The sequence below is a fragment of the Arachis ipaensis genome, chromosome B6 (genome assembly GCF_059453495.1).
Source record: "Arachis ipaensis isolate K30076 ecotype BB chromosome B6, ASM5945349v1, whole genome shotgun sequence".
NCBI classification, from domain to species: domain Eukaryota; kingdom Viridiplantae; phylum Streptophyta; class Magnoliopsida; order Fabales; family Fabaceae; genus Arachis; species Arachis ipaensis.
In genome coordinates, this window is record NC_142441.1 from 141021061 (window position 1) to 141165239 (window position 144179).

The window sequence follows — 144179 nt, forward strand, 5'->3', positions numbered from 1 at the left end:
TTGTTAAACAGAGTTTGCATGATCACAATAGAAGTAAAGATCTTTTGGGAGTTGAAATTTTTTGTAACTCTGATAATGGATTCTGAATTTGACTGATTTACCTAATTGCCTTTCTTTGTATTGGGTTGGTTTAGTTAAACTGAATGTAATGTGTAATGCTGTTTAGTTAAACTGAGTGTGTGATCATAAAGAATTCTTGCATACATAAGTTAGAGTAATATAAAGTAATAAGTTTTGCAGTTGCTAATGAAGTTAACTTAGCTATTGGAATAGTCACATTGTTTGATGAATTTGGTCTGGACTAGTGGATTAGTTGTGGGAAAGGGTATGTAAATTTGAATGGTTTGATCCACTAAGATTGAAGTTAGTGTCTAGAGAACTGCTATCCTTAGTTACACCAAAATAATGTTCTTGATTTCACACTTTCTTATGTTCACATGACACAAATCATTAGCAACATGATCAAAATAAAGGTGAAATATCATATAATTTAACAGTTAACAACTAACAAAGTTAGGCACTCTATTCAATACCCCGGTCCACAATAACCTTTTCTAATAAAAATTTTGAAAAAAAAAATCACAAAATAATAGAAGACTTAACTTATATTGTTAATTTGAATATAGTGATAATATAGCACAGTGAAATATTAGAGGGAGAAGGAGAAGTAGAAAAGCAAGGGAGTGGTGCTTTTGTTGCCAACTGTCAAGTAATGAAAAGGAGAGAGTGAGAGTGATGATGAAAATGGTAGAAGAAGATTAGGAGTGAATCAATGCTATGATATGAAGAAGATAACAGATGCCATTCAATGAGCTTTCATTAACTACTATTTACCATTACTATTTCTAGATGGTTTTTCTTGTTTCATCTCCACTTTCAATGTTGTATATTATTTTATTGTTTTTTAACCTCTCTAGTTAGTGATTACTTTAGCTCCAAATTTGGCAGATTTTCTTTATTTCTGTGTGCCTTTTTTTGTTGGTAGTAAGTTGTAGTTGTATATATATATATATTTCCCTCAGTTGCAAAAGAAAAAAAAAAGGGTCTTGGTCTTGGGTTTTGTGGGGAACTACACGGAGAGTGAAGTTTGGTGCCTGTCCTTGTGATTTATTTGCCAGTTTGATTTAAGGCACATATTGCTGATTATATATGCTGAATTAATCCTGGACTGATTATATGATGTTAATACACTGGGCTGCTGTCTATATATGCAGAATTAATCCTGGACTGATTATATGCTGCATAATGTTCTGTCAATCTATTGTTATTCATTTATCCTGTTCTGCATAATGTTCTGTAACAGTGCTGTGTAGGGACTAGTTTGATGTCACTTACATAAGTCTAGGGACTATTTTGATGTCACTTATATAACTGTAGGGACAATTTTACTGCCTGAAAACAACTATCTGACCCCTTCTTTGGTATCTGAAACAGGGCCTTATAAATGCAGTTAAGGAGGTTTTTCCAAATGTCCATCACAAATTCTGTGTTTGACATCTGTGGAAGAACTTCAATAAGCAATGGAAGGATCTCCAACTTAGAAGGCTACTTTGGGATTGTGCAAGGTGTACTAGCCAAGATGGCCTTGATATCATCAAAAAGATTGAAAGGGTTAATAAGGAAGCTTGGGAGTATTTGAACAAGTGGCCCTATGCAAGGTGCAACACAGGAATTGCTACAAGGCTTGCGAATTTCATGAAGTTTGTGTCCAACCCTGGATTCAAGGCACCCAGACACAAAAAATGAAGATTAAGATGATTATGTTTAGGAAAAACAGACTGCTTTTTTTTTTTCATCTATTTTGCTGATGTTGTTTACAATGCCTAAAACATTGTCCCAGTGTTGGGAATTTTAGAATTTGAATTTTATCAGGTCAATATGTCAACAACTTTGATATACTTAGTGTTTTGGCTCTATATTGTGTCTTTTTTGAGTCAAACATTACCAATATGAATTATGAATTATGACTTTATTGAATTGAGTTTTCTCAGCCTTTTGTTTATATCTTATCCTCTGTTACAAATTTAAGAGTAGTTCAAATCTTGTCCATTTCTATTTCATTGAAAAGAAGTCCAGGAACAAAAGTATGCATATAATCAAACACTTTAATTTCCATTTCTTTCAAACAAAAGGATAGGAACAAGTACATGAACAAGGAATGCATATAACATGCATGTCATTTGTTTTTTGCTAGATACACTTGACTCTGCTGTCTATTCAGCTTTAATACAAGAACACCAATTACAATCAACAGTATGAACACAAAGATCAAAATTCTTCCCATTTTTAGAACCCTAATTTCAGCTTCTAATTTGCCAAATTTTTAAGCCATCTTCATCTTCCATTCTTCATCATCAACTGAATGTCTTGTTCTATCATCACATGGCATGGCATCTTCCAAAACTTTATCAACCCACATAAACAATCCACACCATTTCTTACCCACAGTCTGCACATCAAAGAAAATTCAATCAGCAAAATTTATATCCATAAATACAGCAATCAACAACAATAATACTTACATTGTAGTTCGGGCAACCCAGGAACGGTCTCCCTGGATTAGAATCCGTCTCTGACCACCGCAGCACCGGTCTCGACCCGCAGGCATACCATTCTGGCAAACGAACTTCTCTGTTTCTGTTCATTCTCCTCATGATGCTTCCAAATGATCGTGGGTTGTTCGAGCTCCCAGCTGCATTGCTCATGCTAGCCATAACCTTCGGGCTTCAGAGAGGGAGAACAGAAGAACACAGCACCGATGAGGAGACAGCAGAGTGAACAATGTGGCCTTCAAAAAAGGGGATTAGGGTTTTAACTTCACCTGAGGGACCAAATTGAGTCGGAAGAGTTTACTCTGCCACATCAGCTAGCCGTTGTGAGTCCCACATGTCACCAACGCTGTCAGCTAAGCTTTCCGGTTGCGCCACGTGTGCTGAAATTGCCGGAAGGACCATTTTGAGTCTCAGAGTGCAAGTTCGGGGATGACTCTGAGGAACTTTTAAGTTCAGAGACTACTATGAGACTCGAGAGCAACTTCAGGGACTACATTGAGGCTTATCTCGAATTTGTTGCAACACCAACAGCATTAGCATTCACATAAAAGCTCTTGTACTTTGTCATTCATATCAGAATTTAAATAGAAAAGTAACGTTTTATCCAGGAAAAAACAACATCGCTTTTGTGCTTCGATTTGGAGGGCTTATTAGTCCAATTCGCAACACGTGACAATGTGCTTGTTTGGACGCCATTATTTTGATAAAAAAAAATATTTTTTCAATGAAAAAAGATTTTTTTTTATTTTTTAGCGTATTTAGCAAATTTCGAGTAGTAAAAGTAAAAGCACTAGAAAAATCAGAAAAACATTTTTTTTTAGAAGCTGTAATTTACATCTTTTTTTAAAAGATCTTTTTTCTTTTAAAAAAAGATGTTTTTCATGTAATAAATAAATAAATAAGTACTTTTATATTGTTATATCCAAACATAATTAATAGATAAAAAGATCTTTTTGTATGAGATACCCAAACATAAAATTACTTTTACTTTTCTATAAAATCTTTTAAAAAAAAAATAACTCGAAAAAAAATATTTTCTTAGAACATCATCCAAACAAGCCCAAAACCCTAAACCCTAAACCTATATCAGTAACTTAATGGCTACCTAGACTTCTGCCATTAGTGATCAACAACTTTAACTAACGAAAAATCTAAATGTCTCACTTATATAAAATTCGAAAACTTTGATTATAATAAAAAAATTTCGAAGACCAAAGCGTTCAATACAAAATTTTTTAAGAACCTATTTATATATATACTCAATAAAATAAATTTAATAATTACATATTTGTGTACTTTTTTAAAAAATTAGGCAAATGTTCTTATGAAAATACAAAATATTATATATAAAAAAATCAGGTATTAAATTAATTATTATGTATTTATATTATATATTTGTATATATAGATATATATAGTATTTAATTTATTTTTAATTTTTTTATATATATTTTATATGAATAGTTAATTTTTTAAATATACAAAACATGATTAGTTAAAATAATTTCTATTATTTTTGTATTTTTATTTCTAAAAATAATTTTTATTTTTAACCTTTTATATTTTGAAAACATAATTTGTTTGTGAAAATAATAAAAACATGTTGGATTAGTCTATTTATAAAATATATTTTTAGTATTGATTTTAGAATATAAAATTATATTTATTGAATTTATAATTTTATTTATTTTTTCTAAAGTTAACAATTAATTTTTATAAAATATCAAAAATAAAATAAATTACTATCATAAAGTAATTAACTTAATTCATAGTAAAAATAGATATTTAACCAAATAAACAATAATAAGTAAAGCTTTTATTACTTATTATTTTTCAATATATTAACCTAGTAAAAGTTACTATTAATGAATTAAAACAAAAAAAAAAAATTTTACTATTCATATTTTAAATATGTGATAACTATCATGTACGATTCTACGATAATTTTTCACATTTAATTTGCAATAATCGTTCTTATTTAAACTATTTCAGTCATTTTCGTAGCATTGTTATCATTTTTATATAAGTGTTGCTGATCTCCAATCAAACATTCCTTCGAATATTCACCAAAGAATTTATATTTCTATGTTGTATTCAAGTTTTGAAAAACAAACCAATGACCAATCATTCAATTGATGAAATTATAAATTCAAAAGTTTAACGAGACTCCATTAAAATGAAATCGGATATAATAAAATAAAATATTTATGTATAAAATATATATTTTAAAATAAATTATATTTTTGTAATTTATTATTTTAAATTAATTAATTACTAAAAAATTATACTAGTTAAACTAATTAATTATTTTTTTTGCTAATTTTTATTCTGTCATAACAAAGTAGTTTATACCTTGAACTGAATTAATTTGGTGATTGGTTCTTGATTAACTAGGTCGAACCGATAGATTTGATTTAGTTCGTTCTAAAAATCATGATTGTATTTTAGTAAAATTATGTATAACATAACATGCCATAAAAATTTACTTTTTATCTCCTAATAGGATAATTTGACATTTGTTTCAAAATTAGAAAGCTTGCCTTTAAAACACCAAACATTTTTTAATAATATTTTTTAACAAACAGTGTTGATAATTAAAATAATTTAATTTTATTATGTGATTGTTCTTGAAGCAAAATTTTATGTTATAAGTTATTCAAACTGTGATGTTAATAATTTGACGAATTAGAAAAAAGAGAAAGAGTAAAAATTGAGAGCGGGAGAAAAATTAGTTTTTCAGTTCTTCTAATTTTAAAATTTTCAAACGAATGAAAACAGAAAATGAAAAAAAAATGTTTTGTAGTTAATCTTATGTACTTTTATTATAATTAATTACCATTAATATTAAACTAATAAAAAAATTTAAGTAACACTCTTCCGCAAGTTAGAATTGTATATATCTTGACAATCCTAACTTGGAAACATTAGTAAAGAAAAAGACTTGGTGGCAAAATTTTGGTAAAAAAGATCAACAAGTTGGTCTTTGAAACGAACTGACATAAAATGAATGAGACCAAACAAATGTTTTAATGTGTTTGGTTTTCTCATAAAAGATGGAATTATTGGCTGGTTGTCACATAATATAGTGATAAACTTTTGAAGCGATAAACCAATGAAATCCATTAAAAAATGAACAATGCTAGGGAACTAAAAGGGTATTAGCCAAAAACTAGCCAAATACCTTTGAGTGAATCCAAAATCTTTACGAGTTAATATATATGAATGTTTCTTCTGCTAAGTATCAAAATGTTTCTTCTGATAAGTATCTGAATGTTTCTTTTGCAAATGTGAATGCATCTATTTCTTTAAGAATTTTATATTTTTTTTAAAATTTTATAGATATTTAATTATTTTTGCTAAAATATAACTGGATATTTCTTTTGTTAAGTATTAGGATGTTTTTTTCATATTAAATGAATGCTTTTTTTTGTTATATTTCTGTAATTGTAGCCGTTGAATACAGTTCTTAGTTCAACCATTTTTGCCAACCAATATTAGTATTTAGATTATGTTAAATTTTAAGGATTAACTGACACTGATCGGTTGATTGAATTGTTATGATTGCTTGTTTTAATTAGTGTACTCTGCTTGTGCTTGTTTGTGCACGATTGATGCAGGTGCAGGAAAAAGAGATACATTAACAACCGAGACAGATGTGGAAGCTTGCTCCAATAGTAAAACAAGTGTTCCTAGAAAGAATAAATACCGTATGAGAAACATCACATTGTTTGGTGTAGACTTATCCCCGGATAACATCGCCGTCGCTATGGTATACTTTGTTCAAGGTGTTTTAGGCCTTGCAAGACTGGTTGTCAACTTTTTTCTAAAGGATGATTTACATCTGGATCTTGCTGAGGTATGTCTTCTTAGTTGAAGGTGTAATCAATTAAGTTTGAGTTAGATGTCGGTGATAACACATCTGATTTACGAAAGGAAAGCGGTTCTTATCGATGGTGGCAAATCCGACGAGCCAGATATGAGATATCGGTGATAGAAGAGGAGTGGGTCACGGTGGGAAGGCGGAGAGGGCCTGACGGTGAGAGAGATAGGTCTGTGTGTGTGATTGTTGGAGGTGGGTAGGTTAATGTGAGAGAGAAGAGGAAGGTTTTTATAGGTTTTAATTAGGTTTACTTAATCAATTTTAAATTTTGAATTTAAAAAATTAAAATTAATGTGGTTTTGTTTAGTTTTTGGCTGGTAATCTCTTGGTTCCATATATTTTTTCTTAAAAAATATAACTAACTAGCTTCATACGTGGCAACGATAAGAGACCTATATTCAGTTTTTACAGAGGACTTGGCAACGATAGTTTGCTTCTTACTCTTCCTGCTAACGAGAGAGTTTTCAAGCATGAAGTAATAACCGAAAACGGAATGACGACTATCGGCACAGGTAGCCCAATCAGCGTCGGTAAATCTAGTGAGATGCATATTAGAAGTAGAGGAGAAGAATAGATCAGTAATATGCCTTTTAAATGTCAGAATACGTAAAAAATAGCCTATAAGTGAAAAGTGGTTGTAATAAAAAATACATATATATTTAGTATTCTGATAAAATTTGATTATATATAAAAAAAAGTTGATGATTCTGTTACAATAAATTTAATTATTGTGTAGGTGACAGTAGTCCATTTGGTTCGCTCCTTCAAACACCTATGGTGCATGTGGATGACATGGCTAGAGCCGATATATTTTTACTTGAACATGCTAATCCAAAAGGGAGGTATAATTGTTCATCATCTTTGGTTACTGTTAAAACAATATCTCAAGTCGTTTCTTCTAAATACCCGTAGTTTCAGTGGTTAACACTAGGTGAGAAGTGGTTGTATAGTCTAAAAATGAGCTCAAACGTTCAACAACATAAAAGATATCGGGTCTAGTATTTGTGAGGTAAAGGAGTCGGCCGATAAGCTGTCTGTAAATAGTGTTGTCCGTTAAAATAGTTTCTGACTCTTTCGAGAGTTTCTGACTATAATCAAATAGAGTGGAACGAGGCTTGCAATCTAGATAACCAAAATCCTTGAGAAGGTCCATGGTGTACTTCCGCTGATAAATGTGAATTCCACAGTTGGAGTGTGCTACTTCCATTCCCAATAAGTACTTGAAATTACCAAGATCCTTTATTTTGAATTTGTCATCCAAAACTTGATTGATGGAATTGATTTCGCCAATGTCATCTCTGGTTAAAACCAAGTCATCAATATATATTAGAATGACAGTGAAGCTTTCGAATTGTTTCTTGATGAAGAGGGAATGATCACTGCTTATAACCAGCATCAACAAGAGTCTGAATGAGCTTAATGTTCCATTGTCTGCTTGCTTGCTTAAGCCCATATAGAGACTTTTGCAATTTATAAACTAAACCTGGTTGTGACACAGCCAAATCGGATGGTATCCTCATATAAAATTTTCTTGTCCAAATCTCCGTGAAGGAAGGCAGTATTGACGTCCAGCTATTTCAAATGCCATTTTTTTGCCGCTGCTATTGCTAACATTACTCGTAGAGTAGTCATTTTGACAACTGGACTAAAAGTATCACCATAATTCACTCCTTGCATTTGAGTAAATTCTTTTGCAACTAGCCTCGCTTTGTGCCTTTCTATGGTGCCATCGGGATTGAATTTTACCCAAAAAATTTATTTACAACCCACAACCTTCTTGCCTTTTGGGAGTTCAGTGAGACGCCAAGTTCTGTTCTGATTTAGAGCTGTCAATTCAGCTTATATTGTCTTTCTCCAACATTCATGTGCAGCCGCTTTCTCATAAGTGCTAGGTTTCGGATTTGAGGTAATGGCTAGAGAAAGGGACTTATATTTTGAGATTAGTTTATCATATGACAAGTGTTGTGAGATAGGATATAAAGAGTTAGAGTTAGCAAATTTGCTAGAGTGAACTGCGTGGGTTATCATACAGTGGTAGTCCTTCAAATAAACAGGCGATTTTTTAACTCTTTCATATTTTTTAGTGATGCAATCATGTGTGATGTCATAGTTTTGTGATGTAGATGTTTTGTTAGTGTGTGGTGTGGTAATGGGTGTAATGGTGTGTGAAGAAATTGGTGAGTGCACTAAACTTGAGAAATGTTCATTTGAATTTATGAGTGTGGTATGTGTGAGTAATTGTAAATAATGTGTGAATGGTGTATCATATTAAAAAAGATTAATACATTGTGGAGTACGAATGGGTACCGCAGGAATGTCAGTGCTAGTGAAATATGAAAATAAAAAATGAGTTTCATAAAAAGTTACATTTTTAAATATAAAAATTTTCTTTTATTTTAAATCAATAAGTCGAAAATCCTTTGTTTCTAGTTTAAAATCGAGAAAAACTGTTTTTCTGGCTCTTGGGTCTAATTTTGTTTTTGAATTTGTTAATGTAAAGACATATGCAAGAGAACCAAATACTCTTAAATATAAAAGGGTAGGTAAGTTACCATACAAAAGCTTATAAGGATTAGCATTATCCAGTTTAGTACTGAGCAACCTATTAATTAGGTGATTAACGTGAGCAACTGCGTATTGCTAAAAACAATGTGAAATTCTTGATTGAAACAACAGTGCTCTAGCAACACCGAAAATATGTTGGTATTTTTGTTCTACAATCCCGTTTTGTTCTACACAAGAAATTTGGTGTAAAATGCTTGTTAATGAAAAAAAAAAGAATTTTAGGGTGAATTCTGGTTCATTGTTAGTCCTTATACACTTAACTTATTTTTCAAATTGTACTCTGATAAATTAAAAAATTAATAACCAATTGTAATGTCTCAAATTCGGTTTTCATAAAAAAGATCCAAGTGAATCTGCTCTTGTCATCTACCACAGTAAAAAAATACCTATGTCCTTCATTGGAAGGGACAGAAATAAAATCCCAAATATCCATATGAACTAAATAAAAACAATCTTTTATTTCAGTTGTACGAAGATCAAAAGATAATTTCTTTTGTTTTGCGAAATGACATGAGTCACAAGAAAATTTTGAAGCAGTAAATCTATAAAAGGATAATATTTTTTTCAATAAAATCAGTTTATGTAATGTATGTGTCATAATCTAAGATGTCAAATGTTGTTGTGCTCAGTGTGTGAAGGTGTTATGGGATGAGTAGTAATCGTAGTTGCCGCCAATGAAGCTTGCTTTGTTGAAGGAGAGAAAAAGTGAGAGAATTCTGGTTCTCTACTCATTATATATAACCATTCTCTACACTTAGCAATGCCAATCATTTTTTATGTGGATCAATCTTGTATCTCACAATACTTGTCATCGATTAACAATCGGCAATGTAAGTTTAATGTTAATTTTGACACAGAGATCAGTTTAAAATAAAAAAAGAAATGTACAAAATATTTTTGAGAAAAAAGTTTTTAGAGAATGTGATTATGCCAATGATGTTGCTGACAGTTTTGGTCCCATTTGGCAATATCATTGATTGGAGCAATATTTTAAAAATTTGCGAAATCTTTTAAATCGAAAGTCACATGATCTATTACATCGGAGTCAATGACCCATAGTGCATATTTTAGACTGATAATGTTCATAATTCTTGCATTAAAATGTAATGCAATGGTTTTACATGGAGTGGAGGTCTGAATGGAATTAGTTAAAATTTGGTTTGCATTATGAGGTTGTTCGCACACTTTTGTCTTTGATAAACTCTAACAAGACAAATTTTTGTTCTGGAGTGAACTCAGATATTGATATTCCAGTGTTCTTATAGACAATTGAGCTGGGATTGTTTGTCACTGAGTATATCATCATGCTCCTCGGTGATCACGTGATTGATTGTGGTGTTATGTTATTGCCATTCTTGGAAATGGGAGGAGCACCATGCTTCTTATAGCACACATCTTCTGTGTGGCTGATAAATCACTATTTTATGGTTTATCTTGTACTCAATTGAGTGGTTTTTATCTACTCTTTACCCACTTATTCATACTATTTGCATGGTTTTACATTTGTCTTCCTAATTATGTGCTTTGATTGAAAACATGTTTTTTTGGACTTATATTTGCTAATATTAATCCTCTCTTATTACCATTAGATGCCTTGATATGTGTGTTAAGTGATTTCAGATATTACAGGGCAGGAATGGCTCAGAGGATGAAAAGGAAGCATGCAAAAGTGGAAGGAATACAAGAAGTTGGAGAAATTGCTAAGCTGTCTAGCCTGACCTCTTCGCACTCAAACGGCTATAACTTTAGCTACAGAGGTCCAAATGACGCGGTTCCAGTTGCGTTGAAAAGCTAACGTCCGGGGCTTCGATTTGATATATAATATGTTATAGTTTTTCTGACACTAGGCGACGCGATCGCGTGATCCATGCGGCCGTGTCGCAATGACGGAAATCCAGCGTGGCAAAAATTCGAAACCAGCGAATTCTGGACTGTTTCTGACCCAGTTTGCGGCCCAGAAAACACAGATTAGAGGCTATAAAGTGGGGACTGCATTCATTCATGAGGAGGCTCTCATAATTCACTTTTTATATTTTAGATGTAGTTTTTAGAGAGAGGTTCTCTCCTCTCTCTTAGGATGAGGATTTATGATTTCTCTTAATTTTAGGAGTAACTCTCGATCCAGGTTTAATATTCCTTTTACTTTTTATTTCTCTTTTACTTTCAGATACTCTCATGCTTTTATTTGTATTTGATTTATGTTGCCCAATTGGCTTATGAACTTTTCCATGTTAGATTTTACTACTTTGAATGTATTTTATTCGAGGTATTCTCAGATTTAATTTTGCTTTGCTTTATTTATATTGATGCTTTTTAATTTAGATATTTTCTTCCTTTGGGCAAACTCATTGTTAATTGAAAATTGGATTTCTTCATTTCATTAATTCAAATTCCAATAACTCTAGTCTTTCCCAAAGAAAGACTAGGACCTGAGGAATAAAAATTAATTCATCCACTTAACTTACCTTCATAGTTAGAGGTTAACAAAGTGGGAGAAAAATCCAATTCTCATTACAATTGATAAGGATAGGACCTCCAGTTCTAATACCTTGCTAAGAGTTTATTTTTATTATTATTATTATTTTATTTTACTTGTCATATAACATATTCCCACCTTACTTCCAAAACTCCAATTTACAAACTCATAACCAATAATAAGAACATACTTCCCTGGAATTCCTTGAGAAGACGACCCGATGTTTAAAATACTCGGTTATCAATTTTAAAGGGGTTTGTTACTTGTGACAACCAAAACGTTTGTACGAAGGGATTTTTGTTGGTTTAGAAACTATATCTACAACGCGACTGTTTTTATGACATTTTTTACTAGCAAAAATTCTAACGTCAAAATGGCGCCGTTGCCGGGGAATTGCAAACGTGTGCCTTATTATTGGTTATTGTAAATATTTTATTTTTGCTTGTTTATTTGTTTTTATTTTTGTTTTTATTTTTGCTTTTCCATAAATTAAGAGGTTATTTGTTTTTATTTAGTTATTAAAAAATTTTTCAAAAATTTGTTCTTAGTGTTCATCTTGATCTTCAAGTTGTTCTTCACGTTCATCTTGACCTTCAAGCTGTTCTTAGTTGTTTTCTTCGTTTTGATCTAAAAATTTGAAATTTGGTGTCATTTTATTGTTTTTCTCTTTCCTCATTAAATTCAAAAATATTTTTAATTAATTTTTTCGAAAAAAAAATTTTTTCAAATTTTTATTTTTAAAATTTTTATCTTATCTTATCTTATTTCAAAAATCAAATTTAAAAATTTTCAAAATTTAAATTTAAAAATTTTCAAATTTCAAATTTCAAATTTCAAAATTTCAAATTTCAAATTTCAAAATTTAATTTTCAAATTCAAAATTTAAATAACCTTTTAATTTAAATTTATTTTTATTTTCATTTTTAATTTTTATTTACTACTATGAATTCTCACCCCTTTGACTATGAGTCTGGTTACAATTATGTTGCAAGAAGAAGAAATTACAATGAGAACAGGCATCAAGGTTGGAACAATCAAAGAAGGGAGGAGCCATAAGGATTTAATCAACCCTCATGGCAACAACCACCTCCAATGGACTATCAACAACCACCATCATATGCCTATGAACCTCCTCAACACAACTTGGGACCACCATACTCACAAGCCCTTTTCCACCATTCACCTCCATATGACCCTAACCCTCATCCACCATACCAACCACCTTATGAACCAAATGAACCCTCCTATCTACCCCAAACCTCCATGGAGAAAGCACTTGCCGATCTAAACTCTACTATACAAGCTCTCTTCACCCAAATCAGACCACCAAATACCTTCAACAATCAACCCTCAAGCTCTAGTGCACTTCCTTGTCAACCACAGAATAATCTCTCCATCCCATCACCACCATCCATGGAAGAGCACCCACATCCATCAATCCGAGAGCAAGATGATCCCAATTATGCTATTGATATAGAACAGGAAAGAAGGAATCATCTTCGCGAATCCATACTTCATAAAGAGTTAGAGGAGGCCCTACGGGTAAGGGTAGGAGAGACCCTTGAAGATGAAAGAATAGTTGAAAGGAGTTGTCATAAAAAGAAAAACATAGAGGATGAGTACGATTTTATACTTAAACAACTGGACAAAGCAGCAATTATTAAAAAGGAAGAAGTGGTTGCAGACTTAGGAGATGTTGTACCTCCATTGGAAAGTCTAGTCACAGAGCCTCCTTCCACGGTGTTTGATGTTGATGTTGAGAAGAGCGTACAACCTTCAAGGCAGATCATGGTTGAAGATTTTGTAGAGGTTGATCAAGAGATGGAGATTAAAGAAGAAGAAGCACAACCTTCCATGCCCTTGGTGAGCAATGAAGAAGAGATTGAATTGGAAGAAAGCTACCAAGAGGAAGAGGTTGAAATTGAAGAAGCTTGCAAAGAGGTGGAAGTAGTCAAAGAGCACAAGGGAGTGGAGCTTGAAATTACCTTGCCAAAGTTGTTGGAAACCCCTCCCCCTAAGTTGCCATCATCCTTCACAACATTCAAGTGGGTAAACTTCATATCCCATAGCTTTCTAATCCCACTTGAATATGGGCTACTGGAGACGGATGGTCAACTTAGAGCTCTTTATGGCATTAAGAGTAAGAGGAAGATGGCCAGTGATAAGAATTGTCAAGCAAGGTTCATCATGGTTGGAAGCTTTAAGTTTAAACGCAAAGGTTGGTATAAAACTCAACTGAATGGGTCTAGGAAGCTGTTTGAATGTCTCAGTGATAATTCCGACTGTTCACCACCCAAGTGGAAAAATGATGATCAACAAGAAGATGGGTGCAAAGGCAAGGTCTGGGACCCCGGAATTCATCCCAGAAATCAACACTCTTGGGGCCTTGTCACTTGCTTTAACTTGCTTGAAGGCTTTCTGCGCCTAGTTTGGGATCCCGGAGGCCATTGGAATCACAAACATTGGTGGAGATTCCTGGATGAGTTCAAGCACAAGCCTCCATAACAAAGGACTCCCCAAATGTCCAACTTAAGGACTTTAACTAAAAGTGCTAGGTGGGAGACAACCCACCATGGTATAATCATTCCTTTCTCAATTTTAATTTTATTTAGTTTTGTTTGTTTTTTATTTTATTTTATTGAACCTGGAATCATGCATAGCATTCACATTAAGCACTGCATTTGCATCTGCATATTGCATTAAAAAAAAATTTTGCTATGCGACGCGATCGCATCAGCGACGCATCCGCGTCACAAGGAGAGTAAAGAAAAATAAAAATGAACAGAAAGTCACGCTGGAGTGTGGCTGGAGACGTGCCAATGGCACAAATCAATCCACGCGACCGCGTTGCTGATGCGTTTGCGTCGCTGACGCGTTTGCGTCGCATGGAAATCATGGCCTCCCACGCGACCGCGTGCCCCACACGGCCGCGTGACCAAGATTTTGACGTCAAAGTGGTGCACACCCAAAAGTTGTGCGAGAGTGGTGCTGGATTGGTGCTGAACGCATAATCCTTCCCACGCGGCCGCGTGACCCACGCGACCGCGTCATATTCCTTTAAAGCCCACTCACGCGATCGCATGCCCCATGCGATCGCGTCACTTAAAATTTGGCACTAATAAGATTTTGAACAGAGAGTTGTACGAGCGCGAGGCTGCACTCGCGCCACTAGCACAAATCGAGTCACGCGATTGCATGACCCACGCGTCCGCGTCGCTTAACCTTATTGCGCACCACGCGGCCGCGTCACCCACGCGACCGCGTCGCTTGCGCCGCACAGCTTATCCTAATTTGCCAAATATCTTATCTTTTCTTCCCCAATCCTAATTTTCCTTACCTCCTTTCTTACTTACTTCTTCTTCCCTTCTTTCCCCTTTCATTCTTATTATCTTTTATTTTATTTTATTTTAATTTATTCATTGCATTTTAATTTTGTGCATGTTTTTTTTTCATTGGTGTTAAAAAAAATTTCTTATTCAACTGTTACATCTTTTCTTGAATTACTTTGGTGCTTAGTAACTTGTTTTACACTGTGGGATGATATTAATTATCTGCCAATGCCAATCTTTTATGATACTTGCACTTCATTTGCATTGACATGAACTTACATTGTCTTTCATTACCCACTCTCTCCTCCCATTGTTGCAAATTTTTACACTCTTGATCTGTCATGTACTTCTACTGTTTTTTCACTTGCATGTTGTAGCTACCATGTAATTGAGACCCTTATTATCTGGCATTAACACCCATATTTTCTTTACTTTCTATCTTTATTTTGGGTTACTTTTCTTCTTTTCCCTCTTCTTTCAGGATGGCCACCACAAAGGGAGAGGAAAAGCTTCTTAATGGGAGAGACAAACAAGTTCCTACGCACATTCCTTGATGAGAAGAGCATCAGTTGAAGCAACCCGTCCACTTGCACATCTTAGCATGCACCGAGGACGGTGCAATCTTTAAGTGTGGGGAGGTCGATACCGATCTCCATGGGTTAGTATTTCCTTCTCAAACACCAATGTTTTATTTTCCTTGTTAGTTGTTGCATTTGCATGTTTGTTTGATTTTTGTGCATATTTTACCACTTGGTTGAAGTAATATTTTCTTTTTCAAGAAAATTTTTAGAGAATTTCACTAATTTGAATAAAATTTTTGTTACACTTGTTTGAAGAGATATTATACTGGAACATGGTTTAGAGCTCGAACACACAAAACCAGTGAGATTTTTGAGCCTATTTAATTTGTTGCATTTTATCAACCAATATTTTATTTTTGGTGTGTGTTATTCTCTCTAAAATTGTGATCTTTGTCTTGCTTAATTCTATATTTCCATGGTTTGATGTATGCATGCACTTATATGATTGAGGCATTTGTTTCACTGAGCTTACATACCTATATGGCCTTAACCCTTCATTATCCTTTGCAAACCAACTTTGAGCGTATTTTACCCCTTTGTTCTTTATTTTAGCACATCATTAACTCTAAGAGGAAAACAATAATGTCCTTGATTCGAATCCTTGGTTAGCTTAGACTAGTGAGAATGCTCACGAATTAAGTGTGGGAAAAAGTGGGTTTGGAAACATTTGGTTTGAGAATTGAGTATGTTAGAATTTTCTGAAAATGTGAAAGAATGTTGAGAATATGTTCATGCATTCAATACTTTAATCATATGCATTGAGGAAAAAAAAAAAGAAAAAAATAATATATAAAAAAAATAAAAAAAAAAGGAGAAAAAAAAAAGAAAAAGAGCAAATAATAAAAGGGGACAAAATGCCCCAAAGTAAGTGGTGAAAGCAATGCATATGAGTTGTACTTGAAATTAGAATGCATGAATATGTGGAAAACATGGTTAATGGATAGTTGGATGTGGTATTATGATTACATGGATTGTTTAAGTTAGGTGGAAAGTTTAAGTTAATTAAGGATTCAGATTTTAGTCCACTTGACCAAATACAGTCCTACCTTGACCCTAATCCCATTACAACCCTTAAAAGACCTCTTGATTTGTGTATTTGTGCATTAAATTTATGTTGATTGTTAGATGAAGAGTAAGCCTTAGAAAGCAAGGTTAGTAGAGAATTGAGAGATCGAACCTTAAACACTTGAGTGATTAGAGTGTATACACTACCAGTGAGGGTTCGATGCTCAATTCCTTGTTCCCTGCTTTCATGAGCTATTTTCTTCTTGCAAGTCTATTTGTACTTCATTTTTATGATTTGAATTAGTGAAATCCAGTTCATATTTATTCTTGGAGAACTTATTTACTCTTAACCAAGTAAGTAAAAGCATTTAGCATGTAGTTGCATTCATAGGTTGCATTTCATACATTCTATCATTCTTCTTCATTTCTTTATAGCTTCTCTTGAGCTTAGCATGAGGACATGCTAATGTTTAAGTGTGGGGAGGTTGATAAACCACTATTTTATAGTTTATCTTGTGCTCAATTGAGTGGTTTTTATCTACTCTTTACCCACTTATTCATACTATTTGCATGGTTTTACATTTGCCTTCCTAATTATGTGCTTTGATTGAAAACATATTTTTTTGGACTTATATTTGCTAATATTAATCCTCTCTTATTATCATTAGATGCCTTGATATGTGTGTTAAGTGATTTCAGAGATTACAGGGCAGGAATGGCTCAGAGGATGAAAAGGAAGCATGCAAAAGTGGAAGGAATACAAGAAGTTGGAGAAATTGCTAAGCTGTCCAGCCTGACCTCTTCACACTCAAACAGCTATAACTTTAGCTACAGAGGTCCAAAGGATACGGTTCCAGTTGCGTTGGAAAGCTAACGTCCGGGGCTTCGATTTGATATATAATATGTTATAGTTTCCTTGACGCTAAGCAACGCGACCGCGTGATCCATGCGGCCGCGTCGCAATGACGGAAATCCAGCGTGGCAAAAATTCGAAACCAGCGAATTCTGGACTATTTCTGACCCAGTTTGCGGCCCAGAAAACACAGATTAGAGGCTATAAAGTGGGGGACTGCATCCATTCATGAGGAGGCTCTCATAATTCACTTTTTATATTTTAGATGTAGTTTTTAGAGAGAGAGGTTCTCTCCTCTCTCTTAGGATGAGGATTTAGGATTTCTCTTAGTTTTAGGTGTAACTCTCGATCCAGGTTTAATATTCCTTTTACTTTTTATTTCTCTTTTACTTTCAGATACTCTCATGCTTTTATTTGTATTTGATTTATGTTGCCCAATTGGCTTATGAACTTTTCCATGTTAGATTTTACTACTTTGAATGTATTTTATTCGAGGTATTCTCAGATTTAATTTTGCTTTGCTTTATTTATATTGATGCTTTTTAATTTAGATATTTTCTTTATTTTGGCAAACTCATTGTTGATTGAAAATTGAATTTCTTTATTTCATTAATTCAAATTCCAATAACTCTAGTCTTTCCCAAAGAAAGACTAGGACCTGAGGAATAAAAATTAATTCATTCACTTAACTTACCTTCATAGTTAGAGGTTAACAAAGTGGGAGAAAAATCCAATTCTCATTACAATTGATAAGGATAGGACCTCCAGTTCTAATACCTTGCCAAGAGTTTATTTTTATTATTATTATTTTATTTTACTTGTCATATAACATATTCCCACCTTACTTCCAAAACCCCAATTTACAAACTCATAACCAATAATAAGAACATACTTCCCTGCAATTCCTTGAGAAGACGACCTGAGGTTTAAAATACTCGGTAATCAATTTTAAAGGGGTTTGTTACTTGTGACAACCAAAACGTTTGTACGAAGAGATTTTTGTTGGTTTAGAAACTATATCTACAACGCAACTATTTTTATGACATTTTTTACTAGCAAAAATCCTAACGTCAGTGGCCTTACTTGTTATAATAAGAGTATGTCATTGTAGCTTCACGACTTCTACTACTTAGATTTTCTCTAGGGTGGAATAAAATAAGAGTTTGATTGATTTTGAATTGAACTTGTGTTGCTCTTTGAGATTGAAGAATCGTGAGTTGATGAAAGAGATTGACATTGCTCTAGTTATCAAAATCACCACTCGGGGATCTGCTTGTCATGTCTATCATCTTGAGAAATCAATGAATCACAGTGTAATAAGAATTCAGATCTTTTTCCTTCCAATTCGTTGATCGGAACAATTATGTTCACCAAAAAAGAATAGACTCTCATCAAACTCTATTAGACGAATTTGAAGGAAGAGGTAAGAAAAGGAAAAAGAAAAGGGAAAAAAGAAAAATAAGGGAAAGAAAGAAAACGGCGTCAATGATAATTATTGGCCATTCACAACTTTTTAATTCAATTCATAATTTAATTGTTCTTCACGCTCACCTCATGTTCTAAGTTATTCAAGTGATGATGTTAATGATTTGATGAATCAGGAGAGAAAGGAAGATTGAAAGTTGAGAGAGAGAGAAAAATTAGTTCGTCTCATTTTAAAAATTTCAAATGATAAAAATTAAAAAAAATATTTTGTGGTTAACCTTATGTTTTTTTTATATATTCCAACTATAATTAATTACCATCGATATTAAACTAATAAAAAAATAATCTATATACCAATCCTTTTTCATAAAAGTAAGATAAATAATATCTTTATTTATGAAATAAAAGAGCAAGAAACCAAGACATGTTGAAATAAAATTTAGAATCAATAAGATAGAACACATCTATATCAAAACTAAAATACTTGTTAAATAATATATAATTATTAGTTAAAGACAAGAAAAGAACCACATTAATGGAGTAGACAAAATAAAAAGAGCATATACCTCCAGGAGACTTTAAATTTATTTTTGGAATTTAATTTATCTAAAAATAATTTATTGGTTGTCGTAACTTCTTATGAAGGGATGTTCTTTATGAATTGTTGAGTTGTATGCATTTTTTATTGTGTTGCTTGTTCCATTTTTGCATGTATGTTTTTTTTCCGAAAAATGTGTCTTGAATTTTGTTTTCTTTCTCCTTAATCTCTTGATGGGTATGTGATCTTCGTCTGATGATATTAGTGTTGGCGAAGTTAATTCCTATAATCAATGAATAATTTAAATTAGAAATAAAAATGATGTCTTGAGTAAGTATTTATTTGTTGTAATGGGTGTTGAAGTTTAGTGTTTTTGGTTGGAACAAATGTCTTGGTAATAATGTATTGTTGACAACCTTTTTTGAGGTTAAAATTATTTACTTTGACTTCAAATATATGTGTGAGGTTGCACAAATTTTTCAATTGGGATGGTGCTTCAATGTCATTACTTTTTTGAAGTGTCATTAGATTTGAAGCAGTTGTGCCCAACAATTTGTTTTCTTCGCCATCAAATAGTACAAAAATTATTGTAGCACTTTAATTTGAAATAAGTATTGGGTTAGTAACTAATAATTTGATAAATGGGATTATGAAAAGTATATAGAGTTACTTTATTGTTGGATATTGTGGTGTTTGATTACATGTACCACAAATGTAGTTGTATCATTTTCATCTAATATAATCACTTCTAAGCAAATAGACTCCTCTTCATTTGTGGGTGTTAATGTTTTCCATAGACGATCTACGCAAACTTTGATAAACCAATTGTCTGTTTGTTTGGTGATATTGTCCAAATAATGATACTCCATCGAGTAAGTTTGAGATGTTGTGTATTTCGGAAATAAATTTTTTGTGCTAAATTTGATATTATTTGAAAGAATAGTGATAAGAGACTTATATAAGTAGGTCAAATAGTATGGAATTTGAATATTTGTAGCATAAAATTTATTATGATTAATAATATTATTATGACATTTGTAATATGAATGTTTATTATATTTAATGAGTTATTTATCAAAATTAGTTATTGGGGTTATAAATTTATTGTATTGTTTACAACAGTAAGATATAATAAATATAGGAATATGGATTCAATATCTTTGTAGGTTACAAATTTGGTTAGACATTATTAATTTCTAATTATCCGTGTTTTTTAGTTTTTTTTTTGTATATTTTTTTTGCTGATTTAAAAATAATAGTTGATTTGGCAAAAAATGAGTGGTTGATTCTAAAATTTTGCCAAGTAAGTGATGTCGCTGACATAGGATTAGTGGGAGGAGAAACATGTCTTAAAAGTAACATGAGTAAATTTATACATTTAATTTTATATATTAAAAATAGATATGCAGTTAATAAGAGGGTAAAAATTTCAAATTTTAAATTTGAATGAAAGTGTAACCATTTCCAAAATCTTTTTAAAATTTATGGATAAGTATTGTTTTGCTTCCTAAAGTTTAAGGTAAAAATATTTCCAATATTATTTTAGATTTAAAATCGTCCCCAACATTTTATTTGGTATCAAAATCTTTTTTTTGACTTTTTACAGATAAAAATATCCTTCACTACCACCACCTTTATCGCTATCATCACCTCTCTTATTCCTACCAAATATTAATAATTAGATTCAAGAACACCAACAATAACACATTATTCAAATTCAGAAACTAACAACATCAAATTCAACAACAAAATTAACACACAACAACAGTGAAATAAAAAAATAATATGCAGATGTTGAAGCAGAATCGGAAGCAGAAGCAGAAGCCAAATCGGCGAAGTGCAGCAGCGAGGACACAAAGTGGCGGCAAGATTGGTAGCAGCAGTAACAGTGGCAAAATGCGACTCCCTAGCTTGTGTCTCCTCTTTCCCTCGCGAGTTCTCTCTCCATCTGGTTCTGATTCCCGACAGCAACGGCTGCTCCAAGCTTCTCCAGCGTCGTCCCCCGTTCCCCCCTCCTCTTCTTTCCTCTCCCCTTCTCCCCTTCCCCCTCTTCCTTTTCCTTTTTCCTCCCCCCTGCGCCCTTTTCCTTTCTCTCCTTTTTTATCCCGCGTTTTTTTTTTATTTTATAATTTTCTTATTAGGATAGGAGTAATTTAGTAATAAAATTAAAAAATTTTTATTAAAAATGACGATTTTAATACTAAATAAAAAATTTGGGATGATTTTAAATTAAAAATAACATTAGAAACGAATTTGATTTTGATCCTAAATCTTAGGAATCAAAACAATACTTATCCCTAAAATTTAAATACCACCTAACACACATACTAATAGGAGTGAGAACTCATCCTCTCAATCTTTTTTTATCACACAAATTTCGTACATAAATACAAAAAAGATCAACAGCATATTGTTCGAGCCTTCGAGGTGAATTAAAGAGTTTTAGAAGATACCACGTCTATGTAAAAATCGTATGTGTGTTTTTTAATATGTGCATGACATGTTTATTATTATTATTATTATTATTATTATTATTATTATTATTATTATTATTATTATTATTATTATTATTATTATTATTATTATTATTATTGCAGGGTTTTAAGTGTTTTACATCATTAAACAATAAGATAAAATAATTGAGATGGTCTTTCAATAAAAGAAGGTAATTGACAATCCTTGGGGATAAGAATTTTTGCTAAAAAAAAACTCCTATTAAATTTATATACAATTTAAACTCAATACCTTTTATAAAAATTACAAAAAAAAACCATTTTTAACGTAAAAAAATATATATCTATATTTTTTTATTATTTTCATTCAAATTTCTCCTTTTGCATAATTGATTATGTCAAGGTTATTTTTTTCAAAATTCTTCTTTCTTATATCCGTCCAAAAAAATTATGTAACATGTCATGCTTTTTTTTAAATCTTAAAAAATGGGCTTGAAGTACGGAGGTGTTATATAGGAGCATGTCTACTGAGAATTTGTGTTCTTATCTCATTTCTTTTCTTTTTCATACTATCTCTAAAATAATATGGTGCATCGGTTGTAGACACAATGTTCTTGAAGGACATTCGAGCATGGTCTTACTAAGCACGCATGAGGGGTTACAATTACTACTATTGTGCTTTATACTATATGTTTATATTCTGGTCCAATGAATAATAGTCAGGCCCAAAAAAAAAAAAAATAAAAGTCTATTCAAGAGATTCAGCTACTATATCTATTCGACTTCATAGAGATCGGATGGGACGATTGCAGTTCAGCTTTACTTATTTAGAGATGAGACCTCAACAACTTTCCTATAAAAAGGAAACAGTTATCCACCATTAAAGGTGGAACTACTCTAAAAAAATGGTTATCTACTCTACTATAAATACACGGACACTCTCACGTAAATTCAGACCCCAATCTATTAAAAAGTGGTTATCTACTCTATTATAAATACACGGACACTCTCACGTAAATTCAGACCCCAATCTATTAAAAACCTGCTTTGAACCTTTGGAACTTAAGTATCGGAGTCCCTTGCAGGTACCACCCCCACCTCCTCACAAGGAACTCGGACGACGGCACCTCGGTCTCGATACAAGTTAGACACCGTCACAGAAGGATACTGGATCTCACGTTTTGGCTAAAAACAATCCAGTTTCAGGTAACTCTCGGAATATTGACGCCGTTGCCGGAGACCTAGAAATCTACATCCAATCATAGCGGACTACCAGTTTAAAGGCTGACATACGGCCTCTGAATCTGAACCAGATCCTCACAATGACGATAGAGCAATCATGATACCTCTCCAACAAGAAAGAACGAGTGGTCTCCATGAAAAGGGAACATTAGGAAACCATCCTCCACGACGAATCCATTCAGAAATCCATCCACCTGAAGATGAAGAACCTCATCCCACGGAGATACTGAGACTCGTACATGGGCATTGTGGTAATATTTTCCACTTATCTGGAGATGAGACCTCAACAACTTTCCTATAAAAAGGAAACAATTATCCACCATTAAAGGTGGAACTACTCTAAAAAAGTGGTTATCTACTCTACTATAAATACACGGACACTCACGTAAATTTAGACCCCAATCTATTAAAAAGTGATTATCTACTCTATTATAAATACACTGACACTCTCACGTAAATTCAGACCCCAATCTATTAAAAACCTGCTTTGAACCTTTGAAACTTAAGTATCGGAGTCCCTTGCAGGTACCACCCCCTACCTCCTTACAAGGAACTCGGACGACGGCACCTCGGTCTCGATACAAGTCAGACATTGTCACAGAAAGATACTGGATCTCACGTCTTGGCTAAAAACAATCCAGTTTCAGGTAACCCTCGAAATATTGGCGCCGTTGCCGGAGACCTAGAAAACTACACCCAATCATAGCGGACGACCAGTTTAAAGGCTTACATACGGCCTCTGAATCTGAACCAGATCCTCACAATGACGATAGAGCAATCATGATACCTCTCCAACAAGAAAGAACGAGTGGTCCCCATGGAAAGGGAACATTAGGAAACCATCCTCCACGACGAATCCATTCAGAAATCCATCCACCTGAAGATGAAGAACCTCATCCCACGGAGATACTGAGACTCGTACATGGGCATCGCGGTTGATTAGAACAACTTGAGCAGGCGGCTGAACTACAACAAGAAACAGAAAAATTGGAGGAAAAACTGTCAAAATTAGAGGTCGACCTTCGAAGTCGGAACAATCGAATTGGTTGGGAGGAAAGTCTTCTTGGAGGAGAAGATCTATAAGTTGAAAAAATCATGTGATAGGGTTCTGATATGGAACCATCGTGCACATCGCACAACTTGTTGAACGAGCTTTCTTTTGTTACTTTTGAACAGAACATAACAATGTAATAAGGGCCTCTGTATTCACGAGGAATGTCGACAAAAAGCTTCTCTTCCCAATAGTCCGCTTTCATATTTCACTTTGAAAAGCCTTGGAAGAAACATTTTCATAAACATAGTCAGGATTCAAAATTTAATTACAAAAAAGATAAAAAGAAAAGTTTATCGAAGTAAAAAGAATTCCATGTACAGTAGTGCTAGTCCAAACATTTCCCGTTTTAGTATTTGCGTACATTGTTTGACAAAATTCTTTGCTACTCCCATTAAGTAATAGTTAGCAGCTAATTCTGAATCAACAAATTATTATCAGCTAGAGCTAACATCAACTCCTCTTTGCTTCAGATATTCCTTGGCCTCCACAATGTCCTAGATAGAAGCAACATTCTTAATCAACAAGCGCATTCATAATAACATTAACAATTGTAGGACTACTTAAAAAATCAGTTCTATTTGGAGACCAGAATTATATTCTAATCCTTCTGCCCCATGCTTAACATTCCCATAAGTAAAAGGATCAATACGTAGATGAAACGACAACAAAACACCAAAAACATTAGGACCATCAAAATTACATGGTTAATACCAAAACCAGTAAAGAATTGAAGTGAATTACATTGGAGCCCAAGATACAGAACAACCTGCGATACCTGAGGAAGGAATATTTGACATTTTTTGTGGTTCTATTTTCAAGTGAACTTCTTGGATAGGGTAGTTTAGCAAATCTGTTATTATTACTTCCTTTTATTATTTTTTTTATTTTCCTTTACAGTTGTTTTAACTTCATTTTTGGAAGGATCTCTTCTCCTCCAACAACCTTTTTAATCTCAACAATATCCAGTTTTACATTCTAAAAACAAACAAGAAAAGTATCCATGAAATGAAAACATTTTTCTATCCTGAAATTATTTCAATTCATACTCACATCCAAGCATATCTATATATATGACAGGCACTATGAAATGCACATGCCATGACTAATAATAGAAGACATCAATACCAACAGAAGGATAGAATGATACCTCTTGCAACAGCAGAGCTTCTTGAGGACAGGTTGGGAAATTCATCAGACCAACTCCAACCATTAACAGACCATAACATCCTAAAGACACAACAAAATAGACTGGTAGCTGTGCGGACAGAAATAAGGTATAGTCAGTATCATGCAAATTATCATTCTAAAATAATAATAACAATAATGACGAAAGTAAATTGCCAATGGTATTGGTTCAGTGGGAAAAGATTTAAGCTTTTTGCTTGTGGGCGAACAAATTAACAAGGTCTGTTGCATGCTATGTTGCATTGGTAAGGGAATGGTGCGGATTCGAGTACATACAAAAAACAATTTTTTTACAAAAGAGTGGAGTATTTACGCGTGAAAAAGGTGTAGCTAAAATTTAGGTCATATTTTATTGTTTGGCAAAACTTTTTAACTTGATCACACTATTGTCTTAGAATTTTCAAATTGAAAAGTGTTTCCAAATAGTAAGAAGTGTGACCTTAATTTTAGCTACACTTTTAAGGTGTTGCCAAAGTTTCATAGCCACCATGTATATATTAAATGATACAAAAATCTAGCTAATTTTATACAATGTAAAAACTAAAACTTTATATGATAAATGAAACACATACCAATTTTAACCTAAAAATAATATAGTGTATAGTGTTGCTCAAACTTTCATCTATAATTAGAAAGCTAAACTACTTTTTTTTTTTTTTTAATACCGAAGATAGGGAGACTCGAACCCGCAACCTCTTAGGTGAGTATGGGGAGATTATGCCATTTGAGCTATAACTCGTTGGCAGAAAGCTAAACTACTTAAAATGCACTAAACTAAAATTCATATGATTTATAAAAGAGTTATCCTAATAATTTTTTCTTTCCAAGGTCTGCACTCTCTTGTATATATTTACCCACTCAATCTCGACTAACCACATATTTGCTAAATATAGGAAAATCCCAAACCATATTGCAGAAAATGGAGGGAAAAAAAGAGAAATAAACAAATTAAAATACTTTAAAAGGAAAAGCAAGAGGGTTTTATGGCGTTCAGCAGTGTGTGACTAGGAATGATCAGCTCAAGGCTGTCCGCAAGACACAGCAGAGATGACAAGTGGCAACTCACCATGGATCCACCACCTCTGAAACTGCTGATCAAGCTTGCTCACATCATCGTCGGGCAGCTGCTGTTTTGTTGCCATCGATGATTGGAGGACAAGAATGGTGGTGGGTAAGTGAGATCATGGTACCTAGAAGTGTTCGCGCGGACCAGAAGCGTATACATACCAGACTACCAGATACGGATACTTTGGCAATTTTGCCATACCAGTTGCAACACAGCTTGCATGTGACCCTTGCCCAAAATTTTCGGAAACCCAAAAAAGAAAACTAAAAAGATAAACAAAGAATCAAGCATATGATGACATAAGTACTTACCAGCCAAGTATGACTACGTGGAATTACAGATGATTGTAAGAGGCCAATCCATAATGCAGTGATGGCCACCACCAATGAGAAAATCTTCACAATGTGCTTCATTTATCAATCTGAAATTTGATAAAGTCTATAAATATTATCAAATGCTTATTACATAGGATATTATGAGGATGTTTGGATGCTCTCTTAGGTGGCTAAAGATAAAAACACAAAATTTCTGAGAGCTCCATTGCAACAAATATAAAGATAAAAATAAAAAATAAGACAAAACAAAAGAATCGAAGAACATCCCTCCAGTATCATGAATCCCGTTAATGGTGGTGGCAAGTGGCAAAAGGATAAATTAAGACAACAGATAGAAAAATAATGGAAGAGAACAATCTAACCAGATAGAGCTTGGAAAAGGCCTTGTCAAGTTGAAAACAAATGAAAGTTAATCTGCACCTATCGCTTATCAAATGTATTCAACTGCTAAAATGGATATATAGCCTAATCTGTGCATGCAATTGCAATTACAATTAACAAATAGGCACATAATAGTGCAGAACAATTTACTATCACCAGCTAAGGTAAAACAAGAATCAATAGTAACTAGAATCAGTAAGAGAAAAAGATCCTCTTGCACTACTTGATCAATATTAATTATTTTTCCACTTCCATCAGACGGGATCTCCATGAAATTCATTTCATTGTTTACAATGACTCAAAGCCCATGCGCAATTTTCCCAGCATCACTTGGAAGTTTAAGAGAGAGTGTTGCGCAGCCGTTTGAGAGAGAGGTTCAAAATTAGCAAGGTTCTAAAAGCCGAATCGGTCATTGAACCGCTCTAATCACTGGTTCACTGGTCCAACTGGTTCACTCGTGGTCTAACCAAAAAAACCGTTATAAAAAAATAATAAATAAATTATAAATAAATATCCTAAAACATAATTTTAGTCTAATATAAATCTTAAGATGTCTTCTAAATTTAAAACACTAAACAAATGTCATCAACCAAAGTCTTATGAACTTATTTAAGTACAAACTCAAAATTGAAACACAAAAACAAAACAGCAGCAATTCAGTCTCCAGCAGCACATAACTACGCAAAGAAATTACAAAACACTATATAACTAAAATCAATAAATCATGAAGACAATCACCATGTAAGCATAACTAAGTCACAAATAAAACAAACACAAACACAAAACAGCAGCAATCCAGTCTCTGGCAGCACATCACTAGGTAAAAAAACACAAAATCCTACATAAATAAAATCAATATATCATGAAGACAGTCACCATCTAGGAGTAATTAAGTCACAAAACAGTAAAACACAAACACAAAACAGCAGCAATTCAATCTCCAGCAGCACATCACTATGCAAAGAAATCACAGAATCCTACATAACTGAAATAAATAATCATGACAGTCAACATCTAAGCATAATTAAATCACAAAACAGTAAAACAAACACAAACACACACAAAACAGCAGCAATTCAGTTTCCAGCAGTACATCACTATGCAAAGAAATCACAAAACACAAAACATCAGCACAACAACAGCACAGCAGAACATATGCTGAATTAACTAACTTAATAATCTAAGCACAATTAAGCCCAAAGCATAGTTTTAATTGACTTAATTAAATACAAAAAAGCTCAGCAGTGAACAGCAGTGAGCCAAAAAACACAGCACCGCAGCAAAGAAGACACAGACCAGTGTACAACACAGCATAGCAGTAGAGAGCAGAAACATTCAATAATCAATATAATTTGATAATTTCTGAACTAAAAAACAAACACGAACAGCAGGCACTAGTAGTGAGCTATGTGATACAATAAGAGTATTAAGCACCAACTTAAATTACAAGTATTCCTTTAGGCAATGATCATAAAATTTATCATCAAGAAACTTTAACAAAAGTTAACAACAGAAAAAAATAAAAGCACAAACAAACCAGTAACAATTTATCGGTATAAATTTATCATCAATCAGTAAACCAGTAAAAGTTAATCAACCCAGAACAAACAAGAACAAGCCAGTAAATCAATCCAGAATAAACAAGAACAAACCACTAACAGTTAATCAACCCAGAACAAACAAGAACAAGCCAGTAACAGAGTTAAAATTTATTATCAAGCAGTGAGCAAAGCCAATCAACCAAGAAAAAGCACCGAGCACTGACGGAGTATCCGAGGCATTACCTTCGGCGAGGGCAGTGACCAGAGATTTGAGGGAGAGCCACAGACGACGGGAAGCTGGCGACGAACACTGGCGAGCTGGCGACGGACGACGGGGAGCTGGCGACGAACACGACAGAGGGACGACGGCGGAGCAGGACCTGGAGACGCTGGCGTCGGGGGAATGGAAGGGCCTTGGAGCACGACAAAACAGGAAGATTGGCGAACGACTACGACGAACCAGGCGGCGACAGTGAGACCAACGGCGGCGCGATGGAGGTTAGGGTTGTGTTTTGGGGAGAAATAATGAGAGTATGTATGAGACTGAGGAATCAGAAATGGGGCTCGAGATGGGGGCAACTGGGCAAGGGCTTCAGGTGACGGAGGACGAGAACCTGGCTCTTTTTTTTTAAAACAAAACGCAAAACGACGCTGTTTCATAAAAATCGGCTGGGTCCCAATTCGGCCCGACCATCCGATTTTCGGCCGGTTCAACGGTTTTAAAGCGAATTTTAAAATAGCGGTTTTTGTTGTTGGACCGGCAGGTTCGGTTCGGCTTACAAAACCATGAAAATTAGGGATCTTTCACCTTTTCCTTTTATACGAGCGGCATTTAGGGAATTTCACTTTAGGTGCCCGCTTAAAAAAAAGGTAATCGAGGTTACTTTTACTTCTACCTACGCAATAAATTCTTACTCCTTGTGGCTGGCTTGTAATGTACTTGCCCAGTTGCCCTGTGCCGTAAAACAATAAAGCCACCATGTTGACGGTGATCAAGGTCATCTGGGTTTCATATCTGCTTTTCTTGGTCGGTTCTCAGGATTCTAATTCCATTGCACAAGGCCAATTCCTCTCCATCCAAACGAAACCTGACCCGGACGATTCTGCTGCCTCCGCTCGCTGGTTACTTTCTCTCAATTCCTGGGGTGTCTTGAAGTATACACTCTTTTCCTCCCTCCTTTAATTTTGATATAAATACACTACTTACTGCTCCATGAATTTCTATTTCAGAACTTTTAGAGGCAAACAACTCTTTGGAATCGGTTACCAACATACTATTTTTTTCATATTCTATGGGTTTTTGCATGCGGTGATGCTACATTATCAACTTATTTAACTTAGTTTACCTAAGTCGGTCCAAAAGAGACACGTAAGAAGAAAAAAAATTCGGTTATACTTGATTACAAAAGTAACTTGTTCGCATAGAATTGTTATATTTTATTTCACTTGATAAGTTATGGGATGGTTAATTTGTGTTTTACTCTCACTTAGTGTGACTGTAGCTCATAACTCCATACTTGGTTTTCCCTGTTTAATTGCAATTTTACTCCCTCAATCTCAAATTAATTGTTGACTTCAACTCTGTTTATGGATACGTTGGTTTTCTAATTTGCCAAAAGAGTGACAGCTATGATTAATTTGAAATGGAGGGAGTACTTGATGGTTAATGATATTGTGGTAGTTTGATCTTCGCTGTTGGTTTGTGTTGATTATTTATGTTAGAACGTTGGTTCTTGTAATCTTGTTGATTATCTGTTATCGTTCTAATGAGTACTTCATTGCTTTGTGATGAAATTGAACTTATTATTTCCCTAGCTGTAAAGGTGGAAAAGGATTAGTTATATGGATCAAACAATTCGATTGTGTCTTGTCATGAATCATGTTTGAATTCACCCCACTAGGGGGAATTCTGATACTATAGAGTGACAATTTTTACATTTTGCCTTCTTCCTTAGATTTTTCACTCCTACCATCCATGATGCACATACCTTTATGTAATTGTCGCCTTAATTTACGATGGCTTTGTGTTACAAGATGATTTACTGTAGGAGGATAAAGTGGAAGGATGTGCAGTGACTTATGAGTAATGACAAACATAAACCATAGATGATGTGCATTGACCACCTTAAATTGAAAATCGATGACGTTTTGGTTTCAGATTTCTCATATGTCATTGTCTTTTATATTGTTGCAAAAATGAATCAGGATAAAATTTATGATGATACCTCAAAATACTTAACCATTTTCACACTGAGATCAAGGGAATTGCCTTATGAGTACGGGGCAGTTGCTTAACCGTGTTCGATGTGTTATGTCTAGTCAGTTCTCTATCATTTAACTGTTTGGTTTCGAAGTCTAAAGTTCAAATTATGTTTCTCAAGCGCATTTCTTTGATTCTTTGCAGTACTATCTCAACTGATCTGGATGGAGCGCCCTTTGGGTAAGCATTTCCTACTTTTATCAGGCTGAATTCAGGAAAATTGCTTTTTACCAAGTGATTTTGAAAAGGCTGAGATTGTCGATTTCTCGGAAAAGAACATCTTTGCACAACTGCATATTATTCGTTGTACGAGGCCAATGAAAACGAAATGGAAGAATAAATGCTAATCTCAATTGCTGTTTGCTAATTTCTTCTGCCTTCAGTTTGACCAACCTTCTAAATTATCTATTCCTTCGAAACGTATATTTCTGTAAAGGAATAATTTTTATTACATCCAACATTATTTGACCATTGGATTTGCATTGTGTAATTTAATAATTTCCAGTATTCAAAGTAATTAAATCTTATTATCTATATGAAGGAATGTGGTATCATTTAGCGATGGGCCTCCCAATGAAGGCAGTGGCATCCCATACTTTTACTTGACAACTCTTGATCCAACGGCAAGAAATGCATTAAAAGATGAAAGAGCCTCGTTCACAGTTAGTGAATACCCTCTCGGGACCTGCGGTAACCTTGACCCAGAGAACCCTGCATGTTCAAAAATTACTCTAACTGGAAAGGTGTGTGAAAAAAAATGAAATTCAGTTGAATATATTCATGTAGGTGTTGCCGCTATGGTTTCCCATTAGTTGATCTTGGTCTTTCTGTTCTTCAAATTTTCAGTCTTCCTTCATGCTAGGTTTTTCTCTTTGGTTGTTTTCCACCTCCAGACTAGTTGAACATGATGTTTCGGGCGAAAATAAAATTAACATTACGTCTAGTGGCCAACTAATGATGTAGCAATATCTATGGATCTTTGTCCTACTTTATAAATTTTTCATTGAATCTCCAGCTTGTGGATTATTTCTTCAAAAGGAAAAGCAAAAGAATGACATTATCATGGACAATGCTACCTTTTTTACTCATATACTTCTTTCCTGTCAATTATACAAGATAATGTGAACCACACTATATAAATTGATGCAGATTTTTACAAAAATATCCTCCATATAGGTGCAAGGTCTGGTTTCTGAAGAACATTTGTGGTCATATTTAAAAGTCTGTAGTTCATTGATTTGTAAATGCCAACTTGTTTTCTTGTCCTCCTGTATAATACGTTATGTTCTTAAAGTTTTAAACAGCTTTATTATAGGAAAGGGAAAATCATAAAGAAATTTTGTGCTTCCTTTGATGATAAGTAACTTGGATTTTGATAGCTGTCTCTTGTGTTTCAGCTTAAATTGGTTGATGATTCCAAGGAAGCCGAATTTGCAAGAATTTCCTTGTTTTCCAAGCACTCAGAGATGAAGGGTAATACCTGAAAATCATTAAATTAGATTAGAATCCTGTGTGTTTTATGTCAGATATTTGACTAGTTGCAAATTTTCAATGACCAGCTTTCTCCTCATTATATATTTGATTCTTGCTAAAAAAAACTTATTTCCGCTATTTTAATTTTGGTATTCTTTAACAGGTTGGCCTGAGGGTCACAACTTTCAAGTCTTCAAATTAGAAATAGAAGACATATTTCTAATCGATTGGTATGGCGGTCCGAAACCTCTCAGTGTGGACGAGTACCTGCATCCCAAAACGTAGGTACTGCAGCAGAAATAATTTCCTTTGAATGGCAATGATATAACATGATAACCCCCCACCCTAAACAGGAACAAATGAATAAAAGTTTTATGCCATTTATGAAATTCTCATCTATGATTTCCTAATTAATTTTTATTCAATTATGGTTATGTCATCCACAGGAGCAGTCTTGGCTTCATTGTGTGAATGCTCTTCTAAGTCATTTATATTTTGGGCTATCTGCAAATGCACATATTCATTGGAGCTATTGTAAATATAAGATAAGTTGTATATTTTGTTTCAAATCTTTGCATTCCTTCCCAAATACTCTTGTATTCTTGTACCATCGCTATATATCCCTTCGCCATTTGAGATGCTTCTCCAAGCATCGTAATGTTGAAGAGGAAACAGTGTAAGCTACTGCTGTTAACCCTCTACTTTAAGCTTTTTATAGACAACCAAATTGTGTATACTTGACCAATGTGGCTATTAAATATGAATTATATGTTGCAACGATTCAGTGTGCCCTATTTTATTCGACCTCTTTTATGTTACGAGTATCATCTATGTATCAGTTGTCATAGGTGAATTTTATGTATCAGTTATCTTAAGAGAATCTGATACGTTCATACGCACAACTTCTTTCTAATTTTTAATCATTATTTTTGTTTTTTAATTAAAAATTGCCTATGTAGATAAAATAAAAAATAAATGCACTAATCTGTATAAGCTAGTGTTCTGAGAACCGAACTGGAAATTGGTTCGGTTGACTAGAAATTGATCACCAAATCATCGGTCCGATTCAGGATAAAAATCGTTTAGCAATGAACCGATCAAAAATTGAAAAAACCAGTCAAACAATTGGTTAATCAGTTAAATTAGTTTGATTTTTTAATGGTTAACTGATTTAAAATTATAAAATTATTATTTTAAATTATATATTTTATACATAAATATATTATTTTAAGTTTAATTGGTCCATATTTATTAAATTTGTAATTAAGTCTTTATATATTTTTTTTAATTAGACCCTTAAGGTTGTGTTTGTTTCTAGAGACCAGAACTGAGATTAGAAGATTGCGATTAGTACTTAGTATTGTATTTGATCATTCAATGATTGAAATTTGCTAATATTTAATTCCGAAAATGCCCTCATTCAAAACGGTGGTTTCTAGGCAGTTCTGGCGTCGAGTTTGATGACGACGACAACAACAAGGAGGACGGTGGCCATGACGGCGGCGGAGACTCCTCCTTCCCTGCATTCCTGCCCCCCCCCCCTCTCTCTCTCTCTCTCTCTGCTTTTCGGTTCTACAACGACAACCGCTATTTCTGGCGTTGTCACTGCCTTCCTCTTCTTCTGACGAGCATCTCTCTCCTCTATCTTCTCTCTTTTGCTATGCTCTCTCTCTTTCGCTCTCTCTCTCTCGTCTTCGATTATGCTCGAATCCTCTCCCCCTCTCCTTTGTCTTCTTCCAACGATGGCAGTAGTAATAGTGATTCCGATCGAACAGGTGTCTAAATTCAAATCGATCCAAATTAAACCCGTTTATCCAATCCAAACTAAAATTGATTAAAACTGCATTAATTTGAGTTTAATTGGATTCTATATTTGGCAAACCGCATGGATTGAATCAGATTTCAGATCTACCTTTTAAAATTGATTCAATCCAATTCAAATCACACAATGTGATATAATATGTTCAATTTGTTATACATTTTTATCTTATTCATGTATTATTATTATTGAGGTAAATACCAAATTGATATTCGAAAGATTTTGGTGCTGACAAAATGGTACCTGACTTTTGTTATTAACAAAATGGTCCCCAAAAAATTTTAAAATTTGACCAGTATGTCTCCGAACTCACCGGAGCACATCTCTAGTAAGCACAATGCTAACGTGGCCATTGTATTTTAGTGACCTGGCAAACCATCTCCAAACCCTAATTCCTCCCTCCCAACACACTCTCCCTCCCTCCCCATCGCAGCCCCTCTTCCATCAGACAGGATTTCCATGAAGTTCATTTCATTGTTTACAATGACTCAAAGTCCATGCGCAATTTTCCCATCATCACTTGGAAGTTTAAGCCACTAGTCCCATACCTTAAAACACTAGTTCTACCTATTCCACCTAGTGTCTCTCTTGAGGATGCTGCTAGTCTTTCTGAGGGAGGGCTGCGATGGGAAGGAGAGGGACAGAGAGTGTGCGTTGGGGAGGGAGAGATTAGGGTTTGGAGTGGTTTGACAGGTCACCAAAATACAGTAGCCACGTTAGTATTGTATTTGTCGAAGATTTGTTCCGGCGAGCTGGGGACACATTTATCAAATTTTAAAATTTTTTAAGAACTATTTTGTCAATAACAACAATTAAGTATAATTTTATCAGCATCAAAATCTTTCGGATATCAATTTCGTATTTATCTCTATTATTATTATTATTATTATTATTATTATTATTATTATGAATTAAAAAAATTATTTATTTATTTTTAACAACTTATAAATTTTATTTCTATTATGTTATTGTTGATTTTTCAATATACTATTGAGACTTATTATGTTATTGGTTATTTAAAATTTGATGTTAAAATTTATTATGTATATTTAATTTTTTTATTTATAAAACCACAAATTTAATTCCATCCAAAATGCACTGCAAAGTAAAATTAATATTGAGATCAAATGAGTATTTGACTCCAAATCAGCCAAACTGCACGAACACCCCTACCATCGGCATCGTCTCTCCCTCCCCTCTTCTCCCATTCCTTCCTCTTCTTCCATGTCTTTTCCTTCCATCTCTGCTCTCTCTTTCTTTGTTTCTTTTGTTTTCAATGTGTAGGATGGCCGAATGGGTCTAGGGTTTTATTCTAATTTTCATTTTTTTATTAGTAAGGATATTTTAATAATTTTGTTTATTTTAATTTCTATATTTATCTTCAACTAAATAAAATATTGAGAGATAACTCAATCTTATATACTTCACACTAAATATAATATAGAGACTTTATTTTTGAGCGAAGAGTGTGTCAATAGTCAAACCATGGATTAAACACCAACTACTTCAAGATAAAAAATACCAACTATTTGCAACATAAGAGAAAATACTGTTGTAAAATAAATAAAGATATATTAAATATAAAATAAAGATGTATAAATAGAAGACTCTAACATTAATATAATTAGCTCAATAATGATTTATATATATATATATATAATAATAATAATAATAATAATAATAATATGTGTTGTAATGTATATATATATATATATATATATATATATATAAAGATAGAAAGAAGTATTAAAAGTAAAGAGAGAGAGAATTGCATTTGTTTATTGATACTGTACGTCCATTGTCTCATACCTCACTATTTATAGAGGTAAAGCATGGAATATTTCAAACTTTATTTAATGTTAATTTGGCTTGGGAGCAACACTTCTTCACAGGGAAAAACAGCGCCCATAAATGGTCATCCACATTCCACATTTTTAAACTTATCACAACACTCTCCATTGGATGACCATTTAGGATTATTGCCTCATTAAAACCTTACTAAAGGAAAACCCTGTGGGAAAAACCTTAGTGAAGGAAAAAGAGTACAATATCCTTTGTGATGGGGACTGCCTCATTAAAAACCTTGTCAAGAAAAACCCAATGAAAAAAAAACCTGACCAAGGAAAAAAGAGTACAGTCTCCCCCTCTTGCCGACATCATTTAATGTCTTGAAATCGGCGCATCCCAATCTCATGTACCAATTTTTCAAAGGAGGATTTTGAGAGTGACTTTGTAAATAAATCTGCCAGATTGTCACTTGAGCGGATTTTTTGGACATCAATTGTCCCTTGATTTTGAAGATCATGAGTGAAGAAGAATTTGGGAGAAATATGCTTTGTTCTATCACCTTTGATGTATCCACCCTTAAGTTGAGCAATGCATGCTGTATTATCTTCAAACATGACAGTTGGAGCTATCTTATGATCAATTAGTCCACATGATGATAGAATATATTGAATCAGACTCCTCAGCCAAAAACACTCGCGATTAGCTTCATGAATCGTAAGTATTTCAGCATGATTAGAGGATGTTGCAGCAATCGTCTGTTTCGTGGACCTCCAAGATATAGCTGTACCACCATATGTGAACAGGTATCCTGTTTGAGATCTCCCTTTATGTGGATCAGACAAGTATTTGGCATCTGCATAGCCAACTAGGTTTGACTTGGATCCATAGGGATAAAATAATCCTATATCAACCGTTCCATGAAGATATCGGAAGATTTGTTTGACTCCACTCCAATGTCTTCTGGTTGGAGAGGAACTATATCTTGCTAGTAAATTCACCGCGAATGATATGTCAGGTCGCGTATTATTAGCAAGATACATTAGCGCTCCAATTGCACTAAGATATGGTATTTCAGGACCAAGGATATCTTCATTCTCTTCTTTAGGACAAAATTGATCACTTTTCACATCCAAAGATCTTACGATCATTGGAGTACTTAATGGACGTGACTTATCCATATAAAATCTCTTCAAGATCTTCTCTGTGTATGTTGTTTGATGAATAAAGATCCCATTTTGTATATGCTCGATCTGCAGGCCGAGAAAAAATTTAGTCCTTCCAAGATCTTTCATCTCAAACTCTTCTTTTAGAGTTTTTATAATTGTTGGAATCTCTTCAGGAGTTCCAATGATATTTAAATCATCAACGTACACAGCAATTATAATGAATCCAGATGCAGTTTTCTTTATGAAAACACATGGGCAGATATCATCATTCTTAAATCCGTTTTTGGCTAGATACTCAGTAAGACGATTGTACCACATTCGTCCAGATTGCTTTAGACCATATAAAGATCTTTGCAATTTGACTGAGTATAACCCTTGCGAATATTCATTGGATGGTTTAGATATCCTTAGTCCTTCAGGAACTTTCATATAGATATCCCGATCTAATGAGCCGTATAAATAGGCTGTTTTCACATCCATTAAATGCATATGCAGTTTATGAGATGCAGATAAACTGACCAAATAACGCAATGTTATCGCATCCACTACAGGGGAATACGTTTCTTCATAATCTATACCTGGCCTCTGAGAAAAACCTTGTGATACAAGTCGAGCTTTGTAGCGTACAACTTCATTTTTCTCATTTCGTTTTCTCACAAATACTTATCGGCATCCAACAGGTTTTACATCTTCTGGTGTAAGGATTACAGGTCCAAAGACTTCACGTTTTGCAAGTGAGTCTAATTCAGCCTTCATGGCTTCTTTCCATTTTGGCCAATCATTCCTTTGTCGACATTCTTCGACTGATCTTGGCTCAAGATCCTTACTTTCATGCATGATATTTAATGCCACATTATATGCAAATATTTCATTGACAATTGTCTTATTTCGGTTCCATTTCTTTCCTGTAAAGACATAATTTATCGAGATCTCTTCATTTTCATAATTTTCAGGTACCTGAACGTCTTCTGGCGTTAACACTATATCAGAATTTTGGACAACTGAAGGTGTCTCTACTATGTCTTTTTCAACAGAAATATTATTTACCTCTTTTCTCTTTCGAGGATTTTTGTCTTTGGAACCGATAGGCCTGCCACGCTTCTGGCGTGTATTTGCTTCGGTGGCAATTTGTCCAACTGGGACATCAATTCGAATTGGAGCATTTTTCGCTGGTACATACGACTTGGTTATCCTCTTTGTATCGGAAAATGCATCAGGCAATTCATTTGCTATTCTTTGCAAATGTATGATCTTTTGAACTTCTAGTTCACATTGCCCTGATCGAGGATCTAAATGCATCAATGATGATGCATTCCAATTAAGTTCCTTTTCAGGAAGCTTATTCTCTCCCCCTAATGTTGAAAATTTTGATTCATCAAAATGACAATCCGCAAACCGGGCTTTAAACATATCCCCAATTTGTATCTCAAGATACTTCACTATAGAGGGAGAATCATATCCAACATATATCCCCAATTTCCTTTGGGGTCCCATTTTGGTGCGATTAGGTGGTGCAATGGGAACATATATCGCACACCCAAATATTCTTAAATGGAAAACATTTGGCTGCTGGCCAAAAGCTAATTGCATAGGAGAGAATTGATGGTAACTCGTTGGCCTCAAACGAATAAGTGCTGCAGCATGTAAAACAGCATGCTCCCAAACCGAGGTTGGGAGATTTGTTCTCATAAGTAAGGGTCTAGCAATTAATTGGAGGCGTTTAATAAGTGATTCTGCTAACCCATTTTGTGTGTGAACATAAGCTACTGGATGTTCAACACTTATTCCATTAGCCATACAATAAGCATCAAAAGCTTGGGAAGTAAATTCACCAGCATTATCAAGACGAATTGCTTTGATTGAATTTTCTGGAAATTGTGCTTTTAATCGAATAATTTGAGCCAGTAATCTCGCAAACGCCAGGTTGCGAGAAGATAATAAGCACACATGTGACCATCTCGAAGATGCGTCTATCATGACCATAAAATATCTAAAAGATCCACATGGTGGATGAATAGGTCCACATATATCACCTTGAATCTTTTCTAGGAATTCAGGGACTCAAATCCAATCTTTACTGATGATGACCTTAAAATCAACTTTCCCTGAGAACATGCAGCACAACAAAATTCACTAGTTTTAAGAATCTTCTGGTTCTTTAGTGAATGTCCATGAGAGTTTTCAATAATTCTCCTCATCATGGTTGTTCCCGGATGACCCAATCTATCATGCCAAGTTATGAATTCATTTGGGTTAGTAAACTTCTAGTTTACAATGGCATGTGATTCAATTGCACTAATCTTGGTATAATACAACCCAGATGAAAGTGAGGATAACTTTTCTAATACTACTTTTTTATTTAAATCATAAGTTGTGATACATAAATACTCATGATTTCCCTCATTTATTGTCTCAACATGATATCCATTTCGGCGAATATCTTTGAAACTCAACAAATTCCTCAGGAACTTGGTAGATAATAGTGCATTATTTATTATAAATTTTGATCCTCCAGAAAACAAAATTATAGCTCTTCTGGAGCCTTCTATCACATTGCCTGAGCCAATGATAGTATTAACACATTCTTCTTTTGGCACAAGATGGGTAAAATATATATCACTTTTGAGAATAGTGTGCGAACTTGCACTATCCGCAAGGCATACATCTTCATTACATATCCTTGCCATTCTCTTCAAAAACAAATAATAATAAAATGAGTAGTATGCACAGTTAAATTGAATACTTGATCGGAGTTATTTTTCTAAGAAATACTGCACATAAAAATAATGTCATATACTAAATTTCTTTTTTAAAACATGACATATTTAATGATTTCAAAATTCATACATTAATATTTTATTATTTATATACATCATATTTGAAACTTAAATACATAGAAAATAAAACTTAACAATAAGTTCTTTACATTATTTATTTACATAGATACTTCACAATCCCACATATTAAACTATTCCATCATTGATCAAATGACCAATATTTCCTTCAGGATCCTCAAAGAAATCAGATACATCATAATGAGTGGTGGAATTTTCAGCATTATTTGAAACAAAATTTGTTTCCTTTCCTTTGTCATCCTTTTTCAAAGATGCCTGGTAAAGATCGACTAGGTGCCTTAGGGTACGACAGGTACGTGGCCAATGGCCCTTTCCACCACAACGAAAACACTTATCCTCTGTTGATTTATTCTGCCCGATATTTCTTTCTTTATCCCACTTCTGGTGAGATCCTTTCTTTTGAATATAATTCTTTTTCCTTCCATAATTTTTCTTGTTATTAAAACCTTGCCTCTTCTGGGGTAATTTGCCGCATTTACTTCAGGAAATGGGGCGGCGCCAGCTGGGCGCGCTTCATGATTTTTCAAGAGCAACTCATTGTTGCGTTCAGCAACAAGAAGGCAAGAAATTAACTCAGAATATTTTTTAAATCATTTTTCTCGATACTGTTGCTGCAAGAGCACATTCGAGGCATGGAAGGTTGAGAAAGTTTTCTCCAACATATCATGATCAGTGATCTTTTTTCCACATAATTTCATTCGTGAGGTGATTCGAAACATTGCAGAATTATATTCATTTATGGATTTAAAATCTTGTAGACGCAAGTGCGTCCATTCATATCGAGCTTGAGAAAATATCACCGTTTTCTGATGATTATACCTTTCTTCAAGGTCTTTCCAAAGATCTGCAGGATCTTTTAATGTGAGATATTCATTTTTCAATCCCTCGTCAAGATGACGACGAAGAAAAATCACGGCTTTGGCTTTATCCTTCTGGAATGCATTATTTTCAGCCTTAATGGTATCTCCAAGATCCATTGAATCAAGATGAATTTCAGCATCTAGTATCCATGATAAATAATTGTTTCCTGATATATCAAGAGCATTGAATTCAAGATGAAAGAGCTTCGACATAATGAAAATTTGTTACCTGAGTCTTCCTAAAAATTTGATCAGAGTCTCGTGCTGATAACGTGTTGTAAAATAAATAAAGATATATTAAATATAAAATAAAAATGTATAAATAGAAGACTCTAGCATTAATATAATTAGTTCAATAATGATTTATATATATATAATAATATTATGTGTTGTAATGTATATATATATATAAAGATAGAAAGAAGTATTAAAAGTAAAGAGAAAGAGAATTGCATTTGTTTATTGTTACTTACGTCCATTGTCTCATACCTCACTATTTATAGAGGTAAAGCATGGAATATTTCAAACTTTATTTAATGTTAATTTAGCTTGGGAGCAACACTTCTTCGTAGGGAAAAACAGCCGCCCGTAAATGGTCATCCACATTCCACATTTTTGAACTTATCACAACAAATACTACAACCCAAACTTTGTTAAACTCTAAAATGATCATTGAAATTGATCGTTTGCACCGAAAAAAATCACCAAGACTTTAATTGCACCATAAAAATCTCTGAAATTAAAAAAATTGCACCATGTGATTCCTATCCCCTCTCTGTCGAGTTACTCATCAAGCTTGACACATATCCTTACGTTGAGTTGGACAAAACGATATTACTTTAGTTTTGATGATAAACATTTGTTGAAATGATGTCATTTAACATAAAACAATTTTTTTAATCTCGAGGATATTTATAATGCAATTGAAATCTCAAAAGCTTTTTCGATGCAAACGACCAAACTCAAAAATTTGGACTTAATCCAAATGCTACATTGCAAACGTCGATAGGCTGAAAAAGGAGAAAGATTTAATGCACAATCAACTTAGGTCTACCTTTTTCTTTTCTTTTTATGGGATTGTATGCCGCTTACCATTATTCTATTGCTTCTGCTATTACTTTCAGATTAAATACTACATGATGGTTTTCATAACAACATAAAACATCTATTAGCAAAAAGAATACACAATTCAAATTATTAAAACTTATAACACGAAAGGGTTAACAAATGTCAATACCCAATGGAATGCACGGAGTCACAGACAAATTGAGTAGCCTGGGAGAAAAATCTAAGCATAGATTTAAAATGAGATTGACCAATACAATCAATCATAGCTATCACTTACATACTCATTTTAAGTAGTCTGTACTACTCTTAACAGAATGAAACCAATCCTAACATACATATTTAGGAGAATAATTCTCATTACTGACTAAATAACTGAACCTCAATGTAAATATGTAATAATCTAACAATTATGCTTCCCCAAGTATAAACCAACACTGAATTTGAAACTATATGGTATAAGCAACTTTGTAGAATGGTCTAGCAACTGAAAACCAATACTTGCATTTCTTCGATCTAATTAGTCAATGGCATTCATCTAAAACTGTAGAACATTGGATGAAAAATGATGAACTAGGGGCCACCAAATTTACATGGCCATCCTCTAAGGAGATGAAGAGGATGGTACTGTCAGTGCGAATAATAGCTTTAGCAGGCATTTAACCTTCTTCTGACTCTGCAGATAATAATAGATATCATAACTAGAGTATTCTGGAAGATTTCAGGATTTTCATTCAGTGTGAAAGAACAAAAACAAAATCAAGGGTTGAAAATACGCAAAGTCGACCCCAAAATTGACAATGCTCAAACTCAGCTTGATAATATTTAGCTCAACTCATGGCTTGACTCATTTGTTATTGAGCTTAATCTTATTATGGAATCTTGATGCACGAGTAAAATTTCAAAGACCATTTTGAACATTAACCCTTAGATATTAATTAAGCTTTTTGGCTACAAGTACATACTTATTTTCAACATATTTAATCTACAAGACACATTATGCAAATAATTGAGATATTATATATTATTATTGATAATATATAATGATATAGGTGATATTATGCCAAGGTCTCAAGGCATCTACATATCTATGTGAACTGATAAATGAATATACAACCCTGCTTATGGAACATAGCAAAGTTAAGTTTGACTCATTTTATAAATGAGCTCAAACTTTTAGCTCAAGCTCAGTAGCTCACGGGATCAAAAACTTAGCTTATAAAGTAACTAACAAATTGAGCTAAAAATAGCTCACATGCTATTAGGAACAAGGTAAATTACCGAAATTGCACCAAAAAATTCATAATGCTATAAAAAATATCCAAATAAGATATGAATGACAAATAAGTCTCAGAAGATTTAAAACGTGACAACATTAACAAAAATATCATATTACTTTTACATATTAAATGAATTTTGTATTTAGCAAACAACTTGTGCATTTTATTTTAAATTCAATCATTCACAAAAAACATTGAAAAAATTCCTTGACAAATCACCAAATTTTAACTATGACAAAGTCTCATTTTTCTAATAATGCTTACAAAAAATCGTATCGAAATCTAATATCTAAAGTATTTTATGAAAAAATATAACTAATATCCGATTAATTTTCTCACTTTTTAAATCTTTTGGAGCTTATTTGTTATCTTTCCAGGTTATTTTTGTTAGCGGCATAAACTTTCGGGTACCATCTTGGTAGTTTATTTTTGAGAAAGTATGCAGATGTTAAAAAAAAGGAGTTGTCGCCTTCTTTCATGCAACAAGGAAACTAAATGAACAAAATATGGCAATAGTTTCAAATTGAACATTTGCTTCGTACCATATATAGCTTCCATGTTATTTTCCTTGTAAACACCAAGAGGTGATCCATGGACAGAGAGAAGCATCTCGCCAGGTTTTGGCAGCCTAAGGGTTTTGGGTGTCATCCCAACAGACAAGCGCTGACTACTCACCTGCAAAAAGCAACAAAGCCAAATCAATCACAGCTGTTTAAAAAATAGCCTCAGCAACGAATACTAGAGTTCATAAAGTCATCCATAAAAAACAGAACGTAAAAAATAAAGGGAGAAAATACGGACATTGGGAGTCTGAAGACCTTCTTGACTTGTGAGAGTCTGAGCTTCACATGGCTCCTCAAAAACCTATGTAACAGACATTCAATCAATTCATATTATCACGATACATTGCAATCACTAATTAGTTGTTATTTGCAAGCTGTTTAAGTTAGTCATAATAGATTTAGCAGCATATGCAAAGAAACTAGTAACAGAGGTAAGTTCTCTTCCATCTGTACATGAAACGATCCTAAATGAATAGCAACATTTCTCATTCAAATCAATTCATCGATGCTTCAGCACATAATGGAAATGAGAATGGAAGTGACCCAATTTTATGTCGCATCAAGTCCTGCGTAAGTGACCCAAATAAGCCAGCTAAGGATGTTACAAAATACAATTAATCAAAGTGCACAGAGAAGATAGAGAACATACAAAGTCCTTAAAATGAAGATTTTCATCACCAAGATATCCTGTTCTCCCTGCCAACAAAGAAGTAAACTAACAGGTATCAACTACAATCTATGCCAAAATGTATAAGAACTATACTATCTATAGTAAAATCGTTCAAAATTGAAGGAACTCAAACAATTTAAGGGGCATAGAACAATAGTATGTTTCGTAACACACATTTCCATTTTTTTTAATTCAATTTAAGAAACTTTAATTCAGATATGAAATGAGTTAAATCAAAAGAGAAAACTAAACACTACCAGTATTGCTGGAGTATTCAAAACCACCAAACTGAGGAACCGAAGCAGGACATTTCGAAGGAAAAGCAATCGAAAGCCTTTGGAACAGAGAAGCGTGCAAATCTCTTCCTACACCACCACAGGTCGTGGACATTCTGCTCCCTCTCTCTTTCCACTTCACATCGAATTTCCCATTCCCTTCATCTTTCACAATTGAGAGATTCGGTAAGGTTTCTTCGAAGACCTGCAGCATTGGCTTCCGGAGCTGTTCCTCACTGAAACACGACCGAACCAAACGAAGTTCCATCAACAATCGCTCGATCTCAACATCACGAACCACCCTAATTGCACTGATTTGACGCTCCACTGTCACAAACACACAGGTAGAGTTTTAATGAAAATAAATAGTGAAAACTTTATGCTGATCAAGAAATTTGTTATTTAATTTTGCTGTACCTTCAATTTCAAGCTCCTTGAATTGAGGTTGCTGCGTTCGGGTTTTAAGTTCCTTCAATTGAGTTGATTGTTTGACCATTTTCTTGGCTCTACGCCTTGGAAATTTTGCCTTCAATATAATAAAAATAATATAGTAAGAAAAAAGGGCTACAAATCTACAATAGACCACAAATAAAGACACAAATATCCTACATGATATAATTTATAACATCCATGTACAACAGTACAAGTCTCCAACATTCATTAAAAATTTTCACCTATAATCATTTTAATCTACATTATTACTTAATAGACCAAAAATTACAACAGGTGGTAGCTTTTTGTCATCTCCTGAAGCAATCACTCAATCTTTCCTCACAACATCCTTCATTATTTTCCCTCCATCTTATGTTATATGTCCATTCCCTTTGTAGCATTTAGCAACATGATACACATATAGAGATATCTTTTAGTCATCACAATATGTTTTTAGATGCCCTTTATATGGATGCATATCTCAACTTTTCTTTCTTCCTTCTTTCTTTCTCTTTTTATTTCTTTTTCTTTTTTTGCTTAACTCATTTTCTTCCTTGACACCTTTTGATTGTAAACTATTAATTTTTTTTAATCCAAAATGGGACCAAAGTGATCCCAGAGATTGTGTTCTTCAACTTCTCAACTTTTTCAATGAATAACAATATTCTGTGTGATCAGATATATTTCAATTAACAAATTAACAGACAATAATAAAAGACAGGAATATGGTTGGTCTAACAAGCAGTCATCAATTGCATAGCCATAAAGGAGTCTCGTTACGTGAATAAAAGATAAATTGAGAATTGCAAACAATCATATGCAAGACACTTATTACATTGTATTTAATGAAGACGGATTAGTGAACCTAAATGGCAAGCAAAACCGAAGCAAACTAAGGCCTTCATCCTTCCATTCGTCTTTAATTAAATTCAAATGACAAGCAAATTAAGGCCCCAGAATGTTAACTAGTTCATTCTTTTATAAAGCAGCAAGGTTTAATCATACACAAGCAAATTAATTCTCTATTTCGGAAGAACACATCACAAATATTAAAAAGCTCTCACTGAATTGAATAAAGTTTAATCACACTGTATTTTCATCTCATAAAGAGGCAAACCCAGAACTAACCTAATAAAAAAGATAGATGAACAAAGAAATTAAAAAATTGAACTAATCCATGTTCTTAACTGATCAAGTCATCAATATTCAATAATCAATTAATCAAAAATCAAAAGATGCACAGAAAAGATGTTGGCGGGGGTTTCCGAGGAATACAAATAACCTCCGGTTTTTTCCAGATTTGGCGAGCATCTGGAATAACTAGTGAATTACAACTTTATTGCACCGCAATTGGTGCATTAGTATTTGCAGCCTTAATGCTTTTTGCTGGTTGGTTTCATTATCACAAAGCTGCTCCAAAATTGGCATGGTTCCAAGATGTAGAATCTATGTTGAATCACCATTTGGCAGGATTACTAGGACTTGGATCTCTTTCTTGGGCCGGGCATCAAGTACATGTATCTTTACCAATTAACCAATTTTTAAATGCTGGAGTAGATCCAAAGGAGATTCCACTTCCTCATGAATTTATCTTGAATCGGGATCTTTTGGCTCAACTTTATCCCAGTTTTGCCGAGGGAGCAACTCCATTTTTCACCTTGAATTGGTCAAAATACGCGGATTTTCTTACTTTTCGTGGAGGATTAGATCCAGTAACTGGCGGTTTATGGCTGACTGATATTGCGCACCATCATTTAGCTATTGCGATTCTTTTCCTGATAGCTGGTCACATGTATAGAACCAACTGGGGGATTGGTCATGGTATAAAAGAGATCTTAGAGGCCCATAAGGGTCCATTTACAGGCCAGGGTCATAAAGGTCTATATGAGATCCTAACAACTTCATGGCATGCTCAATTATCTATTAACTTAGCTATGTTAGGCTCTTTGACTATTGTTGTAGCTCACCATATCCATGTCCATTCTGTTAAGCAAATTCTAGTGCCAAAGTTCTATCATTCCAGAAATGACAAAACAATGATACAAAATACCATAGTTTAAAAATAAATAAATTCAATTCATAGAGGAAGAGAAAAAAAAAACAAATATTTAGATAAAATAAAACAAGAGACACAAATTTAGGTTCCAGAATTAGAAATAACAACAAATAGAACATGAAGAAGGAGAACGCATACCTAATTTTCTGAAGGGAGGAGATATTCGTTGCAGTGCTGGCAGCAGAGTTTGCAGGCGGCGGCGGAGGCTGCTGGTGGATAGAACAGTGGCGGTGTGCGTAGAGAAAGCAAAAGGTTGGAGAGAGAGTACAGAGGTAGCGGTCGAAAGTGGGCGAGTAGAGAGAACAGCAGCAGCGGAGAGAGGAGAGGAGCTCAAAGGTTGCAGCCTCGGTGGAGAGACATCACATAGCAACAGCAACAGCAGCTGTGTACAATGAAGAGATCGGAGGGATGCTGGAGAAAGAAGTGGCTGCCGTTCTGGTATATGACAGAGCGGGAGACTGAGGGGTTGTGGAAGAAGAAGATTGGGGATTTGAAAGTAGTGGGTATTGTTGGGTAAGCAAAGAGAAAATGCGATGTGATAGTCGTTGGGGTATTTTTGGGGGTTTCTCCCTCATGTATTAATTTAAAATCTTTAGATTTTTCGTTTTTGTTAATAGTTTATTAGTTTAACAATATTTTTTTATATTTAAAGATAAAATTAAAATTATGATTAAAAATCAAATATTTAAAATTTTAACAATAAAATTTAAGAGGCTAAATTGGAATAATTTAAAATAGTTTGAATACTTTAATAATAAATAATGTCAAAATATGATAAATTAGAGAACGAGAGATTGAGTGTGACTAACTTGCACCTTAGTCTCAATCCTATTCAACTAACATGCATCTTTTATATATATATATATATATATATATATATATATATATATATATATATATATATATGGAAAAGTATAGGTAGACAATGAAAATACTAAACAATGTGAACAATAGATATATCGGATGTTTATTTTACTAGATGTGCAGATAGTTATTCTAATATTAAGATTTATATGGATAATTTGAAGATATAGTATATTTTGATTTGATTGGTGGTTATTCATGTTATTCAAAAAAATTATTGGTTACCTAGTATAACCCTATAAAAATATGTTATAAGTAGGTGTTAAACCAAAATTCTCTAACTTCGTGCAAATCATCTTTATCATTGAGTAAAGATTATCAAGTAATAATTTAACACTTTTGTTTATATAAAAATAAATTTTATTTTAGTAATATATAAATATAACATTATATCACAACATTTTATTTGTGTTTGTGTTATTAATTTAATTAAAGACTTTTATGTAAAATTGAACATTTGATGGTTATTTTTATAGATTATTATATTATTTGTGGGATGATTATGTTGTTTATATTAAATTTTTATTTTGCATACTCATTAGATTATATAATAATATTGTATATTTGTGAAAACTCACAAATAGAATTGGATACCTGTAACTTGATTACAGATAGGGTTAGGGTTGGATTGTTCTCAATCTGTAGATAAAATTAAATTAAATTTTAGTAACAAATTCAATCCGCAAATATAATTAGGATTGAGTTCAAACTCTACTCATTGTCAACTCTAAGAGATAGGCTCAAAGGTAATGAGTCAAGAAGGAAGAGTGTGAGAGTTGTCAGAACCGAACCGGTCAGATTACTGGATTATTGGTTCAACCGCTAAATTACTGGTTGAACCGATTGACCCGGTCCTATATAAATAAGAAATAAAAAATAGCAATCCTAAATTCCCTAATTCCTATTCCCTATTCAGCAAGACAGCAAGACAGCAACCTTAAAGGCCTAAATAGTTAAATTCACAGCAACCTCTTAAATAGTTAAATTCACAGCACAAGGCCACAAGCATATTCATAACAGAACAGACAACATAAAAACATTAGTCATAACAGCTTCATATTCATAAATTTTTCAACAAGCATATTCAACCCAGAACAAATCAACATAACAACATTATTCATATTTCATAGTTTCAAGCTTTCAACAAACATATTCATCCCAGAAATTTCAAGTTTTCACAACAGAATAGAACAACTCCTGATGCATCAGTCAAGGAAGTGCAGAATAGAACAAACAGAAAATATTGTGAGAACAAGTTTTCGCAACAGAATAGAACAACTCCAGAAAAGAACATATCCTTTCAACTCCAGAACAACAAAAAATATTGATGCATCAGTCAAGGAAGTGCAGAATATATCCTTTCAAAGTTTTCACAACAGAATAGAACAAGCATAAGTCATAACAGAAGTGCAGAACAACATTATTCATTATTCATAAGTTTTCAACAAGCATAGAGCAGAACTGCAAAAGTGCATAACAGAGGAGAACTGGAGAACAACATATTCAACTAACCTATTTGACAGAGCAGAAGAGCGAGGCAACGGCGAGGGCGACGGCGCGGCAATGGCGAGCCAACGGCGACGGCGATGAGAGACAGGGACGAAGCGGAGCCGCGGGTCTGTACTCTGTTCTGTTCCTTCAGACTTCAGAGTTCAGAATCGGTGTCCGGCGGTGAGACGAAGGAGACGACGGCGGGCGGCTGGAGGCGGTGGCTGGGTGAGTGACACTGACGGAGTGAGGTGAGGTGGTGACGGGAGGGTTCGCCGTTAGGGGATTAGGGTTGGGGAAAAGTGGAAACTGATTTGGGTTTGGGGTACCGTAGCGCATAAGAGCACTTTTCTTTTTTTTTTTTTTTAATAAACCAAAACCACGTCGTTTTGAAAAATGAAGTAAAAAAAAAAAAAAGCTTCCGAACCGATCGGTTGATTAAAAACCGCCGATTTTCCAGTTTTCATCAAAACCGGCCAGTTAAATCCGATTTTTAACGATTCTCTTTTTTATCCGGTCATATCACTCAACTAGATCAATTAGAGATCCGATTCACCGATTTTTCGATCGAACCGGACGATCAAATTCGATTTTTACAACTATAGCTTCCCAGAGAAAGCGAAGTGTGGCTGAGAGTATGGGAATTGGGAAGTGACCGTTAATTTTATTAAAATTTTATAAATGTAGGCATATGAGTATATGACTTATAGAATTTGATACATTATTTAAATAAATCGATCTCCAATATCAATACTTTGTCTTATAAGCACAAATCAATAGTTATGTATTATCATGGCATGACAAAAGATCTCCTTCGACTGCCAACTCCATCATCGTTCACCAGAATTCTCTGCGACTGACTGTATCAAAGCTCCCTTTCTTTATGTATACGGAAATATATGCTTCTTTTACATCAATGTTTTACATGGATTTGTCAGTTATTTGGTATGAGGTATGATCTACGGGGATTGGCAAACAAACAGTTACGATGTGCATAAGCTATTGATTTTTCTTTGAATTCCGCTAAGGAGCCAATCAATTATTTGTACAATGTGTAGAATGAGTTATTTATTTGGCTAATATGAGTTAAAAAATAAACTAGGATAAAATATTACTAATTTTTCAAACACAATACATCCATATTATCCAGAATAACCATCTACGTACCAGGGATAATAAATATCTGATATCCTGCTGAATCGAATATCCCTAAACCCCCATTATACACATTGTTTGGCTCCCTATACTTTCTTTTTTTTTCCTTTTTGGAGAACTAGATTGATAGCAACTCTACACTCTTTTTTTTTTTTTTTTATAAAAATTAGGAGTAAAACTCAAATTCAAAAATTTTAGATGATAATGAAAAGACTATGTCATTTGAGTTATAAAATTTATTACTTTTTACTAATACTTTAAACTTTAAGTACTAAATTTTAAACCCTAATTTCTAATATTAGTAAAAATAGTTATAAATTAGTGTCATCGAAAAGTAATTAATTAGTCAATTATCATTTTATTATTTCCACTTTAGAGTATTTTTTTTTTCACGAAGATTGCATCAAAACTAGACGAGGGAAAAAGCAAGTAGAAGGGGAATAAGAAGAAATACAAAGACCAACAATAGAGCTAAATAATTAAATAGAGTAAAAGGGTAATATTGACAAGAGAAGGCTAATAAATCCGATTCGCAACGGATTAGTCCTTGGTCTGCCAGGTCGGTGGATACAGTGGGAAACCAAAAAAAAAAAAAGTAAAAGGGTAACAGTTTTATTGAAGGTGATAAGATGACAACATTTTGAAACTCTTTTTGGCATACACTAAATCTATATACATCGTTTCTACAAAACTATATTTCTGAGGAGTTCCACAATTTGTAGAATGCCTGAAAGAGCTGTATTAACCTACTGAACCCTCAAGCTTCAAGCTCATGAGTTGGTTCACCTCAGAACCGAATTCATCGGGAAGCTCATTGAAGACATCACGGCAGAATCCAGAGATCATAGCAGCCATGGCCTTTTCGTAGTCTATCCCCCTTTGCTGAAAGTAAAATAATTGATCTTCTCCAATTTTGGACGTGCTAGCCTCATGTTCAATTCTTGCAGTAGGGTTTTTAACCTGCAAAATAATTGTTAATTGATAAACAAAACAGAATTATCATGGTGATGATCTGATGTTCAAGACAGGAATACACACGGTCGTACGGAATTGGGAGAATTGATTAAAAAAAAGAGAGTGAAACGAAGGGAATTAACAGTTGTTTGGTCAGGTAGATAGCTTTAAAAGGGTAAATAATCAACTTCATATCATTGAGCAAATCACACACCATAGTCCACTATGCATTAAAGCTAATCTAATAATTAAAGTATAAAATCCAATCTAAACTTCCAGCCTCCCTGAAATAAAGAAAATAACATACACGCCCTTACTCTTAAGGAAAAAGGTACTAGACAGGGACCCTATTTTAGCTGTAGAAGAAGAATGTCTAATATCAATTGATCACTCTTTGCAATTTAATCATTTATTCAGCATTAATTCCTATCCCTACAATAATCAATTATACATTATTCATCTGGATTTCAGTTTAATGCACTCATCTTTAAATAGGGCGGGTAAAGCTAAAGAGAAAAAAAATATTATGAAAAGAGAAGGCTAATATATATGAACAGTAGTCCATATTGACAAGGCTAATATATAAATAATCCAAACATATTGGATCAAATAAACAGATGATTGCACTAAAAGTGGAGTTTAAATGATCCTACTTTCATCTCTCTAACAGTACTTTCTCTAGTTACTATATGATATGAAAAAGTATAGTTTTTCCAATTTAGTTTGGTTTGGTTAATTCAAAATAGCATGACTCATCCTTCTAAGCAACATCTTAAGTTTGAGTTCTGTCATTTGTGAATGGCTTAATAGGAATACAATACAATCTATCCTTGTACAAGTTATCTGAACAAAAAGAAAATAACAAATAAAGTTCCAAACTTATTAAATGCCATTAAAAACACAAATTCCAGCTAAACAAGTATTAGCAATGCCAATCTGAAACCAAAATGGTACCTGGATGTAAGGATAAGTATTGGCCGCTGCAGTATCGCCAATAAGCATTGAGTCACACTGCGACGAGTTTCGAGCATTCTCCGCCTTAGACTGAACCTGAACAAGCCCTCTGTAACAGTTCCTTGAATGTCCAACGGAAATCCCCTTAGAAATAATCCTACTCCTCGTATTCTTCCCCTTGTGTATCATCTTTGTCCCGGTATCCGCCTGCTGGTGATTATTGGTCAAAGCAACAGAATAAAACTCTCCAACACTATCATCCCCTTCCAAAACAACACTTGGATACTTCCAAGTAATGGCAGATCCCGTCTCAACCTGCGTCCACGATATCTTCGACCTTGCGCCGGCACACAGCCCTCTCTTCGTCACGAAATTGTATATCCCACCTCTCCCTTCCTCATCCCCTGCATACCAATTCTGCACCGTGGAGTACTTAATCTCGGCGCCTTCGCAGCAATACAACTCCACCACAGCAGCATGAAGCTGGTTAGTATCATAAGAAGGCGCAGTACACCCCTCCAAATACTCCACAAAGCTTCTATCATCAGCAACAATCAGAGTCCTCTCAAACTGCCCTGTCTCCATAGCGTTGATCCGAAAATAAGTCGAAATCTGCATAGGACACTTAGTATCTTTCGGAATATAACAAAAAGATCCATCACTAAAAACAGCAGAATTCAAAGCAGCATAATAATTATCCTCGTTTGGCACTACCCTCCCTAAATATTTCCTAACTAAATCAGGGTACTCCCTAATAGCCTCCGAAATGGAACAGAATATGACTCCAGCCTTCTCCAGAGTCTTCCTGTGAGTCGTGGCGATCGACACGCTGTCAAGAACTGCGTCGACCGCCACATTCGCAAGGCGGTTCTGCTCGTTGAGCGGAACCCCGAGCTTGTCGAAGTATCGGAGAAGCTCGGGGTCCGCCTCGTCGAGGCTGCCGAGAGTTGGTTTCTTCTTTGGTGCGGAATAGTAACAAATTTCTTGGAAGTTGATTGGAGGGTACACGTTGTCGGACCAATTAGGCTCTTTCATTTTCAGGAAATTTTCATACGCGTTGAGGCGGAACTCGAGCATCCAATCTGGTTCCTCTTTTAAGGTGGAGATTAATCGGATCGTGTCCTTGTTGAGGCCTTTGGGGATGGAGAAGGAGTCAATGTCAACGGTGAAACCGAACTTCTTATCGTAGTCGCGGTTTCGGAGAATTTCACGGATTTTCTCGTCGGAGGTTGTTGGGAGAGTGGTGGAAGGGTTGATGTTGTCGTAACTGACATCGGCGCGAACCTTCAAGAGCCGCGAGGGTTTGTTGTGGGGTCTGGGCTTTGGGAACTCGAGCTTTGTTGTTGGGTGAGGAAGAAGGGATTTTGAGAGCTTAGAATCGCAGGTGGGTTGAGGGGATAAGGTGGAGACGCCGTTGGCCAGAAGCGACGCCATGGATGATGTTTGAGTTTGAGAATTTTCTGCAGCTTGGGGTTGGTGGATTTCGTTTTGTTTTCGGTTTGGTGTGGAATTTGATTTTCCTAATTTGCGAATTTTTGTGGCCACACCTTTTTGTGTCTTGTGGGTAACACGAACCCTGTCTTGGCCTTTAGACACTGGTGTTGGTGTGGGTGTGGCGGTGTGGGAGTATAGAAAATGGGAAATGCCCCAAGTAATTAATTGATGTTGAAAAGTATAATTATTTTTGTTATTTATATATTAAAATTAGTTATTAATTAGTCATCTTATATTAAATATGTATTTGATATTTTTAAAAAATATTATACTCCTATAAATATATTTAATTATTTATTTATTATAAATTTAGTTGTTTTATTATGTTAGTTTTTTTTTTACTTATTATTTAATTAAAAACATATAAATTAATATATAAATATAAAAAATATAAGTTTTTATTTAATAACTGAGTATAGAGTATTTTTTATTTTATTTAAAGAATATATAATAAAAATTTATATTTGATAATATCAACAAAAAATATTGAAAAAATTGATTGACATACTTTTATTTTCATTTAGATCTAAGTGTCACGATAAATTTTAAAATATTATATTTAACAGTATTTATATAGTTTTTTAAAGTATTTGAGATTGTTATAGATATTTTTGAAATGTTTTAAAATGTCTTGGAAGAGTCGGGTATATCCTAAAATGTTTTAAAAAAATTTAGAAGGTCATAAAATATTCTAGAAGAGTGTAAATATATGTAGAAGTGTGAAGAGTAATGTAGAATAATTTAAAAATATTTAAAAAAATATAATAGATTAGATATTTATAATGAAGGCTCTAAATACTCGATTTAGACCATTTATTAGATTTAACCCTAATCATATGTTAAAAGAGTGGATGACTATGAATAGAGGTGAGTTTGGATTGTAGTGTATGAGTTATTTGTAAGAATTATTTATGAAGTGAAGTATTATTTTATTAAATGGGTAAAGTACTAAATTGGTCTCTTAGGTTTAGGCGTAATTCTGTTTTGGTCTTTAAGGTTTAAAGTGTTCTATTTGAATCCAAAAAAGTTTCATTTAGCATCAATTTAGTCCCACAGTGAGGTCAAAATTAAATAATTAACAAAATGTCCTACATAACAACAGTACAAGAACAAAATCGATAATCTGGAGAACAAGTACAAGCTCCAGAGGCATAAAATCAACCATTGATACATCAATACATTTATTTATTATTTTTTTATAATATAAATAAAATATTTTCTATAAAACTAAAGAAAATGATAAATAAATGTATTGATGCATCAATGGTTGATTTTGTGCCTCTGGAGGTTGTACTTGTTCTCCAGATTATCAATTTTGTTCTTGAACTGTTGTTATGTAGGAAATTTTGTTAATTATTTAATTTTGACCTCACTGTGGGACTAAATTGATGCTAAATGAAACTTTTTTGGATTCAAATAGAATACTTTAAACCTTAAAGACCAAAGCAGAATTACGCCCAAACCTAGGGGGACTAATTTAATACTTTACTCTTATTAAATCTTCTTTTTCTAGTATTATCTTATGTTCTTAGTTGTTTTTGTCAAATATCAAATGTTAAGCTGATTTAATTTCAACTAAAAATGTAAAATAAATCTAAATATCAATACAAAGCATTGAAGTGTATCCAAAATCATAACAAAAAGACTATTTGGTATAGTCTAATTTAGGTTTTTTTTTTTTTTTTTTCTGTTGGTGAGTTATGCAGGCTGGTCCGATGAGCTGCTGCCCCTTTGCCAACCAAATATTATGAGTGTGCTTTGGTGTGAGGATGTGAATAGTTTACTTTAACATGGAAATTATGTTAGGGTCTTGAGTGTGCCTAGTTTAAATCATGTTAGAGTTTACCATTTTTTAATTTTGATATGGAAAGGGGAATGGAGTAGGACGATATTATGGAGTGCATACGAGCTTTACTCAGATGTGGTGTCAACGAAGAATAAATCGGACGGTCTGATTTTAAGGGCACACTTCCGGCCACATGTCGCGCATGCTTTGTTCCTCACAGCGGTGTTCCTTATACCAACATGCCCTTTTCTGAACCCACTATCTCCCTTCGAAGTCACTTTTTTTCTTGAACCCACCCAGCAGTCTCTTCTCTCTTCTTCTTCTTTTCCAGTTTAACTACTTCTTCTTCAATTAAAAAAAACTACAATGCCAAAGAAACAAAAATATAAAGATATTGATCGTCCTGAACTTCATATTATGAATTATCTCTGCCATTTTGATTATGTAAGTTTATTTTTAAAATTTTTTTATATTTTAGAATTATTATTATTGTTAGAAATTTAAGAATATAATCGGATCGTCTGATTAGTGGACTTAATTTTTTTTAACCAACAAATTAGATGGTCTGATTTTTTTACCCTATATTTTAAAAAAAATTATCCCACATTTTTATCTAACACTCTCATTCTCTATAACAACACACAACACACACAAATTTTGTATGTCCAAAAAAATGAGCCAGAGTTTACTTACTGTAGTTTATGTCGAAATACGAACTCACAAAATCCTGCCTCCATATATGTAGAAAAAAGGTTAACAATTTATCACATAAATAGTGAGTAGGGAACCAAAAACTTTAACATTTGAATAGCCAAATTGTTGTAATTAATGTTAATTCTATAATATTTTTAGTTATTTTTTTATTTAGTGAACTTATTAGTATCTATAAAATTATTATATAAATATATACTAAAAATATGTTTAATAAAAAATTTAAAATAAATAATTAACAATTTAATACATATAAATATAAGGTTGAATTTTTTTTGCGAGACCATGGTCCACGCTGGCCCTTTGGTAATCATTTTTGGTTTAAAATATTTTGATAATTGGATTTTTCTATTTAATTTATAATTTTTAAAATAAAAAATAATGTACATATTAAAAAGTAATTATTATATTTCTATATATAAAGACATGTTTTGATGTGTGGGAGAAAAAATTTGAATTTTGGCGTAGTTAATCGGTGGTCCGATTTTCTATATATAAAGGTGTGTAACTCGTATATGAGTTCTCAGATTTCCTGTCCTTTTGCTTCTTCTTCTTCTTTCAGCTCCTCTATCTCTGTTATTTCGTATGAAGTAAAAAAAATTGATAGTGAAATTTATATTCACGTGAGTAAGAAAAATGGACGATAGAGTCCTATTAAAAGATATTATTTCAGTCAGATTTTGTTACAAATATCTGAAGGAATAAAATTTATTTGTGAAAATCCGTTAGATATTGTTATTTCATTCACAATCTCATTCGAAGAACTAAAATGTGTGATTTGTGAGAAGATAGATTCTGAAATGTCAAGAAAATGTCATGTGTTTTATATAGATATTCTATACCAGTATTTGGTGGATTTGTTCAATTTCAAACCAAATATGTAACTAATGAAGCGAGCATGCAAGAGATGTTTTTAATGTACACTGAAAGTTGCACTTAGATATCGTTCATTGAGTTGTATATTGAGTTCGAACAATCTAAAGCCGACCGAATTATTGAACGAGAAGATTACAATAGTGACAGTGAGGAAGAGTTTGAAAGCAATTACGAAGTTGTCGGTTCAGACGGAGACGAAGATCAAGGCGACGACACTAGGGATCCAAATGTGACAGATGTGGCAAATGCACTCGCAAACAAACATCCGTTTGAGGAGCCATCTTTCATGCGAATTTTGGATTTGGAAACCATGCATTCTCCGGAGTTTCTGGAATATATGAATGCAAGTACGTAATTGCCTATATTTATACGAAGGATTAGAATTTTGTAATAATTTATATTGATCAATGGACCAAATAGTTACGTGACATGTAAAAATATACTTAATTAGCATTTGTTTGTGTTTATTTAGTTAAATTTAAGATAATAATCTTTTTAGTTAGTTATTGATTTAGTTAAATATTAATTAGTATTTATTTATGTGTTTATGTTTTTATTTTATTAAAATTGAGATAATAACTTGATGTAAAGTTTATTTATATTAATATTGATGTAGTGAATATTGATTTACTTTTAATTTCACTTATTAAATATTTGTGTATTAAATATTTATCGTATGGCTGTCGTCGTGGTAGAAATTCCTATTGTCACAGATGGTGAATTTGCCGTGGAAATGAAATTCAGTTCCAGGGAAGCTGTTATTATGGCGATGAAAAATTATACCATCCAAAGAGGCGTAGACTACCGGATGTATGAGTCAGAGCCATTGACATTTTATGCCAAGTGTACACAATATGGGTCAGGTTGTGATTGGCTGATCAGGGTTAGCATGATTAGCAGAAAGTACTCTTGGGTTATAAGGAGATATAATAGTAGTCACACTTATACCATAGCCACCATTTCTCAGGATCATTCGAAACTGGATTCAAACACAATTGCAGAAGCAATAAAGCCGTTGGTTGAGACTGACCACTTGATAAAGGTGAAATCAGTTATTGCAAAAGTGCAATCGAAGTTCAATTACACCATCAGCTATCCGAAAGCATGGTTGGCTAAGCAAAAGTTAGTAGAAAAAATATTTGGAGGTTGGGAAGCATCGTACGAAGCTTTGCCCATATGATTTGAGGCCATGTGTCATAAGGAGCTATCAGCAGTAATCCATTTTGAGACTATGCCTGCATATCAAGGCGATGACTTGGTAACTGATATTCGGGTATTGCATCGAGTCTCCTAGAGTTATTACCCCTGTATTAGAGCATTCAAATATTGTAAACCAGTTGTCCAGGTGGATGGGACTCACTTGTACGGAAAGTATAAGGGTTGTCTGTTGGTTGTAGTTTCACAGAATAGTAACAACAATATCGTCTCAATTACTTTTGTTATTGTGGAGGGAGAGACTTCTGATGCATGACACTTTTTTCTTAGTAACCTGTGATAGCATGTGGTGACTCGGGATGGTGTGGGACTGATCTCTGGCCGACATGAATCCATCAATGCAGTTGTGGCCCGCAATAACGGAGCTTGGTTGCTTCCTAGAGCTTTTCACATGTTTTGCATCAGGCATATAGAGTCGAATTTTTTGAGAAAGTTCAAGGCACCGTACTTGAAAAAACTTGTCGTCAATATAGGTAACATTGAGTAATTCGAAGTTCATTATTCATAGAGTTACCTTTAAAATAGTGTTTCTTATCTATTTTTTTCTCTTCGATTTTTCTTATTGCGCAAGATATTCGAGGACGATTCGTGAGTAATAATTGCGTTAGCAGCGTTTACGAAAACGGGACGAGATTTATACTAACTGGTTAAACGGAATCCCCGCAAACAGTATGTGTTGGCATTCGATGGTGGTTACCGATGGGTCACATGACTACGAACCTAGTAGAATGCATCAACTCAGTTTTGAAGGGTATACGCAATTTTTCTATCACTGTACTTGTCAAAGCAACATTCTACAGGTTTAACGAGTTGTTCACCCAAAAAAGAGCTGAGGCGGATGCTCGGATTAATGCTAAACATGTTTTTTCTTAGCTTGTGACCTCAAAATTGCATGCAAATCAACTTGCATCAAGAAACATTCAGGTTAATTGCTTCGATAGGTAGAATGCGGTCTTTGAAGTGCGTGAGATGCCAAGTGGAATGGAATATGCCGTCGATCTCCACCGACAACGATGTGACTGTGGTGAGTTTCAGGAGGACTGAATTTCTTGTCGACATGTGTTTGCATGTTGTGCAAATCAACGGCTAGATTGGCAAGTGTATGTTCATGATGTCTATAAGATGGATCAAGTTCAAAGGGTTTACCGAGTTAGATTTAGGCCACTGAAAAATCCTACTACATGACCTACTTACAATGGGCATCGATTCGTACCGAATCCGTTCCTGAGACGAGTTGTCAAAGGTTGTCCAAGAATGACGCGTTTCTTGAATGAGATGGACACACGAATATTACGTGGTCCTAGGCGATGTGGGGCCGAGGGATACAGCTGTAGTAAATGCCGTCAGTAATGCTCAGTAAATTTATATATTTTACATTTTATCTAAGTATTCTAACATTTGCGACTTTATATTAGCTAATTTAGTAACTATCATGTATGCATAAATACAACTAATCTACCAATTAATTAACTATCATTATTAAAAAATTTCCACAATTAACTACACAAAACATATTAATTAAATACCTATTAACAGCTATCATTAATTATTAAAAATACCAAAAAATAAATAATTTTACTAAATCCAATTTACTAAACTCTAGAATAATAATAATTTAACTTCTAAATTTAATTAATAATCTTAGAAATTATTTCCAATGCTTTTTAATTTTTAAAAATTATAATATTATTATACATATTAAATATTTTAGTCATACTGTTTCCTAAAGTGAGCATTGAATTGTTTCTTATATAATTATTTATTTGTGGTTTAATTATTCTGTTGGTCCTATAGTTTTGTAAAATTTTCAATTAGGTCCCTATACCTTTTTCCTTTTAATTGGGTCTCTACACCAATTTTTTTTTCAATTAGGTCCTTCTTAGTAGTAATTGGCTTAATTATATAGGGACCCAACAAAAAAAAATGCAGAGACTCAAAAAAAAGGGAAAAAAAAGTGTAGGGACTCAATTTAAAAAAAAAATTTGTGCAAGAACTCAATTAAAAAAAAATATAGGGATCTAATTAAAAATTTTACGAAATTATAGGAACCAACAAAATAATTAAATCTTTATTTATTTAGTCATAGATAATTTACTGGGTAATAATCCCTATATCACTAATAATAAATACTCACTTACTATTAATAATAACTAATAAATAAATCCAATTCTTATTTAACTAATAATGTTCCACTTTATTAAAACCTCAACTACAATAATATATTTATGTCAATTAAATATCTAACAATAAACAAATAATTATTATCGAAGTAAAAATATATTATATTTTACAAAACCTAATTATTAATCATAATTCTAAAAATTATTACAAAAAATTATACAACAATTAAGTAACTCTAAAGTTAATTAATTATAATTTCTAAAATTATTACAAAAAATTCTAAACATATATTATTTACTAATCTATCACATTAGTCTAATTCAAACATTATCATTGGTTAAAATGTTTACTAACTAAATCTAAACATATATATTTCTAACTATTATTTAAACATATATTCCTAAATTTTTAACAATAATAATAATTCTGTAATATATATATTCTTAAATTCAATTTCTAATAATAATAATAATAATAATAATAATAATTCTGTATATAAAAAAAAAAGAAAGAAAGAAAGGGGGAGGGATCCTTAATTCTAGTCAAATTTCTGACAATGCACATAAAACTTGACCAAAATTAACTCCACTTTCCTAAGCTAACTCTTTTAGGTTGTATTTGGATGCACTTTAAATATAAAGATAAAGGATAATAATATATTTTGTAATATGTTTGGTTTAGAAGATAAGGACAAAATACACATCTGTATATATTTTTTGGTTAAATTTTTGTATCAGTCTCAACTTAAGATATATGGGGATACAGAATTTAAAAACCATTTTAATAATTTTTTTTTAATCCGTAATATATTTTGCAAATACAAAAATTTGTCTTTCATTTATTAAAACCCTAGCTTCACCTTCTCCTTCATTCTGCAACTGCGCAACCAATAAAAAAAAAAAGAAGCTCGTTTAATTTATGTCATTTCTTCTTTCTCTTTCTCTTTCTCTTCTTCTTCTTGAATTAGCTAAAATTTGATCGAAAAAATCAAGAGAATGCAGGGAAGGATTTTCTTTTATTAGAAGATGGAATTTGATCAAAAAAATATTTCAATTTAAAAAAAAAAGTATATAATATTTTTTATTATGTATTAATTAATTATATATATCTTTTCAAACACAAAACAAAGATATTTGACAAGTTTTTATCCACTGTTTTCAAATATAATACAGAAACATAAAAATATTAGAGATGGTGTTTCTATCTCTCAGTCTTTATATTTTCGTCTCTGCATTTTTGTCTTAGGTACATCATCCAAACATAACCAAACATAGCCTTGGGGTATAACGGGTATTAACTCGGGAAAAACTAGACAAATGGAAAAACAAAGACAAATGGAAAAACCTAGACTAGACAACCCATAGCTTTAGTTTGTTGTGGCCATTACCCTTTAAATTATTTACACTATGGAGAAGATAATCGCCGACAAATGTCTATGTATGTGGAATTTTGGAGTTACATCTCCTAGTAGACTCTCTGTAATGCATTTTTCTTACTTTTCTGTTAGGTCACTTAACCAGGTCACAGTTGAAAAGAATCCTAGATAAAACAATGAATTGCATTACATTGCAAATTTAAACTACCAGACTCAGTTCAATCATAAAAATTAAAAAGATGCTGGCCGTGAAGTGTTGTTAAAAAGCCTTAATATTGATTCATGACTCTGCCCCCTGTCCCACGATCACAAAATAATGTGTGTTAGTCCAGCTGGAAAACACTCATCAGTTTTGATCCATTAATCAGAATTCGAAAATCAAAACCCTGTCTCTGTGCTAGCTTGTCTTCGTGCTGGAATGAAGATGCGCCGAACTTCAAATCAAAGCATCTTTCTATATTTACATAAACAAGATGATCGTTCGTCTTAATGATTATAAAAAGTAAATGATAAAAGAAATGTGCATCCATGTGCATGGGCTTCCAAATCAGCTCTTTTCAAGACAACTACCATCGACAAAGGCAATCTAATCAGCACCATGAAAGGCACGTAATTCAAATCAGAGGCATCTTCTGCATTTTAATATTGTCTTGATAAATTCTTCTTCATTTGTTTTTCAAATCCAATTTTTAAACCTAACAATCCTTGGTGTTCCCCAAAACTTCAGCACTTCCATGCATGAATGACAGCTCAGAGCTATCAATAACCCCGAATAAATGAATAAACTAGTAAACTCTTGCACCGAAATCAACATGCTAGAGAAAAAATAAGAGCTTTTATTATCATTATACTTTTTTTTATAACACTTAAATCAGACTCCGTCTATCATGGCAATAACAGAGAAATTTTGCGAAAAGGCCACACAAACCCCCAAACTAACTCTGCACATACTTTAGCTTACAAATTCAAAGAGGTAGAGAAATGGGGTGCTGGGGAAGTAGTATAATAAATTATCATGAACCTTATAAACATTACTATCTTATGTTGTCACAAAACCCAAGAGAGAAAATTAACCTTCTTATGATCCAAAATGAAAGCAACTATTTCCCCCACTAATTGACCGGTCTATGAAGATTGAAAAAGAATAAAATAAAAATGAACTAATTAATCTGGTCACACCTGCGCCTGATCTCACCCTTCCTGCCCGTTTGGATCCCAACAAGGCTGAGCTTCTGCATGGCACTGGCAAAAGCTTTGAAGAACTTGGTCTCATCAGCAGCGAACGTCTCAACAAAAGGCTTCGTTCTTGGGTCCCCGAAGAGGCCACGGTCCGACTTCAGAACCCCTAACCCCTTCGGAAGGTTCTGGAAGTAAACGTTATCGAACTTATTGGGTGTCATTATGTCATTGAACACCGACAGCGTCGGGTTCTTCTGGTAATCGGAGCACGCCTTCTGCAACCCTTGCGCGAAGCGAGGGTTGTACCGAGGGTCGTAGTTCGATAACTTGCTGTAATTATAGAGATCGTTGCTGATTTGGTTACAGTGAGAGAATCCGATGGTGTGAGCTCCGCTGAGAGCCACCATTTCTTCAACGGAGAATCCTCTCTTCGCGAAGATCTCGATGATTTGAGACATCGGCATTGTTGGCTTAGGGAGGTTGCCGTCGACGTCGGAGGATCTGGACACGCGGCCGTCGCGGCGGCCGAGGTAGACGGGGTAGTAAGGGCCGCCGGCCATGGTGACGAGGTCGCGGGTGGCGACTGCGAGGATGTCGGCGCAGGAGACGGTGTTTGGGCAGGCGAGCTCGAGAGCGGTTTTGGCCCGGACGATGGCGTCGAAGCCGTCGCCGGGGAGGGAGAGGTTGATTTCGTTGTCGCGCTCGGCTTTGTTGAAGGAGGTGGATGAAATGAGGACGGAGGCGTCGCAGCCGTTGGGGAGGCAGTCGTGGAGGAAAAGGCGGATGGTGGCGCCGGCGGTGGTGGGACTGGCGATCTGCTTGTTGGTGATGGTATCCTGGATGATCTGACTGAACTTAGGACATGTCTTGGCGTAGTAGTCCAGAGTTAGTCTGGACTCTAATGTGCCCAAAAAGAGGGACACTACAATGAAGAAAAAAGCTGGATTTAGAAGCAACATTGAGTTGATTATAGAAAACTTCAAGTTTGGTTGTGTTAGAGAAAATAAGGAATGTATGAAGATCTAAATAGAGAGAAGAGGATGAGATAGATAGAGTGTCTGTTAGTAAAATGTGTGAGCAGCCAACAGTCGAGTAAAGACTTAAGTGAGAGTTAAAAGCGGATAAATGAAGTGAGGGTTTTTGAGGAGAGTACACGCGCCACCATTGTGAAGCACTAATCACGGGATGCGTGCTTTAAGGCATGTATGGGTGCACCGGAGGTGGGAGTGGGGACCCATTTGTGTGCCATGCCAGGGTGTTTTCGGGAAAGTCATGTTCTTGCAAGTGCAATGGAAGTGCTGGTGAGTAACTGGCATTGTGACGCGTACAGTGTATTAGACACTAGAAATGGAATAAATAACCAAAATGACTAAATTGGGGCTCTCTCTTGTCGAACCAAGCTGGAATTTGTTAGATCTTCTCGTTAACAGTATGTGTGCCGCATTATTTATTTATCATAAGCTTCTTACAATCAAAGAAAGCGTCTTGTTAATTATTATAACAAAATATAATTTTTAAATTTTCTATGAATTGAATTTATTAGAAGATTCAACTAGAGAATTATTATTATTATTATTATTATTATTATTATTATTATATATATATATATATATCTATATATATATATATATATATATATATATATATTAGTAAACTAAATACAACAAGTAACTAACACATTATACAAGTCATTTTCATTACATAATTACATTTAATATATTATTTTTATAATTAAATTATTATACTATTATTTTATAAGTTTAATTTGGATACATTGATAATAAAATATATTTTAAATAAAAAACAGAAATTTTCTTGTAGAGATAAAATTCCAAGTTAAATATACGTATTTGTATTTGTATTTGTATTTGTATTTGACAAAAATATTCTTTATTTTTCATAAAAGTTAATATTGTATAACTAATTAAATATTTATATTTTTATGATTTGTATCTTTTTTTTCTTAAATAAAGGTTTGAAGAAAAAATTCTTTAATTTTCATCAAAAATCTAATATCCTTTATTTTTCACTTACATATTTCTTTTCAAAATGTCATCCTCATCGTTCCTAATTTTCTTGTTACCACTTTCCACGCCTGTAAGTTCACTCATTGAAATTTTATGTGAAAAATAGCTCAAATAAGCAAATGATGGTTTTCTTATTTAAATGAAAAATAAAATTAATTATTTTCAACAACATGCAAATTCGAAAATAGTTGCAAAAATACACAACTGATAGATTTTGGCAATAAGGTGACGGGGGATGGATTTTCGAATCATTTCACAACACATCCATGTGAGATAAGACCTAGAAATTAAATTTGCACGACAAATCCATGCATTTCGCATATCCATAATTCACAACTTAAAAAAGCATTTCACAAGTCACTATTAAGAAAGGAATGAAAATTTGTTCACGATAAAAGCATGCATTTGACACGTTTAGGGGTGCATAGATCCGGCCCGGCCCGAAGGCCCGGCCTGGTTCCGAACACTTTAGGGGCTAATTTGGTGTGATTTTATCGGATTTAGGGCTGGGTAAGGGTCTCAAAAATAGACCCGGTCATTATTTCGGGTCGGGTTCGGGCCATAGCTCGGGTCACCCGAAGTCGGCCCGGTGGCCCGATCATCATACACAATTAATATTTTGTGTTATTAGTGATGGATCATGACTATTCTTATGTGGAATTTAAGTATTGTAAACCTTAATATTTTGTTTTATTAGTCATTATAAGACTATAAGTTAATGTTTTATGTTTAGAATGCATAAGACTTTAGACTAATGCATAATATTGTGTTATTTGTATTGATTTAAATATTTGGTATTATTAGACAATATTAGTATGGATTGTGGTTTTGCTTTAGTATTGATTGTGGTTATGCTTTAATTTTAAAGAAGGGTTGGTTCTTTTTATATTCTTCTAAGTGAATTTTACCATGTTAAATAATGGTTGGAGTCTTGAAAATTTGGATATTTTTATATGCTAGCTTACAAGAATGTATCAACGTAATGTAATGTTAACGGTCTGGTTTTCACCCGGTATAATTGTGGCCCGAAAGTGTATTGGTTTCATCGGGTCTAGGGTCGGATTCGGGTCTAATAAATAGACCCGGTGTATATTTCGAGTCGGGTCTGAGTCACATCAAACCCGGCTTCACCCGGCCCATGTGCACCCCTAGACACGTTCTTAGTAAGAAATGATAGGTAGTGATATAGCGCAAGTGTTTCATGCGAATTGTTAATGCCACACTCCTATAAAGGGAAGGTTATTCATAATTTACCGTGTAAAAATGGCTAAACAATTCGTATATATATTTGTATATCCAAATATTAAAATAGATGCAAATACTTTTAATGGAGTCACATTTACATGTAATCAACTAGTATAGATGAATTTGTGTTCACAAAATAGTCTTAATTATATAGAAAATTATTTTTAGATCAATATTTGAAAAGAATCAAACACATAATATTTTGAGCTTATACAAGATATGTAAAAATATTTGTATCTAACACAATATTTATTAATATATTTTTAAAATTAGACTAAACAATTTTACTTTAATTTTTAAGAAAATGAATATTCTCATTTTCATTCTTACATTTTTGCGCGGTGTAAATCTAGTCATACATTATTACGAAATCATCACTAGATATCAGTGTGTATGAATATTACTTAAACTGGGATTGAGGTCCCAAAAAGTAGAGTAGAACAAAAACGATTGAATATTTCACATTGCTACACTCTTACAAAATAAATGTTCACAGGCCAAACAAATAATATCCTTCCCCTTTCAGTTGTAATTAACAATCCAGACCTGAATTGCGCTCAGCTCTATGAACTCAAATACCAAGGTGCAGGATGTAAATCAGAATCCAAATAATAAAAACAATCGACGAGTTCTTGATTCCATTTCATGGCAAAGCAGAAATTCTTTGATAACTTTTGCATGAGTTTCCCAAAACTGTCCCTCAATCGCAACTTTGAACCATATAGTTAGGAGGGACTCAAACATTGAACCAAAAATAAAAATTGAGACAGATCAGTTAACACACCAAATTCCAGCTCCAGTTGCATTAAGGTCAGTAAGCACCGGGATCACCCGTACAACTCAGGACCTCACATGGAAAACAAAAGCTACCAGAGATCGGCACAAAACCAGGGTGATTATAATTTCAGTCGAAGCCACCAACAAAAATGCATAGTCTGATTGCCATGATGTTATGGTAGAGCTCATTTTTAGTGCCAAATATGTCTCTCAGATGCAAACTAATTTGCCTTCTGTGCACGCGCGGATTTTGCTGCTGTGTTACATTGGATGTCCTTGGTGAAGGTATTTGTGAGAGCAAATAGTAAAAGAACAAAAACAACTTGGGCACTCATGATACCAAAATGACTGATGCTATTACCAATCTCCATCCAACTTCCCGTATTCCGAACCTGTCACCAAACACACTCGGTATATGCCCTCAAATATATATAATATATATGTGGCAAATTTCACTTTAACATCACACTTTAAGGTTAAGAATTGGGGATTTAATCCATAAACAGTACTTTCATTGATCAAAGAACAAGAGTCAATAACGTCCACGATCATTTCACGCTAACAGTAAGCAGCACTTGGATTAAACAAGCATAGTAGAACTTGGACAGATATAACAGATATCCATACCTTTGATGGATAAATAAATATTAGATACCCAGATTATACATGACTCATTTAGCATTATATATTGCAATCTGATTCATTGTCAAATATTTATATATATTTATATTTATTGCTTTAATAGTGGAGTCCAAAATAATTACTCTCGCAGTTTCCTAAATTGTGACAAAATATATTAAAAAATGACCATAAATAGTGAGTTATATGTTCTTCACTAACTTATTAAATGACAACTATAATTAAATGTTCTTTCCTCTAAAAATTTAGATAGAAGTTATATGTTCTTCATTCCCAAGTGATTCATATAGTTAATATTTTTATCTTTATTTATTTATATTTTCTGAACAGTATCCTTTCATATCTTTCAGACCTTATTTTTCAACAAAGCGTATTAAAACACAAATAAAGGTTTCATTTCATATCTCTAAACATTAATAGATAACAAAATAGAACATCAACATAAAATGGGAGAAAATTATAGATATCATTTTCACAGACAAGGAAGAAAGGTCATTTTAACTGTAAACTTGATTGCCTGTATTTATTATCATGATCAGAAGGCACACATATACAAGTATTATGACTCGAATTATGTTATAACAACAATTCTAGAAGACCATTGACACAATGAAATATAAAGAATAAAATGAGCTTACCAGGAAGAAAAAGTGAATGGTCATCACGTCTGAGAATAATATGACAAGAAAATAGCATCCCAACCTTGGAACTTCATTCAATTTGGTTATCGCACTGAATACACATCTGCAGTTTTGTCCATTACAAATAACATAAGATGGACAATAAAACAAAAGGATTCAAAAGCATCAAGATGGCACAAAGTGAAACAATTTGTGACCCATCTGATGAGTAGCAATCAGTTCTTCATTTCATAAGTGGAAAGAAATGGTATCTAATGAAATCGAATATAGTTCCCATCAGGAACGGAAGAAAGGTTTTCAACGGATTGTTTAGAAGCTCATGTGGAAGTAAATGGAATGCTTGGAATCACAATCATTGTAACTTCTGGTTTCCATTCGAATCCATCCTAATTTTTAAGAATCCAAATAGCAGTGCTTCATTATTACAAATCCATTCAATTCCCTTCCTTTTCATCCCTTATTATCAATCAGAACAAGGCCGAAGAGATGATGAATAAATCTACTAACTGATAGAACTCGTTGCCTTGTTATTTTATTTTTTTAGAAACACAGTGGCAAGCAATTTTAAAATTACATCTTTGGAAGTCCATGTAATGATGTATCATTTCATGATATTCATCTTCAGACAGAAAAGGACATTCCCATCATTGACTTTAGGTGATTCTCAAAGAAGAAATACTATTGAACAATAACAAATAGGGTCACCAGGAAATTCGCAAGTACACTTACATCACAAGCATGAAAGGTATAAATAACTTGAAGATAAGTAGCGCTGCCATCAGAAATGGCTGCAACAGGAAGAAAACATTATCATTTAAAAGCTGATTGCAACTATGGAAATTATATATCAAAATAGTACAACTTTCACTTACACTGAATATAGTAATAAACCGATAGACTGATGAAATCTCAAAACTTGCAATACTTGCAAAGTTTCCCGTTCCAAAGAAGGCAATGTTGAATAAAACCATCTGCATTATAAAGTAGTTTTGTTTTCATGTATACTTTGTGGTCTATTTCAAGATGAAATTTGAGAAGGCTATAATAGGGTTAGTTAGCTCTATCACAAGGATAAAAATGGATTTGCTGTTCACCTTAGTGAAGAATGGTTCAAAAATAAGTTTAAGCTTCTTTTTTTTTAAAAGCAAAAAAAAAAAAAAATACTTTCTTAATATAAGTTACTAATATAAACTTGTAATAAATAACAGACCAGAAATATGAAAATACAAAACAGAACTGTCTAAAGTTTTAGTTAAAAACATTGGAGCTTTTTTTTGTAAGAAAAAGTTGAAACAAACACAACTAGTGGTTTGGTTTTGAAAACAGTGGTGACTGGTGAGTGGGTTAATCAAAGGCATCAAAATGAGGTTATAAGGATTGTGTCACTTATTGCAATTTACTAAAGCATTGATATTTCTTTTTCATTTTATTTTTATTTAGTAAAAGGATTTATTCATATTGACCTCTTATTGCTTTACATCATTCCCGTCTTTATCTTCATAATATCCTTCTTTAATCAAAACTAAAATAAATAAATGCTATACTGAACTGTTGTGAAGATACTGGTAAATCTTAAAATAACTTTCCTAGCAATAATATCTGATCAAACAGATATTTTTGTGCATTTTATAAATATATAATGATTTTGATGCATATAAAAAATATACCAAATGACTTTAGATTAATTTGAAATTTTTTGGAAATAACTTATTTGATATGAACTTCTAATCTAATACCAAACTTTCAAAATCATTACAGTAACAAAATGTTGTTTAGTGAAACAGCTGATGAAGCTACACTGATTACCAGGATAACTTGATCTTTTCTAACATATATATTCAAATTAATCAAGTTATGAAGAAAATAAAATAAAGGAGGCAATCAGACTTACAAAAACCAAAGGAATTCTCACATCAGACAGCTGCATAGATCTGTTTTCAAGTCCAAGGATGAGATTGTTCTTAACTTTTTTATTGTTGTCCAATGATGTATTAACAATATTGAAGTTAAGAAGTGTATTTTCAAAGAGTATCCATGCCATAAGTACTAGTGCAAGAGCTGCATAGAATATAGCTTCATATCTGCATACATTTCAAATAAAAAACGAGTGAAATATATATATATATATATATATATAACAAGCTGATTAAAAAACAGGTGACACAAAAAGTCAGTGAATGAGACACTACCCAATGGATAGGAGGAGGAATGGAGGGGCAAAGCCAAGAAATATGGAAGTAAGTCGGGACAAGAGGCTATTTTCTGAGAACAGTGGGAGTATCATGGAAATACCTAAAAAAGAAAGGGCCAAATATCAGTCTATTTGAACATCCAACATAAATTACTTCATTAACAAGTCATTTAGAAGAAAGCAGGAATATAATAAATATAGCTAATAAAATGATAAAGAATGTAAAAATTAATCCTACTGACCAATTCATAATTCCCATAATAAATATCTTCAAATTCCCATTCCAATTCATAATTGATTTATTGAAAGAGGGATGATATAAAGTTCGATTTTTTTTTTTGACAAAAACCTAGACAAATACAAGTACAGGTGTGTAATTGGCAAATGAACAGAATACAAATCCGGAAAAAATGAATATGGGGTATATTAGAAAGAGATAATAGATCAATATAACTATTGTACATGGTGATGAGTTTTACATTCATCTATTATTTATTTATTTTTTTCCCTTTATCAAAAATATGAGGTGGAGGAAAGACACTTCTCATGATAAGCCAACAAGCCAAGGGAGAAACAGCATTCATAGTATTCAAGTAACTTATATCATAAAAGAATAAAAACAAAGACTTTAAATGCACAAATTCTTGTTTATGGCACAATATCAATAGTATGTAAGTATTTATATACAAATGCATATATTCATCATCAAATAATATTGAAATCTGAGGAACAATGATAGTTAATGTTTAATATCAAGACAATAAAAATTATAGTTCATTCCATAAAATAACAGTATTAACATTCCAATTCAAAAATAACATTCAAAAATCATTTAATTACAAGGGTGTATCAAATTTATATAACAGAAATAAAATAAATGTTAAACAGAGTCAAACAATTAGACACTATCACACATTTGACTCAATAGGTAGATATTTAAGAGCCAGATATTTTTAATGATGTTACAATGATTGGATGACTGTCTAAGAACCTTTTACACTAATAGTACATCAAAATCAAATCTATTATATAATATACGAGAGAAGAAAAATTATAATATTAAAAATGGTGGATCAAAATATCTATTTTGAAGGCCAGTACTTAAGGATAGAGTTTGATCCTTATATATATATATATATATATTAAGTGATGAAGTATAAACTTATAGTCAGAAATGTGAAAATAAATATGGATTTAAAACTTTACAAGTAATAGACAATGAATATAAAAAGAAAGGGTTGTAGGTTGAAACACAATGAATTCTCCCAAGTCAATAGGTCAATTTATACTAGATACTGGAGAATACACCAAATAAATTTTACTTTCTACAGAGAAGGGAAAGAAAAACAAAGTCATAAATATTGATATGTTAAAATAATTAAGGCTTGTTTGGTTCCTATTTTCAATTCTTGTGTTTCATATTTCCAGAATTTTTTACTTGGAATAGCAAAATGAGAAACAATCTCTTAGCAAACAAGATAACTCTAAATGTAGAAAAATGCCATGCAAGAAAGAAAAAGGAACTGAAAAAAATGTAGAAATGTAATGACTAACAAGCAAGAACAATTTAATCAATGTTTCAGTTAAAGGAACGAAGAAAATTAAAAAATAAAAAGTTACCATCCATAGCACATGTAGAGAACCAAACAGAACATAATATTGACATGCAAGGCGCAGAGTAATTTAAGTCGGAAACCAAAAATGAAAATACACAACAAAGATGACACGAGCTTAAAAAAATGAATATGATTAGTAGGATATCATGAAAGGAAGATGAATGAAAGCTATACCGGCAACTGACCAATTTATCAACTGGTGCACTGCAAGCAACTCCCGTTTTTCAGTTCTGTGAGTTGTTGATAAATACACCATGACTGAAGATAACGCGACCAACAGAGCCTAGTGATGGACAAGAAATGATTATCAATGAACAGCTATAAACATATAATTATACCTACAAAACCAGTACCAGAGAAATAGTGATATGCACCTGTAAATAAAATAGAGAAGAAAATTTGTGACTTTTCAACTCATAATTGCATATACTTAGCCAATACTTATTCCCACCAGCATGTAGATCAAGCCACCTTGCACCTATTCCTATAATGATTATGATGGCCCCACTAACAACTCTGCAAATAAAATATTCGACACATTCAACAGAGTTAATAGGATTTTGCTGTGTTGGAAATGATGCAAGGAAAGAAAATAAGCAAATAGAAAAGCATTTGCCTAAAGAAAAAAAAAAGGTACAAAAAGATATCAGAAGTGATAAATGCAAGAAGTGAAAAGTGAAAGTAAAATAATCAGATTAGGAAAATATCTCAGAGGCATCATGGTCAAAGTAAAAAAAAAAAAAGAAAAAGAAAAGAGCAGAAAGTAACATTTTCAAACATGAGTTCAATGACAAAGACATGAAAAAGACAAAAGAGAGAACGAAAGGGATGAACCTATTCTTTTTTCTAAAAAAAAAAAGTGTAAAAAACGTTATTGTGTTTTTGGCCGTTAATTTATTTTAAATGAATTTAATGTCCCAAATCTTCCAATTGACACTGTCAATTTTTTGAGACAGGATCTGCTTCCATGAGTATGTGACATGAACAATGAAAATGGAATGGGAAAAGTTAAGTATCACTCTCAAAGTCAATAGTTTTGAAGGCTATATAGTTTGTGACTCGGATTCAGTGGGTTCTTTATGCCTACCATTTTCATGCATTAACATTTGACATTTGTTTACATTATTATGAAAAGGATATATTAGGTGGAAGTGGCTTACACTAATTGATTATTGTCAGGAATTTCTGCTGGCATCAATGTGAAGATAGAGAGAAACCAACATGCAATGCAAACAAATATCGGTATACCAGATCTCCACGGAACTATCTTAAAGAGATAGATAGAAGCTGTAACACCGGTAATTAAAAAACACCAGGTATAAAGCTTCCTCTCAGTGAAGCTATTAACCTGCCAAGTTATGTAAATAATTCTTATCAGATGAATTAGAACCATCAATGGTCAGATAACATTATGGCAAATATACATACCAGGAACTCGAGAATAAAAATTGAGACAGCAGTTGTGGCAAGAAGCTTAACGATAATATAATTCCTTCTTCCAGATAACAGCTTCCATAATGCTTTAATAAACTGGTATTCACTAAATATTTGGACCCATAGAAATGACGTCATTATCATGTATGCATGGTAAAGAGGCGGAGAGTGCTCAAGTAATAACAGCAAACAAAGGATTGCTATCACTATAGATCCAAATAGATATATCTGCAACAGAAAAAAAAAAAAAAAAAGATATTCAATTTATTTAATTGATGGCATTAAAGAAAAATGAAATTATCTATGAATAAGAATTTTAGTAATGTGTGATTCATAAGCATTATGTTACCATGTATGTTTTCATAATATCTCTATTTAGCTCAACTTAATGTCACATGAAACTAACCATAATTTATGACAACCAAAAGTGACTTTAGGAAATGCTAAGCTTACACAAACATTACTTTTCCGCAATTATTTTTCTGACCACCTTGCTCCGTTCCAATAGTTCCTGGCAGTGAAGTGTAAGACTGCAGCACATGTAGAACAAGATAGATCATCCAACCAACATACCCGAGGGTGATTACAGACATGAGCATCAACCAGTCGTAAGTTTGGAAATAGTGAAGTCCTTGTAATGCCAAACTTCTGAGGTTTTGAGATAGGTCCATTGCAGCATCATAATCTCTAGCCAATATCCGATCCTCAATTTCATCCAATATTGAGGAATATTGAGACAGTGGTTTGAATGGTTTAAAATATAGAGAATTTGACTGCTTGATATCTGAAGTTGTCAACGAAACCATCATCAATAACAATTCTTCCATTCAACATGAGAAGGAAGGATCATTTTTTATTACAAAATGAATGAACCAAGAATTCTATTGTTTTGTTCCCCTTGCTTTTACTGATAAAACATTTTACTCCTGATTTGCCTCTCAATCTTTACTAAACCAGTCCAAAGGCTAGATAATCATTTAAGTGACACTAACTTGACTCAAAGGATGCAATTCAATGAAAAATAGTTCATGTTATCCACAATAAATCAAAGAAACAAACACTACCTGATTTGCGAAGAAATTGGTTCAGAATTTCCTTTGTATTGGCTAGAACAGCTTCAACTTCATCAGCCTAGAAAACAAAATAAATAAATAAATATTATCTTAGTTGTATCATTGACCTACTTATTATCTTCTATGTATAGAAACATCAGCTTTTCTACTCTTTCACCACAAGCATGACAATGCAAATCCTTAATTTAAGTAACATAATATTCCAATGGAAACAGTAAACAAAAGCACAATAGCTTAAGGAATTACGGAAGCTACCTTGGTCATGTCGATATAATCTATGGGTAGACTTCCAACTGAGTTAACAGGACAAGGAAGACCAAGTAGTGTAGACTGTTATAAAAAATAAAATTGAATAAATACATCAGATACATGCAATCAAAGAATTGTTGGAGAAATATATCAAGCTCCAAACAAAGATCAGAGAAACAAAAAGAATAAAACCATCAGTGGTGCAATATCAGCTTGGTTGACATCCACCCTTTCAATCCCTTGCAAGCCCCATTCAGTTGGTGTTGGCGCGTCATGGACATGGTCATCAACAAATCGAAAACCACAATCAGAATGGTTGCTGCTAGAAATTGGTCTCGGATATTTAACACCAGCACCCCATACAACAAGGGGAGTATCCGTGTTTGTAGGATGCCCATCTCCATGGCTTCCTATGAATAAGAGTAAAATAAAGCAAATATATAAAGAACGAAAGATTTTATAAAGCAATATTTATTTCAAAGTAGCAACCAAAAATGCAATACAGGCAAAAGAACAACTTAAATAATCGAAAATTAAAAGAATTCTTTCATTTACAAGTCAATGACTAACTCTAGCCATAGTGCCACAATGATTGCCTTTTACACATGATATATTGCTAAGAGAGAATGGAAAGAGGGAATCAATAATAAACTAATTGCAGGGAAAAGAGGGAATCAATAATTTTGTGTTATTGGGTTCTTATCAATTGGTAACAGAGCTTTCCACACTACAATGGGGTGACATGGCTGGAATGCCATCACTGCAATGTTTTTCCAGACTAGTCAAAGAGTAGTGCACAACCATCTTATGTGCACCAAGACTGCAGAGTGTCGTGGAATGTTGGGATCCATCACAAGCTATGGACTTGACTCCAACATTGAAAGAATGAGATTCTCATGGGGTATATTGAGGAAAAGATGATTGGATCTAAGTTAAGATGATTTGGGCATTTGGCTAATGCAACCTAGATCAAGACTAAGCTTTCTCATCATTTGCTGCCTTGGTTTCCATATAAAATTGTGGATGTATGCCAACAAATACGTAAGAACAGTTGCTGTCTTTCAATGATTACAATGGAATTAAGGCACTTCAAATGCTATTAACAGGAATGTAAACTGGCATCATTTTGTGAAATTCTTGGTCCAGCATGTTTCAACAACGAGAATGGGATTAATATATATTTATGATATGAAGAAAAGAATATCCATACAGAGATATGATAGAAAAATATTGCCACCTTTGTCACTCATTCCATGATCTGCTGTAAAAATGTATGTTGTACGATTATCCTTGAAATAATCTTGGAGAAGAGAATAAACATTTTCAGCTACATGGTCAACAACCTTAACATTGTTGAGATAGATGGAGGAGAAGGGCCTATGAGCATGCCCATTAGAGTCACACCCAAGCAGGTGAAGGAATATAACAAGATTATCCTGCTGCAAAAGTCCCTTTAGCTTTGAGTCTTCATGGGACCTGTTAAGAAGGCTTCGAAATTGATCAAGAGACCACATGTCCAGGAATGATGCATCTGTGTTAAGAATTCAAGAGTACCAAATTGTTAAATGTATCAATTTAAGGATTCAGTAAGCTAATTTATATAATAGTTAATACTACTTTTCCACCTAGCAAACTATCATGTAAGATTTTTAAATTTCTAATTAGCAAGTACAAGAAAATCTTCAAGAGAACACCTTGACCAACTGATTGCACATTTTTCAAGTCAGTCAGTCTTAATAAGCCCCCATATTTCAAAATAGGTAGGAACAATTTCTAAATAGTTGTACTATAAGAACTAAACAAAGCCACATTTGCATCCAACAATAAACCCCCCAAAAATTTCATAGGAGCAGACATTTTCAGCAGACATACACAAATAGCCTAATTAGATGGACATAAACAAGAATACTCAACAGAAATACATGAAAAGCAAATCAGATGCATATGTCCCATCATTTGCAATTCAAATTAACACAGGAATAAAACTGAGACATTTAGATGAAAACCAAGTTTCTTGATGTACACATGTTTATGAAATGTCTCGTCAACAAAAGTAGGTTGGAAGGCCAGCATCTCTAACAAATTATTGTCCATATTACACACTAGCTTGCCTCACATCTTCATAATACAAATTCATGTGAAAAAGCAGGAGCCACAGTTTGAGATGTGGAGAAAATCATAAGCTCTCAATATTTTCAAAGCCTTCTTTTTATATTAGAATCACACTCAATCCAGTGAACAAATGGGACCGGGCATCTTTAGAGCACTTGCCATTAACTACACTAGATAGCCTACAATCAAATTGTTTACAAAATATAGCAGGGACTATATGCTTATGCCATTTTATCGGGAGAAATAGTTAAAAAAGTTACAGTCAAATAATTTTCGGGTTCAAATTCAATGTTCTGAATTTTAAAAAGCTACTATACTTAGGCCAGGAAAAAGTCAAAAGCTAGTATCAATGGAGAAAAAGATAATTAGTATAGCAAATAGGCTTTTTGCAATAGTAATTCTCATCAGAAAATTATAACATTCAAAAGAACCTCTTCTATGACAATGATTTCATAAACTAGTATCAATGCAGTAAAAATATACAAAAGCCTATTTGAAATAGTTAGAATTGCCTACAGGAATCAGACGATTCAACTATGCATTATTCAGACTATGTACTAATATAAACAAAGAGGAAGTGTCACCAATTTTGAACTTTAAGAAATACAGTCATCTATGAAACATAATTATTCATATAGACGCCTTTGATAATTGTAAAAGTCCATAGTGAAAAACCGTTTTCAAACCCGTAGCAAAGTCTTCATATTCATGTGGATAGGTACCCCAGGTGCTATGCTGCAAACCACCACAGAAAATTGGAACTATATCAGGACTCCCATAAGAAAACGTATGCCGACTTTTGTTAAACACGGAATCAAACTCAACAGGATTCGCCTTCCACCCTGCAGCAAACAATATCAACCTTTTAGCACATACACAGCCCATAGAGCTACCGAGCCAGCCATCACAAATCGGAAGGACTAATAATAACCACCTTTTGTAACTGCACTGGGATCTTCATAGAATCCAGCAATTATGGCAACATGCCCAGGCCGCGACTCTGTTGGGGGCCGAGCATGAGACACCCCCCAACGACCTTGTGTTTTTATTATATTTCTTAAGAATGGAGCTCTGAAATTCCCTTCTGCATCCGGCTCAAAGAATTTGTCAGCACGCAAACCATCAGCTGCAATAAATTTTTTAGTGTCACCCAATAAGTAAATCCAATATTCCCGTAACATGCTAATAAATAGTTAAAATAGAACCCAACTCTATAGATAAACATGAGTTATGACACAACTCCATAGCACCACCACCTAACCTAAAAAATCTTAGTTATTATTGTTATAGCATCCACAACGGTTTTAAATTTTGGTTATACTGCAAATGCAATTGACAAAATTTGTTAGCACGCAAACCATCAGCTGCAATGAAATTTTTAGCATCTACAAATAAATAAATCAAATATTCTCATAATACGCCAATACAACTTAAAATAGAACCCAACTTCGTATAGCCTGCATTCAGATTTCGTCTCCCAGACAGAAAAACAAAGACAGTAGATGCTAAAACTCTTTTGGTTGTAGAAATAGAGACATAGACACAGTTTTCTTTTTCTGTTCAGCAAATTCATGCATGTTCTATACTTACTAAAAGTGGGTCAGAAAATATCCCTCTGTAATTTTGTCTCGTGGAGACAGAATAAAAACTCAGCATATAGAAACAAAATTTATTCACAACACTATAGCATCCTTTGATCAATATAAATGGCACTAGCAAGTAGAAAAAAGTGCAGCTTCTGGGAAAATAACCGAAACATTGAGCGAGACAAAAGAACAAACAGGTGGAGTGCGTGGTTTGGACGTACCAACGAGAAGGACTAGGCGTTTGGCCGGGGCGGCGAAGCGAGGGGTAACAGGATCCATGCCGTGAACAATGGGAGACTTGAAATAAATGTCGAAGATGCTGAGCATGTAAACGGCATGGAGGATGATGCCAAGCACCACAAGCCATCTCTCTCTTCCCTTCAGCCACTTCCTTTGCTTGCTTGCCCCCGCTTTCGTTCCTAAGATCCCATCGCTATGCATTCTTCTTCCCTTAACTAGTGACTACTGATTAGTGAGTAATGAATCTCGAGTGAGACTACCTACCAACTACAAACCAGTGTACCTGGGAAATACTAGAGTAGAAGCAAAGACAAAATCTGAATGTCTAGATCGAATGTTACTCGAGTTCAAACTGGGATGATGGGGAATTACCGAATTCACACTCTTATAAAAACCGATCCGGACCGGACGGTTAGATAAAAAACCGGGATGTTATTCATGTTCAAACTGGGATGTCGCTAGGGGTGGCAACACTACCCGAACCCGCGGGTACCCACCCCGCCCCCGCACCGGGGCGGGTTTTAACGGGGCGGGTTTAGGTTAAACCCGCCCCTACCCGCCTCGGCATATATAATATATATATATAAATATATATATTTTTAATATATAATATATGTAACATATATAAAATAATTAGTAAAATGATTAATAATATTATATCATATATAAATTTTTACTTTAATTTATGTTATGTATGTAAATGGTGGTTATATAATTTTTAAAATTTTATTTTATTTGTTGGATTTAATAATTATAGGGGCGGGTAGGGGCGGGGCGGGTTAGGGTTTAACATTTTACTACCCGTGGGTAGGGCGGGGCGGGTTTTATGTGGGTTTTTTGTCAGGCGGGGCGGGTTTTATGCGGGTAGAGCAAAAACCCGCCCCTACCCGCCCCGTTGCCACCCCTAGATGTCGCCATGACGGGGAGTTACCGAATTAACACTTATGAAAACCGATCCGGACGGACGGTTAGATAAAAAACTGGGATCCGAAGAACCAAAGGATGGCTGGTTTTTAAATTTTTTTTCGTAAAGGAAAAAACCAAAGGGAAAAAATGTGAAGAAATCAAAATCAATTAATATTTGTTTACAACTTGAAAATGATTATGCAAGTTGATAATTATAGATATCTGTTACGGTAGGTAATTGGAGATTAGTGGACTGGTCTCGTTGGGTTGGCCCAATCGTCTGAAGGAGGAAGCCTTCGACTAGGTTAACGTCTGGGGGCCTCCGTCCGACTTGTGTGGATGAAGGAATGGGGGTGGTACCTGCAAAGACACTCCGATGCTTAAGTCAGCAAGGGTCTAAGCAAGTTTAGAGAGTATTGGAACTTAGAGATACTTGAGGAATGTCAGTGTATTTATAGTGGTGAACCAATAACCACCATTGAAGTAGTTCCACCTTTTAAGGAGGATAACCATCCCTTTATCTTAGGGAAGTTGAGATATGGCTCCTGGAAGTGGATTGAGAGATTTTAGAGGCAGTTATTTATTTGAATACGGATTATCTGCCAGCTAATCTTCACTCCCGACTTCCTTAGAGCAAGTCGTCGTTAGATCCGACTTCTTGAGAGTAGGTCGGTGTCGAGTGAGGGACAATCTTTGGATTGGGACTTTTATTTAAACCTGGGCCTTAGTGTTGGGTCAGGATATCAACAGTGCCCCTACTCGAGTTCAATCTCTTCTTCTTAAGAGTTGGATTCGTTGAACTCGGGTTTGTAGCCGACGTGAAATGGGAACCGACGTGGTTTTTTAACCTGCGTGATTCAAAATATTTCCAACAGTTGCGTCTAATCAAACGTTGCGTCCGTTAGGGTTTTTCGCATTTACACGTGGGGTGGCAGTTACATTGGTAACGGTGCGTTTCTTTAATGATTGCGTCAATTTTACCACTATGCCCCTAGCGTGTTTATAAATGCTTTTCCCTCTCTTTCTTTGTTTTTTTTCTGAAAAAACTTTTTCGCCTGCACACTCTGTTCTGAAAGAAAGCTTCCTCCTTCTTGGAGTGCATTGCTGCCGCTGCTTCTTGGAGTGCATTGACAAAGGTTAGCTTTTTCTTTCTCCTTTTTATTTAAATACTTTACTTGCATATTTAGAGGAGTTTTTTGCGCATCCGAAGCTAGTCTATTGATAGGTCTAGTGTCTCCGCTTTGGGCCTTTTAGAGACCCTGTTTTTTTATCTTTTTCATTTTTCTTTGTAGGTCTCGTCGTTCTTTCTCCTATTTTTTTTTATTGGAGAAAGATGACTTCTTCCGTTTCTGAGTGGGTAGATGTTACTGTTCTTGGGGAGGAACCTCTAGTAGACACATATTATATTACCGACCTCCGCACCCACCATAGAATCTATGGCTCTGAGGATGATGAGCCTAAATATGAGTTGATTGCCCCGAGTTCTGAAGACTGGGTTTGCTTTGGGAAAGCTACTGACGCTGACCCTCCTTTCTTTTTTATGTACGATTGTTTGTTTACCCGTCTGGGGGTTCTTCTGCCATTTTCTGACTTTGAAATAGCTGTGTTATCTCATTGTCGTGTCGTTTCCACCCAGCTTCACCCCAATTCTTGGGATTTCATGAAAATTTATCAACTTGTTAGTCGAGAATTAGATTTTCCGACTTCTTTGAGGATTTTGTTCTTTCTTTTTCATATGACCAAGCCCTTCAGTGGGTAAAATAATAAACAACAGTGGATATCCTTCTGGGCCATTCAAGGTTGGAGAGTTTTCTCCATGTTTGACGAATTCTTTCATGATTTCAAGAATTTTTTCTTCAAAATCCAAGCAGTAGAAGGTCACCATCCCTTTTTTCTTGATGAACATTCCAACCCCCTCTTTCCTCTACATTGGCTGAAGGCTTCTCCTGTAGATAAGTATGGTCCAGATGATTTGGATGAAGTTGAGGAGGCCATAGTGGGTTCTTCCGGGATGCTTGGGGGAGAGCCCCTTATCTGGATACCAAAAAGTTCCTTCAGAGGTCTCCAAATTTTGTGCAGACCCAATTAGGTAACTTTGTTGTTGATTTTGATAACTTCCGACTTGTAATCTTCCGATTTGTTGCTTCTGACTTGTTGTTGTCTTCCGACTTTGTAATTTTACTTTCTATTTTCTTTTTCAGAAATGGTGAAGGAAAATTCCAGTTCTTCCTACCAGAAGGTCCAAGACGCCAAGAAGAGGTCTCGGGCTCGAGTTGATGCTGCCATGGCTGCTGGCACTCTTCCTCTTCCTCCTCCACCTCCTCCTCCTCGTAACTTGGGGACCTCCTCTCGTCCCATTATGGAATCCTCTTCTTCTGTTTCTTCTCTTCCTTCTCCTCCGCCCCGATCTTCCCCTGAACCAGAAAAGAAGAAGCGTAAGACTTCAGAGTCTGGCTCTTCTCTTGATGGGGAGGATAAGTTTAATGGCCCCCAATTCATTCAGAATCACATTTATCCTCATACTCGAATAAATATGGATGATGTTTTCGTTCGAAACCATCTTAATATTCTGGTCCAGGGGAGTGTCCATGCGGCTGGAGTATGTACCAAACTTCTTGATATTTTGGAGAAGACTACCCTCAGCTCTTTGGGTTCCACCCAAAAGGTTGAGGAGCTAGAGGGGAGGATCTTCCTTCATCAAGAGGAAGAGAAGATGCTTAAGGAGGAGGTCGCCGAGCTGAAGGAGGAAAAGGACCGTCTCTAGGAGAGGGAGAAGAGGTTGATGGGCCAGTGTGCCATGGCGGAGGGGCTTAAAGAGAAGGCAGAGCAGAATTATATCAGGCTTTATAGGGAGAATCTTGAGTTGAAGAAGGAGCTGTCAGAATGTCGGGAGGCTTTCCAGGACCTAGAGGATTCAGTGGCTGAGGGTGCAAAGGAAGCCTGGAGGGTCTTTAAGGAATAAGTCGGGGTTATTGCCCCTGACCTAGATCTTTCTCCTCTTGACCCTGATAAGATTGTAGTTGATGGGGCCATTGTCTACCCTCCCCGACTTGAGACTGACTCCGACTTAAAGACAAGGGGGCAGAGGATAGTGGAGTCCCCTCCTCGTGGGGAGCCTCAGGGTGAAGACCTACCGAGTTCGTCTGGAGTTCCTTCTCAAGGTCCTGAACAGTTTGCTCCGTCTTCCCCGGGTGTTGCTCCGACTTCTCTCCCTGCTGATCTTTCTTCTGGCGGTACTGACCTTCCTTCTGATCTTCCACCTAATTGATGTTTGGCTATTTGGGGGCCCGACCTGTGGGCCCCTCATTTTTTGAATAATTTTATTTATTGTTTTTTAATTTGTGGTTGTTTGTTTCTAACTCTTATGGCCTTTTATGGCCGTTAACGAAAAATGCGCTTAATTTTCACCCTTTTTTGGATAAGGGTTTCAAGATATATTTGGTGCGTGCGTGCTTTCTGTTTAGGCTTTGTAAAAAGGCCTTTTTTATCTTTGTGCTTTGGAAAATCTTTTATCTTGGCTGGCTGTCTTTTGTCTAAGTTATTTGAATTTTTCAAAGACTTGGGACAGTCTCTGCCTTTGATTTTGATGGATTTTCTTATCTCTTTTTGTATTCCTTATACTCAATTTTTATTTCATTGAGTTTCTGTAACTTAGGTTATTTTCGTGATGCATTTCTATTTTTCTCGATTTTACCGATTTATAAATCGATAAATTTCTAAGTTTATCATGATCTACTTTTATAACCTCTTTACACCGACTTGTACCTCGTCGTTTTATCCTGAGGACCTTACAGGTCGGTTCATGGGATTTTCACATTTTGTCGAGTTTAAGTTGGCGCGTTTCGTAGAAAGAGTGATAATAACGTAAAAGGAATTTATGAAGAGATGTGGGAAAAAGATCTTTATTTATTCACAAAGGTACTTTTTGCTACTAAGAGGTTTGACAAGTTGTTTCCCCTTAGCCCCATTTTGATGCCTCGTTAAAACCTCCTTCAGGAAAACCCTTCTTTTTGGAAAAAACCATGAAGTCGGAAAAAAGAGTACATCAGGGAATGGAGTTCGCTATTAACTATAGTACCTTTTCATATTACAAGCATGCCACGACCTGGGTAGCTCGATGCCATTCAAGTCGGTCACCTTAAAGTAGCATTTTCCTAAGACCTCATTAATTTTTTATGGCCCTTTCCAGTTGGCAGCAAGCTTTCCATCCCTAGATTTGTTAACTCCAATGTCGTTTCTGATCAAGACCAAGTCGTCCGGGGTGAAGCTTTCCATCCCTAGATTTGTTGTATCTATTTGTCATCATTTGCTTTAGCGCTGCTTCTCTTATCTGGCTTGTTCTCGGACTTCGGGAAGTAGTTCGGGTTCTTCTTTGTGCCCTTGTATGTTGCCAACCTCATCGTAGAAGTTTACCCTTGGACTTTGCTCATTGATTTTGACTGGTATCATGGCTTCTATGCCATAAGCAAGTCGGAAGGGTGTTTCTCCTGTGGCAGACTGAGGTGTGGTCCAATAAGCCCATAGTACTTGAGGGAGCTCCTCAGCCCATGCTCCTTTTACTTCTTGCAACCTTTTCTTCAATCCTGCCAGTATAACTTTGTTGGCTGCCTCGGCTTGCCCATTCGCTTGTGGGTGTTCCACCGAGGTGAACTGAATCTTGATCTTCATACTGGCTACCAGGTGTCTGAAGGTGTAGTCAATGAACTGAGTGGCATTATCAATGGAGATGGAGTAAGGTACCCCATACCTTATGATAATGTTCTTGTAGAGGAATTTTTGACTTCTCTGGGCGGTGATGGTGGCTAATGATTCTACTTCGATCCACTTTGTGAAGTAGTCTACTTCCACTATTAAGTATTTTACTTGCCCAGGCGCTTGGGGAAATGGTCCCAATAGGTCCAATCCCCACTTTGCAAAAGGCCATGGAGAAGTTATACTTATGAGCTCCTCGGGGGGAGCGACGTGGAAATTTGCATGCATTTGGCATGGCTGACACTTCTTTACGAACTCGATGGCATCTTTCTGCAAAGTCGGCCAGTAGAACCCGGCTCGGATGACTTTCCTAGCCAGGGACCTTGCTCCAAGATGATTTCCGCAGGTACCATTGTGGACCTCTTCTAAAACTTCTGTCGTCCTTGAGGTCGGGACGCACTTCAATAATGGTGTTGATATCCCTCTTTTATAGAGGATATTTTTCACCAAGGTGTAATTTTGTGCTTTCCTCCGGATTTTCTTTGACTTTTTTTTCCCTTTGGGTAGGATGTCGAATTTCAGATACTCAACTAATAGGTTCATCCATCCGAGGTCCAATCTGGATACTTCAAGGATACCTTGTTTGACCTCTGCTTTTAAGACAGAGGGTTCTTGGAGAGTTTCTTGGATCAGGCTTATATTATTCCCCCTGGCTTGGTACTTGCTAGTTTGGAAAGGGCATCTGCTCTGCTGTTGAGATCCCGAGATATGTATTTGACTTCGGTCTCAGCAAATCGTCCAAGGTGCTCCAAGATTTTGTCCAAGTACCTTTTCATATTGGGGTCCTTAGCCTGATACTCTCCATTTATTTGAGAGGACACCACCTGGGAGTCGCTGAACACAATTACCTTTGTTGCGCTGACTTCTTCTGCCAGCTTTAACCCGGCAATTAAGGCTTCATATTCTGCCTGATTGTTAGAAGCTGAAAAGTCGAATTTGAGGGAGACTTCTATTTGCATTCCCCCTTGTTTGAGGATCCATCTACATATAGCTCCCACGTAGTGGATTCTTCCTCTTGATCTCCTTTATATTTTGCCATGAAGTCGGTGAGGGATTGGGCTTTTATTGCCGTCCGAGTTTCGTACTTTAAGTCGAACTCGAATAGCTCTATTGCCCATTGAACCATTCTACCCGCAATATCCGTCTTCTGAAGGATTTGCTTCATGGGTTAGTTCGTTCGAACCTTTATTGTATGAGCTTGAAAATAAGGCCGTAGTCTCCGAGAGGCTACTATTAAGGCATATGCAAACTTCTCAAGTTTTTTATACCTTAATTCAGGGCGTTGTAGGACTTTGCTGGTGAAGTATACAGGATGCTACCCGACCTCGTCTTCTCGTATTAGAGCTGATGCTACAGCTTTGTCTGCTATAGACAAATACAGGACGAGTTCTTCCCCAACTTTAGGTCGGGTCAGAATGGGAGGTTGGCTTAAAAACCTTTTGAATTTCTGGAATGCTTCTTCGCACTCAGGAGTTCATTCGAACTGGCATCTTTTTCTTAGTAGAGAGAAGAGTGGTAGAGATCTTAATGCTGATCCTGCCAAGAACCTGGAGAGGGCGGCAAGTCGGCCGTTCAACTGCTGGACCTCCTTTAAGCAAGTCGGGCTTTTCATTTCTAGGACTGCTTTACACTTGTCGGGATTGGCTTCGATTCCCCTTTGTATAAGCATGAATCCTAGAAACTTTCCTGCCTCCACCGTGAAGGTGCATCTTGCGGGATTTAGTCTCATCCCATGCATCCTTATGGTGCTGAAAACTTGCGAAAGGTCAGCCAGGAGGTCGGTCTCATCCTTAGTTTTTACTAGCATGTCGTCTACATAGACTTCCATCAATCCCCCAAGGTGAGGTTCGAATACCTTGTTCATCAACCTTTGATATGTGGCTCCAGTATTTTTCAGTCCAAAGGGCATGACCACATAGCAATAGTTTGCCCTAGGCATGATGAATGATGTTTTTTTTTTCTTGATCCGGCTTGTACATCGAGATTTGACTGTACCCTGAGTATGCATCCATGAACGACAAGTACTGATACCCTGAGCTAGAGTCTACTAGGGTATCAATGCTTGGAAGTGGATATGGGTCTTTGGGACACGCCTTGTTCAGGTCGGTGTAATCGACGCACATCCTTCACTTGCCATTTTATTTTTTGACTAGCACTACATTTGCCAGCCACGCCGGATATTTGACCTCTTTGATGAAGCTGGCTTCTAGGAGGGCTTGTACTTGCTCTTCTACAACTTGAGCTCGCTCTGGTCTGAGCTTCCATCTTCTTTGCTGAACAAGCCGCGATCTGGGGTATACTGATAGCTTATGCGACATGAGTTCGGGATCTATCCCTGGCATGTTGGAAGCTTTCCAGGCAAAGAGGTCAGAATTTTCTTGTAAGAGCCTTATAAGCTTCTGCTTCAAATCTACTTTTAAATTGGCTCCTATTTTTGTATTTTTTCCTTCCTCCTTTCCGACCTGTACCTCCTCAGTCTTTCCCCCCCGGTTGTGGCTGTAGCTCATCCTTGGCTTTGACTCCTCCAAGCTCAATTGTGTGCATCTCCTTGCCTTTTCCTCTCAGGTTCAGGCTTTCATTGTAGCATTTTCTTGCCAATTTCTGGTCTCCCCTAATGGTTTCTATTCCCTCTGATGTTGGGAATTTCATGCAAAGGTGGGGAGTGAAAACCACTGCTCCGAGCCGATTTAGAGTAGTTCTTTTGATTAGGGCATTGTAGGCTGACCCCACATCGACGACTATGAAGTCGATGCTCAGAGTTTTGGATTTTGCCCCTTTTCCAAAATTTGTATGAAGGGGTATGAATTCCAGTGGCTTTATTGGTGTATTCCCTAGCCCATATAGGGTGTCAAGATAAGCTCTCAATTCCTTTTCATCTAATCCCAGGTTATCGAATGCTGGTTTGAAAAGAATGTCGGCTGAACTTCCCTGATCTACCAGGGTTCTGTGAAGATGGGCGTTGGCAAGAATCATAGTTATCACAATTGGATCATCGTGTCCAGGAATGATTCCTTGCCCATCTTCTTTGGTGAAAGAAATAGTTGGTAGGTCAGGAGTTTCGCCTCCGACCTGATAGACTTCCTTCAAGTGTCTCTCACGAGACGACTTCGTGAGGCCACCTCCACCAAATCCTCCCGAGATCATGTGTATACGTCTTTTCGGGGTTTGTGATGGTGGATCTCTTCGGTCCTCGTCATCTCGCTTCCTTTTCCCATGATGGTCCGACCTTTCCATGAGATATCTGTCAAGCCGACCTTCTCTGGCCAGTTTTTCTATCACATTTTTAAGGTCGTAACACTCATTCGTTGAGTGACCATATATCTTATGGTACTCACAGTAATCGCCACGACTCCCCCCTCTTTTTATTCTTGATGGGTCTAGGGGGTGGTAGCCTTTCAGTATGGCGAATTTTCCTGTAGACATCAACCAAAGAAACTCGTAGAGGAGTATAGGAGTGATATCTCCTGGGCCTCTCAGGGCCGACCTCCTTTTTTTCTTGGGCTCTCTCTTTCTCTTTTGATGAGTGAGAGTGTCCAGGTCGCTAGTTTGGCTCTCGAAGTCTGGCATTTTCCTCCATGTTGATGTACTTCTCAGCTCTCTCCTGTACATCACTTAGGGAGGTCGTGTGCCTTTTTGAGATGGATTGGGTGAAGGGACCTTCTCGAAACCCATTTACTAGGCCCATAATCACTGCCTCCATGGGCAGGTCTTAAATCTCCAAGCACGCTTTATTGAACCTCTCCATGTAGTCTCTCAAAGGTTCTCCGACCTCTTGTTTTACTCCCAGAAGGCTTGGTGCGTGTTTTACTTTATCCTTTTGGATGGAGAATCGCATCAGGAACTTTCGCGAGAAGTCGTCGAAACTAGTGACCGACCTAGGGGGAAGACTATCGAACCACTTCATTGCTGCTTTCGTCAAGGTTGTCGGGAAAGCCTTGCAGCGAGTGGCATCAGAGGCGTCGGCTAGATACATCTGACTTTTGAAGTTGCTCCAATGATGCTTTGGATCAGTGGTTCTATCGTAGAGGTCCATATTAGGGCTCTTAAAATTCCTTGGAACTTTGGCCTTCATAATGTCCTCGCTGAATGGATCTTCTCCTCCTAAGGGAGAATCTTCTCGGTCGCTGCGGGAGCTTCGATTTTTGAGAGCAAACTCCACCCTTAAGAGCTTTTCTTCTAGCTCTTTTCGTCGCTCTATCTCATTCCTCAAGTTTCTCTCTGCCTCTCGCTGTCGTTCTAACTCTTGCTCCAACTGTTCCAGGCGCCCTTGGTGGCCATGGAACAATCCCATGAAATCAGCTACGTGGGGTTGTCCCTCCTTTCCTGATTCGCGCCCTTCAGAGGAGTTTGTCTTCGGGTTTTTCAACTCTAAGGTGCCTTCTCTATGTTGATTGGTCACCCCTTGATGAAGGTCAATATCCTCATTGTTGCTTCCCACATCCTGATTTTTCTGCTCGGAATCGGACGCTATGTGGTCATCTTCGTGCGAGTCATCCGCCATTATTAGTTGATCTCTCAGGTCCCTGACAACGGCGCCAATGTTACGGTAGGTAATCGAAGATTAGTGGACTGGACTCGTTGGGTTGGCCCAATCGTCTGAAGGAGGAAGCCTTCGACTAGGTTAACGTCTGGGGGCCTCCGTCCGACTTGTGTGGATGAAGGAATGAGGGTGGTACCTGTAAAGACACTCCGATGCCTAAGTCAGCAAGGGTCTAAGCAAGTTTAGAGAGTATTGGAACTTAGAGATACTTGAGGGGTGTCAGTGTATTTATAGTGGTGAACCAATAACCACCGTTGAAGTAGTTCCACCTTTTAAGGAGGATAACCGTCCCTTTATCTTAGGGAAGTTGAGATATGGCTCCTGGAAGTGGGTTGAGAGATTTTAGGGGCAGTTATTTATTTGAATAAAGATTATCTGCCAGCTAATCTTCACTCCCGACTTCCTTAGAGCAAGTCATCGTTAGATCTGACTTCTTGAGAGTAGGTCGGTGTCGAGTGAGGGCCAATCTTTGGATTGTGCCTTTTATTTAAATCTGGGCCTTAGTGTTGGGTCAGGGTATGAACAATATCTATACTATATATAACGAGAATATAAAAAAGTTTGATGTCTAATTTTCTTTTCTTAAAATACCTTTCCTTCCATATAATTCATAAAAAATATTATTTTTAAAACTTTAACCCATGACATTTTGTTAAATTATAAATTAATTTTCTTATTAATTTAATTTTTGTTATTTTTATACATATTTAAAGGATAAAAGAGTGAATTAATAGACACCAACTTATTGATACACTAGTTACGTACAAAGTGTATTAGTTTAATTTTTTTTAAGCAAAAAAAGCTCAACACACTAAAGTAGAGCGACTCAAAGAAACAAGACACAACAAAGCAAAAGGAACACAAAAACGATCAATCCATTATATTTCGACATTACCATTAATAACCAAATGGATCATCACTACACTACTCCTTGTAGTTCAAGAACGTTCTCATTTCAACGTCCTCGATGCTACCCTCTTTATTCTTGAAAATTCTCGTATTGCATTCTATCCACATATTCTAAAGTACTGCAAAGAAACCAACCAGCCATTGTTTCTACTCATGTTTTCTGTCAGACATTCTTGTCCAACTCTCAAACAGTTCTTTGATCGTGTCTGGAACAACCCAAGTTCTACCAAAGTATGTCAATCACGCGCACCACACTTACCAGGTAAACTCACAACAAAGAAAAAATGATGAACAAATTCTACATCTTTTTTCACATAACATAATTATTATCACTTTGATGAAGGACTCCTAATATACTCTGTCTCTCTTTAGTATTTACCTTTTTCACTAAGACAAACCAAATAAAAAACTCAATTTTTGACGGTACCAACCCTCTCCAAATTGCATTAGTGAAGTTATAACTTGCATTGTAACTTCTTCCAAAATCGTCTCTGTCTGCAACACCTGCACAAAGGAATTAGTAGAAAAAATATCATTTTTATCAAATTTTTACACCACTCTATCCTCTCTACCAGTTGATAATTTAATTGGCCTTAACTTTTCATGGAGTTGGTTGACAAGTGCCAACTCCTATTGGAACAACTCTTTCCTCCAATGGGAATTTCAAATCCACTCTAACCCATCTTAAAACCCACAATCTCATATCACATATCCTTATTGGTTTGAAATAGAGAAAAGTTTCGAAAAATTCCCTTTCAACAGCCCACCTTGTAGCCAATTATCTTTCTAAAATCGGATTCTTCTCCTATCCACTATTTCCATAAATAATCCACTAATCATCTTATATTTTACCTATTGCTCTTTAAAATTCAGTTGTCAGACATCTTTTCACGGACCTCCTCTTAACAGTAGTACCTGATTTGATAGTATTATATTTAAAGAGTTACTTAGTTAAATATTTCAACTTGAAAGTTGTTAACTTAAAAATCATAAACTATATAAGTTGATAATACAAAAAACTATCATATCTACGAATAAATTAGTATAAATAAGTGATTTGATTAGCTTAATTTGGTATGAAAATTAAATAATATAGTGAGTAAAAAAAATTGTAAGGTTTTATTACGAGGATTGTGACTCTAGCTACATTTTAATTGTTTACCAAGTCATCTATCACCTTTTTGGGGATAGAGAAAATTAGTCTTGTATTTTTTTTGTATTTGAGTTGAGTGTTTACACCATTTTAATTTAGTGCTAATAGGTATACATTATGGTTGTGGGTGTATTTGAGACTTAGTTTTGGATGGAATGTTACAAATAAACTATTATTTTGTATCTCTGTATAAGGATTTTAGTTTGGATAGAGTGACTATTTATTTTGGATATCTTTGGAAGAGATTTAGTTAGGATGTATAGATCAGATCTAGTTATCCAATTTTATAATTATGTTATATTATAAAATTTTTTAATAAAATATTTGATATTTTTGTGTCAATTGTATAAATTTATGCTTTTATTTGTTTGGACGCTCCGTTTTTTATCAAACATGAAGCGAAAAGAACAATAATAACAGGAGGAGGAGTGATAGGGGCTAGCAACTTTTGTGTTTTGTAATTATCAATTAATCATTAATAATCTTTTTAATAATGTGAGATTATATTGAATAGTGAGAGATCACTCACTTTTCTTTTGATGGTTAAATAATGACCCCTAGACTTTTCCTAATAACGATGTGACTATAGCAGAGATAGTGGCACAACAGTCAGAGATGAGACATGACGAGAAAAGATAGAGAGACCACTAAAACAAAAAAAATCAAGAGATGACAACAAGAGTAAAATTAAAACTCTTTAAAAAAATATTAAAGGTAAAATTAAGATAATTTGAATATTATTAAGGGTTAATTTAAAGATTTTCTCCTCATATTTTTTAATTTGAAGAAATTGTTGGTGGGTCCCAATCTCAAGTGGGGCCCACACATTAAAACAAAAAAAAATAATAAATAAATAAATAAATAAAAGAAAGTGGCTTTAAGCCACGGAGGAAGGGAGAGAGAGATTTTTGAAGGCTTCATTCATTTGAATGAAAGGAAAAGAACAGCAAGGGTTTCGGCGTTGGAGAAGGAAAAATTTGGGGGAAAAGGGCAAGCCAACTTTGATCACATTGACTTGGTAAACTTGCTCCATTTCTTATGAAATTTTAGTATGTTATTCCTGGTGTAGAGATGAACATTAGGATATAACTTATTTGTTGTATTGCCTTCTCTTTTGCCTGATTTGAGATACCCACTTTGTGGAGGGTTTATGTTGATTCCACCAGTTTTGGTGATGTATTTTGTTGATTGTTGAGATGCCCTAGTGTTACTAGGAAGACTGTTTGTGTACCCATTATTCTGATAGTGGAAGATTTTTCTGGACTAGGTCCCGTGGGTTTTTTGTCCCTCTTTTGGGGGTTTTCCCACGTTAAAATTCTGGTGTCTGATTATTTAATTTCTGCCATTATATTTGCTGCTTGGAGTATCTTTGGCATTGCCCATTTAATTGCACAGGTTGTGGGAAAATTATTTCTAGTGCTTTCGCTGTTAGACAGGTTCTTGTTTTGAACCTTGGTTGAGATTTTCCCAACAAAGTGGTATCTAGAGCTTTGGTTGTTTATTTCTGTGCTGATTAAATGGAGGAAAATACCCATGGACCGAATATGGTCAAATTGAATTCCCAAAATTATTCAATTTGGAAGACCCTCATGGAAGATATGTTGTATAGCAAGGACTTGTATGATCCTGTGGAGGGAGATAAATCCAAAGGTACTAAATCCGATGCTGAATGGAAGAAGCTGAATCGGAAGGCAGTTGCTTTGATTAGGCAATGGCTTGATCTTAGTGTGTATCCACATGTTGACATCGAAACGAATGCTGAGAAGATGTGGAAGAAATTGAAGGAGTTATATGAGAGAAAGAATGTGCAAAATAAAGCATTCTTGATTAGGAAGCTTGTCAATATGAAGTATGTTGAAGGTAAATCAATGCCGGAGCACTTGAGTATTTTTCAAGAGACGGTGAACCAACTGACAAATAATGAAATCACATTGAATGATGAGTTGCAAGCCTTGTTGTTGAGCTCTTTGCCTGATAGTTGGGAAGTTCTGGTTGTGACACTGACTAACTCAGCTCCAAAAGGAAAGTTGACGTTAGCAATGGTTAAAGAGATCATGTTGAATGAAGAAGCCAGAAGAAGAGAGCGAGGTTTGACTAATGCCTCCTCCCAGTCAGAAGCACTTGTTTCAGAGTCACGGGGGAGAAGTCAAAGTAGAAAACCTCACAGTTCTGACAGGTCAGAGAGTCGAAGCAAGTCAAGAGGAAAGTACAAGCCAAGAAAGGAGTTTATTTGTCACCATTGTGGCAAGCCGGGACATATCAAGAGATATTGTAGGTTCTTGAAAAGAGAACAATCAAGGGGAAGAAACGAAGACAAAGGTAAAGATAGTGATAAAGAAACTGCTGCTATTGTTTATGAAGATGTTCTTATCACATATGATGAAAATTATGTGAATCTTGTCTGTGATGATTCCACTTGGATTATGGACTCTGGTGCCTCATGTCATGTCACTCCGAGGCGTGAATTTTTCACTTCCTATACTGCTGGAAATTTTGGCAAGATCAAATTGGGAGATAAAAGAGTGTGTGATATTATTGGTATGGGTGATATGTGGCTTGAAACTAATATGGGATGCAAGTTGCAGTTGAAGAATGTTAGGCATGCGCCAGATATGCAGTTCAATCTTATTTCAGTGAAGGCATTGGATCAAGAGGGGTATTGCACTTCCTTTGGTAGTGGAAAATGCAAGATCACCAAAGGGGCTCTCATTGTTGCTAGAGAAGACAATAGTCTCACTACTCTCTACCGGTTGCAAGCAAAGTTGTACAAAGAAGATGTGAATGTAGCTGATGATTCCTCTTCTGATTTGTGGCACATACGTCTTGGTCACTTGAGCGAGAAAGGACTAAGCGTCTTGGCCAAGAAGCACTCACTTCCAGTGAAAGGTACAACTTTAAATACTTGCACTCATTGTTTTGTTGGAAAGCATGCTAGAGTATCATTTCATAATTCTGGACCTCATAGGAGATCACATGTTCTAGACTTAGTTCACACTGATGTTTGCACTATGGATGCTAAGACACTAGGTGGTGCATCATATTTTGTTACTTTTATTGATGATTATTCTCGAAAAGTGTGGGCTTTTGTTTTGAAATCTAAAGACCAGGTGCTCGGAATCTTCAAACACTTTCATGCAAGTGTTGAAAGAGAAACAGGAAGGAAATTGAAATGTGTTCGAGCAGATAATGGTGGTGAATACAGGGGTCCGTTTGAGGAGTATTGTAAAGGACATGGGATCAAGTTTGAGAAGACGGTTCCTAAGACTCCTCAACATAATGGAGTTGCAGAGAGAATGAATCGCACTATCAATGATAAGTAAGGTGTATGCTCTCTCATGCAAAGTTGCCTAAATCCTTTTGGGGTGAAGCGATGAGGACTGCAGTAGACTTGATCAACCTTTCTCCTTCTGTTCCACTTAATGGTGATGTTCCAGAGAAAGTTTGGAGAGGGAAAGATGTCTCCTATAGTCACTTGAGAGTGTTCGGCTGCAGAGCTTTTGTTCACATTCCAAGAGATGAAAGGTCTAAACTTGATGGAAAGTCAAAGCAGTGTATCTTCATGGGTTATGGTCACGAAGACTTTGGTTACAGATTATGGGATCCGGCGAGCAAGAAGATAATTAGAAGCCGAGATGTGATTTTTCTTGAAGACCAAACTATTGAAGATCTTGAGAAGATAGATAAGCCAACAGTAACTGTTAGACGCTCTGTTGATGATGAACCTGGTCCTTTCACTAGACCTCCTGTTGATGGGGGAGATGTACAAGTTGATAATGATGGTGATGATTTGCATGATGAACCTGCACCTCAACCTGAGGTGCCAGATGTTGAAGTTCCACCTGAACCACCAGTTGAGCTTGAATTGAGAAGATCTACTAGAGAGAGTCATCCTTCTCAGAAATACTCTCCTCATGAGTATGTGATGAACACTGAGACTGGGGAGTCAGAGAGCTACCAGGAAGCTATGTCTGATGAGTATAAAGAAGATTGGTTGAAGGCCATGCAAGAAGAAATGAAATCCTTGCATGAGAATCATACTTTTGAATTGGTGAAGTTGCCGAAGGGTAAGAGAGCATTCAAGAATAAATGGGTGTTCAAGTTGAAAGTGGATGAAAATGTCTCATGACCAAGGTACAAAGCTCGATTGGTTGTGAAAGGCTTTGAGCAAAAGAAAGGTATTGATTTTGAGGAGATTTTCTCTCCAGTTGTGAAGATGTCCTCTATTCGAGTTGTGCTTGGATTGACGGCTAGCTTGAATTTAGAGGTTGAGCAGCTTGATGTGAAGACTGCATTCCTTCACGGTGACATAGATAAAGAAATCTATATGGAGCAACCAGAGGGTTTCGAGGTTAAAGGAAAGGAGCACCTTGTATGCAAGTTGAAGAAGAGCTTATATGGGTTGAAGCAAGCGCCAAGGCAGTGATACACGAAGTTTGATTCCTTCATGGAAGGTCATGGGTATAGTAAGACTTCTTCTGATCATTGTGTCTATGTTAAGAAATTCTCTGATGGTGATTTTATAATTCTCTTGCTTTATGTTGATGACATGTTGATTGTTGGTCATGACACTAAGAAGATTGAAAGTCTTAAGAAAGACTTGAACAGATCCTTTGCTATGAAGGATTTGGGTCTTGCAAAGAAAATCCTTGGCATGAGTATCACTCGTGACAGGAAGAATGGAAAACTGTGGTTGTCACAGCAGAAGTACATTGAAAAGGTTTTAGAGAGGTTTAGCATGAGTAATTCTAAACCTGTTAGTACTCCACTTGCTAGTCATTTCAAGCTGAGTTTGCAGCAATGTCCTACAAGTGAGAAAGAGAAAGCGGAAATGAAGAAGATTCCATATGCATCTGCAGTTGGCAGTTTGATGTATGCTATGGTTTGCACCAGGTCGGATATTGCTCATGCAGTTGGAGTTGTTAGTCGGTTTCTCTCTAATCCTGGCAAAGAACACTGGCAAGCAGTGAAGTGGATTCTCAGATACCTTAATGGTACTTCTAGAGTTTGTTTATGCTTTGGAAGTGGCCAACCTGTGTTGGATGGTTACACAGATGCGGATATGGCTGGGGATCTTGATTCAAGGAAGTCTACTTCTGGTTATATGATGACTTTTGCAGGGGGAGCTGTGTCATGGCAATCTCGACTTCAGAAATGTGTTGCTTTGTCTACTACAGAGGCAGAATATATTGCTGTTGTTGAAGCTTCTAAGGAACTCTTATGGATGAAGAAATTTCTACAAGAGTTAGGCATCAATCAAGAGAAGTTTGTGTTATTCTGTGACAGTCAGAGTGCTATTCATCTCAGCAAGAATCTGACGTTTCATTCCAGATCGAAGCACATAGAGGTGAGGTATCATTGGATACGTCAAGCGCTTGAGATGAAGTCATATGCACTTGAGAAGATCCATACTGATGATAATGGTTCAGATATGATGACTAAAAGTTTACCTGCAGTGAAGTTTGATTCCTGCAAAGAGAAGGCGGGCTTGGTGGAGCAGCCTATCCCCACACTTGAGTTGGTGAGGGGGAGATTTGTTGGTGGGTCCCCAACCTCAAGTGGGGCCCACACATTAAAACAAAAAAAAATAAATAAATAAATAAATAAAAGAAAGTGGCTTTAAGCCACGGAGGAAGGGAGAGAGAGATTTTTGAAGGCTTCATTCATTTGAATGAAAGGAAAATAACAGCAAGGGTTTCGGCGTTGGAGAAGAAAAAATTTGGGGGAAAAGGGCAAGCCAACTTTGATCACATTGACTTGGTAAACTTGCTCCATTTCTTATGAAATTTTAGTATGTTATTCCTGGTGTAGAGATGAACATTAGGATATAACTTATTTGTTGTATTGCCTTCTCTTTTGCCTGATTTGAGATACCCACTTTGTGGAGGGTTTATGTTGATTCCACCAGTTTTGGTGATGTATTTTGTTGATTGTTGAGATGCCCTAGTGTTACTAGGAAGACTGTTTGTGTACCCATTATTCTGATAGTGGAAGATTTTTCTGGACTAGGTCCCGTGGGTTTTTTGTCCCTCTTTTGGGGGTTTTCCCACGTTAAAATTCTGGTGTCTGATTATTTAATTTCTGCCATTATATTTGCTGCTTGGAGTATCTTTGGCATTGCCCATTTAATTGCACAGGTTGTGGGAAAATTATTTCTGGTGCTTCCGCTGTTAGACAGGTTCTTGTTTTGAACCTTGGTTGAGATTTTCCCAACAGAAATAACAATTGAAACTCTTTAAACGTTCAGGGTAAAATTAAGGGAATTTGAATATTATTAAGGGTAAATTTAAAAATTTTGATAATAAAAAAGTGCATTTTCTCATAATAATATTAAGTCCAAAGAAATAACAATTGGTTTGTGTTTTTTGGGCTTTTTAGTATTCTATGGAATATACTTTTGGTAGCCTAAGGTCTTAGTTTTCTTGTTCAAAATCTAAGAAAGCATGTAAACATATCATAATAATAAGCAAACATTGTAAAGAAATATGCAGAAAAAATTATATTAAATATAGAGTGTTCTTTCAATATTTATCTTACATATACACTTTACATAATGCTAAAGTTGAAATAATGAATTATCACTGAAAATACTCTTTAACCTTAGCGAAATTCTAAAGCATTAAGGGTAAGTAAACCTTGGTAGAATGAAAACAAGTTACAGGGAAACAAAGTTTGTACACTAGAAGAAACTGAAATGAACAAAATGTAATTAAATTAATTAACAAGAGTAATAAGAACTTAGTCAGAATGAATAATTTGTATATCGTTTGTCTATGAGACTAATAAGCTTGTAAGTGTATATTCAGTGAATAAAATTTCAATCATTTTACAATGGTCAAACTCTATTTATAGAAAAATTCTTTTATTGTATTTTTTTTTTTTTGTGTCTCCTTTATTTGTTGTATGTTTGATATGTGTCCAACTCTTTATTCTTTTTTAGAAGTACTTTTATTAATTTAAATTCAATAATTGAATAACAATTATTTATATATATAACTATTATTTATCTAAAAATAATTTTGTCTATTTATATAATTTTGAATATTCTCAGAATTTATTTTATTATTTTACATTATATATGTTTTCTTTAGATATAGAATTATTTTAAAACGAACAGAACAAATATAATTTTTTTTTTCAATGATGATTAGATATTACTAAACTTTAATTTCTTCCGCTGTGCCTTACTTGGATGGAAAATATGACAACGACCCAAAGTAATTAACAGGTTAACTAACGTTAATTATTTCATTCATAATTGATTAAAGAAGACAATCCAAAGTCCACTAATAGGACGACTTATATGATTTATCTTTTTCTGTAGAGGATATCACATAATAATGTTACACAAATCCTTCAAAATATATAGGTCCGGAGTATAGATATTTATCAAAGCTATATTATCTTGAATAGTGTAAATCCATACAAAGATATATGACATGTATAGATTTAGGTTGTGTTTGAAATTTGCTCCCCAGAAATCAAAGTTTTAGACACGGAGAAATAAAGACAGAAAAATCAATAGAGACGGATAATTTTTGTTCTCGTTTTTAGAACAAAAATACTTTATATATCTCTGACTCTATTTTTTCTTTTCTGTCTTTATTACCTTATCTCTGTATTTATATTTGTGTAGCATTATTATTGGGTTTAGCTAGCTAGCTAGCTAGGTTTGAAAATTAACAATGGATCTGTAGGTGTGACCGGGAACCCAGCCAGCAGGTATGACATTGTTGGCCACAATAGAGTTACCGGACTCGAGTGTGGTTAGCCGAAGAGAGAAAGGTGCTCTGAGTGGTGACCCTTTGTCAAGTTTCCAAACAGCACCCCATGATTGATCCATGGTGTACCATGAGGCTGAGTCAAGTGCTTCTTTGAGTTCAACTTTTGAAAGGTCACCATCTCCATCCTCGTATTCAATCACGGCAGCGAAGTATTCTTGGTTCGATCCAGCATCCACGTGGAATGCAATTGACACACCAGGGTAGTTGCATTCAACTCTGCAAGAAAATAGCTTGTCACGTTTAAGAAAATGTGGCTTGTTTGATAAAATAAGTCAATGTAAGACGAAACTATAAAAATTAGGCGAATATAAGTTAGAAAGTCAAGAATTTTTAATTAAGAATTTAGTAATTTATTGTTAATGTTAATATCACGATTTAATGTGCCTCAGGAACGATATATTTACTTGAATTGATCACTGGACCATGATTTCAATAGTAGTCATCTTGTAGGAGTTAGGTGCTAGTTTTAGGTTTTTGATAATAATATTTCATCTACGACAAAATCTTTTGACTTTTATTGGAGTAATTCATGCATTAATTCTATTGTAAACAAAATAATATAAACGCTAAGAGAATAATAATGATAATAACATACACCGACCAAATCTTGCTACGATGAATGTCAAAAACTGAAAATTTAAGTCAATAAAGTTGTAATATTTATTGAAAATATAGTGAAAGTTTTTCAGAATTATTTTGTCCCACTTGGAATATCAATTAAGCTAATTGAGTATATAAAGTATAGAGTATATATATAATAACAAGTTAGAAGGTTGAATTACGAAAGAAACCTTCGATGCTGAATGTTGATTTTGCCAGCATTGCGCAAGGTGCCATCTTGACCTGAGAGAGCCATGGCACCAAAAGCAGTGCCACTCAAATCAAAATGGTATTCGGCATCTGAACCACATCCATCGCACTCATCTGTCATCACTATCTTCACAGGCTCTCCCGAGCATGCTGAATTCCCAGTGCACCTCACCTTAAATAATAAATTATAATTGCAACCCAGCATGAGTTAATTACTATACTATATATTAGGATGCATTTTTTTTCCCCAAAGGATGCATTTGTTTTCTGACACCTAAACTGGGATACTGGAATTGAATATTGTGTTCAGTAATCAAAATTAAAATTAAAATTTTAGTCTCAATGACATAAAATTTTAATTTTTTAGTATCTTTAGAAAGTAAAATATAGCATTAAAATTTTTATAATATTTATTTTTAAAAATATTTTTATTTAATTTTTTTAAATTTTAAATCTATCTTTCAATCTTTATATTTATCTTTTTTTTTACCAACGATAGAGAAACTCGAACCCATGACCTCTTAAATGAGTACGAAAAGACTATGTCATTTGAATTATAAGTCATTGGTCTCTATATTTATCTTAAATCAAATATAATATTGAAATATAATTAAGTCCAGTATATTTTACACCAAATACGATAAAAAAAAACTTAATTCAGTCTTTATCTCTAAGTCTCGGTCTCTTTCAAACGCAATCGTAAAGAATCCAATTTGGTCATAGAAATTTTAATTTAATACCATATCAAAAAAATATTTTTCTAAATCATTTAAATAGATTAAAAAAATACATAAATAGTTATTATATCTTGAATAATTGGAAGTCAACATATAATACATATATAAAAATTAAAAGAATATATAGTTTTAATAATTTTGAAGTATAGTTGCGACAGTATAAAACGTATCATATATTATATTTCAATTTGTAAATTATTATTTACACAGTAGTGCAAACATCAACGATTACGAAGTTTTATTTTATTAAGTAGAAGAGTTTGCTATATAGATCATGTTTATAGGTAGATCTTTCATTAAAAAAATATCATTTGAACCCATATGTAAAATTCTTAATTAGTCATTTCTCATGCACAATGATGATTAAAAATATATATAATTACTTTACTAATAATATAATAACACATACATGCATATATCTCTAATTTATAATGAAAATGTAAATCCAAAAATATAATAATTCAGGAAATATATGTGGCTTCGTGTTTCAAGATATGAACCTCGTAACAAGAACCACAGCCTTTGCCGTTTTCATATAAACGAGGGCTTCCTGCTGATACCATTGCAGAGATTGGAGCTTGGCCAACAGTAACTCCATATCCACAAGCACCACCTACATGATCATGACAATTATATTATATTATATATATACAAGGACCACAGTCTAATTAATCAATCGTTATAAATTGGGTTTAAGAATTTGTACACTAATAATTATGGCGTTAAAAAACGTTTCTCATCGTTAAAATTTCTTTTCAATAATTCAGCAATTGTTTAAGCAGTATTTGGGTATCTTATAAATATGCAAAAATATCCAAAAGATAATAAAAAATTAATCAAAATAGTTCAAATTATTTTATTTTATATTTTTTAATTATTTTTTATTTTATTTTATCTTCTTTAATTTAATTATTTATTGAAATGATCTAATAATATTAGATATAATAAATATGTAATTATAGATATCACATACACAAAATTATAAATATAATGTTAAATAAGATTATTTTAAATTAGAATTCCGCTAGATAATCAATTTGGAATATAATCAATTATAGTCAATTAATTGAAAAAATGCTAATTATATATAAATAAAAAAAAAACAATTTCTCACTACACTCATTTTTTGAAATTTCAAAATTAAAAACAAAGACGAGTTAATTAAATTGGCTTATAGTATGGTTGGTTCTCTAAAGTTTTTTTTTAAATTATTATTTATTTGTATCATCAACGAAAAATTGCATGGCAATGACGTTATTATTACCTTCACTTCCATCACCGTTAGCAGGTCCATACCAAGTGGCAAGTGCCGGTGACCAATCTGAACCAGATGGGGTGTATGAGAATGAAGCATTCACAAGCTTTTTAGGGTTGAAGCAGAAGGAAGGGTTCACTAGGAATATTGACAGGAACACTAGGAAACTGAGTATGTGAGAGAGGGCACACTGAAGTGTAAGAGCCATATATATTATCACAACAGAGTTTGCCAATACCGTTTGGTACTTGATGGTTACTGTGATCTATGTTGTGTGGAATATGCTATGGCTATGGTGCTATTTATAGAACTATAATTAAAGAGATTCAAGTTCGAATTATATTATTCCTAAAGAAAATTATATATAAAACAAGTTATTCGACAATTTTTATTCTTGAGTATATATTTAAATTGGTCATCGATATATAAATTAATTTCATATTAGATATTTTAATTTTTAATAATATTTTATTACTTTAAAATATCTAAATATTATTGTTAGAGAATTTAATACAATAAAATATTTAATTATTAAATAAATCAATTTTTAACAGATTTTATTATAAGATAATTAAATACCTAATAAATATTATAACAAGACAAATTATTTTTCTTATAGAGAGATTAATTTGTTTCGAATACCTCTAAAATAATAAAAAATTATTAATAATCAAAATATTCAATTTAAATTTTTTTAGAAATTAATTTAAATATTTATTTTTTATTCTTTATATAGTAGAGTTTGAATCTAGTCGAGTTAGTTGAACTTTATGTAATAGAATTATATAGAATGGTTCAATGGAAAAAAAAAAACAAAGAGAAATTAAAGAGGGAAGTGCATATTTTAATTTATTAACCGAAAACAAGTAAAGTATTCCACATGGGAAAATAAAAAATTATAAAAAAAATATAATAAATAAATGATGGAGAGAAAGTTGAGTCTCACCACTACTTTGCACAAACGTCATAGAAGAAGCCAAGTAACAAGTTTGTATTTTAGATTGGAGACGTCATTCACGTATTCATCGTAATGTAAGGAGATGGGACTTCCCTAATTATCGTACGTAGATTGCGATCTTATTAGATAGAAGCAGATTCTGTTGTTTATGTATGTCAAGGACATTTAAATGGTTAGTGTGGCAAGTGTAAGAAGTGTTGAAGTTAGTTTAACATCTAAAAAAATAAAAAAAAAGTGAGGAATTTATAAGATGAGAGACTCATTAACTTATTATCTTAAGATTTTGAGTTGGATGTGATGTCATCTTATGTTCTCGATGGGTCGACAGTAGGGCTGTCAAACGGGCTAGCCTGGCCCATTTAGACCCGGCCCATTAAGCCCACTTTATTCGCGGGCCAAAATTTTCTAACTCGGACCATTTATGGTCAGTCTAATGGGTTAAATGGGCCAGTCCGTTTATTATTTTATTTTATTTTTTGAAAAATATTTTTGACAAAAAATATCATTTTTAGGTCAAAAATCATTAAAAAATAATATTTCTTTTAATTGATGGGTCGGATTTTCGGGTCGGATCAGGAGAAATATTAGGTAAAAGTGCTACTCTTTTAAAAAAATATAAAAAAAATTAAACGGGCTACCCGTTTAACCCGAAATTTAAACGGACTTAATTTTAGAGACAAAGTCCACCTATTTAAACGGATAAACAGATTAGCCCGATAAATTTAGCCCATTTTGATGGCCCTAGTCGACGGCTCTCCACGATGACCCAACATAAACTACCAATGCAAAGATAAGACTAATTAGAGGCCAAAAATGATTATAGAAAATTAACTTATTTTATTTGTATTTTTTATTTGCCTATTCCTTAATCACTTGTTAGAATAATTGAATAATATTATATAATAAAAAATATTAAATATATATTAAAATTAGTTATAATATATTTATATATAAATATGTATATAGTTTAATATATTTTTAATATATTTTATAATTTAATATATGATATATAATAAATATATAACTATACATATTATACATATAATGTTATATATGTTAAATTAAATAAAATAACTTTTTAAGTTAGTATCTCCTTAATAACATTATCATGTATAAGGAGGCCCACAAAAATAACTACAGAGAATGAAAATTACAAACATTCTCTAAAAGATAATTGATAAAATAATTAAATAAGAGAGATATAATTAATAACATATTATCTAAAAATTAAAGGTTATTTAGAGATAGGATTTTGAGCCAATTTTAAAAAAGTATTTTAGAAAATAAAATATTTTTATTATTTTAAAAAATAACTATGTTATATATATACTAAAAATTAATTACTAGTTGTTAGTCAAAATAAAATAAGTTTTGAGGTATCGAGATCAAGACTTGATTGATACATTCGAAGGCCATAAGGTTTATCGATGAGTGGAGACAATTGATGCTAGTTATTAATATAATTCAAAGCGCGAAAGCGGTTATACAAAAATTTACGTACATGGAAAATGCATAAGGATTTGATTGGTTGAGAAACCTTATAAATAGTTGAAGATCGGAAGGAACAAGGGTTGGAATCTCATTTCAAAAAACACTCTCGCACACTCATATCTCTAACAAATTTCTGAGTTTGCAAAGAGCTTTTTTTCTGTAGAGTTCCTTCTATGTCTTTTACATTCACTTTAATTAAATTTCTCGTAAACTTTCTTTTCCTACAAATTTATCTTTTCAACAAGTTTGTTCTTTTCACTTTCTTTTAAGATTCCGTACCTTGTATTCGATTTCAAAAACCTTCTATTTTGCCGAAGGCAATTTCTAGCTTTATTTAAATTAAATACCATTTCTTTCATTCTCAGTCATTTTATTTCTAAAGTTATTTTTTTTACTTTTTAGTTTTTCCTTTGTTATTGTAACCAAATAAAAGAATCTTTGATGCATTTTTCAAAAATAGTACCTATAAGAGGAGTAGGTTTCGCTCCCAGATCACTAGATATCGAACCACCTAAATTTTCTAAAAATCTACATAACAAATTGACACTCCTAGTGAGACAATTTTAAAAATTAAGTGTGCCAAAAAATTTCTGTAATGATCTAGTGTGTGCAACTTAGAAGTGACAGAATTTTACATATAGCAGACAAAGTTTCTAATTCTAACGCTGAGTCATCTGCAACTGATAATGTTTTTATAGTTGCACAAACTTCGGCGGAGATGATGTTGCGTTCTAAAGGTAGTATGTTGGGAGAGAATGCGACGGTTACTAATTCGATAATAGTGGGCGAAATCCACATCCACAAATTGCCCTGATGCAAACACAACCGCCAATAACCGCTGGTTGGCCCCTTACGGCCTTCCTCCAGGTTATACTCCACCAATGGGTGGTTATGCTCGTCCGGTTCAATTTGAAAATACATCAGGAGTAGTCAACAATTCAGTTCCTCCACTATATCCTGAGTTTTCTCGTGATTATCAAGTGGGTTTTACATCGAATGATCCTGGTTCAATGGCTGCTTTTCGACAGCATGTTGATGAAAGTTATCATGATTTGGTCAATTTATTGACCCAGTAAATGACTATCATTTTGAACCCATGATGGCTAATCATGAGTCAAAATTTGAACGTCTTGCAAAACAAGTTGAGCGGATTGCTCGAATTGTTGATTACAATGAAGGTGATCAGTAGAATATGCAAATGAATCCAGAAGATGCAATAAACATGTCCAGAAATAGGGATGGAGATATGCACTTTGAAGGAGATATTCCACGAGTAGTTCAACGATATCAAAATGCGGATGCAGTATTGGCTCGAATGTGAGCCAATCAACATGGTGAATGATACCAAGTTACTAGGATTGTTGAGGATGTGCTTAACAGAGTTAGATTCAATGTGGATTTTATGAATCAACCATACTTTGTTTCTACTTTTTCTGCTGTTGTACAAGCAGCAGAGATGCCTAGGGGTGTAAAAAAATCTTAAAATAATAACAAAGTTTGCAAGCGAAGTTGGCTAATCGACCACTGAGCATATTGCTCGATATATGGTCAAATTGGAAATTTAGCAAATGATGAAAACTTGAAGATGAAATTCTTTCCTTCCTCTTTAACGAAGAAGCATTTACTTGGTTTTCTAATCTCATGCCTAATTTGATTGTAACTTGGGTGCAATTGGAGAGTGCTTTTCATTCTCAATTTTTTAGAGGAAAAATGAATGTAACAATCACTGTCTTGGTGGCTTTGAAACGTGAAAATGGAGAATCAATTAACGACTTCATGAATTGTTTTAAAAATACTCGAAGTTGATGCTATGTGTCTCTTTCCGAAAGTGAAGTGGTAAAATAGCAACTATGGATTTAGGTTTTTACATGCGTCAAAAGTTGCTTAAAGTCCATATACCTAATTTGGCTCATTTGGACGAAAGAGTTCGTCAAGTGAAAATTCTTCAAAAGGAAAAAGAAAGATTTAAAAATGAGAAAAGGTTGAAAAATAAACCCTTTTCTCGAAAAGAAAAGGTTTCATATGTCGAAATGGAATCCTCAAGTGAGGAATCTAATTTTGAATTTTCTAAAGTTGATTTGGCTGAATTAAAGAAAGGTCCACCTTATGTGTGTTCTTTGCTTAAGAAAATCACAAGTGTTGATAAATCTAATGATACAAAACATAAGAGTAGAAAGAAGTACAGCTTTGATATTTCAAAATTAGATCAAATATTTGATGTGTTACTTAGACTTAGAGATAAATAATTAATCTTGCTGGAAGGCAGGACATTGCTTTTGATAAAAGATTTAAAGGGGAAATCCTATTGTAAATTTCATCAAGCAACTAGCCATTTGACTAATAATTGTGTCCGTTTCAGGAATTTGATTCAAGAAGCAATCATGGAGGGGATATTAAAGTTTGATGATGGCAAAAAAGATATGAAGATTGATTATTGATCCCTTCGATGCCGGTGTAAATTTTGCAGAGCCCTTCTTAGGGATCAACATGGTTGGTTTTTCTTATGAATTTGATACTGCTTTGGGGAATTTCAAAACTAATGTTCGAGTAGTGTACCTGGGTGTTGGTGAAGGATTGTTGGATATCTTGATGCAGCAGAAATTAAAGGATCAAGATGTGTCTTTGTGCCCTCGATTTAATGTTGTATTTGATGCTGATGTTGTAGCTATATTTGAGAAAGAAAGGATGAAAAAAGGGTTAGCTCATAAGGAGGAACAAATTCGTTAGAGGCAATCTTCTCAACAACAAGAGGGACAAAGTTATGGAGTCCCTCAAAGTAATTTTTCCCCTTCAATGAGTCATTCGCAAACCTTAGGTGTGCAATGGATAAGAAATTGTCAAGAGTTTCGTAATCGAGATGCGCAGTATAAGCGTAATCCTCAGAGGGGTCATCGAGGTTTTAATCGAGGTCGTTATCCATATCCTCGAGAAAAAGCTAGAAGACATCGAGGTGGTATGTATGGACGATAGATGGTGCGAAAAAATGATCAAATTCCAAGGACAATGGGGCAACCCCTTCTGTTCATTCTCGAATAGTCTTCCCATCTGATGGAAAACTGTTCCTAAAGGGATTCCTTCACCAGCTAAATTTAAAAAGGCAAGGCTGTTGTTGCAGCCCCAGTCAATGATAAAGAAAAGGACATTGACTTGGATGGAGAATATTTCGATGAAGGAGATGAGAAAATGGTGAGCACTATCTCGATTATACCAACTGAGTACTTGGGATTAGACCATCATCTTGATAATTTATATCAAGCGTTCGACATAGTGCGTAAAAAAAGTTTAAAGATGAATCCATTGAAATATGTGTTTGGAATATCTGTAGGAAATTTTTTGGAATTCGTAGTTCAAAAGAAAGAAATTGCTGTCGATCAAAATAAAGTTAAGGCAATTTGGAGATACCACCACCAACGTCAAATAAAAAAGTGATGTCTTTCTTGGGAAAGATTAATTTTCTTCGATGTTTTTTTCTAATCGTTTTGGTCGTACTTGCATTTTTTCATTTTTAGTCAAGCTCAAGGATGAGTCCTAGTATGTGTGGACAAGGGAACATCAAAAGGCATTTGATTCAATCAAAGATTATTTGTCGAAAGCACCAATAATGGCAACCGTTCGCCCTCATGAGTCATTAAAATTATATATTGCAACATTGACAAATACTATTAGGTGCATGTTGGCTCAAGATGATGAGGAATGTCATGAAAGAGCCATTTATTACTTGAGTCGAGTTATGTCCAATATTGAGACAAGATATTCTCCGATTGAAAAGTTATGTCTTTCTCCTTATTATGCTTGCATGAAATTGAAATGTTATCTGGTCGCAAAAACTACAAAGGTGATCGCTCAAACAGATTTGATAAAGTATATATATAAATTATCTTATCCTATGTTAAGAGGTCGATTAGGCAAATGGATGCTTGTCTTAACAGAGTTTGATTTGTAATATGTGCCAGCTAAGGCTGTTAAAGGTCAAGTCATTGCAGATTTTCTAGTCGGTAGATCGAATAATTCCAATGACCAGGAAACAAACATTATCGAGGTGAATTCTGATTATTGGAAGTTCTACTTTGATGGTTCAAAGCATAAAGATGGTGATGGAGTTGGTATTTTGATTATATCCCCAGAAAGTGTCCTATCAGAATTTTTGTTTGAATTGAAATACCCATGCTCAAATAGCATAGCTGAGTATAAGGCGTTGATATTGGGATTAGAAATTTTGATTGATAAAGTGGAATTAGATGTCTAGATTATAGGAGATTCTTGGTTAGTTTTAAAACAATTGTCGAAAAAATTTAAATGTAATAATGAAAAATTACAAAAATATTTGTGACAGCATAAAAATTATTAGTTTCTTTTCGAAGGGTATCATTGGTTCATATTCCAAGAATTCAAACTGAAGTTTCTAATGATTTGGCTCAAATTGCATTGAAATATAAGATACTTCCCAAAACTCTAGAAAAATTGGTAAGGTATAACAAATTCTTGTTCCTATTGAAGAAAAAGAAGTTTTAATTATAGACGAGTGGGATGATGATGATTGGAGAAAGCCAATTGCAAAATATTTGAGAAATTCTAATATTCAAGTTAATCGAAAGATTAAGATAAAGCAATGAATTTTGTGTTGATGGGTGATGAGTTATATAAGAAAGGTATTGAAGGGAGTCTTATCAGGTGCTTAAGTAAATTCGAAAAAGATATTGCTCTTAGAGAAATGCATAAGGCATATGTGATGCTTACCAAGCTGGAGAAAGAATAAAATGGGTACTTTGACATGATCAAGTGTATTGGCCATCTATGGTTAAAGATAGTATTAATTATGCTAAAACATGTCAAGAATGTCAGAAGTATGGAGTAATACAACAAATTCCTACCTCTAAGTTACATTCAATTATAAAACCTTGGCCATTTAGATGTTGGGCTTTGGATTTGATTGGAATGATCCACCCTCCCTCGTCAAAGAATCATAAATTTATTCTAGTGGCCATCGATTATTTTATAAAATGGGTCAAAGCTATTCCTTTGGTGGAAGTGGGCAAAAATGAGATTATTGATTTTATAAAAAAATACATAATTCATCGATTTGGAATTACTCAAACATTGAGTACTGATCAGGGTACCATATTTTCTGGTCAACGTGTTAGAAATTTTTCAGCATCAAGAAATATAAATATGGTGACTTCGACGCCATATTATGCACAAATAAATGGTCAAGTTGAGGCTGAAAATAAGATTTTAATTAATTTAATAAAAAAATTAGTCAGAGGCCTCGAACTTGGCATGAAACTTTAAGCCAAGTATTATAGGCTTATCAAAATTTACAGAGGATCGACGAACACATCTCCTTATAAGTTGGTCTATGGCCATGATGCAGTTTTATCTTTAGAAATTAATCTTAGTACTATAACAATAATGAGATAGGATGAATTGCCAATTGAGGATTATTGGAATGTGATTTTTGATGAATTAAATGATTTAGATAATGAATGCATTTTGGCACTTGAAGATAAGATTCATCAGAAGGAGAATGTTGCTCGTAGTTACAACGACGAGTAAAAGAAAAGCTCCTTTAGGTAGGTAAATTAGTTCTTAAAGTTATGTTACCAATGGAAAGAAAATCAAGATTTTATGGTAAATGGTCTCATAATTGGGAAGGCTCTTTTCAGGTAATTGATTTATACTCTGAGAATGCATATCGTATAAAGAATATCGATTCTGGTGTTGAAGTTAAGTCAATAAATGGGAAGTATTTAAAGCGATATCGATACTGGGAGAATAATGTTTAATATATGAAAAGAAGCGTAAGTAATAGAAGGAAAAGTTTTAATGAATATGTATAAAAAAACAACAAACAAAACATTTTAAGTCTTTAAAGATAAGGCTTTAGTAATTTTTCTAACTCGAATCTAAGGCGCACTCTTTCTTTGTCATAGGAGGAGTAAACCATAATCTCATCGTGTTCTTCAATTTGTAATCTTTCATATTTTCTCCTGATTTCATCTTGCCTGTTTTCTATTTCACAAAGGTCTCAATAGAGATCTTGCTTTTTCTTTTGTGCTTTAAAATAGGGCCCGTCCAACAAAGCTTCTTCATCTTGAATTAGGGCAAGTTCTTTTTCCAGCTCTTCTCTGCATTGTGTTAAACGAGCTCGAGTGTTGACAGCATGGATGATATTGATTTCAAATTCTTTAAACGCTTTTTGCGTTGACTTATGGGCAGTATCAAGCTTAGTAGACTCTTCTTCAATGGCGGTCATTCCTTTCTTCACTTCATCCTTTTGTTGAGAGATAAAAAGGTTGTTGGTGATCAAATTTTTTCACCATTCTGAAAAAATAGAAACAGTAGCTAAAGGCCCTTCTTTGGTCTCAGGATCATGTTGTGAAGATTGCGCATGTTGAGTGATTGATGTTTTTAACAGGAGGAGTGAACTTTTTAGATATTTGTGGATCAGGTTGTTGGACTTCTTATTAGTTAATTGATAGGTAATGGGAGATCACATTACCGCTGGAAGATGAGCTTGAATGATGTTCTCTTTCTTTGTCAGAAGCAGCTTTTGCCACAGAAGTGGAAGGAGGTTGTTGAAAGGGTGCATCAGCCTTATCACATTAAAATAATAATAAGTAAAAAAGGAACTATTAAAAGAATTAATCAAATGAGATTGATGTTGTATTAGTTATGAATGTACCTTGGTGATTGCTTTGGGTTCAGGATGTTGGGAGTGAATATAATCTTTCGATGAGCTACTCGATTCAGAACTGCTAGAAGCAGAAAAAGAGTTGTTTAAATGAGAGGAAGTTTGTTTTGGTGAAGGTCTAGTACTTCTATCAGAAGAGTCTTCATTGGAGGATTGTTTATGTGATAAAGAAAAGAGTCTAAGTTGAAGATTTAAAAAAAAGGGTTATTTCATTTAAAAAAGGCGAAGTTTCAACCAAATTCTACCTTTCTTGCCGTTGTGGTTTTGGTAGAAGTTTTCTGCACTTTTTGTTTTTGTTGTCTTGATGACTCCATTTTTCTTTTTGGAGCTTTGGGGGGAGGTGCTTTTGGAGTAATAGGATGAGTCTTTATCGATCTCTTCATGATATTGTCCAAAGTGCAATCATATCGAGAGTAGTAGTTGTTCCACCATTCGATGAAAGACTTGGTAACAAAGTCACTATGAAGGAAAGTAAGAGGGGAGTAATGACTTCAATTTTTGTCACTGAGGTCGAGACATTTTTTGACATCTTCTTTGGTTTTGAGGGTGACATGACAAAGAGCTGGATGTTTTCTTGGAAAAGGAGCTGGAATGGCTTGTGAAAAATCCAATTATCTAGCTACATAGTGAGGGGCATGAAGGATTACTTTGAATTGTTCTTTTTTTGTACTGGGGGAAGCCTGTTAGAAAAATTTGGATCGCAAGAAAGTTACACCAAGTCACATTATTCGAGGTATAGACGTCATCATCTGAAAAAAGATGGCGTTAAAACCATGACGATCCACACTTTCATTCTGCAAAAGGGGGCAAGTCCCAAGTTCTTATTTTGAAAATCTCTGTATGAATGAAGTTTTGAAAATGCTTTCCAAAAAAGTTCATCAGTCGAACGTGCATTTTTGAAATTTGGTTGCAAGGTGACTAGTCGAAATTGTTCGATATTTTGTTTATCAGAACTTGTGATTCCTCCTTGTTTCATGTGTTTTTCGAAGATAGCATTAAGCGAAAGTTGAAGTAGCCAAAGGGGACCTCATGCACTGATCGAATTTCTCTTCCGAAGACTCTCGACCATTTGCCATAGCTCGTCATACAGATTGTCAAGGAGTAATTTGGCTAAGTTAAATTTGTGTCCCTCGTGAAGCAAGGCAGCCAAGGGAATGAACAATTTTTGCATCGAGACACTTCTTGAACAGAAAATAATAACATTTAGCCAATAATACAAAAATGCTACACATTCATCATCAGTAATAGGAGTGTTTTCTTTCCCCATATTGTGTTTAATAAATTTCCCATAAAAGCTTTTCTCGATGATTTTATACTGCCAATTTGGCTTCATTTCGAATGTGGCAATAGGGTTACCCATTGATAGTTCAGTAATGGTGGTCACATTGAAGAGTGTGGGGCCAACCATGCCACATGGAAGGTGAAAATTATTGGTGGTTCTATTCCAAAAACAGAGTACAATACCAATCATCCAATGATGTGTAGTGGGTGTGAAATGAGAAAGACGAAAGAGATCATGAATACCTTGCAACTTTCAGGTTTCACCTTTTGCATATTCAACCCTTTGATACCAATAGAAAAAGTTGGCATTTTTGAAAGAAATTTTAGAGTTACTTCGAAAAGATTTTTTTACCATCAATGAAGGGTGCTATGAAAAGGTCTTGTTTAATGAGTAGATCTTCTCCTTCAGCACTAGGAGAATGGCAGGCAGTTTGTTTTTGACTTGCTCCGAAGAGTGCAAAGGGCTGATGAAGCAATAAATGTCGTCTTCTACAGTGAAAAGGAAGAGGATTTCCTTGTCATTCGTTGTGTTACCTGGGTTTTCAATGACGATGTCTCCAGTCTGGGATAATATCTTTAAATCAGGTTGTATAAAAGTATCAGTCATGGGTTGTTTGCCTTTATCTTTGGTTGATGAGGTTTCTAGAGCCTTGGATGAAGCCATTGATTACAAAGAGATGAAATCAGAAAAGGAGGATGAGATTGAAGATGGAATGATCACTGGAGAAGGAGAAGATTAAATGGAAAAATTAGAAGGTAGAAAGCTAACGTTGCTGGTTAGTGAGAATGTGTTGCCGAATAGAATAGTAGAAAGTGTAACAACCGCCCCTTCTAGAAACAAAATTAAATTTGAAGTTTGAAAATCAGTTAGGAGATAAGTTTAGAATTTTGAAATTTTGGATAGGAACCTGGTAACCACCCTTAGTTTGAAATTTAAAATATCCCAACCACCCCATCCCCAAATGTATATAAATAGGGGAGCACCCATAGGTAGAAAATCACTTCTCTCAAACACTTATCCTCTCCCTTCTCTCTCTACAAAGAAATAACATTCTGTGGGCAAACACAAGAGGCAAGCTCAAAGAAGCGTTAGAAAAGAAGGTAGGGAATTATGCCTTTCTTACTTAGGTTGGCATGTAATATGCTTTATTTTGTTTTCTTCCATCCATGCATGGCTACCACCTTTCATGTATTTTATGACATGAATTATTCTTTGCTTATCTCTCATCTACATTGAGCATGATTATTTATTTTATCAATTATACCCTCTTGAATCCATTAATATGTATCCCATATCTTTTCTATGTGCATTTACATGACCCTTTAATCACTATTCCTTTTATGTTGAGAGTACATGCCCCTTTATAACGTTTTATTAAATTATTTAACATTCCCTAATTTTACTATATGCCCTTACATGACCTTTGATACCGTTACATTATTATTATTCCTTTAATCTTAAGAGTACATGCTCCTTTTTATATCTTGTTCAAGGAACCCTATTTTATTATATGCAACTAAATGACCCTTTATATCATTATTGCTCCTTTATTTTAAAGATCAAGGGTACATACTTCTTATAATATCTAATCCAAGTATTTCAAATACTCACTTCATTACTATATGCACTTAGATTATACTTTTTACGTTATATCATTAATATCTTCTTAGGGTCAAGAGTACATGTTTTCTTATAATAGTTTTATTAAGCTAATCTCCTATTTTTTTATAATGTACATTTATTTTATACCCCTCTAAGGACAAGAGTACCTACTTTCGTATAAAATCTTATTCAAACATGCTTATTTTATCATGATATATGCCTCTCCTCTCGCATGATTCATTCTTGTATATGCCTAAATAACCGTACTTGTTAAAGAACTGAGGGAATGATCCTTCGGTAAGGGAAGGTGACCCCCAAAGACAAGATATCGATATGATCCTTCGGTAAGGGAAGGCGATCGATCGAGATGATCCTTCGGTAAGGGAAGGTGATCGAAAAACATTTGGGATAAGAACTTTCGGTAAGGGAAGGAGACTATCCCATCAATTTTATATAATAATATATCTTTTTATATGACTCTCTTCTTGTGTATGTCTAAATAACCTTGAGTGTAAATTAAACTGAGGGAATGATCCTTCGGTAAGGGAAGGTGACCCCCAAAGACAAGATATCGAGATGATCCCTCGGTAAGGGAGGGTGATCGATCGAGATGATCCTTCGGTAAGGGAAGGTGATCGCCAAAACGTTTGGGATAAGAACCTTCGGTAAGGGAAGGGGACTCCCACTTATACCGGTTTGAGCTCAATACCCTCCAGATAAGTTATAAATTAAGAAAGAAAGAAGGCACGAATGAAAGCTTAAGTTCCATGTTTTCCTTAGATTTAATTATGATTATGTTGATGATTATCCTTCTATTTTCCTATATGTTTTCCCTTTCTTTTACACACATGTTTTACAAAAAAGAAGATGCATATTACATGCCATGTTATACGCTTGTTTTTAAAATCCCGCACGTGGGCTGGAGATGGATATGGAGGTGTTACATAGCACTCCTACTGAGACGTTAGGTTCTCACCCCCTTTCTTTTCCCATACTATCTCCAGAGGAACATGGCACAGCGGATAGAGACGACGCAGTGCCCCCCCGAGGGTAACTTCTGAGTATGACCCTTCAAAGCACGCGTGGGTAGTTGCGACCACTACTACCGTGCTCCAGACTATCCACTTAGGTCGAGAACCCGTAGAAGAAGAACCCCAGCTGCCCGTCATACTAGATAGGAATGCTTCAACATCTAGAAAGCGGTCACCTAAGGTGGTACACCTCGAGTCCGACTCCGAGGCCGAGGAAGAGGAATCCGACGACCCTGGCCAGAAGGAAGACACCATGGAGGCGGATCCAGAGGAGAAGTTGAACCCTTGCGGAAGTCCAAAGGTGGAATACGTACCCTATTCCCCCACTTCGGCACCCCGCGAGTTTTGGTTCATCCCACACAACGGAACCGGGTCTTCACTGCGCGAAAGGGTGTTGGAGGGAGACCCCTGGTACCTCGATTCACGAATAACTAAAGACTCCTGATCAAGGATAGGATAGGATGCAAGTAGGGGAGCCTCTTCGACGAGATTAGTTTAGGACGTAGTTAGCTTCTTTTCCTGTTTTAGTTTCCTATAAGTATTTTGAAACGTACTCATGGTTAAGATGTTTATTTCACTTTAATTCAAATCCCAACGTTTTAGCGCTACTCGTTTTCCGCTCTACACGTATTTACTCCTTCCTTGCGCAACGATTTAGTCATTTCTTTGCTTAATCAAGTGTGGCACCTTATTTTAAAAACCTCCACGATAGTATAAGAACTTAGGGTGTTACAGAAAGTAAATGGAGTTCTTCTTTTGTGGTTTGTTTTTCAAATTTGAAAACAGAAAATTTCCTTGAGAAGGTGAAACTGAAGGAGAGAGAAGTAGTAATTAAGGAGAAAACTTACTGTAGTGGCGTAATAATTGGATTTCTTGACACATGGGCAGTTAATGAGTTTTGCGCAAATTAATTAATTAATTATGGCATTCAAGGAAATTTTTAAAATAGGATTAAGCATTTCATTTTCATTTTGATTTTAAATGGGCACGTTAATTCTAAAAGGGCAAAGTGTTAGTCAAAATAAAATAAGTTTTGAGGTATCGAAGTCAAGGCTTGATTGATATCTTCGAAGGACATATGGTTCATCGAAAAGGATTTATCGATGAGAAAGATAGGGTCGATCAACAAAACTTATCGAAGAAAACTGATGAGTGGAGACAATTGATGCCAGTTATTAATATAATTTAAAGTGTAGAAGGAACGTTATTCACGAATTTACACACATGGGAAATGCATAAGGATTTGATTGGGCGAGGAGTCTCATAAATAGTTGAAGATGGGAAGAAAAAAGGGTTGAAATCTCATTTCAGAAAATACTTTCGCACGCTCATATTTCCAACGACTTTCTAAGTTTGCAAAGAGTTTTCTTTTTTGTAGGGTTCCTATGTCTTTTACATCCATTTTAAATTTTTTGTAATCTTTCTTTTCCTACAAATTTATCTTTTCAGCAAGTTTGTTCTTTTCACTTTCTTTTAAGATTCTGTACTTTGTATTCGATTTCGAAGACCTTCAATTTTGTCGAAAGCAGGTTTTTGCTTTCTTTAAATTAAATGTCTTTTCTTTCATTTCCATTCATTTTATTTCTAAAGTTATTTTCTTTACTTTTCAATTTTTCCTTTATTATTGTAACCAAATAAAAGGATCTTTGATGCATTTTTGAAAATTGATATTTATAAGAGGAGTAGGTTTTGCTCCCAAATGACTAGATTTTGGTTGTTTTATGTAAATAACTTTTGAGACCAATTTTTTTCATTCATATTTGTGTGTTCTTTTACTGTGATAAAAGTGATACAGTTAATCATCTTGTTTGGCGTGTTCTTGACATGAGATGGACCCATCAACAAAATGATTGTATTTGCTAATTTGTGTCTGTAGGAAAGAATTGAGGAGATTGAGTAACAGGATGAGTCTTCTAGAGTGTTGTCTCAAAATGATTCCATTGCTCAGGTTTTCGAAAAAGAGAAACCGGGTAGAGTACGTGACGCGAAGAATTTCTACCGGTTCGGAATTCCACAAAATATTTCCGCTGTTAGTATAGTCCAAACCGATAGTTAATCCTCACATCAAATTAAAATATGGTTTTGTCACAAGTACAAACCCCAATGAAAATTAACCGAAGTATTTGGACTCCGGGTCCTTTCACAAGGAATTGCAATGAAGTGGTCAATTATTGGCTATGAGGGTGCAAGGGGGGTTTGATTTGATAAGAGGACAAGAAAATAAATAGCAAGAAAAGTAGATCAAGCAAGTAACTAAAGAAAGCAATTAATAAAGAGAGACATTCATGGCAAGGATTGAGATCATAGGCTTTCTATCCTAGTCACACAATGATTAATTCATCTTATTTAGTCAACTCCAACAAATGGAAGAAGGTATCATGTTGTCTTCACATAGGGAGAATGTCAAACAAGACTAATCAATCACGTCACAATAGTAAACAAGAATTTATCTTATTTTTTATCTCCAATGTTGGAAGAAGGTGTAAGTTATCTTCCATGAGAGAAAGTCAAACAAGACTAGTTAATCTCAATCCAAAAATCCTAATAAACTCACTAATTGAATTAGCAAGAGATTAGAGTTAACGGAAATAATATTAACTAACAACTCTAGATCACCAACATAGGTTGGGTTTTCATGACTCAAGATCACCCAATCACTCTTTTCAAGCCAAGAATGCTCAAAATTTACTCTAACATCCTTCCAAGCATTTTGTCAAGCACTTGGAAGGCATAAATGGGAAGCATGGTAAATGTGCAAGGAATGTAAATCTACCAACTATCAATTGCAAGGAAAGTAAAATTCACAATTCAATTCAACAATTAAAAGAACATCAAACATTAAATTGCATTAAAGTAAATCCAAATCCAACAAGAGTTCATTAACATAAAAGAGGCATAAAAGAAAAATTAACATGAAAACTAAGAGAATCAAAGTGTAGAAGCATGAAATTGTAAAGAAAATAAGATGAAATCAAGTAATCAAATCTAGATCTAAGAGAAATTAACCTAATCCTAACCTAATTCTAGAGAGAAGAGGGAGCTTCTCTCTCTAGAAAACTAACTAAAGGCTCATCATGACTAACTAAGTGCTCCCCCTTTGCTTGGGCTTCAATTCTGTATGAAATACACTCAGAAACATGTTGGATTTGGGCCTGGGCAGCTCAAAAATCGCCCCCAGCGTTTTGCCTTTAAGTGAGTCACGTGCGAGTATCGACGCGTACGCACCATGTGCGCGTGCGCGTCGCTTGGCCATTTTTCTCATCCGCGTGTACGCGCCATGTACGCGTACGCTTCGCCATGCGATGCCACTTCTGCGCGCGTGCGCCTTGTACGCTTGCGCGCCCATTGAAGTATTCTCAATCTTTGTTTCTTCATGCGTTCTCTACTTTGTATGCTTTTCTCCTCATTTCTTCCATTCAATACTTGCCTTATGAACCTGAGATCACTCAACAAACACATCAAGGCATCGAATGGAATTAAAGTGAACTAAAATCACCAATTTAAGGGCCTAAAAAGCATGTTTTCACATTTAAGCATAATTTAGGGGAGAATTACAAAACCATGCTATTTCATTGAATAAATGTGGGAAAATGTGATAGAATCCCCTGAAATAAGCACAAGATAAACCACAAAATTGGAGTTTATCAGTACGTGATGTGGGTTTCGGACCGACTCCTAGTCAACTCTTCGGTCCGAATTCACATGCGCCGGGCAACAGAGTCCAAGTAAAGGAGACCCAGAGAAAACTGCTTGAACTGCAGGCAAAGCTGGAAGGCGAGAAGTTGAAGAAGAAGACGATGGAGGTTGAAACAGCAGCAGAGAAGAAAAAGAGGCAAGCGATGGAGAGTACTCTGATTTATCTATTTCAACGGCTGGGTGAGAAGCTGCCACCAGACATCGCTGCAGGGATGAGTTCCGTGGAATAATAGAGTGAAAAATAGTATATTAGGATTGGAGATATTTTGTATTGAAGCAAACATTTTGTTGCATTAGACTATGCAACTCTTTGCAAGAGATTTGTTTTCTTCGTATTTTCATAAATATATTATTTTGTTTTGCAGATAATTTTTTTGTTTTTGATACAAGTTTAGATTCTAAAGTTGAAAATATTAACTCTTAAAATAATAAAAAATTTAAAAAACAAAAAAATAGTTCTATAATATTTTTAAAAAATTGTACGATTTTTTAAGGAAAAAACCAAATTTCCTATTTTTTTAATTTAGTAGCGGTTTTAAACCACCGAAAAGTATCTCAAAGTTTGAAAAATCTGTCTTATATTGCGGCGGTTTGAAACCGCCAGTAACTGTGCCCAAAACCTTAGTTCTGCACACGTCAACTTGAAAACATCTAAATAAATAGCGGCGGTTTTTTGAATGATTGTCGCAAAATATTGATTTGGAGGCGGTTATACCAACAGCTGCTGAAGACCGCACCCATAACCGTGGCAGTACAGTGAGCCACCAGCCTTTGATTTTACGACGATTTAAAATCGCCGCTAATCATAAAATGCATATCGAAAAAAAACCTAAACAATACATATATCAATATACAAATACATAATAACTTATTTGATAATTAATTTTTTATGTACACATAATATTTTTTTAAATAAACCTATTTAAAAAAATAAAATCTTTCTATCTTTAAAAGTTGATAATTTTACATTAAATAATTTTTTTATTATTTTATTTCTATACGAATAACAAAAAATTTTGCACTATTTTTTTACGAATATTTTGAATAATTATCCAAATATTCATGCCAAAAAATTAGATCAAATACTTAGCGATTTTAATCACTTATTAAAAATAATAAATTTTTATTATTTTTGTCAAACTAATATTATTTTTTTACAATATTGTATACTTTTTATATTTTGAGATTGTTGATCAGCATGTTAATCTTTCAGGTGCATCTTCTATTATTTACTTTTCTATTAATTACTATGTTACTTCACTATAAGTTTAAAATTAAAAAAAAAAATTAGGTGAAAAAATATTGATATTTTTTAAAAAATAGAATTATTTAATGTAATTATAGGAGTGTAGATTTTATAAGTGAGAAGTCAATATGTGAAGGTGTGTTGCAATACATAAAGAGCATGTTGCATATGTAATAACATCCTCACTAACACACAGGAAGGCATATTAAAATACATAAAAAACGTGTTAAATATTTTTATAATATTGTAATATATTTTAAATATCAATATTATTTAACTAAAATACCATCTCTCTTTTCATATTAAAAATAATTTCTGTCCACTGATATTATTTATTTTCTTCCATTGAAATGATAATTTTTGCAAACAAGAAAAATTTAAATCACATTGGGTACGTGTTGACCACTCTTGTATTGTATTTAAGGTTTCATTTGAATTTTGTCTCAAAATAAAATACATAAACAAATATAAAAATAAGGACAAAAAACTGAAAAAGTGTTTAAAAGAAAAGGCAAAAACAAATACAGAAAACAAATCTCTTGGGGTAGAAGTATACATAATTGCTACCATCATCGAATGAAGAGGGACTTCATCATGATTTCTCATACTAATAATAAGACTTAATTATTTCAGACAAATTTAGGAATTTCAGATATTCTTTCTTCAAATTTTATAAGACAAAGTAACAACCAACTCAAATAACTAAAGGATTTAACAATTTTAAATATTCTTACCTCATCAAGTCTTTTTGGGTGCAGATACAAAGCGTCACTGAAGAAAGTGCCACTAGATAAAATGTCGCAAAGTGCTTATTGTTAGGATTTGGTTGAATTAGTCCCACATTACTTAGGATAGCAAATAGAATGGGTAGCCTAAGCTATAAATATGAGGCTAAGTTCTCCATTTGTTTTTGCACCAATCAGAAACACTTTAAGCTTGTATCTGATTTTTCTTTTCTTCTATACTTTTTGATTAGAGAGTGTTGTGAGGTGTAGTTAGATATTTGCTTTGAGAGAGTGTGGGTGTACTGGGGTGCCGGTGTTAGAGAGAAAGAAGTCTATGTGTTGTAACAATTTTCACATAGTGATATTCTCTGGTTGTCATTTGACAACGGCCGTGATTTTTTATCCGGGAATTGGAGTTTCCACGTTAAATTCTTGTGTTGTGATTGTGTCTATTTTATTTCTCTGTCAAAGGTGTTTTCTCAAGGGGGAATGGTGTCTTATTCCCAACAAGTGGTATCAGAGTTTCGGTTCGGTGGGATTTATTCTTAGTATGCTCTGTGGTTGTAGCCTAGTCTGACATTCCACATCAGAAAAGAATTTTGTCCTGTGGCTTGAGGTTGATCTTTGGTTGCTGTTGTTGTTGCTGAAAGGCAGTGTGACACTGTGAGAGTGCAGTTTGGAAAGGTTCTGGCTAAGGAAAGACCTGGTATTTAAGTGTGTCCATTGTGACCCACCTCTCTTTCCTGGGGACCCTTCCTAGTGCACGGTCTACAGTTGAGTTATACTATTCCAGTATACGGTTGCAACAATATCAGGATATTCAAGTGCTGTGAAGCTTGAAATAGAGAAATTTGATGGAAGAATCAATTTTGGCTTGTGGCAAATACAAGTCAAGGATGTGTTGATACAATCAGGTTTGCACAAGGCGTTGAAGGAGAAGATCTCTGGTTGCTCTCTCTATGAGAGAAGATGATGTTCTCTAGAAGACAAGAAGTATCCTCATGGTATTACTGCACTGCCATGGATAAGGATAAGTTGTGGCAATCGGGTCCACAATTGCACACGGGCATTGGTTGGCGTTGAGATGCAAGGTGTGTGGCGGAGTTAGGTCGATGGCTGAAGAACTTCCAGGAAAAGCCAATTTGGAAGTTGCACCATGAATTTTCAGCAAGGTTTCGATCTGTACCAAGGCGAAATGCTTGGAGTGGTCTAATTCCAAGTGAGTATACTTTCATGGTGGAGTATGATAGTTCTCTGAACTATGATTGTCGGTATAGACAATGGCAGCAAAGAATTGTCAGTGTTGACAATGGAAGCTGAAGATGTGTGACTATTTCAATCAAGGTGGAGATTGTTAGGATTTGGTTGAATTAGTCCCACATTGCTTAGGATAGCAAATGAAGTGGGTGGCCTAGGCTATAAATATGAGGCTAAGTTCTCCATTTATTTTTGCACCAGTCAGAAACACTTTAAGCTTGTATTTGATTGTTCTTTTCCTCTGTACTCTTTGATTAGAGAGCGTTGTGAGGTGTAGTTAGATATTTGCTTTGAGAGAGTGTGGGTGTACTGGGGTGCCGGTGTTAGAGAGAAAGAAGTCTATGTGTTGTAACAATTTTCACATAGTGATATTCTCTGGTTGTCATTTGACAACGGCCATGGTTTTTTTTCCGATAATTAGAGTTTCCACGTTAAATTCTTGTGTTGTGATTGTGTCTATTTTATTTCTCTGTCAAAGGTGTTTTCTCAAGGGGGAATGGTGTCTTATTCCCAACACTTATGAAAAGTGATATAATATGATCACCAAAAATATTATTTATATATTAAAATTAGTCATTAAAATTAGTCACTAACATATTTGTGTATAAATATATGTATAGTTCAATTGATAAATCAAAATTGTTTGATTAAGAATTGTCTGTGAATCGTCAAGCCAACCGAGTTTTAAAATTTAGATTTTTTAAAATTTCATTTTTTTTACTTTTCTGTGAGTGTCTCTAATGGACTATTCACATTCATGATAATTTTTTTATATATAATAAATTATCTTTATCTTTAATATTATAATATAATATATTTAATAATACCAAAAAATATATTTAATTTAAATTAAATATATATTAAAAATTAAAAGATATAAAATATACTTATTTTTGTCAAATAAAAAAATTACAAATTAAGATATAATAATTAAACTAATAATTTTTTCTATTATTTTTTATTATTCTCTAACATAAAATTAAATGCATAGTATTATAAATGTTTATATATATATATATATATATATATATATATATATATATAAACCTTAATATTTGATTATTTCACTTTTTATTTAATTTTTATGTTATACTTAGATAAAATTATAAAATTTTATAATTAATTTTATATTTAAAAATTTATATTAGTATATATTTATATTTTTTATATTTATTTATAATTTTATATATTATTTTTTTATTCTATTATTTTGATTGAATCGGTTGAATTTCTAAATCTACAAATCACACTACTTAAAAGCAGTTCGATAACTAATTTGAATTTTAAAATCTTGCTATTTAGTGATGTCTGCATGATCAAATTTTAAAGTTACGTATATGTAATGCGTGAAATACACCGTAACTACTAAATATAATCAATGAAGTGTAAAAGAAAAAAAATAATAACCATTACCACAAAATTTCAAACACTCGAACTTTACAAAAAATATCAATAAAAAAAAAAATCTATGGTGCTTAAGTTATGTGCCTAATTTATCTAAAAAATAAAAGGGATAAAAGTGAATTTTATCTTTTATATTTACGTTAAATAATTAAAAAATTAAACACGATAAAAAATATCACCAATAAATTATATGAATAAAACAATTAAACTACCGACTTCATAGACTTTATTTAGGTAGTTGGTACATCATTTGTACTATGATATAGGATCATATGTGACATATCTACGTTTATTTTATGAATTTAATTAAAGAATTAATATTTTTTTAGTTAAGATCGTTAGCATGTGTAACTATTCACTAAAGAATAATAAGATAAAGGTTGAATTAGTCTGTTACTCTCTATAGTTTTGTAAAATTTTTAATTAGGTCTTTATATTTTTTTTTTAATTGAGTCTCTACACTATTTTTTTTTTCAATTAAGTTTCTCTTAGTAGTAATTGACTTAATTTTATAGGGATCCAACTAACAAAAAAAAAAAAGAATTGGTATAGGGACCTAAATAAAAGGAAAAAAAATGTAGGGACCCAATTAAAAAAATTTTGGTGGAAGGACTCAATTAAAAGAAAAAAAGTATAGGGACCTAATTAAAAATTTTGCGAAACTATAGGGACTAACAGAATAATTAAACCTAAGATAAATTAAGTGAAACGAACATCACATTTATTTAAAAGTTTTAAAATAGAATAAATGACCATTTGTACCCATGAGAGATGAAAACGCTGACATTTGTACCCATGATAGCTCGAAACTAACCTTGTACCCATGAGAGATGTTGTCCGTGTGACAAAAGTGCCCCGCCTTGGATCTGAGCTTGGTTCGTGCCTTTCCGAACCTACGTGGCACTCCCAAACCCTCCCCCAATCTGAGCCAACCATTCACCATCATCATCTTCATCTTCTTCACCATCACCATTACCATAACCTCCATAACCTCCATCACCATCACCTCAGCACCGCCACAGCCACCTCCCTTCACCACAACCTCCGGCGACAACCCACACCGCCGCGCCCCTTTCTCTTCTTCTTCCCCTCTTCTCACCTCCGCTGAGCCTAGAAACCACAGCGCCAGCTCCTCCTCTCCACCAAAACAGCAAAATTTTCAAACACCAGCATGAATCAAAACACACCTAAATCCACTAACATGCATTTCTAACTAACCAAATTAAGCAAAATGAACTAAAAGCAATACAATGAAAGAAACAGAACTCAGAAAAAAATGCAGGGGATGAAAAATTATTCTTCTGCAATTGTTCCACACAGCCTCCAAAATCAGAACTCCATGGAGCTCAAACTCCACTCATCAATGGCGTCACTGGGATCCGTTCCCCGCAAATTAAACACCGTCATCTCATCCCATTCCAAATTCCCACACTTCTCTCCTTCGAAGCCCTCCAATTGCTCTCTCCCTTCCACTCCTCTATGCTCCTACGCCGTTCCCGATTCCAAGAACCCCACCACCAACAGCAACAAGGTCCAACCCCGCCGTAAAAATGCCACCCCCACTGGTCGTTTCGCTCAAAAGACCCAAACTTCACGGAAGGAGAATCTTCCCAGAGAACCAAAACCCAAACTTGATAATACTCATAATAGGGTCGACCAGAACCGCCAAAATGCGCTGTTTGATGCAACCACCCTGAACGTTAATTTGATTGAGTTGTGCGAAGAGGGTAAGCTTGCTGAAACTTTGGAACTCATGGGTCAAGGTTCAGTTGCTGATTATGGTGTTTTTCTCGCCATGTTGAATTTGTGCGAGGGTACGAGGTCGCTTGAGTATGGGAAAAAGGTTCATGAGTTCTTGAGAAGATCGAGGTTTCGAGGGGAGGTTGAATTGAACAATAGGTTGATTGGAATGTATGGGAAATGTGGTAACATGAATATTGCGCGCAAGGTGTTTGATCGAATGCCAGAGAGAAACATGAGTTCTTGGCATTTGATGATCATTGGATACACTGAAAATGGCGCTGTGGTTTCTGGGCTTAGCGGAGGTGAGAAGAGGGGAAGAAGAAGAGAAAGGGGCGCGGCGGTGTGGGTTGTCGCCGGAGGTTGTGGTGAAGGGAGGTGGCTGTGGCGGTGCTGAGGTGATGGTGATGGAGGTTATGGAGGTTATGGTGATGGTGATGGTGATGGTGAAGAAGATGAAGATGATGATGGTGAATGGTTGGCTCAGATTGGGGGAGGGTTTGGGAGTGCCACGTAGGTTCGGAAAGGCACGAACCAAGCTCAGATCCAAGGCGGGGTACTTTTGTTACACGGACAGCATCTCTCATGGGTACAAGGTTAATTTCGAGCTATCATGGGTACAAATGTCAGCGTTTTCATCTCTCATGGGTACAAATGGTCATTTATTCTTTTAAAATATCAAATTAATGTATGCATGGGTCTTTATTTTATAAATTTTTTATTTTTTTTTTATTTTTTGAGACTAACTTCGTACACTCCTTATATTAACATTAATAAAATTTTCATGTGAAATTGATCGATAATTGAAAACTATTAGATAATTTGATTAGTTTGATTAAAATGTTATTTAATAGTTTTACTTTATTTTTTTAAGGATAGATTTATCAGCGTTCTAAACATTTATGAATAGAAATGATTGTTTTTTTTTCCTTTAAACGACAATAATAATAAAATAATATTTTGTCTTTTTAATTAATATTTAAATGAATATTTTAGCATTTTAAAATTAATCTTTTAAAGGGGATAATTTTATCTTTTTAAAATCAAAATCAAAATTTTAATTTTTTAAAATAATTTAATATCTCTAATCTTAAAATAATATTTTTGTCTTTTAAAATCAACTAAAAATATTTTTTTCTTTTTAAAATTTAATCAAATTTTAATTTAAATTAAATAATCTTAATTTTAAAAGGTCTTTTAATCTTTTAAAATTAAATATAAAAGACAATATTGTCTTTTCAAATAGGTCCAAATTAATCATACTAAAATACTAAAAAAAAAAGTCTTAGCCAATTTTTTTTAAAATAACTTATAAAAATAAATTTAAACAATACTTCTTTTACTTACCTTTTACTAACTTTTTAAAAGGAGTTTTAATGGTGCAAAGTTATAAGAAGTATTGCATTATTTTTCATTTGGAAATTTGGACATCAAGTGTAAAATATCTCGATCACCAAACTTAATTCATTTTTATTTTATCCAACTATAAAAAATTTGATGTACTTATTATCTTTGATGTTAATTATTTGTACTAAGTTTTTGAAACAACAACAATAATAATAAGTCGAAAGATTCAGCTACTAATTAAAAAATCTATGAAAGATATTATTGACAAAGTAGTTCGAAATAATTTAAAATTATGTTTAATTACTTTATTAGTCTTTATAGTTTCGCGAAATTTTTAATTAGGTTCCTATATTTTTTTTTCTTTTAATTGGATCCCTGCACCAATTTTTTTTTTAATTAGATCCCTCTTGACAGTAATTAATTTAATTTTATAAGGATCTAACTAAAAAAAAATGGTTAAAAGACCCAAATAAAAAAAAAGTATAGGGAGTAATTAAAAAAAATTGATATAATGACTCAATTAAAAGAAAAAAAAAGTACAAATACTTAATTAAAAATTTTCCAAAATTATAGGAACCAACAGAATAATTAAACCTTAAAATTATAACAAAAAGAATCAATAAATATTATATTTTCTATAAATAACAAATAAACTTTTATAGTTAGCAAATAATTTATCCATTAAATCTAAATTTATGACCACATTTGAATAAATATTTAAAAAATATACAAAAAATTTGAAATAAAATTTGACTTCTAGACTTTTTTATTTTTTTTAAAAAATATGGTCATTTATAATAAAAAAATTTTAAAAAAATTACTTGACAAAAAATTAATAAATTTTAATGATAAAAAAATATTATTTTTCTAATAATAATTACAAACATTTGTATTAAAATTTGATCTCTAAAATTATTTTTTAAAATATATATTTAATATCTAATTTTTATTATATTTTTAAATTTTTCAAAAATTTATTTTTTAGTAACATTTTTTAAAATTCGTTTGTCTATGAATTTTTTGGTATTTTTTTATCGAAAATAAGAAGATTCTAACCCACAATTTTTTACATAAATATAAAAAAAAATTATATCATTTAAGTTATAATTCATTAATTTTTGAATATTATTTTAATAGTTTACTTAATAATAATAACAAGTCGAAGCAACCTTGATTTTTGCCAAAGATTGGGTGGGGCTGTCGTGGTATTGAAGACACCCACGCGAGAATTCATATTTAATTTGGATTGGTCGATCAACATGTGGATATGAGTTAGTTCAACGGGATTAACCTCCATTAACGGCTCCATTAACGAACAATGAAATAATAACGAAAAATTTTAATTTTTTTAATTTATAAACAGAAAAAAAAATCCTTTAAATTTTTATGTTCTTAAAAAATTATATTCGTATTAATTTAAATATATTTTTATTAAGAAAAAATAAATACATATTTTTAATTAAGAAAATAAATTAAAAGAATTAAATTATCACTCAACTAACAATTCTCTATTGCAGTATCACCAGGTTATACGGTTAATTTGCTTGATTTGTATTTCCAAGAAGAAAACGATGTCGTCGGCATTTGGCCGATATATTTGGCTATTGCCATTTTAATAATAAAAAATTAAATTAAAATCAAAGTCGGTCCCGCACACCCATGTGCTCTGGCCCCTTTTTCTGCAGACCGTAGGTCCTCTCATGAAACACGTGGATGTTGTAAGTTTTGATAAAATGACTGTTATTTACTCATTTAATTTAATTATAAAAATATTATATGTATTATTTTTTGTACTTTTTAATTAATAATAATTGATAAAATTAGCCACCATCGCAACTAAACAACCACTGCTAACAATCTAAACTAAATAACAAATTTAATCCGACAAATATCACTCAAAAAATGCAATTCAATTTAACAAAACTAAACCAAAATCTAAATAAATAAATAATTAAAATATATAAAAAAAACTGAAGACAGGGAAAAAAATAAATATAAAAAAATATGACAGAAAAAAAATAAAAAGGTATATATATAAATAAAAAAGTAGGCGAAAGCAGATTAAGAAATAGACAAAAAAAAGGGTATACGAATCTAAAAATATGTAGACAAAATGTGAAGCAGAAGCAATAATGACAAAGAATATCGACAATAAAAGAATGGTTGTGAAGAACAAACAAAAAAAAAGGAGAAAAAGAAAAAGAAAAAAAAAGAAGGAATGAGGAGTAAAAAGGAGGAGAGGTGCTAGTCTAATGACACGAAAAAGATGAGGCGACAGAAATTTAGGTGGAAGGAAAGGAGAAGGAGAGATAACAATAAACTAATGGCAAGAAGGAATGAAAGATGACAATAGTCTGGTGGCATAAAAGGAGGAAAGACGGCAATAGACTAAGTGGCAAGAAGAGAAGAGGAGAGGTTAAATTCATTGTACTTTGGGTGTAAGAGGAAGAAAAGAAAAGAATCGAAATGATAGTTTAGGTCTTTTGGATTTATAAGTCTAAAACAAGGGCATATTTGAAATATGAATGTTAGAAATATTATGTCTATATCTTAAAATTAGTGTTTTATTTTTCATTGTTATGTACAAATTTTGTCTTTGTGTATCTTTGTGTCTTCCCGTGTTTATCAAAATTTTGTATCTTACTAGTCAAATGATAGACGTGTACCACTATGTCTGTGTCTTGGGTAGACACACCCACTAACTAAACGGATGCTTAGGTAGCATTTGATTCTATCCAATGTCCATATCTCTATAAGACATGGACATCAGGACATGACAGATGTCCTCTGTTTGTTTTCACGAGACACAAATTTGATAGACATACACAGGAGAACATAAATACACAAAATTTGTGTACGACTTTTACGTTGAGACACTAAGACATAGACACAAGATATTGATTTTTTTTTTCTTTTTGTCCTTGGATAATTTTTAAATTCTAATTTTAATCTTAAATTCTAATGTTTCCTCTCTCTCTGTAAGACTCAAAATTTTTAAATAAATCTTATTATGAATTAATTTCAATTCATTTATTCATTAGAAATTTTATTCTTAGAAATTATTTTATTAAAGTTAATTAAATCAAAAATTAAATAAGGTTTTGATAATTAATTAGAATTTTACTTAATTTTATAATTATTAAATTATTTTTTATATTTAAATTATAAAATTGATAGTTATGAAATAATAAAAATTTTATATGATTTGGTTTTAGATAATTTAATCTATATCATTTAATACTATAAGTTAAAGATAAAGAAAATTAATCATATTACCGTGTATTTTCAATTGGAGTAATTTATTGAGAATCAATTGGTATTTTTATACCACAAACAGTATTTTAAAGTAATTTTAGACATTAAATTAGTTTTTCAAATATTAATACTTTATGCTCCAATTTTATTAAAATTACCAAACTATCCTTATACCTAATTTTTACCAAAATTCTAAATCCCCAAAATATCACTCTAACCCTAATTTCCCCTTTCCCTTCAACCGCCTCACCCTTTTCAGTTTTTCATTCCTTCCAAACAGACCCAGCACATAGCAAAAAAAGAAAGAAAACGTTGAGGGAGAGAGGGATAAACGGAGACAGAGAACAAAGAATAGGGTGAAAGGGAAGAGAGAAGAGGGAGATCTGGAGGGAGGAAAAGAGCGCCGGGGAGGGGGAGAGCTCACCGCCGCTAGGACACCCAGCTACCGTCGCCGCCGCCGTTCGCGAAGAGGGAAGAGAGAGCTCACGGGTAAGAGAGGAAGCGTCGCGCTAGCCACTGAACTTGCGTTCGTCGTCGTCTTCGCGGGTTCCTGTCGCCACCGTCGTCCCCGCCGTGAAGCCTGTCGCCGTTGCTGTAGCTGTCAGCGTCGTCGTCCATGGGTGAAGCAGAGGAGAGAGATCCACGAGGAAGGGAGGACCGCGCCCGTCCAGCCGCCGCGCACAGTCGCCGCTCATGTTGCCAGCGTCATCCCCGTCAGATCCGCCGTTGTCGAAGCTTCTGGCCGTGCCTCTGTCGCCGAACAACACCACTGCCGCTTGGAACCCCCATTGAAGTCGGTATCTGTGTGCTAAGCGCTAAGCTTGCTTCATCTTCTTTGTCTATTAAGTTGGTTTTTATCGTGAGGGTGGTTGCTGAGATTATCTGTGTCAGGATGTATGATCACATGGTCACAGCAAGTTTTTCTGTCCTGCGCCACCATTGGAGCCGCCCAACCGATGCTAAAATCGCTGCTGCTCTGTGTTCTTTTATAGTAAGTATTTACGTTTCGAAAAACTTATGCGTTAGTGTCTTGTTATGTGTATAAAAGTCTTTGCGATATTGATGTGTTAGGGATCAATAGCCGAGCTTACATGTAGCGATTGAGGCTGTTTTTGCTTTTGGGAAAGCAAGCGGAGCAGATGCTTCAGTTGCCGCTGATTTTGGGCTGAGAGAAACGAGTTCAGTTGACGCGTTTGGATTATGGTTTTGCGTGTCGAGGTAGGGGTTTTCTTAAAATCTATTTTATATTACAAAGTTGTGATAAATAGATATTGATGCAAAGAGATTTACTTCTGTGATTATATTTGTCTTATGGATGTGATGGTTTGTTGGACTGAATTATTGAGTGCTTGATTGCGTGAGTGGTGTGTGATTGTGGATAAAAACCGGTTTGGAATGTCATTTACTTGATTATTGAGAAAGGTGGATTTTCTTGGTTTTAGAGTTTACTTAGTAATATAAATGAAACGATTTTGGAAATAATTTGAGATATGAAAATAAATTGATTCTGGGAGCGATTTGATTGTGAATTAGTTTGATTTTATGAATGATTTAATATTTGAGCTGATTCGATTTTAAAAAGAGTTTTATTGTTAGAATTGGTTGATTTCAAAATAATTTGACATTGGAACTGGTTCAATTCTGGAAAATGTTTGAGATTTAAAAATGGTTGAGAAAAAGGTTTGAGAAATGTTTGGATGGGACCCGAAAAGGGTGGCAGTGTCCGAGTTTTAGAGGAGATGCTGGCGAAATTTTATAAAATTGGAAGTTTTATTTAAAGTAATTAATTAAAAGGATTTGGTTTTAAGCATTATACGTTTTAAGATTGATTTGTCTATCAAATAAAGAATTTTGTTTTGGAATTGAGATTGTTAACAAACAGAATGAAAAAGAGGATGATGAGAATTTTATTTGAAATATGGCTTTGAAATGAACTTGGAAATGAGATTTGGATTGATGAATGATTATGATGTTGAGAATGTTGAGATGTGAACTTTGAATTATTCACATGGCTTATTGATGAGCGGATAATTTATACGCTTTTTGGCATTGTTTTTAGTATGTTTTTAGTAGGATCTAGTTACTTTTAGGGATGTTTTCATTAGTTTTTATGTTAAATTCACATTTCTGGAATTTACTATGAGTTTGTGTGTTTTTCTGTGATTTTAGGTATTTTCTGACTGAAATTGAGCGACTTGAGCAAAAATCAGATTCAGAGGTTGAAGAAGGACTGCTGATGCTGTTGGATTCTGACCTCCCTGCACTCAAAGTAGATTTTCTGGAGCTACAGAACTCGAAATGATGCGCTTCCAATTGCGTTGGAAAGTAGACATCCAGGGCTTTCCAGAAATATATAATAGTCCATACTTTGGCCAATAATAGACGACGCAAACTGGCGTTCAACGCCAGCTCTCTACCTAATTCTGGCGTCCAGCGCCAGAAAAGGATCCAAAACCAGAGTTGAACGCCCAAACTGGCACAAATGCTGGCATTCAACTCCAAGAAGGACCTCTACACGTGCAACACTCAAGCTCAGCCCAAGCACACACCAAGTGGGCCCCGGAAGTGAATTTATGCATCAATTACTTATTTCTGTAAACCCTAGTGACTAGTTTATTATAAATAGGACCTTTTACTATTGTATTAGACATCTTTGGACGCCTGGTTCTTAGATCAGAGGGGCTGGCCATTCGGCCATGCCTGGACCTTTCACTTATGTATTTTTAACGGTAGAGTTTCTACACTCCATAGATTAAGGTGTGGAGCTCTGCTGTTCCTCAAAGATTAATGCAAAGTACTACTGTTTTCTACTCAATTCATCTTATTTCGCTTCTAAGATATTCATTCGCACTTCAACCTGAATGTGATGAACGTGACAATCATCATCATTCCCTATGAACGCGTGCCTGACAACCACTTCCGTTCTACCTTCGATTGAATGAGTGTCTCTTAGATCTCTTAACCAGAATCTTCGTGGTGTAAGCTAGAATGATGGCGGCATTCAAGAGAATCCGGAAAGTCTAAACATTGTCTGTGGTATTCCGAGTAGGATTCAATGATTGAATGACTGTGACGAGCTTCAAACTCGCGATTGCTGGGCGTAGTGACAGAACGCAAAAGGATAGTAAATCCTATTCCAGTATGATCGAGAACCGACAGATGAATAGCCGTGCCGTGACAGGGTGCATTGACCATGTTCACTGAGAAGATAGGATGTGACCATTGACAAGGGTGATGCCTCCAGACGATTAGCCGTGCCGTGACAGGGCATTTGGATCATTTTCTCGAGAGAAGACTGAAAGTAGCCACTGACAATGGTGATGCATTACATAAAGCCAGCCATGGAAAGGAGTAAGACTGATTGGATGAAGATAGCAGGAAAGCAGAGGTTCAGAGGAACGAAAGCATCTCTATTCGCTTATCTGAAATTCTCACCAGTGATTTACATAAGTATTTCTATCCCTATTTTATTAATTACTTTCGAAAACTCCATTATTATTTTATATCCGCCTGACTGAGATTTACAAGGTGACCATAGCTTGCTTCATACCAACAATCTCCGTGGGATTCGACCCTTACTCACGTAAGGTATTACTTGGACGACCCAGTGCACTTGCTGGTTAGTTGTGCGAAGTTGTGAACCATGGTATTGGCATCATGTTTTTGGCGCCATTACCAGGGAAAGAAAGAGCGATGAATTTTACATAATCAAAGTGTAATCACAATTTCTGCGCACCAAGTTTTTGGCGCCGTTGCCGGGGATTGTTTGAGTTTGGACAACTAACGGTTCATCTTGTTACTCAGATTAGGTAATTTTCTTTTTATTTTGTTTTCAAAAATTTTTCAAAAATCCTTCAAAAATTTCTCATCTGTTTTCGAAAAAAAAAAGTTTTAAAATAAAAATGTTTTCAAAAATATATTTTTCTTCAGAATTTTTAAAAATGAATTCTAGTGTTTCATGAAACATGTTGAATCCTATCTGGCCATACCCAAACTGCTTTGGGATTGGTCTTCAACTAATCACCTCAATGGAGCCATGTCCAATTCTTTTGGATAGGGCATGTTAGGCTTGTCATGTCTGAATTACACTCATATTTTTATTAAAGCTTGACTGGCTATTAAGCCATGCCTGACCCTTTGATTGGAGCTTTAGGACTAACATGGCAAGATTCCTGGAATTCATATTAAAAATTTTGGAATCCTTATTTTTATTTTTCACAATAATTTTCGAAAAAAAATTAAAAGAAAATACAAAAAAATTAGAAAATCATAAAAATAAAAAATATTTTTCATGTTTCTTGTTTGAGTCATGTGTCATGTTATAAGTTTGGTGTCAATTGCATGTGCATCTTGCATTTTTCGAAAATTTCATGCATTCATAGTGTTCTTCATGATCTTCAAGTTGTTCTTGGTAAGTCTTCTTGTTTGATCTTGATGATTTTTTGTTTTGTGTTGTATGGTGTTTTTCATATGCATTCTTGAATTCTTAGTGTCTAAGCATTAAAGAATTCAAAGTTTGGTGTCTTGCATGTTTTCTTTGCATTAAAAATTTTTCAAAAATGTGTTCTTGATGTTCATCATGTTCTTCATAGTGTTCTTGGTGTTCATCTTGACATTCATAGCAGTCTTACATGCATTCATTGTTTTGATCCATAACTTTCATGCATTGCATCATTTTTCTTGTTTTTCTCTCTCATCATAAAAATTCAAAAATAAAAAAAATATCTTTCCCTTTTTCTCCCTCATAAATTCGAAAATTAGATTTGACTTTTTCAAAAAATTTTAAAATCTAGTTGTTTTCATGAGTCAAATCAAATTTTCAATTTAAAAATCCTATCTTTTCAAAAAAAAAAATCTTTTTCAAAAATCAAATCTTTTTCATTTTTCTTAGTTATTTTCGAAAATTCTAAAAATATTTTTCAAAAATCTTTTTCTTATTTTTATATCAAATTTTCGAAAATAACATCACCAATTAATGTTTTGATTCAAAAATTTCAAGTTTGTTCTTTGCTTGTTAAGAAAGATTCAAACTTTGAGTTCTAGAATCATATCTTGTGATTTCTTGTGAATCAAGTCATTAATTGTGATTTTAAAAATCAAATCTTTTTCAAAAACTAATTTCAATCATATCTTTTCAAAAATATCTTCTTATCTTATCTTTTTCAAAATTTGATTTCAAAATATCTTTTCTAACTTCTTATCTCCTTATCTTTTCAAAATTGATTTTCAAATTTGTTTCAACTAACTAACTAACTTTTTGATTGTTTCTTATCCTTTTCAAAACCACCTAACTAACTCTCTCTCTAATTTTCGAAAATATCTTCCCCTCTTTTTCAAAATTTCTTTTTAATTAACTAATTATTCTATTCTTATTTTAATTTTCGAAAATTACTAACATTTTTTTCAAAAACCATTTTCAAAAATCACTAACTCTTTTTCAAAAATTATTTTCGAAATTTCCCCTCTCTCATCTTATTCTATTTATTTATTCATCTACTAACATCTCTCCCTCACCCACCAAAAATCCGAACCCTCTCTCTCTCTTTCTGAGTTCAGATTTTTCTTCTTCTTTTCTTCTACTAACAATAAGGAACCTCTTTACTGTGACATAGAGGATTCCTCTTCTTTTATTTTTCTCTCCTCTTTCTTATGAGCAGGGACAGAGAAAAAGGCATTCTTGTTGAAGCTGATCCAGAACCTGAAAGGACTCTGAAGAGGAAATTAAGAGAAGCTAAATTACAACAATCCAGAGACAACTTGATTGAAAATTTCGAACAAGTAAGGGAGATGGCAGCCGAACCCAACAACAATGCAAGGAGAATGCTTGGTGACTTTACTGCACCAAATTCCAATTTACATGGAAGAAGCATCTCCATTCCTGCCATTGGAGCAAACAACTTTGAGCTGAAACCTCAATTAGTTTCTCTAATGCAGCAGAACTGCAAGTTTCATGGACTTCCATCTGAAGATCCTTTTCAGTTCTTAACTGAATTCTTGCATATATGTGATACTGTTAAGACTAATGGAGTAGATCCTGAAGTCTACAGGCTCATGCTTTTTCCTTTTGCTGTAAGAGACAGAGCTAGAGTATGGTTGTACTCTCAACCTAAGGATAGCCTGAACTCTTGGGATAAGCTGGTCACGGCTTTCTTAGCCAAGTTCTTTCCTCCTCAAAAACTGAGCAAGCTTAGAGTGGATGTTCAAACCTTCAGACAGAAAGAAGGTGAATCCCTCTATGAAGCTTGGGAGAGATACAAAGGACTGACCAAAAAGTGTCCTTCTGACATGCTTTCAGAATGGACCATCCTGGATATATTCTATGATAGTCTGTCTGAGTTATCTAAGATGTCATTGGATACCTCTGCAGGTGGATCCATTCACCTAAAGAAAATGCTTGCAGAAGCTCAAGAACTCATTGACATGGTTGCAAATAACCAGTTCATGTACACTTCTGAAAGGAATCCTGTGAATAATGGGACGCCTATGAAGAAGGGTGTTCTTGAAATTGATACTCTGAATGCCATATTGGCTCAGAACAAAATATTGACTCAGCAAGTCAATATGATCTCTCAGAGTCTGAATGGAGTGCAAGCTGCATCCAACAGTACTCAAGAGGCTTCTTATGCAGAAGAAGCTTATGATCCTGAGAACCCTACAATAGCAGAGGTGAATTACTTAGGTGAACCTTATGGAAACACCTATAACTCATCATGGAGAAATCATCCAAATTTCTCATGGAAGGATCAAAAGCCTCAACAAGGCTTTAATAATGGTGGAAGAAACAGGTTTAGCAATGGCAAGCCTTTTCCATCATCCACTCAGCAACAGACAGAGAATTCTGAGCAAAACCCATCTAGCTTAGCAAACTTAGTCTCTGATCTATCTAAGGCCACCGTGAGTTTCATGAATGAAACAAGGTCTTCCATTAGAAATTTGGAAGCACAAGTGGGCCAGCTGAGTAAAAGGATCACTGAAATCCCTCCTAGCACTCTCCCAAGCAATACAGAAGAAAATCCAAAAGGAGAGTGCAAGGCCATTGACATAACCAAAATGGCCGAACCCAATGAGGGAGAGGAGGACGTGAATCCCAAGGAGGAAGAACTCCTGGGACGTCCAGTGATCAATAAGGAGCTTCCCTCTGAGGAACCAAAGGACTCTGAGGCTCATCTAGAGACCATAGAAATCCCATTAAACCTCCTTATGCCATTCATGAGCTCTGATGAGTATTCCTCTTCTGAAGAGAATGAGGATGTTACTGAAGAGCAAACAGCCAAGTTTCTTGGTGCAATCATGAAGCTGAATGCCAAATTATTTGGCATTGATACTTGGGAAGTTGAACCTCCCTTGTTCATCAATGAACTAAGTGATCTGGATCAACTGACATTGCCTCAGAAGAGACAGGATCCTGGAAAGTTCATAATACCTTGTACTATAGGCACCATGATCTTTAAGGCTCTGTGTGACCTTGGTTCAGGGATAAACCTTATGCCCCTCTCTGTAATAGAGAAACTGGGAATCTATGGGGTGCAAGCTGCTAAAATCTCATTAGAGATGGCAGACAATTCAAGAAAACAGGCTTATGGACAAGTAGAGGACGTGTTAGTAAAGGTTGAAGGCCTTTACATCCCTGCTGATTTCATAGTCTTGGATACTGGAAAGGAAGAGGATGAATCCATCATTCTAGGAAGACCTTTCCTGGCCACAGCAAGAGCTGTGATTGATGTGGACAGAGGAGAATTAATCCTTCAATTGAATGAGGACAACCTTGTGTTTACAACTCAAGGATCTCTCTCTGCATCCATGGAGAGGAAGCAGAAAAAGCTTCTCTCAAAGCAGAGTCAAACAAAGCCCCCACAGTCAAACTCTAAGTTTGGTGTTGGGAGGCCACAACCAAACTCTAAGTTTGGTGTTGAACTCCCATATCCAAACTCTAAGTTTGGTGTTGGAGAGTCTCAACAATGCTCTGAACATCTGTGAGGCTCCATGAGAGCCCACTATCAAGCTACTGACATTAAAGAAGCGCTTGTTGGGAGAAAACCCAATTTTTATTTATCTAACTATATTTTTCTTAGTTATATGTCTTTATAGGTTCATGATCATGTGGAGTCACAAAATAAATATAAAAATTGAAAACGGAATCAAAAACAGCAGAAGAAAAATCACACCCTGGAGGAAGCATCTGCCTGGCGTTCAACACCAGAACAGAGCATGGTTCTGGCGCTGAACGCCCAAAATGGGCAGCATCTGGGCACTGAACGCCAGAACAAGCATGGTTCTGGCGTTCAACGCCAGAAATGGCCAACAAATGGGCACTGAACGCCCAGAGTTGTGTGCAAGGGCATTTTACATGCCTAATGGGTGCAGGGATGTAAATCCTTGACACCTCCGGATCTGTGGACACCACAGGATCACCTCAAGATCTGTGGATACCACAGGATCATCTCAGGATCTGTGAATCCCACAGGATCCCCACCCACCTCACCCTCTCTCTCTCTCTATTCATGGTCATCCCTTCTGTTTTCCATTCACCACTCACATCCATACACACATCCTTCCATCTCCTCCATATCTTCGTCTTCTTCTTCTATTCTTTCTTCTTTTGCTCGAGGGAGAGCAACATTCTAAGTTTGGTGTGGTAAAAGCATAAGCTTTTTATTTTTCCATAACCATTAATGACACCTAAGGCTAGAGAAACCTCAAAGAGGAAAGGGAAGGCAAGTGCTTTCACCTCTGAGCCATGGGAGATGGAAAGATTCATCTCTAAAGCCCATCACTAAGAAAAAGATGGAGCAAGCAAGAGAGCCCATTCATGGAGCTCAAGAGGCGTATGAAGCTCATCACCATGAGATCCCGGAGATGCCTCAAATGCATTTTCCTCCACAAAACTATTGGGAGCAAATCAACACCTCCCTAGGAGAATTGAGTTCCAATATGGGACAACTAAGGGTGGAACATCAAGAGCACTCCATCATCCTTCATGAAATAAGAGAAGATCAAAAAGCAATGAGGGAGGAGCAACAAAGACAAGGAAGAGACATAGAAGAGCTCAAGGACATCATTGGTTCCTCAAGAAGGAAACGCCACCATCACTAAGGTGGATTCATTCCTTGTTCTTATTTCTTCTGTTTTTCGTTTTCTATGTTAAGTGCTTATCTATGTTTGTGTCTTCATTACATGATCATTAGTAGTTAGTAACTATGTCTTAAAGTTATGAATGTCCTATGAATCCATCACCTCTCTTAAATGAAAAAATGTTTTAATTCAAAAGAACAAGAAGTACATGAGTTTCGAATTTATCCTTGAACTTAGTTCAATTATATTGATGTGGTGACAATGCTTCTTATTTTCTGAATGTATGCTTGAACAGTGCATATGTCTTTTGAAGTTGTTGTTTAAGAATGTTAAATATGTTGGCTCTTGAAAGAATGATGACTAGGAAACATGTTATTTGATAATCTAAAAAATCATAAAAATGATTCTTGAAGCAAGAAAAAGCAGCAAAGAACAAAGCTTGCAGAAAAAAAAAATTAGGCGAAGAAAAAAATAGAAAGAAAAAGAAAAAGCAAGCAGAAAAAGCCAAAGCTCTTAAAACCAAGAGGCAAGAGCAAAAAGCCAATAACCCTTAAAACCAAAAGGCAAGGGCAAATAAAAAGGATCTCAAGGCTTTGAGCATCAGTGGATAGGAGGGCCTAAAGGAATAAAATCCTGGTCTAAGCGGCTAAACCAAGCTGTCCCTAACCATGTGCTTGTGGCGTGAAGGTGTCAAGTGAAAACTTGAGACTGAGCGGTTAAAGTCAAGGTCCAAAACAAAAAAAGAGTGTGCTTAAGAACCCTGGACACCTCTAATTGGGGACTTTAGCAAAGCTGAGTCACAATCTGAAAAGGTTCACCCAATTATGTGTCTGTGGCATTTATGTATCCGATGGTAATACTGGAAAACAAAGTGCTTAGGGCCATGGCCAAGACTCATAAAATAGCTGTGTTCAAGAATCATCATACTGAACTAGGAGAATCAATAACACTATCTGAACTCTGAGTTCCTATAGATGCCAATCATTCTGAACCTCAATGGATAAAGTGAGATGCCAAAACTATTCAAGAGGCAAAAAGCTATAAGTCCCGCTCATTTGATTGGAGCTATGTTTCATTGATAGTTTGGAATTTATAGTATATTCTCTTCTTTTTATCCTATTTGATTTTCAGTTGCTTGGGGACAAGCAATAATTTAAGTTTGGTGTTGTGATGAGCGGATAATTTATACGCTTTTTGGCATTGTTTTTAGTATGTTTTTAGTAGGATCTAGTTACTTTTAGGGATGTTTTCATTAGTTTTTATGTTAAATTCACATTTCTGGACTTTACTATGAGTTTATGTGTTTTTCTGTGATTTCAGGTATTTTCTGACTGAAATTGAGGGACTTGAGCAAAAATCAGATTCAGAGGTTGAAGAAGGACTGCTGATGCTGTTGGATTCTAACCTCCCTGCACTCAAAGTAGATTTTATGGAGCTACAGAACTTGAAATGGCGCGCTTCCAATTGCGTTGGAAAGTAGACATCCAGGGCTTTCCAGCAATATATAATAGTCCATACTTTGGCCAATAATAGATGACGCAAACTGGCGTTTAACGCCAGATCTCTGCCTAATTCTGGCGTCCAGCGCCAGAAAAGGATCCAAAACCAGAGTTGAACGCCCAAACTGGCACAAATGCTGGCGTTCAACTCCAAGAAGGACCTCTACACGTGCAACACTCAAGCTCAGCCCAAGCACACACCAAGTGGGCCCCGGAAGTGGATTTATGCATCAATTACTTATTTCTGTAAACCCTAGTGACTAGTTTATTATAAATAGGACCTTTTACTATTGTATTAGACATCTTTGGACGCCTGGTTCTTAGATCAGAAGGGCTGGCCATTCGGCCATGCCTGGACCTTTCACTTATGTATTTTTAATGGTAGAGTTTCTACACTCCATAGATTAAGGTGTGGAGCTCTGCTGTTCTTCAAAGATTAATGCAAAGTACTACTGTTTTCTACTCAATTCATCTTATTTCGCTTCTAAGATATTCATTCGCACTTCAACCTGAATGTGATGAACGTGACAATCATCATCATTCCCTATGAACGCGTGCCTGACAACCACTTACGTTCTACCTTCGACTGAATGAGTGTCTCTAAGATCTCTTAACCAGAATCTTCGTGGTGTAAGCTAGAATGATGGCGGCATTCAAGAGAATCCGGAAAGTCTAAACCTTGTCTGTGGTATTCCGAGTAGGATTCAATGATTGAATGACTGTGACGAGCTTCAAACTCGCGATTGCTGGGCGTAGTGACAGAACGCAAAAGAATAGTAAATCCTATTCCAGTATGATCGAGAACCGACAGATGAATAGCCGTGCCGTGACAGGGTGCGTTGACCATGTTCACTGAGAAGATAGGATGTGACCATTGACAAGGGTGATGCCTGATGACAAGTCATCTTAGCCTATTTTAACTAGTCTTTTTCTTTTGTTTTCATTAGAATTATGCACTTTCTTGAGCTACAAGCAAGCCAATTAGGTAGATTTTCATGTTTCCTTTGATTTAATCAACCATGTATGAATTCATGCTATTTCATGAGGTTTTATACTATAATTGTCACATATTATGAAAGAATGAATATCTCATGATTTCAAGCATAGCTTTGATGTGTTTGGTTGATTAATGATAGGTGAAGAAAGCTTGGAGAAAGGTTGAAGCAAGAAGGAATAGCTAGGAGTAAAGAGAAGACAATGGAATAAGTGAAATTGAACCAGGAAGCAAAAAGCTGGACCTAAAGTTAGCATCAAACTTTTGCACAAACTTTTGGTTGAAAAGTTAGCCCCAACGTTAGCCCCTAACTTTTGGGCTAACGTTGGAACTTGAAAATCACTCCCTGGGTACCAAAATTTTGCGCCAACGTTAGCCCCTAACTTTGAGGCTAACGTTGGCATGAAGAAAACCTCCCTGGGCACCAAAAGTTTGCGCCAACGTTAGCCCCCTAACTTTGAGGCTAACGTTGGCATGAAGAAAACCTCCCTGGGCACCAAAAGTTTGCGCCAACGTTAGCCCCCTAACTTTGAGGCTAACGTTGGCATGAAGAAAACCTCCCTGGGCACCAAAAGTTTGCGCCAACGTTAGCCCCCTAACTTTGAGGCTAACGTTGGCACATGAAAATCACAAGGGGAGGAGCAAAAGTTTGCGCCAACGTTAGCCCCCTAACTTGGTGGCTAACGTTGGCGCCACAAGTGCACAAGGTAAGGCCAACGTTAGGGCCAAAGTTAGACCCCTAACTTTGGCACCAACGTTGGTATCAGCAGATTATGGTAGCTGATATGAAAAGTTGGAGCAAAAGTTAGACCCCTAACTTTTGTTCAAACTTTTGGTCCAACTTTTGCAAAACTCAAACCCGGTTCAATTGGTTCGTTTTGGTTCCTCTTCAAACTCCAAGAGCAATCAACCAAGGCCTCTTTCAACCCAATTCCACCAAGAGCAAAGGCCCAACTCAAGGCTTGAAGATCATTGGAAGAAAGTGTATAAATAGGATAGAATTCAAGTTTTCGGGGAGCTTTCCCTTTGAATTTTCATAATAGTTTTCGGAGAGCTTTTGATATTGAGTGATCTTTAATTTCTTTGTCTTGGGGAAGGAGAATTCACTTCTCTTCCTCTCAGTTTTATTGCTTTCAATTTCTATTACAATTGTCTTGGATCTTGGGTTGAAGAATTGAAGAAATTCTGTTTCAATCTCATCCTTGGATCTCTCTGTTTATTTACTGCTTAATTGAATTTCAGTTTGGGTTAATTGTTCTTCATCTATTTTCTTTGCAATTTACTTTTCCCTTGCAATTGTTCTTGTTGGATCAAGGAAGGTAGTGAGATCTAGACCTGGTTTTCTAGTCTCTGGACCCCTAAGATCTGAAATCCCAATTTACATTCTGTTTACTGTTTTCATGTTCATTTACTTTTCTGCTTCAAGATCCAATCTAACCCAAACCTTCTTCTACTTCTCTGCTTGATGCAATTTACTTTTCCTTGTTTAAATTCTGCAAATCCAATCCCCAATTCCCTTTACAATTCCAGCCATTTACATTTCTTGCACTTTAAGATTCCGCAATTTACATTTCTTGCATTCTAAGTTTCTGCTATTTAATTTCTTGTTCTTTAAGATTCATCACTTTAATTCCCTGTTCTCTTTACTTCCATGCAATTTAATTTCTGCAAATCACAAAACACTCAACCAAATCTTGATTCGCTTGACTAAATTAACCACTAAGCTAAAATTGCTCAATCCTTCAATCCCTGTGGGATCGACCTCACTCCCGTGAGTTTTTATTACTTGATACGACCCGGTACACTTGCCGGTTAGATTTGTGTGTTTTGGGAGAAATTTATTTTTCACCAAAATAACTCATCAAGTTTTTGGCGCCGTTGCCGGGGATTGATTAGATTGACAATGATTAAGTGAGGTGGTGATCTAGATCAAGCACTTTCTCTTTATTTTTCTCTAATTTCGACTAACCCACTAACTGTTTGAATTTTTGCCTGAGATAACTGAAATTTCGCTTTAGCAACAAAGTGAAGTTTTCCGGGAAATTTCTGGCTCTATGCAATGCTCTTGCTTACACAAGAGAAGCAATTTATGCCACTAATCTCCCAAGTCTATCAACTGTTTGATACTTTGTGCCAACTAACCTTCTGAATCACATTCTGAGCTTGAAAATATTCAATCATCACTTGAATTTTTGTGACTGTGCAGATCATGGAGGAGAACTCAACAAATTCTAGCAATCATGAGAGTAATATCCCCACCTTGGATGATAATGTAACCCATAGTTCGAAGCAACTATCCATAGCCATGAATGATGTTGCCCAATGGTTTGAAGCTTTTCCACAAGGAAGCATTATCGGATGGGAAGAACTGATGAATGGGCTCCTAGTCAAATTGAACCCATCACAAAGAATTGTTAAGCCAGAGGCAGAAGTTCATCCATTCACACAAGAGAAAGAAATTGAAGGTGCTCGTGCAGTAATAAGCCAAAACAAGCAGATACATCAGCAGACTCTACAACAACTGGACATGATGGCTAGGAAAATCACTGAGTTGAGACATGCTGTAATACATACATACAACCTGACTCAAAGCTCATATGGGAGTAATCAAGCTGAACACAGTTTTGGGGTCATTAACCATGAGCAACAAAATTATGAGCAACTACAATCTCCAAGCAATCACTCTAACATGCTCCAACACAGGCCTCAGAATGATGTGTACAATCCACCTTGGAGAACTCATTCTAATGGTAGGGGGGTTGAGAACCAAAACCAAAAACCAAGGGACTTCAACTGCAACAATCCCAGCTTCAAAAACCAACTTAAAACACATCCCCACAACAACAATCACACACATTTCCAACCCCGTCCTACCTCACCATTCGCTCAAAATGACCCTCATCAACCACCACAATTGACACAGCCACAACCACTTCCAACCTTTCAAAGAATCTATATTCTAGAAATGCTGATGGAGAGGTCCATAAAAATTCAAGAAATGATGGTAATAGAGCGGGAAGAA

General features: G+C 34.6%; 8 protein-coding genes and 1 non-coding gene across 16 annotated transcripts; 2 read left to right on the forward strand and 7 right to left on the reverse strand.

Annotated features, from left to right (window-relative positions):
- Positions 1–24217: 24217 nt before the first annotated feature.
- LOC107605280 (dolichol-phosphate mannose synthase subunit 3) lies at positions 24218–29768 on the reverse strand. 4 transcript variants are annotated; one of them, XM_088490244.1, is made up of 4 exons: positions 28704–29768; positions 26204–26624; positions 25100–25207; positions 24218–24446 (listed from the first exon to the last, which is right to left on the reverse strand). In XM_088490244.1, the coding sequence occupies exons 2-4, from the start codon at positions 26277–26279 to the stop codon at positions 24403–24405; spliced, it is 228 nt and encodes a 75-aa protein (XP_088346370.1). In that variant the 5' UTR covers positions 26280–26624; positions 28704–29768; the 3' UTR covers positions 24218–24402. The 4 variants fall into 4 exon arrangements, with proteins under 4 accessions (XP_088346370.1, XP_016162591.1, XP_088346369.1 ...); XM_016307105.3 differs by having other exon boundaries at positions 26515–26624; positions 28704–29766; XM_088490243.1 differs by having other exon boundaries at positions 26515–27381; positions 28704–29061.
- On the forward strand, positions 29321–32977 carry LOC107605279 (uncharacterized). 2 transcript variants are annotated; one of them, XM_016307104.3, is made up of 6 exons: positions 29321–29615; positions 30865–30900; positions 31262–31463; positions 32118–32193; positions 32357–32478; positions 32640–32977. In XM_016307104.3, the coding sequence occupies exons 1-5, from the start codon at positions 29440–29442 to the stop codon at positions 32476–32478; spliced, it is 612 nt and encodes a 203-aa protein (XP_016162590.1). In that variant the 5' UTR covers positions 29321–29439; the 3' UTR covers positions 32640–32977. The 2 variants fall into 2 exon arrangements, with proteins under 2 accessions (XP_016162590.1, XP_016162589.1); XM_016307103.3 differs by having other exon boundaries at positions 32357–32474.
- Positions 32978–41944: 8967 nt separating this feature from the next.
- LOC107605277 (uncharacterized) lies at positions 41945–49695 on the reverse strand. Of its 3 annotated transcripts, XM_088490246.1 has the most exons (9): positions 49399–49695; positions 48481–48525; positions 47161–47457; positions 44952–45060; positions 44517–44861; positions 44239–44285; positions 43828–43890; positions 43569–43701; positions 41945–42422 (listed from the first exon to the last, which is right to left on the reverse strand). In XM_088490246.1, the coding sequence occupies exons 4-9, from the start codon at positions 45028–45030 to the stop codon at positions 42406–42408; spliced, it is 684 nt and encodes a 227-aa protein (XP_088346372.1). In that variant the 5' UTR covers positions 45031–45060; positions 47161–47457; positions 48481–48525; positions 49399–49695; the 3' UTR covers positions 41945–42405. The 3 variants fall into 3 exon arrangements, with proteins under 3 accessions (XP_088346372.1, XP_016162588.1, XP_016162587.1); XM_016307102.3 differs by lacking the exons at positions 47161–47457; positions 48481–48525; XM_016307101.3 differs by lacking the exons at positions 48481–48525; positions 49399–49695 and having other exon boundaries at positions 47161–47828.
- A 1288-nt stretch (positions 49696–50983) lies between these two features.
- ABCI8 (ATP binding cassette protein 1) lies at positions 50984–54059 on the reverse strand. Its single transcript, XM_016307100.2, has 2 exons — positions 52438–54059; positions 50984–51489 (listed from the first exon to the last, which is right to left on the reverse strand). Exons 1-2 carry the CDS (start codon positions 53869–53871, stop codon positions 51271–51273), a joined length of 1653 nt encoding a protein of 550 aa, XP_016162586.1. The 5' UTR covers positions 53872–54059; the 3' UTR covers positions 50984–51270.
- An 8772-nt stretch (positions 54060–62831) lies between these two features.
- Positions 62832–64460, reverse strand: LOC107605275 (peroxidase 31). Its single transcript, XM_016307099.3, has one exon. The coding sequence runs from the start codon at positions 64151–64153 to the stop codon at positions 63176–63178; it is 978 nt and encodes a 325-aa protein (XP_016162585.1). The 5' UTR covers positions 64154–64460; the 3' UTR covers positions 62832–63175.
- Positions 64461–66902: 2442 nt separating this feature from the next.
- LOC107605273 (sulfatase and phosphatidylinositolglycan class N domain-containing protein) lies at positions 66903–79383 on the reverse strand. Of its 2 annotated transcripts, none has more exons than XM_016307096.3 (18): positions 79006–79383; positions 78133–78324; positions 77885–78040; positions 76324–76617; positions 75279–75496; positions 75093–75167; positions 74829–74895; positions 74229–74548; positions 73759–73992; positions 73491–73678; positions 72705–72846; positions 72505–72613; positions 70713–70815; positions 70415–70604; positions 69396–69494; positions 69253–69311; positions 68521–68626; positions 66903–67635 (listed from the first exon to the last, which is right to left on the reverse strand). In XM_016307096.3, the coding sequence occupies exons 1-18, from the start codon at positions 79223–79225 to the stop codon at positions 67465–67467; spliced, it is 2943 nt and encodes a 980-aa protein (XP_016162582.1). In that variant the 5' UTR covers positions 79226–79383; the 3' UTR covers positions 66903–67464. The 2 variants fall into 2 exon arrangements, with proteins under 2 accessions (XP_016162582.1, XP_016162583.1); XM_016307097.3 differs by having other exon boundaries at positions 77874–78040.
- Positions 79384–98556: 19173 nt separating this feature from the next.
- Positions 98557–102139, reverse strand: LOC107605274 (putative expansin-B2). The gene is made up of 4 exons (XM_088491478.1): positions 101877–102139; positions 101113–101225; positions 99857–100047; positions 98557–99281 (listed from the first exon to the last, which is right to left on the reverse strand). Exons 1-4 carry the CDS (start codon positions 102073–102075, stop codon positions 98948–98950), a joined length of 837 nt encoding a protein of 278 aa, XP_088347604.1. The 5' UTR covers positions 102076–102139; the 3' UTR covers positions 98557–98947.
- Positions 102140–124589: 22450 nt separating this feature from the next.
- LOC107647585 (uncharacterized) lies at positions 124590–125387 on the forward strand. Its single transcript, XM_016351653.3, has one exon. It carries the CDS (start codon positions 124590–124592, stop codon positions 125385–125387), a length of 798 nt encoding a protein of 265 aa, XP_016207139.2.
- A 10388-nt stretch (positions 125388–135775) lies between these two features.
- On the reverse strand, positions 135776–135883 carry LOC148562971 (small nucleolar RNA R71). Its single transcript, XR_015886680.1, has one exon. It is a non-coding gene; the product is annotated as a small nucleolar RNA R71 (small nucleolar RNA).
- Positions 135884–144179: the final 8296 nt, after the last annotated feature.

What these genes read in the sequence shown, in the direction of transcription:
- LOC107605280 (XM_016307105.3), bottom strand. Translation starts at nt 26,616, where the DNA reads ATGAAGCACATTGTGAAGATTTTCTCATTGGTGGTGGCCATCACTGCA. An exon ending in CACGTAGTCATACTTGGCTG is followed by an intron (nt 25,208 to 26,514) that starts GTAAGTACTTAT and finishes CTGTCCGCACAG; the next exon opens with CTACCAGTCTATTTTGTTGT. An exon ending in AAGCTCTGCTGTTGCAAGAG is followed by an intron (nt 24,447 to 25,099) that starts GTATCATTCTAT and finishes GCTTCTATCTAG; the next exon opens with GACATTGTGGAGGCCAAGGA.
- LOC107605279 (XM_016307103.3), top strand. Translation starts at nt 29,440, where the DNA reads ATGTTGACGGTGATCAAGGTCATCTGGGTTTCATATCTGCTTTTCTTG. An exon ending in CTGGATGGAGCGCCCTTTGG is followed by an intron (nt 30,901 to 31,261) that starts GTAAGCATTTCC and finishes ATCTATATGAAG; the next exon opens with GAATGTGGTATCATTTAGCG. An exon ending in GAGTACCTGCATCCCAAAAC is followed by an intron (nt 32,475 to 32,639) that starts GTAGGTACTGCA and finishes TGTCATCCACAG; the next exon opens with GAGCAGTCTTGGCTTCATTG.
- LOC107605277 (XM_016307102.3), bottom strand. Translation starts at nt 45,030, where the DNA reads ATGGTCAAACAATCAACTCAATTGAAGGAACTTAAAACCCGAACGCAG. An exon ending in ATCTTCATTTTAAGGACTTT is followed by an intron (nt 43,891 to 44,238) that starts GTATGTTCTCTA and finishes TCTGTTACATAG; the next exon opens with GTTTTTGAGGAGCCATGTGA. An exon ending in AAGGTCTTCAGACTCCCAAT is followed by an intron (nt 43,702 to 43,827) that starts GTCCGTATTTTC and finishes TGCTTTTTGCAG; the next exon opens with GTGAGTAGTCAGCGCTTGTC.
- ABCI8 (XM_016307100.2), bottom strand. Translation starts at nt 53,871, where the DNA reads ATGGCGTCGCTTCTGGCCAACGGCGTCTCCACCTTATCCCCTCAACCC. An exon ending in ATACTTATCCTTACATCCAG is followed by an intron (nt 51,490 to 52,437) that starts GTACCATTTTGG and finishes ATTATTTTGCAG; the next exon opens with GTTAAAAACCCTACTGCAAG.
- LOC107605275 (XM_016307099.3), bottom strand. Translation starts at nt 64,153, where the DNA reads ATGTTGCTTCTAAATCCAGCTTTTTTCTTCATTGTAGTGTCCCTCTTT.
- LOC107605273 (XM_016307096.3), bottom strand. Translation starts at nt 79,225, where the DNA reads ATGCATAGCGATGGGATCTTAGGAACGAAAGCGGGGGCAAGCAAGCAA. An exon ending in ACGCCTAGTCCTTCTCGTTG is followed by an intron (nt 78,325 to 79,005) that starts GTACGTCCAAAC and finishes AATTTATTGCAG; the next exon opens with CTGATGGTTTGCGTGCTGAC. An exon ending in GATAAATTGGTCAGTTGCCG is followed by an intron (nt 70,816 to 72,504) that starts GTATAGCTTTCA and finishes TTTCTTTTTTAG; the next exon opens with GTATTTCCATGATACTCCCA.
- LOC107605274 (XM_088491478.1), bottom strand. Translation starts at nt 102,075, where the DNA reads ATGGCTCTTACACTTCAGTGTGCCCTCTCTCACATACTCAGTTTCCTA. An exon ending in TAACGGTGATGGAAGTGAAG is followed by an intron (nt 101,226 to 101,876) that starts GTAATAATAACG and finishes ATGATCATGTAG; the next exon opens with GTGGTGCTTGTGGATATGGA. An exon ending in GCTGTGGTTCTTGTTACGAG is followed by an intron (nt 100,048 to 101,112) that starts GTTCATATCTTG and finishes TTATTATTTAAG; the next exon opens with GTGAGGTGCACTGGGAATTC.
- LOC107647585 (XM_016351653.3), top strand. Translation starts at nt 124,590, where the DNA reads ATGGAGCTCAAACTCCACTCATCAATGGCGTCACTGGGATCCGTTCCC.